The sequence below is a fragment of the Alosa pseudoharengus genome, unplaced genomic scaffold (assembly GCF_046254945.1).
Source record: "Alosa pseudoharengus isolate Yale_2024_CS ecotype anadromous, Long Island Sound unplaced genomic scaffold, YU_APseudo_1.1 YU_APseudo_1.1_scf_3, whole genome shotgun sequence".
NCBI lineage: Eukaryota > Metazoa > Chordata > Actinopteri > Clupeiformes > Clupeidae > Alosa > Alosa pseudoharengus.
Window position 1 is genome coordinate 40,745,093 of NW_027468718.1, and position 144,179 is coordinate 40,889,271.

The window sequence follows — 144,179 nt, forward strand, 5'->3', positions numbered from 1 at the left end:
AACGACAAAGGCTCTGTCATCTGATTATGGGGTGAAACACCTTTGAGATTTCTAGGGATTCAGTGGAAACACGTTTTCGTTTTGCCCACTTGTAAAATACTGGATGTGCAAAAGGGCCTGGTCGAACAAGGGTGATGTCTTGGCACAAACTTCTCTCTTGGACTCCGGGATTTAAACTGAAGACAAGGCTTTGCAGATTGAACATATCACAAATCAATACGGTGCGTGTGAGAGACTCAATCTTACATGAGCTCTGAGGCCTCTCCTCCCCAGCTGTCCATTTCACCTCGGCTGCAGAAAAGAAATCTTTTACCGCAGCAGTCACTCAGGACATATTATCTGCAAAAGTAGAGCACAAGCCTATAAAAACCAATCCACTTCATTAAAAAAAATCATACAAATCTATGTAAAATGTCAGGCCATAAAATGCAGAATGCAAATAGTACATCATCTAATCCCCTCAGGTTTATTTTTCACATCATGGTAACACACAACAATTACAGACCCTTTCCCAGAGAATTCCCACACACCAGTGCACCTGCACCCCCTTTCCAACACGACGCACCACTGCGGAGAGCTCGAAAGATGGGCCAAAGGTCGGGAAGGAGACAAAGTAAAGAGGATGAACGCGCCATGAGCTCCAGACTACGATAATGCTAAATCCCGACTGGGTTTTTTTTCTTTCTTTATCAGTACGGGAGGGTGCTGCTGCTACTGCTGGATAGGCAGACCAACAGCTCAGGCTCCCCCCACAACAAGATATTACAACCCCTAAGTTCACTGCCCTTACCTGTGTGCCCAGCCTGGATGCGCGCCGTGATTGTTCTGACTTTCAAATAGTTTCTGCCCGTCTGATGGGATCAATTCAGCTAATCCTGCAGCCGCGCACGCATCCTGTGCTTGCGAACACAGGTATTTCTGGCTCGGTGCGATAAGTGTTTTTTTTTCTCTCTCTCTTTCTCTTGCCTGGTAGGGGCCTCTAACGCGGAAGGCTTCCCTCTAACTGGGATAAACAGGGTTTTTATCTGGCAGCTGTATTTGATGGCTGCGGGTATTTCGAATAGCAATTTGTCTGATCACAGGAAACCCACAGCAGTCAGTGGAATCAAATCAGATTTTAGACTTAGCAATTATTGTGTCTGTGTGTGTGTGTGTGATAGAGAGAGAGAATAAACATGAAACATAAAATATCATCATAGACTATAGGTACTGTCTACAGTAAAGCTTAGAGTAAGTGGATTAAGTACAAAAGAAAAACAAAAAAGCCATCATTTTTCTGTTTCATTCTGTTTCGTTAATGGAGCAACATGTTTGCAATGGAGTTTAAATTTAAACATGCTTGCTGGGAATGTTTACAAGATTATTGTTAAATTACACACCATGTACAGAGTGCTTGGCTGTGGAATGCATCAGGAAAAAACAAAAAAAGATCATAAAAATAAAAGTCCTCTGAGAGACAGAGCAACAATGACAAATGTTCTGAATAACTAAAGTGTGGGCAGAAATGGATTTGGATTGAAGACTGTTACTGTTTCCCTGAGAAGAAATGCTTGCTCATCCTCGTACCACATTCCTCTCTCTCTCTCTCTCTCTCTCTCACACACACACACACACATACACATTTCACCTGTCTTTCTTTGTCTGTCCTCTCTGCCACTTGCTCTTTGCTCTCTCAGTCTTTCTGTTTCCTGTCCTCTCTCCCTCCCTCTCTCTCTCTCTCTCTCTCTTACTGTCCTTCTGTCCTCCCAGGAGAAGGGCAGTGATGGGGTCGGGAGAGAGTGTCAGCCTCCCTCCTTCATTCCATTTCGAACACCAGCTTCATTTTCTGCTGACTGTCATCATCCGCCGCTGGTGGAAATCTATTTCCTCCTTTATCCTCCACTCCATGGGTTTCTTAGGGATGAAGCAAGGCTTTTTTTCGCTTTCCACTCCAGCAATCCCTATGAGACACCAATCAATCAATGTCATACACCTTCCTAACTCCTCACTGCAAAAGGCTTTGGGAAGGCAGCAGGAGCTGTGCCACCTACACTAAGGTCAAACGGGGTATTTCATCTACATGTTAGGAGCACAGATAGCCTAATGATAAAAGGTGGGAGGAAGACAAAGAGAGAGAGAAAGAAAGAAAGAGAGAGAGAGAAAGAATGAGAGAGTGAAAAAAAAACTAACAAGCTCCACTGAGGTTTCAGTTTCGTGCTTCTTCCAGAGTCTTCTCGGAGGCTGGGTGAAATGTATATCCATTAGAAATTATGAAAGAGAGAGAAAGAGAAAAAAGAATAGAAAGAGAGAGGGAGACACAGAGAGAGAAAGAGAGATATCTGCAAATGTGCATTGATTGGTCTCCACCTGACACTTTTCCTCTGGCGCTTTCTAAAGCAGTCAGGGGCCCCTGGGGTCCTCTTGTGAAGGGAGGTTGAGGAGGAGGAGGGGATCTCTGTGAGACTGTGACCTCTGTTATCTTGACGGGTTACATGAACAAAGCAGCGATTACCAGTGACCTCTAACACCCCGAGCAAAGGCAGAGCAGAGACAGACAGTTGCTGCAGTGAAACGAGATAGAGAGAGGGGGGGGGGGGGGAGAGAGAGGGAGAGGGCTCAGGAAACAAGGCTGCCAGGTCTCCGATCTGATGTTTCACTTTCCATCTGTTCGCCTCAGTTAATGTGGAGTGGAATCCAGGGGTGAGGCTGAGAGGAGAAGAGAATAGCAGAGAGGAGCGCTGAGGGGGAAGCACATCACTTCCTCTAAACCCCCCCACCCCATCCCCTCAAGCTGTGAGCGGCCCGCACGTGATGACAGACGGCTCGAGGCTGTGCATCGGCGGCAAACAATGCTGTTAAATTTATAACGAGAGCGAGGCCCCAACAACACTGGCTGAAGGCCATCTCGCCTCGCGCTGAGCGCCTGAGAAATGGGCACAAGATGGATGACACAGGTCAGCCAGTAAATACAGCACAAACAAGAGGCTACGGGGAAGGGGAAACGCACAGGGCTGAAGGTGGGGGGGTGGGGTGGGTGGTTATTGCCTTCATCCGAAAGGATGGCCGGGTCTAGGCGCTGTATCAGGGAAAGGGAATCTTACTGCCATCGGAAATGATTACTTAGAGGGGAATGTTTGCTATGATACTCTCCGCCATGCAAAACTAAGAGGGGTACAGCATGGGTTCCCAAAGTGGGGGTCGGGACCCCCCAGGGGGTCGCGGGACGCAGAGGGGTGGGTCGCGAAATAATTTCCATAAATCAAATAAATTTGGGAAAAATAAGAGCTGTCACTTGACCGCACTTTAAAGACTGAGTTCTGGATTTCAGTCGAGAGGGAATATCCACAGCTATTCAAGGCCGGACGTACTGACGCCGTTTGGCTCCACATACCTGTGCGAAAAGACTTTCTCTGCACTGACATATATTAAAAACCAATACAGATCGCGTCTAAATGTGGAGGATGATCTCCGTGTGGCCGTCTCCACAATTAAACCAAGAATGGACTTGCTGTGTTCCGCGCATAGCGCGCATCCATCTCATTAGATGAGATTAATGCTGAAACTTAGTTGCCAAAATGTAAATTTGCGCAGCAACAATGTACATATGTTTACAACAGTTTGTGGATATTACCCTGACTGAGATATTCTTCTGTAAAAATGGAAATTAAAGTAATGTTTCAAAGTTAAGTTTGCACGACAGCAATAATGTGCACTCATATGGATATTAATTAATTAATTAATCCATATCCATGGATATTAATTTTTGACTAAGGTATTCTGCTTTTATCATATAGTAAATTTCTATATGTAAAATCATAACAGGCTGCTCTGTTCTTTTGTGTTGTTGTTAAGCCCGTGTTTGGATAATCCTAGTGCGTATGACCAGTGCGCACATTTTATTTTATTTTTTGAGTCACATCCAGGGATAGTGGGGGCCGCCAGTCTCTGGCACGGTTATTTTGGGGGTCGCGGGTTGAAAAGTTTGGGAACCCCTGGGGTACAGCAAGGGGGATGCCGGAGGTGCAGCCAGAAAGTGTATCTAGTTTAAACATTTACATAATAAACAGGAGGATATTGAATGTAAGATGAAGACGAGGTGCTGTAGGGAAGGTAATGGAAGGTGTATGGGTGTGTGTGTGTGTGTGTTTGTGTATGTGTAGAGAAGGAGCATACATACCCATGCAGATAATAAGGAAATATTTCATTTCATCGCCTGAGTTTATTAATGCCAGCGTGTGTAGAGTTCTACCGCTCAGTCGATCGACCTGTGAACTTGGAGCAAAGCCCAGGCGAGTTCAGATACCACACAACGAGAGCGTTCTTGCCTCTCCTCCCTTCTTCCTCTAATCAATCCTTCCCCCCCCCCTTCTCTTCCTCCTTCCTTTCCTTTCCTTCTCTTCTTAGAGACCCCCTTGTCTCTGTTGAAGGGCTTGGACCAGGCAGGGATGACTGAACATCTGACTGATACAGAGCGGGTAGGCCGCTGGCAGGCAGCGTGCGCTCTTTTTGGTGAGGTCCACGATAACAAGTTCCCCTGGGTGGCCACCACTTGTCATTCAGGTGATCAAACAAGGAAGGAGATAATGTCATTTCTCCACTCCTCCATAAATCACCCCAGGAAACTCACCAGTCAGCACACACCAGTACTGTGGAGTGGAACTCCTCTTTCCAAGCACACTCTACAGGAAAGGACATCTAATGTCCCAGGATAGTTTAGTAGTGCCAGCTACAGTTAGCGGCCATCTCTCAATGCAGCGCTTGTATATGTCTATAGACTTCCGGCTCGCTAGCTGGTCATGACTTGTGATAGCGTAGCATCCTAATTATCTTTGTTGACAACGAAGAGCTGCATCGATCCCTGTGGGATTCAGGGAGGGTTTGTTGACACTGAGCTTGTTTTTTTCCAATCACTATCACAGCTTATTAGTAAGGAAAACACTGAATTCCATTTGATACCTCCAGGACATGATGCGAGGGAAATCGTCTACTCAGGCCAGTGGTGATGACGGCTGTAAAGGAGACTACTGCTCAGTCTGACCTTTAACTAGGAATGGAGCAGACATCGCTATCCGAATGCAGCACAGCCTCATCTGTACGTGCTGCATCTGCATCCGTGTGTTGGGAAACACAGCTGGTGCCATTTTGGCAGGTTCCGGTCATCTGTGGCTTTATCTATTTGCTCTCAATTAATTAGCATTATGTGTTTTAATGTGACTTTATTTTAAGTTTGAGTGAACATTTTGTTATTTTCCAATTAAGGAGGCAACGGTGTAGAAAATAGTGCAGTCGGGAGTGAATAAGTGAGTGTGTACGATATTACACCCCCCCAACAATGAATATATATGTGAAATTGCAGGAAATTACATCATTTTCTTTTTTATCTTGAGAAGGCCCCACATGCCCCCTGGTCTAATTGTGCACCTAGCAGGATGCCCTGGCTTTAGAAGTACAGTGAATAGTTAACAGTGTGACCGCAGCTGTGCCTCAACCGCCTCTCCTCACCTTACTTATACAGCACTGTTGACCCCAATGCCTTTACATTCACTCTCAGAATTACTTTTACACACAGCCACAGGGAGCAAGAGAGTTGATGCTGTTGTGTAAGCAGACTACAGCCACAAATAACACAACAGTGTGTGTGCGCATGTGAGTGGGTTAGTGTGTAATCGTGTGTGTGCGCAGATGTGCGTACGTGCATGAGAGAGACACAGTGACCTTCTCCGTCAGTTGCAGAGGGATAGGAGGCAGCTGGTCAGTAAGAGGGCGCAGCTGTTTGCGTCCCGGGGAACAGACGGCCGCATGTAACGGCGTAGCAGCACCGGGGACACCAGGGCCTGGATATTATCCCCCTCAGGCAAGAACGCCGACCCCAAGGCTGTCAACAAAACCCCAAATCCCCCACCAGAGCCAGCCGTCAGCATGATGCACACAAACCTTAAATGGCATTAAAAAAAACCCTGAAAGAACCCATTTCGGTTCCCTATAGTGTTTCAGTGGCTTACATACAAAGAGGTGCAGCTAGACTACCGAGATAAAAACGCTTCATCACATGATGAAACGCTAAATGCATACTAACATGGTGCATGCGTATAAATACATTGGAAACGCAGCTTGAGTATAGTCTTCCTTGTCAAAACACACCACTTTGGTATACAAATACGTGCCGTGACGCCCTAGCAGAACGCAATGTTTTTAAGTCTGCCTCTTCTCTGCTCATCTCTCTCGCTCTCCCTCTGGTCGCTTGTAGGTTGTGCATATGTAAGCTGGCGCAGTGTGGGGCCTGCTTGTCCAAGCAGTGGGGCTCCGACTCTCCATTTCCACAAATTTCATCCCTCAGGCTTGCGGACGGATATACACAAGTGTGTGTGCTTTGTTGCTCTTGTTGCTGCAAGTCTCGGGAGGTAGAGAGAGAAGTGTGTATTGTCCCTCTCATTGCCACAGGTCTGAACAAGGAGGAGGACATTATCATTCAAGGAGAAACGGCTCTCATTCCTTTTTTTTTCCCTTCTCCTCCACTCCTCTTGCTTGTTCATTCGTTCCTGCCGAATGCAGATGAACAAGAGTTCAGTCGTGCCTGGTCTAAGTTACAGGGAACTAGAGGTGGTGGTGGTGTGTGTGTGTGTGTGGGGTGTGTGTGTGAACGGAGATGGCGATAAATGCAGGAACTCGCGGGGTGAGACCTGACATTTGGAGACATGACATTAAGAGTGGATAAGGCCCCTCTGACTCATGTTTGGTACTTATTTTTATTTTGCACCCCCACCTAATTCTTCTTATTAACATCCTTCTTCGTCTGGAGAGCCATGTCCATGACTCACATGATGCACTTCATTATTGGTACGGATGTGCGGATAATCATGAGACCCACACACACAGACACAGAGACAGACACACAGAATCACGCACGCACAGAAAAGGCACAGAGTGAATTCAGACTGCAGTGAACGAATATTGTCCACACATTGCTAAAGATCGGCTCAAGTGATTTGATGGGGTGGCATTTTGGAAGGATCATTTGGTATAAGTGTTGCCTAAATGGAAGATTCTCCGTAGCATTGCACGGTGTATGTCATCTAAGCAATTGTCTAATCTCCTTTAAAACATGACAATTTGCTAGATGTGAGACAAAAAAATAGATGGTCATGGATTTTTTTTTATATATATTTTTTTCGGGCTTTATGCCTTTAATGATGGGACAGTGGAGACTGTCAGGAAGCGAATGGGAGAGAGAGCAGGGGTGGGATCCGGAAGGGACCACGGGGCGGGAATCGAACCCGGGTCGCCGGCGTACGGTGCAGGTGCCCCAGCTAGTTGCGCCACAGCTGGGGCCAGGTCATGGATTTTTAATAATAGCCTATATACCTAGCGCTATAACGTGGAATATAATGTAACAATTCTGCTCATACCCACTACTACCCAGACACACATTTCAACAGAATGTCCTTGCAAAGATGATGATGATTTGAAGAAGTGGTCAAAATGATAGTCTCCATCAGCTCACAATGGTTGCTGCACAGAACTATGCTTTCAGGAAACGCAAACCCCTGAACGACAAAACCTTTTTGTTTCGGCAATAAAAGAACAAATAATCTCATTTCCTGTCTTGTTTATCGAGCTACTAGCCTCTCTGCACACAACCATGCCCTGTCCTCCAAAACAATATACCCCCCCCCCCCCCTCCGGCTGCCACTGTCAACACAGGCGCATAATCCCAGGTGACGCGGGCCCTGATGCTGTGTGACAGTCCGCTGGCATTCCGCTCCCATCAGATCACTGGCTGCACACACCTGAGCAGAATCTCCCTCGTTCCAGTTCACCGACCTCCAGCCCGCAGCCCACCCAGTCTGTTTGTGTGTGAGGCTGTTTGTGTGCTGGCATATCCACCACCCCTTCACCCCCCCCCCCCCCGTTCTCCTCTGTTTGCACTTGGCTAAACACTCTTGAGGCCCCCCCACCCCACCCCACCCCACCCCACCCCACCCCACCCCATCCCTCCACCTCTTCTGTTATTCTATTTTTTTTTGTAAGGGGGTGTCACTCTACATCAGTCACCACGCTGTGACTGGGGGTGACAGGGGCACAGGGGTTGTTGGAGCTGTGATTCACGCTGTCGCACCTTCGATGGGATGTCGTCTCCGCTGCCCCTGCCCCCCCCCCCCATCCCCCCTGCCCATCAGGAAAGGTGTGTCACCCTCTGCACACACACCCCTTCCCTGCAGCCAGATGGAGGCACATTGCTTTCCTCCCAGATGTGCTCGCCGTTGGACACCTGGAGCGCCGAGGCCTAACGCACAGCACCTCATTCCCCCCAAGGCCACTGCCGAGCCCCAGTGAATGAATAAGAGATGGCAAGAGCTCCATCCCAACCTTTTCTCTCGCTTAATTCACTGGGAATAGAGATCTGTGCAGCATGGCACCCAAGCTGACACACACACACACACACCCCAGGCTGAATGCATTAAGCAAAACCACAGCACCATTGTTTTATTGATCCTTCACACAGGCTGGTGCCCTTAAGGGAATTGCTGAGAATCATTTCAAAAGAGAAGTAAACCTTGATGATTGTAATCAGGAGATATTATTATTGATTTTCTTCTGGAGCCCCCCACCCCGCCCCTCCTCCCGACTCTCTTTTTCCCACTGTGTGCTAAATAAAGGATCATTTCATTCCATGGCAGCGCTGTCCATCCCCGCTGCCCTCTGGTACTGGCCAGGCCCGGCCTTAATTCACTTTTGAGCTCATTACCTAGGCCAGGGCTGCTGTGGCATTTCCACCGAGAGACCTATTGACATGGTCTGCTCTGCACATCCAAAGAACCGCATGATCGAATAACAGGTGACTCTCCCCCCCCTCCTCCCTCTCCTCTTCATCTTTCCTTCTTCCTCCAGGAACTGCTATTTCCTGATTTAATTCAATCTATAAATTAATGACAGTAATGTGGAGGGACGGCGTAAATCCTATTCCGCGGGTCAAATTCTCCTTTAATTCCATCCTGATCCCTTCCTCTAATACAAGATTACACGGTCACTAACAAGGGCCTGCATCCTGGCTGTTTTGAATTAGCCCCCGTGTATCTCAAAGCAAAACGGCCGCGCTCTTTGAAGAGTCCGAGTCAATTACTGTCCGCTCAGCTGGCGTCGGTGGGTCACTCGCGTCCTTGTCTCACAGTAGGCTACGTAAACGACTACATGAAGATGTCGAGAGAGAGCACTTCAACTGTACTGCCAACGAAGGATTTTTTTTTTCAAATGAGGAAAAACAGAGAAGAATTTTCCTTCCCCCCCCCCTCCCTACACTTGTGATTCCGTTAGGGAGGTGGATTCGCCTCTGACAGCACTAGGCGCGGAGTGTGGCCCCTAAGCCAGAGAGAGAGAGATGGAGGCAGGCTGGTTAATTAGTACCTCTTAGAATCTCTTTAAGCTCAAAGTGCAGTCAGCGTAGGTTGCCAATCAAGCTTAGTGTTGATTCAATGTGCCCAAGTGCCTTTATTCCTTGGTGATGTGCCGGCATTGGGTAACTAGGCTGAGCATCTCAGGGAATTAAAATGCGTTTGGGGGAGTTTGGGGAGGATCACAGCTAGCAGCACTTTAAATAATCACTCAACTTTTGAGGGCGTAAATAGATAAGATTATTTAACGGGATGACTTCAGCAGTGCGTTCAGCGCACCACACAGAGTTGACAGACTTACTATGATTAAAAACCAAAACCAAAACAAAACAACAACAAAAAAAACAATTGTTGAGCAGAGAAAAAAGGCAACACACTGAACAAAATTCCTGTTGCTCCATAAAGTGAAAGTACGACAGTGAAGGAAAAATGTGTTTCTTCTGAAATAAACTTGACTCTCCACAAAATTGCAAGTGTGCTGATCAAGGAGATTCATCATAATTCATTTCTGTGGACCTGTGCTTCAACACCATTTCTGACTGCAGAGGAATATGTGCTTACACACAAACCATTTGCAGTATAAATGTTTACTCCCCCCCCCCCCCATGCACTCATATTTTGCTATATTTTCCCAGGAGAATTAGCACAGCATCCAACAAAACAGAAGGTAGCATCTCCACAGTTGTTCAGGTGCTTTTTTGATCTTGCTCTCTATGCGCCTCCATCACCTTGTTTACTTGTTTGAAAAGTAAATGAGCAAGTAGAAAAAGTGAGCGGAAAAAGTAGGACAGCTGGGAATACATATTTTAGCCAGATGCTGATTTACTTAGCTATACTTACAAACTCCTTTCTAAGTGCAACTGGAGATGTGTGTGTGTGTTGTCAGAGAGAGAGGCAGAGGAATACATATCACTAATAGATAAAGTAAACACTGCCATCTTGTGGATCGGGCCTGCCAAAGTAACAGTCTCCGCTTTTGTGTGATATGGAAGACTTACCAGTATGGCCTTGTACTTCCAGCATGTCAGCCAATTCTATCATCTTCATTGGAGGGCACTGTGGTTCTCTATTATGTTACTGCACAATAATAAAAATGCAATAAACATGCTGATAGACAGACAACCAAGGCTATATTATCCACTGATATGATAGAAATTATTCATTGTGTCCAGTGTAATAATGAACAGAAATCTAGTCAAAGTGTCTTACTGGCAATGCACATGCTCCCGTATGGTTAACATCTAGCTAGCATCAAGATAAAATCACCTTAATCTGTGTCCACCTATGTGGCTATAATCAGGTGCATCTGAAAAAGAAAGGGCTGAATCACCCATCAGCAGGTTACACCTAAAACCGAACACAACTTCTCATCTGCCTTGGCATTCACACCAAGGGCTAGCGGGAGCTGGGGAACAAAAACACACACACACACACACACACACACGAAGAGAACAACAAAAAAAAGGAGTTGTTTTTTCTCCTCGTCTCCTCCAAGGTTACAGGTCTATCACGCCTGAGGAGAGGCCCAGTTGATCAGGATGGATTATGTCTGGGCCGACCCTGGGGGCACCCTGCATCCCTGAGCCTCATCGGCCAGACAGCACGCTGGCACTTCGCATCAGCCTCAGCGGAGCCAGAGGTGAGGCCAGCTTCACCTCCGGAGCACGGATCCATGTCACCTTGTGCTAGGGAGCGGAGGGAGGGAGGGGGGCGAGGCAAGGCTGGCTCCTATCCCCGACGTCCTTCTCAGGGATTTTTTTTTCTCTCTTTGCTTCCACTGACGCCTGCAGACTCACCTGCCTGACCTTCAAAAGCAGCGAGCAGCACAGGGGTGGAAAACAACGGACAAACAACGCACCCTAATGTAGCATAGCATATTGGAGAGAGAGAGAGAGAGAGAGAGAGAGATCGTCAGCAAGTACTGAAGTGGGAGTAGTAGCACCTCTTCGTGTTTGTCACCCCGGTGCTTTCCTCGCACCTATGGAGGTTTGTGAGAACACTGCCACAAGCTACTGTATGTCTTTACTTATGCTACTGACGTCTGGCCCACTGTGCTGTATAGCTGGCTACTACTGCTGTTTTATTCTCCGATTTGGTGTTTATTCAGATGCCAGATGCTCAGAATTTTAATGTAGTGAAGTGTTCAACCTTTGTGTCCTCAATCTGGAGCTAATACCAGCAAGTATAATTGTATAATTCCCCATATAATTGCAGAAATCCAAGGCACTCATTAATTTCACGGACTCGGATTTGGGTTGTATGCACTCTAGATGAGACACATCTGCAGGCAGTACAGGTGAGAAACACTTTCCTACACTACAAATCCTTCAATCTTAAGAGGTTAAAGTCAGGGTCAACACAAGTCAACTCCAAATCCAGGACTCAGTGAAACACACTGCTGAGACAGTGAGTAAGCCTCTCGTGTAATGACTCCACTGTGATGGTCAACATAAAGCAACTCGGCTCAGGATTGCGACTGACTGAAGCTCAGCTAGAGTGGAGGTCTCTCTAAACCCAGTAGCCAACACATCAGAAATCAAGTCAGACCAGCCAGTTATCCTGTGTGTAATTAAGGATCATTATAGGAAATCACCATGGAAAAAGACTTGCCTTTTAGCATGGCTAAGCTTTGTCTTCAGATAGACAGACAGAAAGACACACACAGCAATCAGCGGGCTCATTAGTGGATCTTTAATTGAGCATTTTAAGTAAAGACTTTAGCACTTCCAGTCTGCACTTAACCGCCACCTGGCAGTCTAATCAGCTCGGCATTCAGCCCCTGACTCACTCTGCTCCTGCAGCTGCAGTAGCACCCCTTCACACCTACAACCTCATCACTCTTTCTGTCACAGCCAATCAATTGTGGCAACCTGCACAATGAACAGCCTTCACGCACAAAACAAACTAATAACTGGAGATTTCAAGTGGTGCACAGACCAAGGACGACAGGCGCGTGAAGTCATCAGAGAAAACAATCCTGTTTATTTATTGTTATGACAAGAAAGGGGTAAGTAAAAAAAAAAAAAAACACAACAAAAAAAAAAAAGCACAGTATTTGAAAAGCAGCAATACAAAAGTAGACAGCAAAATAATATGAATGGGGTGAAGGGTCATGAACACACTGATAACTGCCTTTCTTTCAATCAAGACATCACTCAAACAGTGAAGGGAAGGAATACACATTTTCTCTCTGTACAATATTGTTGGAGTTTTTTTTGGCCAGCACACACCCTTTTAAAAACTGATTTTGTCTTTTGCTATATTTGTATAAAAAATGTCTATCAAACCCTACAACCTAAAACAACCCCACACAATAAATGAAATCTCCTTTCAAAATTGTTTTCAATGTAAGACTTGGATCTCAAGAAGGACAGTCTTTCAGAAAGCTGCCCAATGTCTCTGGTCAAAGGACTCAAAACCAATACCATTACAGCCACTTAAAACGTCAATCACAGCAGACTGACATTTCAACCTCATCTATGGCCATGTAGGAATATTTCATCACTGAGTTAGTGCGCTGTTAAAACATAGCACCCTGATTATTTGCTAGAAGAGACTGAATATGTTAAGCACTATTTCAGGCCAAAGAAATGTAGGCTCTTACATATTCAAGAATCTGAAATGAATCATTCGCAGAGAACTGCCAGTGCATAATTAACTAATAGACAGCCCTGCAGTGTTGCAAACTTCAAGCCAACAGATCTTTTTAAAGATATCACAGCAGTCTCTTTTTGTGTTTGTGACAGTTATCAAGACATAATCGAGAGCTTTGTAGCAGTCCAACCCCCCGTAGACGGTGTTTCCTCCAAGAGCATTCTGAACCCAAAAATACCTAGAGACTTGTTTAAAGTCATTCACCTGATAAAGTGCTTTTGCTTTCACCCCACGTATTGTGTTCTCATTGTCCAGGTGCCCAGTCCCAAGCCCTTAGTTGGGCCACTGAAGGCTAGTAGCTAGTAATAGTGGCGGTGGTGGTCAAGTCCTAACGTTACACAGAAAGGCAGACGCTCACCAGCCGAACATGTACTCCATGGCTTTGGACACAAAAGTATCGTCTTTTCTTGGGGTCTGTCGGTCCGCAACAACCTATAGATAGAACATACATTTATGAGACAGGTCTTGAGAGGGTAGTTCATACATATCAGCAAAGTACAGTGAATGCATTCAACACAAGCTCCCAGTGTGAGGTGAATCTTTGACGGTCATTGTGCTTTGCTGAATCAATTAGGGGCAATACCTTCAAAGTCAATAGATGCAGAGCCAATAGAAGAGTTGCTTACTGCAGAATACAATCTGCACTCATTTCATTTGTGTATTGCACCACACACACCATCACACACCCCTCCCCACTAGGGGTCGACCAATTATCGGCCGGGCCGATTATTAGGGCCGATATTTAGCATTTTTATAATAATCGGTATCGGTCATTTTTCCCACCGATAAGCCGATATTGAAATGGATAAAGAATGAAACGCGCTACTTTGTCTGTAAAGCATCTCACTCCCTGCATTTGCTACTCTGTGGTCGAGAGTGTTGTCCCGCCCACTACACCGTCTGATTTGTTAGTTAGCACGAATGCAGCCAATCAGGACTTTGACTGAACACATTGAAAGTTTAGGATTCTCACTGAGGCAGACTGACTGGGCTTAAGCTGTACGGAGCTATTTTTCGAAGGTAGCCTAAGGAAGGTACCTTACATTGCTGAAGTTGCAATGAATCACAATCATCTACACTGAAGTTACAAAAACACCACTTTGTAAGCTATTGTCTCTTTGTTCCGGATCAATAAGTAAGGCTCCCACTTCCTTCATTTAGCGAATTCCCGATTAATGCACGTTAGTGATATGCTGTTTGCTGAAGTTGCAATGCTGTTTGCTGAAGTTGCAATGAATCACAATCATCTACACTAAAGTTACAAAAACATCACTTTGTAAGCTATTGTCTCTTTGATCCGGATCAATAAGTAAAGCACCCACTTCCTTCATTTAGCGAATTCCCGATTGATGCACGTTAGTTCATCGTTAGTATGCTGTTTAGCCTACTAGTTACAAACTCGGGTGTGCGCATCGAGAGTTCTTTGCCTCCGCCTCGTCCATTAATTGTGAATAACGGGACACCTTGGCGGACGTTACCCCTTAGGCCTACATAGTAGACAAGTCCTAAATTATGCGATAGCGAACGTCAAAAAGTCTAGTTGCTCCTTTTTGAAAACGGACCGTCAGAAAAGACCAGGCTACAGGCACCCAGGGCCAGCCGTAATTTAATCCGACCTGAAGTAAATCGCGTCCTGAGCTGGCTATTAATGTGCCTTTTAGGCTCACAAAAGTGTAGCTTAAAGCCTACATATGGACACAAATTGCATGCTTAAATAGCCTAAGAACCATTTTAAAACGGTTTTGTTAAACTATTCAACCGTAACACTTGCCATCACGCATGCACCTCTTCCTCTCTCCTGCACTCACACACACGATGGCAAAGCATCCTCTTTGTGACCGGTCCCTTAACATAGTTAACAAGCCCATTGTGTAGGCCTAGTCTAAGAAAATAATTGTTATCACTCAGCTCTTGGATTAACATCATACACAGGATTTACACTTGTGATGCAAGTTGATAGACAATTGTGTATCAAAAGAAGAAAGGAAAGTTTGCATAATTAAATGCTTTTGAATGATTTTTTTGCAGCATATCGCCTTTACTATCTACCCTCCTTTTTGACAACTGACATATCGGTTTTACATATTGGTTATCGGCCTCCTGTTTTGGTAATAATTGATATCAGCCCTGAAAAAAACATATCGGTCGATCCCTACTCCCCACACACACAAACACACACTAGTCCCAAGCTCCATTCATCCACTCCACTCATGTGTTCGAGCTCCAGCCCAAGGCTGTGTTGTACCTGGTAATCGCTGCTGGAGGCCTTGTAGGCAGCGCTGAGGGGCCTCATGGCGGAGCGGGGGGTGGAGACGGGATGGCTGGGGGTGCCGTTGGCCTTCGCCGGGGTGCTGAACACAGAGGCCGAGGAGCTGCCCCGCTCAGCAGAACCTTCCATCACATTCTGCACAGGGAGCAACAAAACACAAACACACACGCTCAATATGTGAGAAGAGGGAGGGGAACAAACAAACACAGACAAACATGCAAATGCTTGTAACCCAAGGTGCTGACTATGACGCATGAATCAATATGAGTCACGCAGTTCAATATTGGTCATGCAGTGACGAGCACTTTTATACTGTTTATGAACTGTATGAAACTGGTTTTTATTATCTGAGAGTTTTACCCAAGTGACAGCATGAACAAGAAAACTACTTTGCAGTGCTTATACAACCCTTGAAACTCATTCAATAACTTTGACAGAATATCAAAATACCAGTACCAACAACCATACTAACATACTGATACTAGTTATTGTAAGGCTGCTTAAAGTAAAAAGATATGAAAACATACAGAGATATGCATATATCCACAGATTTTGTTAGAGTGGTGAAATACATTCACACCGCTGACATTATATTGAGGAAAAAGTATATGCTAGTATGCTGTTTAGCCTACTAGTTACAAACTCGGGTGTGCGCATCGAGAGTTCTTTGCCTCCGCCTCGTCCATTAATTGTGAATAACGGGACACCTTGGCGGACGTTACCCCTTAGGCCTACATAGTAGACAAGTCCTAAATTATGCGATAGCGAACGTCAAAAAGTCTAGTTGCTCCTTTTTGAAAACGGACCGTCAGAAAAGACCAGGCTACAGGCACCCAGGGCCAGCCGTAATTTAATCCGACCTGAAGTAAATCGCGTCCTGAGCTGGCTATTAATGTGCCTTTTAGGCTCACAAAAGTGTAGCTTAAAGCCTACATATGGACACAAATTGCATGCTTAAATAGCCTAAGAACTATTTTAAAACGGTTTTGTTAAACTATTCAACCGTAACACTTGCCATCACGCATGCACCTCTTCCTCTCCCTCTCTCCTGCACTCACACACACGATGGCAAAGCATCCTCTTTGTGACCGGTCCCTTAACATAGTTAACAAGCCCATTGTGTAGGCCTAGTCTAAGAAAATAATTGTTATCACTCAGCTCTTGGATTAACATCATACACAGGATTTACACTTGTGATGCAAGTTGATAGACAATTGTGTATCAAAAGAAGAAAGGAAAGTTTGCATAATTAAATGCTTTTGAATGATTTTTTTGCAGCATATCAGAGAAAGTGGAATACAGTATGTCCAATATTCCAATATGTGGGTTAATGTTCTGCATTATGTCCATTATTCCAATATGTGGTTTAATGTTCTGCATTTCTCATTAGTGGGTCACTTTGACACTAAAAGTATGATTCTATGTAATGACTGTATGATATCTGTACTGTCCCTGTGTATATCTGTGTGTGACTGTACTTAGAGATAAGCGGGAATATTATGACTTTGCAGTGTTTCACTCTTCTGGCATATCTGCTCCGGATTGCCAGGTTCCACTAATCAGAGTCTGATTTGGGATGACCAACGCCATCTCCCGTCAGCCTGGAAGTATACTTAAACCGTAACTATTTCCTTGTCTAGTTAGAGCAGCTGATAGATCTTTAAGTGAAGTCATGCTGTCTCTCCCTTGATGCGCATCATTGTAAATAAACTGTTCCTGATTTTTCATACTATTGGTCTGACTGGGTCTCTATTCATCTGTGGTATCAAAATCACCATCAAGACACAGGAACAACCACATGTCTGATTAAAAGTGGCCCACCTTATCAATACAAGGCTTTACACCAATCATAATGGCCTCGCCAAAAATCCTTCCATCTTTACTGAGTGCTTTCCTTGCTTGGAGTTTGGACTGATACTGGATGTGCATCCAGTTGCCGGTGTTGGACATCTGTAATTGAAGACACACAGACATCTGGTAAAATGAGCAGTTGGCACTGATTTTGGTTGTCAAATCAAATGATATAAAGCTCAGCCTAGACTCTGGGAAATCATCTGTCAAAACATTTAAATGTGGATATCCTTCAGTGAAAATAAAACAAGTTATTTCCCCAGTTTTGTTTTAAAACTATTTATTTATCTATTTCTACAGTTATCCATGTGTACAGTACAGAACAGTACATAATATAGAAATATACTCGAGTCTGGGTCGTTTCCCGAATCCCACCCCATCCCTCTCTCCCCCTCACATGGCAGAATAATATATTATATAATATATATAGGGATGCACGATATATCGGCGGCCGATATATTATTGGCCGATAAGTGAAAAAATTAAAATATTATTATCGGTCCGATAACAGAATTCTGGCCGATAATTTGCGCCGATATTTTTTAAAGTCCTAATTTAGGCCTACGTATTAGGTCCGTCTGGCTACACTGAGCTTGGTTGGCTATACTTTTTCCTCAATATAATGTCAGCGGTGTGAATGTATTTCACCACTCTAACAAAATCTGTGGATATGCGTTCATTTGGGAATCTGGGGGGTATTCCAGAAAGCAGGTTTACTGGCTTAACTGGGTATGTTAACCCAGAGTTAGCGGTAAACCTGGGATTTCAGTTCCAGAAAGCTCAAAAATGATCAGGCTATGTAAGTAACTATGGTAACATAGGCTCTGAACTTAACCTGGTAGGGGGTAGGTTTTGTTCAGGTTATGTTCAATTATGTTCGGTTATTTCAGTGCATGTTCAATCAGGCCGCTATTTTTACACTTGTCACACAATGGCGTTTCATTTTGACGAAGGTCCGATTGACAAAGAAGCACAAAATCATGTAATATTCATCCGTGCAATTCACCGTGAGAGGGCGATAAGACCACGACATCACATGATAGCCTATCCATTCTTTTCCAAACAAGTTTTTCAAGAGCGCTAGAGTTTTTCAGCTGAATCCTAAATATAGGCTACTTGAAAAGCATGGTGGATTAGAATAGAATAAAATAAATCTTTAATGTAGGCTAGCTAGCCTACACCATATGGACATTTGTGTTTGGCTCACCAGACAGATGGACAAACAACATCTCAGACACATTGAAGATATAGGCCAATTAAAACAAGTACAGCACAAAAAAGGGGAAACATAGCCTATAGAAAATTAATAAATAAGTTTAAATAGCTGTACAGCTCAGCCGGGTATGCATGTTGTCACTAAGTTTGGTTAAGAATGCTGATGGCATTTGGGATAAAATATTTTTTTAATAGGCTACACACGCTCTCCGACTGGGAGTTTTTGTAGTGTTGGAGACACAGAGCATATCGGCAAGCTGTCGGTCGGTGCGTAAAGTTTGCCTTGCGCTAAAGCAGTTCCTGCGCAACTTCATTAGTTTTCCTGGATACAAACCCACAAGGATCATTAAAGTGTAGTTTCACCAACTGGCAGGTCAGCATCACTTATTAAATTTTCCAAATGTGCACCGAAATGTGTCCAATAGGCTACCCATGCCTTCCGACATTCACCCTTCCGATGATGGAGCGCAAAAGTTTAACTTGGCCCACAGCTGCAGGACCCGCGTTAAAATAGAAAATTACATTTGGGATTCTCAAAGAATTCTATGGCCCACTCAATCTGTGACAACTAGGCTAGTTTAAGAAAGCATCATTCAAAGCAGCCAATACAATACGTGATGTCCAGTGAATTATTTAATTGTTCTTTTGACATTAAATCTTAAACATACACATTTACACGGTCAGTTAGGCTATTCTCTGCCAAGCAAGGTCTCGGACGCAGGCGCTTAAGTATTGCTCTTTTTTTGTTATTACAGTTCTCTCCTCCTTGTAAGCCTCGACTACTCCGCCTCTAAAAAATACGGTGCTCAATTCCTATCGCCGGTTTCACTCATGGTTTCAACTCTCAATAGATGATGCCTTTAGAAGTTCGCCGTGAACGCGCACAACTCTAGGTTATCTAACACAGGGTTGATTGAACTAACTGGTAACCGGTGTTTTGGAACCGACAGCTCGGGTTTAGTCGCCACAGGTTCAGACAACCCAGAGGTTAAGTTTTATCTCAGTGTTTGTTAAAGGAGAATTCCGGTGTGATTTTGACCTAAAGTGTTTTGAAACATGATACCGAGTGTGAACGTATGTCTCATAGCCCATCTCGGCTTGTCCCCTGCACTCCGAAATCTGGCGCTAGTTAGTCGATGCTACCAACAAGGCGGTCAATGGTGGTGCCTCGGCATCGGCATAGCCATGCAAATAAATCACTGTTTTACACCATTTACGAGGCTCAATGTATCTCCACACTTGATTGGTAGACTTCCGAGGGCCCTGACATTTAAAACGAGACATTGAGAACTTTGAAAAAGCACTGGTAGTTTACTTACAAGACGATTTATACAGACAGTATCTTCTCGAAGTTTAGCGTTTGCAGCCATCTTGAATTTAGTCATGATAAGTCGAGCGACGAGTAAGAATGAACAGGTATGATTCAAAAAATAATTCCGTGGAAATGCATGGATTACAGTTGCTGCTACTGGAAGAAACTGTAATCCATGCATTTCCACAGAATTATTTTTGGAATCTGATCCCTTATCATACCTGTTCATTCTTACTCGTCGCTCGACTTATCGTGACTAAATTCAAGATGGCTGCAAACGCTAAACTTCGTGAAGATACTGTCTGTATAAATCGTCTTGTAAGTAAACTACCAGTGCTTTTTCAAAGTTCTCAATGTCTCGTTTTAAATGTCAGGGCCCTCGGAAGTCTACCAATGAAGTGTGGAGATACCTTGAGGCTCGTAAATGGTGTAAAACAGTGATTTATTTGCATGGCTATGCCAATGCCAATGCCGAGGCACCACCATTGACCGCCTTGTTGGTAGCATCGGCTAACTAGCGCCAGATTTCGGAGTGCAGGGGACAAGCCGAGATGGGCTATGAGACATACGTTCACACTCGGTATCATGTTTCAAAACACTTTAGGTCAAAATCACACCGGAATTCTCCTTTAAACCTCCTTTCTGGAATACCCCTCTGTGCATCTCAAAATCCTCTCGTGAATGATCCGCCATTTAACCTTACCAGAGCAGAGCTCAGCCCTATCTAGAGTCGTCTTGTGCTGATGTGTTTGCACCGCACTGGTCAGGGAAACAAATAAACAAACTCGTTAGTGGGACGAGTAAATAAGTAGGCCTAGTTCTAAGTTGTGTTTTAGTATTATATTTGCATTACTTTAGTTTGGGTTTTGTATTATTACCTAGAAATATGCTAACCATTCCTGCTTCAGTTCCAGACAGGTCATCATAATAAGTTATTAAAACCTTCGGGGCTAACCCCTTTCATTTCTGCTGCAGCAGGTTGTGCGCAACAGAGTAGATGGACATAAGATACAGTCTGAGGAGTTGCAGCTTTATTCAGTTACCCGCAGTTGAAACTAAACCTAAGTTTCCCTCACAAACTCTGATTTGGTCACTATACTGGATCTTCTCCAACACACATCCTCTACATACTTACAGCACACTGCCCCCACCTACACACACACACACTACACACACAGTCACTGCTCCACTCCCCTTCCGCCCACACACACATCTTCACTGTCATCACTCACATACATCATACATACAGTACTCTGCTTGCAATAGTAAGTCCCTTCACCATACTTGCAGTACACTGCCCCCCCCCCCCCCCCCCCAATACACAGCACATTGTCTCATGAGGAAGCTTCTCCAACACACATATTGCACACTGCCCTCTCCCCACATACACAGCACACTATCCCATCTCCCCTGTCATCCCCCCAACACACACACCAAGACCCCTGGCAGTTGGGTTAGCCCCTTGAGCCGTGGATCTGCCCAAGGTTTCTTCCTTGGTAAGGGAGTTTTTCCTTGCCCCTGTTGCTCTTGGGTGCTCCTTGTTGGTGCCCCCCCCCCCCCCAATCCCAATCCTCCCCCACCTTTCTTATGCAGCCCTTGCTACTTTATCTACTAAACCCCTCTTCTACTGCACTTTTTATCCCCCCCCCCCATAAATGCACAAATAGGCTGACACCAGACATAATTTCACTGCATTTCTTACTTCCAGTAACTATATGCATGTGACAATAAACTTCCTTGTACTGTAGCTTATTCCCAGCTGAGACGTTTATGAGTGTTTAGTCCTAAATGAAAACGATTCATACTCTCTAGCCACTCACTCGCAATTCACTGACGTCAGGTTCACTTAAAGGAGCCACACATACTGTAGGGCTAGGCTACTGTTATATTGACTGCTGTACTATTGAGGACTATTATGAGTTCTGTCCATCATTTGGTGGCAGGTAAAAATACTGCAATACAATTATACTTATTAAATGCTTTCACCAAAACACTTTTCACAATTTTTTTTCAAGAGTAATATTATCGGTTATCGTATCGGTATCGGCCACAACAAACCAATAAATATCGGTTATCGTTATCGGCCCTAAAATTCCATATCGGTGCATCTCTAAATATATATAAATATAGTGTGTGTTATTATTTCATTAGGCTATTGACTGAATTGACATTGTTTGTTTATTATTGCTAGTCTCCTTAATATAGTCTGACCAACATCTTAATTGTTCCCTGTTAAATTCAAGTGTTATATTGTTTTCTATTTCGCTTTGGACAAAAGCGTCTGCCAAATCCCATAACCATGCACATTTTTGTTAATATATATATATATATACATACAGCGGGGAAAATAAATATTGAACACGTCAACATTTTTTTGAGTAAGTATACTTCTAGTGAAGCTATTTGTATGAAATTTTCACCAGACATTAGTATTAACTTAGGTAATTCACACATATAAAAAAATCCAAACATTAATGTTCATAAGTAGAGTTATGAATAAAAAAGTGGAATGCCACAGGAAAAAAGTATTGAACACGCCTACTGAAATTTCTTAAATACTTTGTGGAAAACCCTTTATTTGTAATGAGAGCTTCAAGGCATTTCCTCTATGACAAAACTAATCAGTCGCAGTATTCAGGTGTGATTTTGGCCCATTCTTTTAAACAGATAGTCTTTTAATATTGAAGATTCCAGGGGTCCCACTTGTAAATCCTGATCTTTAGGTAACTTCCAAAACTGTTCAATTGGATTTAAGTCAGGGCCTGAATTTCCTTTCTCTGAAACCAATTGAGAGTTTCCTTTGCTGAATGCTTTGGATCGATCATTGTCCTGCTGGAAGGTCTAGCCATGTCTCATTCTCATTGTTCTGGTGGATGTCAAGATTCTCCCAGAAAAAATGGCTCCATTCATCATTTCTTCAACTGTATGAAGTCTGCCAGTACCATGAGATGAGAAACAGCCCCACACCGTGATGCCTCCACCTCCAAACTTCACTGTTGGTATGGTATTTTTAGGGTGATGCACAGTGCCATTTCTCCTCCAAATATGGTGTGTAGTATGACATCCAAAGAGTTAAATTTTGCTCTCACCTGACCAGAATACATTCTCTTAGTATTTTATAGGCTTGTCCAAATGTTGTGTAGAAAACTTTCAATGAGCTTCGACATGTTTTTCTTCAGTAATAAAGTCATGCGGTATGAGCGTGCATAGAGGCCATGGCGGTGGAGTGCATTACCTATGATTTTCTCTGTAACAATTGAACCTGCTGCCTCCCAGGCTTTCTGGAGTGGTCCTTGGCTCTTAGGCTACACTTCTGACTATCCTTCTGACTTCCTGGTCAGAAATCTTGTGAGGAGATCCTGTGCATGGCCGATTGATGATGCAGTGATGTTCCTTCCACTTGCAGATAATGGCTCCAATACTGCTTACTGGATGATTCTGAAGTTTTGAAATGCATCTGTTACCAGTTCCATTGATATGTTTTGCAACAATAATGTTGCAAAGGTCTTGGAAGAGCTCTTTGCTTTTACCCATCATGACATGTTTCTTGTGTAACAACTTGGTAACGAAAAACCTTTTTATAGCTCATCAATATGTACTAACCCAGCTTACATTAATTTGCACAGATAGGAGAGATAATTACTCTCTAACTATGTATAGATTCCAGCTCGTTCCTTGCCATTCCTTGCCTTTGTGTACAGTTTTTTCTTAGTGTGTTCAATACTTTTTCCCTGTGCCATTACACTTTTTTACTCATAACTCTACTTAGGGACATTAATGTTTGGATTTTTTAATATGTGTGGATTAACTAAGTTAATACTAATGTCTGTAGAAAATTTAATGCGAATAGCCTCTCTGGAAGTATACTTACTGAAAAAAATGTTGACGTGTTCAATACTTATTTTCTCCGCTGTATATATTCTGTAATATATACAGTACATATACAGGGATTATGCATTAACAAATAGACCAGGATTCTCACCACATGTTTCAGAACGTTGCCATACTGAGCAAACTGTAAAAGGATGTAGGAGGCAGAAGCAGGAGGAAACCTGTGGAAACAGGAAGAAAACCATGTAGAAATGCATTACCGGACACTTCAAAACAAGTCCAAAGTAAAACCTATACCAAACACAGATGAAGATCAAACAACAGTGTACTGTGCACTGTATAAAGCCAAAACCCATTTGCTATTGTGGTCTTGAAGAGCAATGCTGGATTGACAAGCGTGGGAATGCTCCTAACTGGGAATATGTCCATGAAGACATGAAAAACGAACAGGATGATTCTACACACCTCTTTCAAGCCACTTCATAAACCTGACATAACAAGCATATCCTACTCACATGGTCTATGAAACTTACTGTATACCATACTGAAAAGCCATGCCGCCAAAACACTTACCCAAATACAGTGACCCATGTGTCATCAAGCTGGTCCTCAGACGAAAGTGCATCACCTTGAGTGAAAAAGGGGTCAATCTGTGCTGGAGAAAGTACGGACTTCCTCTGTTGGCTTAAACTGGCTGGACTAAACACACTAGAGACTATGAAAGACACACATACATAGGGGTTAGGTCTACAAGACAGGGTAGCAAAGAAACAATCTGCTAATACAACGATGCTAAGAGGCTCACCTGTTCCTGGGGTTCCTGGAAAACTTGGCAAAGGAGACTGCAAGACAGAAAATGGCTGTGGAAGACAACAAAAGGTATAAGCAGTTTTCAGGCACAACCTTTTCAGATTCTGTTTGAAATCAGAATTGTGGTAAAGATGTACTCACTTGTCTCCGTGCACTGAGAGGGGACATGCCAACCCCTGGGCTGGCTAGGTCGTCATATATACTTCTGACTGGAGGTGCCCCACTCTTGTCTTTGGGAGTAGGGACCACAGGCTGAGGTGGAGAGCCTCCTGTTGTACAGAGGAGTTCCAAATCAATCAACACACTGCTCGTTAGTAATAGTAGGCCTAACGTTACATGACTGATATCAGGAGCATATTTTCCATACCTGCCATAAGAGGCGATCTCGTCTCGGTTCCAACACCGCTGACCCCAAAAGTGCGAGGCTGGGGTGTGACAGGTGCTGGCAGGTCTCCCATCAGAAACCCGGGTAAAAACTGGGCGCCTGTTCCGGGCTTGGGCGAAGTGGGTGAGCCAAGCGTCATTGGTTCTGTGCCTACTTCAGTATAAAAATGGCATCAAATTAGTCGCCTACCAATAAACGACATTTCATGGCCAGATATCGCTAAACGTTCATTCTCTTGTTCATGATCTGAATGTATATGACTAAGTGGCAATTCAGTCCAACACTTGTAGTTAGCTTTTAGCTTGCTAGCAAGGCGTCTACATTCACATAACGTTAGGCAGTTAACCTAGAACTAGCTAGAACCTAGAAGCAATGACTTCGGGCTAACTGATGTAAGCTAACGTTAACGTTAGAGAGTATTTCAACATTGCGCTAACGTTTACTTATAGGCCTCGGACCGATTTGTTTTAATCATGTTCAAGGTTTCTGTAATTGAATCAACAATCGTTCTATTCATCTTTTCTGGACGTGGTTAGGTTAATATTGTACCGGCTATGAGGCTAGCTAGATAACTCCATCTGAAACTTGGTGGTTCTGCTAGCTGATTGCTAGCTAGTTAGCTATCTAGTTAGCTTGTCACCACTGTCAACTAGCGATCTTGGCACCAAAACACTTTCTTTCAAACTGATTAGCAATCTACCAACCTTGAAATTCCATCGCTTGAGACAAAGACGAGTGACAATCTAAAATCCCAGGGAACTAACGTGGGACCTGCTCTGTCTTCACTGGTGCAGAATTTTCAAATAATGGCGGAAATTGCGCGTGCTGAAAAAATCACGGGGGTGCGGCGTACACACGTTACGCAGCGAAACAAACGCAACTGGGCACGTAACGTGAAATCTGCATAATAAAATCATTGAAAACAGAAAGCATACAATGTCGCTTGTTTACGATTTCATTGAACCTAAATGGAACACATGCATTGGCGTTATATTTATTGATAATTAACCCGATCAGTTCGTATCTAATATCAGTCGATGCTACAAGCTTGACTGTGTTGCTCCATGTTTGATAAACAGATGGACACTGCAGCGCAAATGTTCAGAACATATTCATCCTGTTAAATCTGTTCAATGTCATTATTAGATAAGAATATGATTTGAGTTTGTAATTGGCTTATTTTGCAAATTGGGGGAGACGTGGCGAGTCCTGAGCGTCTCTAGTCTACGTCATGTCATATGGTGGCATTTCGTTCACACACGCAACTTTGGATAGGCAGGAACCACCGGCGTTTAACATAGCCAATAAACCTTATCAAGCGTCAGCAGTTGTACTGCTCCCGGATTTAAACCCGGATAGAAGTCTGGTTCATCATAGGGATGTTGGTTGAAGAGCATTAAGTTGCATTACTCATTCAAGAATTTTAGGAGCTTCTTGAGGTGTTAAAGGTGAATGTGCATGCCTTATTGTTAACAGTGTTAGCTAGCTTGCTAACCCTTGCTTGATTGAAAAGTTAGCCCATGTTAGCCAGCCAATTATCGTTACCTAACATAACTTTGAGCAATGTTTGCATAATCGGTTTGGGAGCTGTAATGGTAAAGCGTAATGTCTGGCTGTAGCGGCTACATTTAAAGCATTCCAATGCCTCTGTTTCTCACTCATTGTTCTGCTAAGGGGCTAATTCCTCTAAGTTGGGCGTTACGATACCTTTGACGCTGAATAGGTTAACCACTGTTGTAATGTGATTTGTGATATATCAAGGGTTGCTATTTGGATTTAGGAAGCAGAGTTTGGTCAATTAACGCCAGTCCTGTCCTGAAAAATCACTGTTAATGTAAATACTTACAAATAAGTTGTTAGGACTGTGTTTGATCAACTGTTTTTGTGCGACAACTTATATCGTATCGTATGTCTGTTTTTAAACTGTCCCCCCCCCCTATTCTACCAGGACATCTAAAATACGGAGTTTCTTCAGGATACACTTCCTGAAGATGAACGAGTTTGAGATACACAAAGTTTGAGTCTGAGTCGTTTGTGAAGACTGCAAAGATGAACAGCAAGCAGATAAGCCGCCAGCAGTTCCAGCTAAGTCAGACATCCTGGAGCAGAGTGCTACTTGTATCTTGCATTGTACTATGCCTCGTTGCTAGAATTTCGTCTGATGAGGATTATTATAAATTACTTGGTGTCTCCAAAGAAGCAAGTACTAGAGAGATTCGACAGGCTTTCAAGAAGCTAGCCCTCACCATGCACCCTGACAAAAATCCAGTAAGTGTATGCCTAGGCTAATTTAGTAATGGATCAGATGATCCCGTCTGTGTAGGCCTAGTTGTTGTATTCATAACGTAGTCCATTCCCACAGAATGATGAAACTGCCCATGATGAGTTCCTGAAGATCAACCGTGCTTATGAGGTACTGAAGGATGAGGACCTGAGGAAGAAGTATGACAAGTACGGAGAGAAGGGACTGGACGAGCAACAGGGGGGACGATATGAAAGCTGGAACTTTTACAGATACGATTTTGGTAATTTCACCAGGAGACATCCACTCTCAGAGAATGCCAGGTAATGGGTAGGAATTGGGTATTGTGTGACACAATTGCATCTTTCTGTATGTGCACTTTGCAGGTATCTATGATGATGATCTGGAGATCATCACTTTAGACAGAGGTGACTTCGGTAAGTTCTTTCTCCCCTCCCCATCTCATATATCTATTATGTGAGTTCATATTCTTACGAGATATTTGGCCTTCACGCCCAAAAGCCCCTGCTGCTTTGTCTGTCGTGCTTCCTTGTTTTATTTTTTCAGATGCGGCTGTCAGTTCTGGGGAGCTGTGGTTCGTAAATTTCTACTTCCCTCGCTGTTCTCACTGCCATGATCTAGCCCCCACGGTGAGAATGAATTGAGATGTGTTGTTTGAGATGTTCAGGGCATGTATTCACATGCTGACTCTATATTGTTTATTTGAATGTGTTGTTTGCATTAATTCACATGTATTGCCGCCTCTACAGTGGAGGGAGTTTGCCAAAGAAATGGATGGAGTCATTAGGATCGGTGCTGTAAACTGTGGCGATAATGGGAGACTCTGCCGCAGCAAAGGCGTCAACAGCTATCCTAGCCTTTACATATTCAAAGCTGGAATGGTGAGAGCGAAGCACATTATACGGGGTGTTCATGTGGAGGTCTTTCATTTTGTGGTGAGGATTTTCATTTGATGAGATGCTCTTCTTCCAAACAGAATGCCGAGAAGTACTTTGGAGACCGGTCGAAAGAGAGCTTGACTAAGTTTGCCATGCAGTTTGTGAAGAGCAGAGTCACTGAGCTTTGGCAAGGTGAGCACAAGCAAGGTGTCTGTTTGCGTGCCCGTGCTTTCTGGGTGTCAGAGTTTGTATCTGTATATTCCCCACTCATAAATTTACAGCAAATGCTTGATAAATGTCAACGTTTTCATCTGATAAGTATCTGAGTATAGTGTTCCCGGTGTCTTGCTTGTCTAACCTCAAGGGGCTTTAATTTCCTTTCGCAGGAAACATCTTCAATGAGATCGACCGTGCATTTGCAGCCCGAATAGGGTGGCTGATTACTTTTTGTGCAGACACGGGAGGTAAGAAAGTCTCAGATGTAAGGCACAGTGCACTGAAAATGTCAACAGTACCAAAAACCAGCCATCTTAGCAGGTATTCCACATGTAACGCTGTCACAATGGCCGTTTGTCCATATTTCTTCTGCAGATTGCCTAGAGTCTCAAACAAGGCAGAAATTAGCTGGAATGTTGGTAAGACCATCGAACTATTTGACTATTATTGAAGTGGTGATTCTGGTTTGTGCGCTGAGAATTCAGAAACAAGTTTCCCTTGTTTGCGTTTCTGCTCACTGCAGGAGGGTCTAGTTCATGTTGGCTGGATGGACTGCTCCACACAGGCCGAGCTGTGTGAGAGCTTCGAGGTGACCTCGAGCACAACAGCATTTTTCCCACCAGGAAGCATGCTGAAAGACAAAGGCAGTGTGCTGGTAAAGACTGTTTTGTCTGTTTATTGATGCATCTGGGTAGCTAGTTTTAACACCTAAGGCTCAACCGGATGAGAAAAAAAATCCACTGACGTGGCGCTGCTACAAATGGTTGAGTACCTTAAAAGGTAACATGCAGATGTAGCACAGCACATGTCTCGTTAAACTGCTTTTGCATGCCTACTTTTGTTTCAGCCTTTTATTTGGTTTTAAAATGTTGTGACTCTAGCAATCATCTTAAAATGTAGGTAAAACCAATGCCATGGCTGACAATGCCAAAATATATCTTTTTTGTGTTTCACTTGTCCCTTTGATGGAGCCTGTAAAGCTCTTAAAAATGTCCAAGGCCCTTACAAAGTGAAGAATGTGTACAGCACGCACAGATGTAGTCACTCACCATGTTCAATCTGTGCACAGTATCTCCAGAGTTTGGACGCGAGGGAGATTTATACCCAGGTGCTGCAGCATCTCCCCGACCTTGAGACCCTCTCAAAGGATTCCTTTGAGGTGACAATCTCTTTCACTCTCTTTCTTTTCATTATTCTTCTTTTACTCTTTTCATGTGTCTTTCACGAGTAGCTTGTCCTCATGCACAGGGCCACAGTGAAAATGTTTGATTTGTGAATTAGCCTTCGGAGTCATTTGCAATCTGTTTTCATGATTGATAGGCAAAGCTGGCCCATCATCGTTGGCTGGTTAGCTTCACATTTGGACAGACTGGGTTGGCCTCTCATGAATACAAGAAGCTAAATGCCCTTCTGAAAGATGATCATATTCAGGTAAATGAAATATTAAATAAGTAAATAAATATTTGGTTGAAATATGAGTGAACTGAACGCTGTATATTCATACACACACACACACACACACACACACTGAATATTTAGAGAAGTTGCATAAAGGTGCTATGTAAGAGTTTTCTGTTTCCATGGAAGCAGATGTGCTGAAAATGTGTGTATTAATAGTTCACTGTTATTGATGTTACCTCAGATCTAAATGTCATTGTATCTGTCATGTATTTATGGAGAATAACAAGTTGTTTGTGGAGATAGCTGTTTCCGTGATTTATGTTAAGTGTTAACTGTATGGGAGGGTGATTTAATTATTAAACGGTGACTTTTGACTCTGCACAGGTCGGTAAGGTCGACTGCCTCGCTGAGGCGGAGCTGTGCAGTTCCCTTTACGTTCAGAAGCCCAGCATCGCCGTCTTCAAAGGCCTTGGCATCCATGACTTCGAGATTCATCATGGTGAGAAGATGCTGTCACTTTTAGCAGTCATAGCGACCATGAAACCGGATAGGCAGGGTCTTAGCTTGTGTCATGCACATGTTGTTGATTTTTTTTCCATGACTACGGCCAGCTTAGGGCTAATGCTTTCCGCTTCATAGGCAAGGATGTGCTGTACAACATTGTGGCCTTCGCCAAGGAGAGCGTGAAGGCCCACGTCACCACACTGAGACCAGAGAACTTCCCCAGCCATGAGAAGGAGCCCTGGCTGGTGGACTTCTTTGCCCCCGTGAGTCTCACATGTCTAATGACTATTTTTCTGTAACAGTAAGGGTGAATTCTTATTTGAGTATAAGTATATATACTCTTTTGATCCCGTGAGGGAAATTTGGTCTCTGCATTTATCCCATTCCGTGAATTAGTGAAACACACTCAGTACACAGTGAACACACAGTGAGGTGAAGCACACACTAATCCCGGCGCAGTGAGCTGCCTGCAACAACAGCGGCGCTCGGGGAGCAGTGAGTCAAGTCAAGTTTATTTATATAGCGCATTTCATACACAGAGGTCATTCAATGTGCTTTACATAAACAAAACCAAACAATAATAACAAATAAAAGCATAGAAGGGCAATATAGTCAAAGAATAGTTAAAAGGTAAAGATCATAATAAAAAGAAAACATAAAACACAAGGTAAAATCATTTAAAAATAAAGAATAATTAGTAAGCAAAAACAGGAAAAAGTAGTAAAAAAAAGTAATAAAAGACAAGGTAGAATAATTATCAAGGCAGATTCAGAATTTGTAACTCTGCACAGTTAGCAGAAAGCATCTGAGAACAGTTTGGTCTTAAGTCTAGATTTAAAACTGGCTACAGTTGGGGCCTTTTTGATGTCATCCGAAAGTTGGTTCCACAGCTGAGCCGCATAGCAGCTAAAAGCTGCTTCACCATGTTTAGTTCTAACTGTAGGTTTTACTAGCAGGTTTTTCACCTGGGACCTGAGAGGACGAGAAGGTGTGTACTGCTGAAGCATGTCTGACAAGTATTTAGGTCCTGCTCCATTTACTGATTTATAAACAAGCAATAGTGCTTTAAAGTCAATTCTGTGACTTACTGGAAGCCAGTGCAAGGACTTAATAATTGGAGTAATGTGGTCAGTTCTTTCAGTTTTTGTTAGAATCCTAGCTGCTGCATTTTGTATCACCTGAAGCTGTTTAATAGTCTTTTTAGGAAGGCCTGTGAACAGTCCATTGCAGTAATCAACCCTGCTGGAGATAAATGCATGAATGAGTTTTTCTAAGTCATGTTTTGACATCAGCCCTCTGAGTTTGGCAATATTTTTGAGGTGGTAAAAAGCTGATTTAGTTATCGCTTTCATGTGGCTGTTGAAATTTAGATCACTGTCAATTAATACACCAAGGTTTTTAACAGTATCCTTTGCCTTCAACCCTTTTGTGTCAAGGAGAGTGGCAACCCTAAGTCTTTCCTCCTTTTTACCAAATATAATTACTTCAGTTTTTTCTTTGTTCAGCTGAAGAAAATTTTGAGACATCCAGGTGTTGATTTGTTCTATACACTGACACATAGATTCAAGAGGACCATAGTCGTTTGGTGATAGAGCTAAGTAAATTTGTGCGTCATCTGCATAGCTATGATATGAAATCAAATTATTTTTAATGATTTGTCCAAGTGGGAGCATATAGAGGTTGAATAATAGTGGCCCCAAGATCGACCCCTGGGGAACACCACAGGTCAAGGACGTTGGTGGTGAGGTACAGTTTCCGATGGCAACAAAGAAGCTCCTTTCTTGTAGATATGATTTTAGCCAGCTGATAACTATGCCTGTAAATCCAACCCAGTGTTCTAGTCTGTGTAGTAAAATAGTGTGATCAACAGTGTCAAATGCTGCACTAAGGTCCAGTAGCTTTTTTTTTTTTTTTTTTTTTTTTACCTTTTACCTAAAAAGATGAAAACTCATTGCATGTATTAGTTGAGAGAAGTTCAGGCGCTAATTGGGGGGATTTGTTAACTTATCAACAGTTGAAAATAGAATATGAGTGTCCAGGAGCTGAGGTGGTCCACTCGGACATGACCACCTCAGCTCCTTCCACTTGGCTATCCTGCCCACCACAAGGTTTTTATAAATGTGGTAATTGTGCACAATGCTCAAATTCGTCCAACACAAAGTACTTCTCTCACCCTCGCACTGGCAAGAAATTTCTTATCTCTTCATTTATAAACTGCAACACCACACACGTAATCTATCTTCTAAAATGTCCCTGTGGACTGGCTTATATAGGGCAAACAAAACGGCAACTTAAAATACGGGTATCTGAACATAAGACCGCCATTCGCACCCAAAACCTAACATATGCCATGGCACGACATTACAAGGAGGCCAATCATGGTTCTCCGGCATCTTTGAGATTCTGGGGAATAGAGAAAATCACAGCCCCACCAAGAGGTGGTGACATTATTAAAAAGCTCCTATGTAGGGAAGCTTATTGGATACATGCACTTGGCACTTTAGAACCTTTAGGCCTTAATGATGAATTGAATCTATCATGCTTTCTGTAAATGTAAAACTGTTGATGTTAAATGTTTTTGTATTGTAAACTATATGCTTGTGTATACGGTTGCCTGTTCGAACATTTTAATTACTTCTCTGGTTTATGGGCAATTTGCCTTTAATGACTTAATGTTGTGAGTGTAGCTCCTTGGAAGCTGTGGGTGTATCTTCAGGTAGCCAACGCCCCCTTTATGCTCAATCACACCTGTAGGTAATCCTTATCAGGGCTTCACCCCCCATTCCTTCCAAGGACTCTGATGAAGATGTGACTACATCGAAACGTTAGTCTTGTTCTGCACCTTGTATCAAATAAATTAAAATTAAGAAGACATCTGAGCTGCACCGGCGTCTCTCCTTCTCTTTGAAATATCTGTCCTGGCCTGGTTGCACCGGATTGTTTGACAGAAGCGCGGAGAACCCTCCTTTGTCTACTGAGATACCACAGAGGCTAATTGGACAGGCCTTCTACGTTCCCGTTGCACGCTGCAAGAAGAGCTAAGAGGACCAGCTTTGAAACTATTAACGCAAGTACCAATGCACGATCAGAGACATTGTCGTACACTGATGAACAAGGTGCTGACATTATTGTGCCACACTCACTTTTTAAGGATACGTTCAAGCCGCCAGAGCCTAATATTCTATCCCTGACTAGGGAACTTGAAGACTTAAAGAAATCAGAGTCCAGATTTTTTGGCACTCCGTAACGTTGTCTGAGTACTGGAGAGCCAAACGCATTCCGCGCGGTTTACGTATTAACAAAATCCCGTCATTTGGTCTGGATGACAAATCCTTCATGCAAAAATGGGAGCACATTTTAAACAAATGCTCCCTTGATCTTATGCTCTTGATAATTGAGAAGACCAAGTCTGAACAAGAAAAATTAAAGACTGAGGCCATACGGGTGGAAGAGGAAATAAAAAGTAAAATTAATACAGATGCGTTTGCTGAGGTTACAGAAAACATCTCCACCACTCTATCCAGTTTTGTGAAAGATCTACAGACTTACAAAATGAAGAAATATGAACGTGATACTAAAGACTATGCTGATGGGACAGTTGGTACAGATGGTACGCGCCCCCATCTACAGCGAGTGAGGGAGACTCATCTGATGACCTAAGCGACGTCGGAGGTCGTTACATACCACCACAGCCCAACTCTACGTCTTTTTTGGACCAAGGCCACCATCGCCCAAGACAAAGACGAGGCGGGGCTCGAGGGGGAAGAAGAGAACTCCCGCCACCCACGCGTTGGTCCCCACGGAACCACCAGAGGAGACTGTAATCAACATCTCAGACTCTGACCTGACGGATACAGAGAAAGCAGTACTTCGGAAAGGACTCTCGTTTGCCCCATTTAACCATATTGACTCCTTCTCACTGAAAGTGGACTCGTTTAAATTTTTTAGACAGCTACACCTGAAACATTTCTTTTCTAGGCCCAGTGTCCTATTGAGTAACAGTATAAGCAAAAACTATGATCCCACTAGTGAACCTATTAGAGAAGTGACTCCTTTCAAGAAGAAATCTAGGTTCCTGCCGTCCTCCAATTTGAATCCCACCATAGTCACTTTCAGTCAGCTAGTTGATCAAGATATGGCCAAACTAAACATGTTGCGCCCTTCCAAAAATAAAAACTTGACAAAATGTGAATTTGATGCGCTACGCTCCTTGGAATCTAGAGAGGACATTATTATTCGTCCCGCTGATAAGGGGGGCGCTGTTGTTGTCATGGGCTTAAAGAACTACAACTGTGGTATATTGGAATTACTAAATGATGAAAAACACTACCAACCCCTTCCCTCTAATCCTACTTCTAGGATAAAAGAGTCGATTTATGAATATATTGATGCATCTCATAAAAAAGGTTGGATTACCGATAAAGAAAAGGCTTTTCTATTAAGTGATCACCCCCGATGTCCAGTATTTTATGGTCTACCTAAAATTCACAAACGACTCATTGACCCCCCTCTACGGCCCATTGTATCTGGCATAGGGAGCCTCACTGAGCCTCTCTCACAATTTGTTGATTTCTTTTTAAGACCGTATGTTCACAATCTACCATCATACCTTGGGGATACAACAGATGTTTTAAATCTTATAAATAATTGGAACTGTGAAAGCACTGATATCCTTGTATCTTTGGATGTACAAAGTCTTTATACATGCATACCCCACCACGTAGGTCTACAAGCAATGTCATTCTATCTTGCCAAACGTAGTGTTGATGTGTTGCCGCCATCAGAATTTCTTATAAATTTGATCGAGATTATTCTTTCGAATAATTTCTTTAAATACTCTGATCAATTCTATCTACAGCTACAAGGGACTGCAATGGGTAGTGCCTTTGCACCTTCATATGCCTGCCTAGTGATGGGTTATTGGGAAGAAAAATTTATCCACAATACTGAAAACCCTTTCTACTCCAAAATATCATTATGGCGCAGATACATTGATGATGTCCTTCTGATATGGAAGGGCACAATCAATGAGCTAAATAGTTTTTTGATCTATGCCAATTCCACTACAGATTATCTTGCTTTCACACTGGAGAATAACAACAAGTTCATTGATTTTTTAGACCTTACTATATCTAAGGACGAGAGCTACACCCTACAATCCACAATTTACCGCAAACCACTTAGTCGGAATACTTTGTTAAGAGCTGACAGTAATCACCCGCCTCATTTAATTCGCAACATACCAGTGGGTCAGTTCTTGCGACTTAGAAGAAATTGTAGTACAACGACTGATTTCAATTTAAAAGCAGCCAATCTAGCGCATCGTTTTGCACAACGCGGTTATGACCAGACTGATATTAACAAAGCTTGGGGCAGGGCTTTGAATACAGATCGCGCCTTACTGCTAAAGAAAAGAACGAAGCCACAAACAACATCTAGGCTATCTTTTTCCACTTGCTACACTCCAGCAGCGGGACACATAAAAAACATTATTCGCAAACACTGGCATGTACTAAAAAGTGACCCGACACTAAAGGATATTTGCGCTGAGCCACCCAGATTTATATTTAGGCGCGCTCGTAATATCCGCGATCGATTGGTCCACTCGGACATGACCACCTCAGCTCCTTCCACTTGGCTATCCTGCCCACCACAAGGTTTTTATAAATGTGGTAATTGTGCACAATGCTCAAATTCGTCCAACACAAAGTACTTCTCTCACCCTCGCACTGGCAAGAAATTTCTTATCTCTTCATTTATAAACTGCAACACCACACACGTAATCTATCTTCTAAAATGTCCCTGTGGACTGGCTTATATAGGGCAAACAAAACGGCAACTTAAAATACGGGTATCTGAACATAAGACCGCCATTCGCACCCAAAACCTAACATATGCCATGGCACGACATTACAAGGAGGCCAATCATGGTTCTCCGGCATCTTTGAGATTCTGGGGAATAGAGAAAATCACAGCCCCACCAAGAGGTGGTGACATTATTAAAAAGCTCCTATGTAGGGAAGCTTATTGGATACATGCACTTGGCACTTTAGAACCTTTAGGCCTTAATGATGAATTGAATCTATCATGCTTTCTGTAAATGTAAAACTGTTGATGTTAAATGTTTTTGTATTGTGAACTATATGCTTGTGTATACGGTTGCCTGTTCGAACATTTTAATTACTTCTCTGGTTTATGGGCAATTTGCCTTTAATGACTTAATGTTGTGAGTGTAGCTCCTTGGAAGCTGTGGGTGTATCTTCAGGTAGCCAACGCCCCCTTTATGCTCAATCACACCTGTAGGTAATCCTTATCAGGGCTTCACCCCCCATTCCTTCCAAGGACTCTGATGAAGATGTGACTACATCGAAACGTTAGTCTTGTTCTGCACCTTGTATCAAATAAATTAAAATTAAGAAGACATCTGAGCTGCACCGGCGTCTCTCCTTCTCTTTGAAATATCTGTCCTGGCCTGGTTGCACCGGATTGTTTGAAAGAAGCGCGGAGAACCCTCCTTTGTCTACTAGAATATGAGTGTTATTTGAACTTCTATTGATAATGTTAGAAAAGAAAGACTGTCTTGCTTTGCATATTTCAGAGTTATATGTGCGGAGCATCTCTTTATGGATTTCATAGTGGATCTGAAGTTTGTATTTACGCCATTTTCTTTCAGTCTTCCTACACTATCTTTTTAGAATTTTAACTGCTGGATTTTGCCTCCATGGTGCTTTCTGTTTGTCCTTAACTTTCTTGAATTGTAATGGAGCAATGTCATCCATAATGTTTGCCATTTTTGCATTAAAGTGATCAAATAAGTCTTCAGAGTCTGACAGTTGACTTGACTTTAGTGAAAGTGCTTGCTCAAAGAGAGCACTTGTCTGATTTATGATTAATTTATGATTCTCCTTTTTACCATCATAGCTGTGTTTTGAGTGTGTGGGGACAGACACATCAAAGAACACGCAGAAATGATCAGATAAGGCCAGGTCTTTAACAGCTGTAGAGACATCGAGACCCTTTGTGATAACAAGGTCGAGGGTATGGCCGAGAGAGTGAGTTGGCCCCTGTACACGCTGTGTTAGGGAGAAAGTATCGATTAGTGCAATGAATTCCTTGGCATAATTGTTTTCAGGATTATCCACATGCAAGTTTAGATCCCCTGATATAATAAGACAGTCAAACTCTATGCAAACAACTGATAGCAGTTCACCTAGCTCTTCAAGAAAAACTTTAGCTGAATGTTTTGGAGGCCTGTAAATTGTCAGTAATAAAATCTGAGGAGAAGACTTAATGCATGCACACAGATATTCAAATGAAGTAAAGTCACCGAATGACGACTGATTGCACTGAAAAGATGTCTTATTTGCTCTGGTAGCACTCAAAAAACTGAAATTTGGGGGAGCTGATTCGATGAGAGTAGCAGCACTGTTTGCTTGATCTAACCATGTCTCAGTTAAAAGTAAAAAATCAAGGTTGTGTGTGCAAATTAGATCATAAATTAAGAATGATTTGTTTGAAAGAGATCTGATATTTAGGAGTGCTAGTTTTGCTGTAAGTGTTGGGGAAATGTATAAGTATAAGTATATATACTCTTTTGATCCTGTGAGGGAAATTTGGTCTCTGCATTTATCCCAATCCGTGAATTAGTGAAACACACACAGGGCGAGGGGGTGGAGGTGCCCTTCGCTTGTTTGATGCTAATGATCTTGGGCTAGTAAAACTCTGCATGGCTACTGGTAGCAGTCTCTCCATTCTTGCAGGGAACATCATGTGCTTGGGTGGGGATGGTGATGGGTATTCAGGGGATCCTGTGGAGTTTGAGTGGGTGGTGGGATGACGGGGTGGGGATGGTGATGGGAGATTAGGGGGGTTTGTGTGGCCTGGGGAGTTTGATTGGGTGGGGATGTGATTGGGTGTGGGTGGTGATGGGAAATCAAGGAGGTTGGGGTTGAAAATTGATCCAGAGTCTCCATCTGCCTGCTGAGGTTCTGGGAAGTTTGTTGCAGACGCTCTGCTTTCAGCATGTATTCCAGTAGTGTATTCCATGTTGTTGTGTCTTTGTGGTGACAAGGAGTCGACGGAGGTGGGGAGGGGTATTGGTACTGGTGTTACAACATGAGACATGACCCTTCCTTTCTGATAGCCTCTCAGCAGCTTTGATAGGTGCTATCTCCTCATGCTCATCACATCCATTTGTTTGCTGAGATTCCAGGAGTTTGACGCCAGTGATTGACTTTGAGTCATTTTAGCAGCACCCATCTTATCTTGTCCAGTGGACATGGCTGGGCATTGTTGAGCTGGTTGTTTATGTTTCTCCAAGGTCTGCATTTCAGTGGAGGCTAGTGGGTGGTTACCAGAGGGCCCCACAGCAGGGGGGGTTGGGCATATCTCTGTTTCAGCCTGTGCAGAGTGCTTTGGTTTAGCTGAGTTGTTGATGTCATCCGCTTGTTCCGTCTGTATGGCCACTGAGCACTTATCAGAGGCTCGGCTCAAGGTTGGCAGAAAAAATGTTGGGTGCAGGAGAGAGAGGTGATAGTATTCGGTTAAGATCTTGGCCCCAGTCCAACTCGGCTCTGTGCTATTTGTACCGGACAGTGCCATCACTCCGGCGGAGTTTTTCTCTGCTGCCCGCTCTGACAGGACTGAGGAATCTAGAAAATCGAAAGGTGGCGGTGCATGACGAACAGCAAGTGGTGTGATCCTAGAAATGTCACCGTTCTCTCAAAGTCCTGCTCGCCTCATCTAGAACATCTAGCGATCGTCTGTCGACCCTTCTACCTGCCCCGTGAGTTTACTTCGGTAATATTCAACGCTGTCTACATTCCTCCACAAGCCAACACAGATGCTGCGGTTTCAGAATTGCAAGAAGTGTTAAATAGACAACAACACACGCACCCTGAAGCTGCGCTTATTGTGGCCGGTGATTTCAATCAAGTACATCTGAACCGGTCCATGCCTGAATTTATTCAACACATTCACTTCCCTACACGTGGTGACAACACACTGGATCACTGCTACACACAGTTCAAGAACAGTTACAAAGCGAAGTCTCTACCAGTGGGGTATACTACGAAGCACGTTAGACATATCTAGGCTATGTAGACATATCGAGGCTTGACAAAGCCTTAACTCAGGGGTATGCGTTAAGTGATACTACGATTGCAGTTATGTGATATATTTGTCAAACTAGGCTTTCAGCTCAGATCTGTGCGCGTTCTCGGTGTTGGGATGACTTTGGCCAATCGTGTAACGTGGAGACGCACAAGACCGCCTCTATTTAAAAACAGTTACTTCCGCATTCATGAGCGATAGCTTAATCTACACTGCGGTGATTTTTTTGTGTCTAACCTATAACATCAAATAAATCAATTGTCATCAGTTGTTGTAGGCTATGGTATGCACGTCCATAGTGGGATATTTGCACGCACCGCCCTATTAAAGCGCATTCGAGATCAAAAATGTTAGTAGAGGCGGAGTTCCACCTGTAAGATATATGACAGAATCCTACACGTGAGAACTTCGTTTTTAAAACAATTGATTGGTCAGTGTCCGGTAGATTACACGATTTGAGCTAGCACATAACCTCCTCCCGACCAGGTTTGGTTGACAGCATAAGATACCATGGTGATATAGCGACACTAAAACAGATCCACTTTCGTGTCACAGCATAGCCTGGCTTTGAGCGCAACATACCTTGCTAACCCACTAATCGAGGTTCGTAGTACACCCATAGACAGAGTACACCCCACAGCTTTCGGAAAATCAGATCATGCCGCTGTTTTCCTACTGCCTATGTACAAACAGAGAAGTCGGACGGACCCCCCAGTGACGAAGGAGGTCAATCGCTGGACTGACCAATCGGAAGCCAGTAGGGGTGTAAAGATTAACCGATACGTATCGGTATCCGTTTTTAACGTGTAAGATACGGCTACATCGATACGTGAAGCCCCGTATCGGAAAAAAACTGAAATGAACCAGTCATTATATCAATTTACTTGTTATGAATCGGTGCACAACCTTTTCTGCTCGCTCAGACTCATTTACGTTCCAAGCAGCGCGTTCATCCCACTTCCGGTTTTGAAACTATACGTGGCACGGAATTGTGGGTAATGCAGTTCGTTTTTGGTTACATTCATTGCCCAAAGTTGTCAAATGACCTCATTACCCATACATCTATTGCAACTTAACCAGGTGACAACTTGCACTCGGTCGGCTTTTGTTTTTCGAAATCCAGCGCGAAATTAAGCACTTATAGCATTCCTAAACAGCAACGATAGTCTGTAGAGTAGCCTTACCTTTGATGAAGGGATTTCCTTAATGTTAAATAATAATTTGGCCCTTGCTGCTAAAACGATGCATAAATTATTAGCCAATGATTTTGTTCATATTCACTCAGGCATTTTAGGTTTCTGCATTAGGTCTACTGTTGGAACAAAATAAGCCCAGAGAGTTCAATGATTTGTAGGCCTATTTTATTCTTGTAGGGTAGGCTAGGCCTATATGAGAAAAGGCCAAGATTGTCTTAAGCACTGTTTTATTTTATTTCGGTATTGTCTTACCTCAACAAGGCTACAGCTCCATGAAAACAATAAGATATAACTCTATACAATCTGTAAAGTCTATAAAAATGTACTTTTTTATGTTGTATTTGGCTGCTGTGCTTGACTGAAATGTAGACTATTCTTTTTTCATTTCAATACAGTATATGAAACAAACCTCAGTTTAGATAATCATATTCACACATTTTGTTGCCTAATTGACAACCATGACCATGATAATTGATAATATAAAATTAATGTGCACCTTGAGCAAATTATAAAAAATCTTTCAGAATGCTTTCCATTCTTGAACTGCATCGAATCGTACTGAATTGTTTTTTATAAACATGTATCTTTTCTTGTATCGAATCGTGCCCATGTATCTAGATGCGAATCGTATCGTCTTTTACATGAGAGATTCACACCCCTAGAAGCCAGGCTACAGGACGCCCTTAGCAACGTTGACTGGGAGATGTTCAAGACGAACTCTGCTGACATCAATGAGTTTACGGAAGTACCGGACTTTCTCCAACTTTTGCACATCTCCATAGAACTTTTTATTTATTATTTTTGATTTCTCCTCCATCTACCCATGTCCTTGATTGCCTAGCCTTTCTGCCCCCCCCCCCCCCCCACACCTCCCACCCCACCATCACCTCACATACATACAGCACACTGCTTGCTACAGTAAGCCTCCTCTACATACTTGCTGCACACTGCCCCCCCCCCCCCCACACACACATACACAGCACATTGTCTTCAGGATCTTCTCCAACACACATCCTCTACATACTTACAGCACACTGCCCCCACCTACCCACACACACACACACACACACACACACACACACACACACACACAGTCACTGCTCCACTCCCCTCCCGCCCACACACACATCTTCACTGTCATCACTCACATACATCATACATACAGTACTCTGCTTGCAATAGTAAGTCCCTTCACCATACTTGCAGTACACTGCCCCCCCCCCCCCCAATACACAGCACATTGTCTCATGAGGAAGCTTCTCCAACACACATATTGCACACTGCCCTCTGCCCACATACACAGCACACTATCCCATTTCCCCTGTCATCCCCCCAACACACACACCAAGACCCCTGGCAGTTGGGTTAGCCCCTTGAGCCGTGGATCTGCTCAAGGTTTCTTCCTTGGTAAGGGAGTTTTTCCTTCCCCCTGTTGCTCTTGGGTGCTCCTCAGGGCTCCAGAGTGCGACCAATTTGGTCGCATATGCGACCTAATTTTTCAAAAGTGCGACTAAAAAATATCGGAGGTCGCACCGGTGCAACCAGCTATTCGAGAGAGGAAAAAGTGTCCGCATTGAAACTCTACCTTTGGTTCAATAACAAACACATATTTGGCCAATTTTGTGGTTTAAACAAATCACAGATAGTGAAGGGCGGGACCTCCCCTCTGATTGGCTGTGGCCCAGTGCCTGTGTGTAAATTTGAAAATGCGTGTGCTGCAGATAGAGAGACAGAGGTCAGAGACCCGTCAGATAAACAGAGTGGATGTAGTTGCATTACAGTGTGTGGTCACATAGGTCGAGATAAATTTCCCCTCTCCCCACTGCCTTTCGGCGGCTGGCAGCAGCAAACCGATCAGACGAGCCCGAGATGATGATCAAGTTTATCGTTGCCTACAATAGGCCTAGTAAAACTTCCCTTCACCAAGTTCAGTCCGAAATAATTATTCACCAGAAAAATAGTTTGAACGTAAACCCGATGTACAGGAATGCCACTTGCGCCAAATTTATAGGAGCCATTGCAGATTAAAAGACGTCTTAAAATTGTGAACAATGCATACAAGGCCTTCCCGAACGACAGATACAGATATCGCCGAAAAGGAGTGCGTCATTGACCGCAGTTACATGCAGGGAGTAACCCGGTTTTCAACAGCAATATTTGTTTTGCGCGCGAGTTGTGTAAACTCATTCTGATGGCATCAGTCAATTTAATCCGGTATTTGGCGCAAACCGAATATCGCTGCTACATTTAAAGCCCGAATATTCCCTGCATGTATAACTGTGGTCATTGTGTACGGTGAATTGAATGGACACATTTAGATCGAGCATGGCAAGTCATTGCAATAGCCTATAATAATAGGCCTACCATTTCGTTACTGCATTAACCATAGTGATGTTCTTATTGAAAATTTAAAAATACTAAAATTAAAAAGTAAATTGCATTGTGGGGCTGTCAAATGATTATTGCAATCATCATTGGAAAATCACATAAAAATCCCCCAGGCTACTTGGAACATCTCTTTAAATTGTGCTCAAATACATTTCTATGGAAGATGCTATGGCGAGCTGGTTTAGCCAAGACCTAAAGATCATGAAGGATAGTATGTAAGACATTGAGCCATGAGATGTGCAGTTTGAAGCCCTTAAAAGACGTGCACTGTTAATTTACTCACTGTTATTTTTATTTAATTCATCTTGAGATGTTTTAAGTTTAAATTTCAGCTCACAGAAGCAATTAAAGCACCAACACTTCATTAAGTTACTTTTCTTGTAGAATTGTAAATCATAAGTCACAGGACAACCTATATAGGACAGTAATTAAGGAAAAAAAGTGAACCTGCTGCGGTGTTAAATGCGATGTGGTTTAAAATTTGGGTGCACCTAACTTTTGTGCTGGTGCACCTAAGAAAAAAAGTTAGGCGCACCAGTGCAACCAGTGCAAAAAGTTAGTCTGGGGCCCTGCTCCTTGTTGGCGCCCCCCCCCCCCCATCCCAATCCTCCCCCCCCCCCCCCCCATTAATGCACAAATAGGCTGACACCAGACATAATTTCACTGCATTTCTTACTTCCAGTAACTATATGCATGTGACAATAAACTTCCTTGTATCCTTGTATCCTTGTATTTGGTCTGAAGTATTCCCTGCGATTCCAAAAAAGGTTAAAATTGTCAATAAAATTCATCCCAACTGAAAAGCATGTTTTTGCGAGCCAGGTGTTTAAACTGAATAGTCTGGAAAATACAAAGCTTCCCTCTGCCGGGAGTGGGAAACTGATTTTGTATGAATTTGTATTCCAAGCTCATATATAAGCACAGTCTGAAGTAGTGGGCGATCGTGTAGATCAGCGGTTCCCAAACTTTTTTCCCCGCGGACCACCTTCTACATCCTGACTCGGCTTGCGTACCCCCACCATCCAACACATAAAAAAGTAACTCATTCTATTGACGCGTTCCAGGCATCGTTGTTTAATTAGCCACCCTACATGATAACATAATCAAAATGTGCAACTGGTCTATGAGCTCTCACATTAAAAAAAACAGTGTGGAGAACCACATTAGTATGGTTAGGTAGCATCTCACTGCAGACCACGCACTGTGGCTTTGGGCAGTCTGTCTCCCAATCCACGTGAAGCCTAGGCCTATATGCCTCATCATACTTTCGGTTTCTTCACGTGGTCTTTTCTGTCTCGTTCTTTCTTTTATCCCCCTGCGCTCCATCTCCACCTTCATTAGTCTGCCCCCCATCCCATTCCATCGTTACCTGTGTCCTGCTCGCTTCTCCTCTTCGATCGCTTTAATTAGGCCTTTTGGACAGTGTCCCTGTTTTTAGCCAGTTTTCCATGTTTACACAGCCTTCTACCTAGCCTATACTTCAACGAAACTAACGCGCTAGATATTCTGGCTGCCCGCAGGAAATCACGTGTAGCCTATTGTGTGTAGCTTATTTTTTAATGAAAACATACCCTATTATAGAGTTTACAAATGATTTTCTTTTAATTTAACATTTCCATATCATTATAACCTGATTCGAAATTATGTATTATTTATGAGTATTAATTAATCTTTTTTAACTCCTTTCCGCCATTGCCCTTTTCATTTCGCGTACTCCCGGTGGTACGCGAGCTGCCACTAGGGGGTACGCAAGATGAAAAGGGCAATGGCGGAAAGGAGTTAAAAAAGATTAATTAATACCACAGTTAGTACCACAGTTTGGGAATCCCTGGTGTAGATGGACTTTTAACAGCGACCGTTTGTTGCTCCGTGAGATTGTAGCTCTTCACCGTTAACGTTAGTCGGGGTTCGAACCGGCAACCCTCCGGTTACAAGTCTGAAGCGCTAACCAGTAGGCCACGGCTGCCCCTCAAGAGTGTTTCGTGTTTCGTGTTTCGTGTTTCAGCACTTAGCAAGGGTGATGCCACTATGTGCGTATTTACTTAGTGAGTCCTTGGATTACTGTGTAGTCTCTTGGGATTGGGTTGGGTTTGATGTCAGTGCTGGTCTCTTTGGAGGAATCTGCCAAGCTTGTGGAAACATTACTGTTGGTTGCAGTGCAAGATAAGATCTTGTTTGAGTGTGCACGTTTGACTCACGTGTTTGTCCCCCTGCAGTGGTGTCCTCCTTGCCGCGCTCTGCTGCCTGAGCTGAGGAAGGCCTCCATTCAGCTGGCGGGGCAGCTCAAGTTTGGGACGCTGGACTGCACCATTCACGATGGACTATGCAGCACGGTGAGTGTGAGGACGCGAGAGCCACTGCCAGCCTCCCAGTTCAAGCTCAACTTACAGTGAACACAGAGCTTGATCACAACACGGCCTTCCAGAATCTCATTTGTTTTTTTTGTTTTTGTGTGGGCGGTTGTATTTTGGGAAACATTTGTTTAGCCAATAGCGGTGTGAGCTGTAAACCAGGGGCCACAAATGACCACCCCTTGTGATAGAATGAGCAGCGATTTGTTGTGGGTCGCCTCTGGTTAACCCCCCCCAAACAACCCTCCACACCCAACCACCTGCTGCCCTGCAAGGGAGAGTGAATGATTGAGTCATCTCTGTGCCTTTGTGATTGTGAGCTGAGTGGGTGGTGGGTGGTTGAGGTGGGGGTGAATGGAGGCAGGATGGAGCAGTTTGTGATAGTGGCGGCCGGCCTTCTGCTCGGCCCCAGCCCTAGAGCACAGGCACAGATGGCCACACGATCAGGCCGAGGAGCTGGGGGAACACGCCGGAAGCCGCGGCGAGATAATTGAACTGCAAACTGCTGGGCGCTTCTGTAGTCAGTGTTGTGTTTTTTTTTTATTCATATAAATAGTATAATAATAAATTTCGAGGCGTCTGGTAATTGCAGCCTTCATTTACTAGTGAATGGCTCCTGTCGTGATGGTTAATTGTATATTAATACCGTAAACAGATCCGGTGTTTAACGCCTCCCCGTGAGAGCGTGTTTATGGGCTCCCCTATGGAGATAATGGGGAGAGTCACCGCAGTGATATTGGTCCGTGAAGTGTTGTTTTTGTTTTATTTTATTTATTTATTTGTTTGCAGTATAATATCCAAGCCTACCCAACCACCGTCATCTTCAACAAGACCAGCATCCACGAGTATGAGGGCCACCATTCGGCAGATGGCATCCTTGAGTTTATTGAGGTGAGGGCAGTGCAGCTTGCGCTTTCACTGATTAATGTCTGACTCAGTCTCGCCCCGCCACACTAACTGGCACTGAGAGGCCTTGAAGATCTCTGTGGCTTCTGCCCTTGTGTTTGCAATGATGCCCTTTTCCCTTCATCTGCCTTTCTTTTGTATTCAATCACTTGCATTGATTCTTTTCTCTTTCTTTCTTTCTTTCTTTCTTTCTTTCTTTCTTTCTTTCTTTCTTTCTTTCTTTCTTTCTTTCTTTCTTTCTTTCTTTCTTTCTTTCTTTCTTTCTTTCTTTCTTTCTTTCTTTCTTTCTTTCTTTCTTTCTTTCTTTCTTTCTTTCTTTCTTTCTTTCTTTCTTTCTACGGTTTTCCCCACTACCCATCCCTAATTCCTCTCCCTGTGGCCTATCTGTACCCACACAGGACTTGGTCAACCCAGTAGTGGTCACCCTGAACCCGGACACCTTCTCTGAGCTGGTGAAGAGGAGGAAGTCTGACGAGCTGTGGATGGTGGACTTCTACGCTCCATGGTGTGGCCCCTGCCAGGCCCTGCTGCCTGAGTGGAGGAGAGTGGCAAGGGTGCGTATGGGAGAGTGGCAAGGGTGCGTATGGGAGAGTGGCAAGGGTGCGTATGGGAGAGGGGCAAGGGTGCGTATGGGAGAGGGAACGGGCACAGAACTGGTGACACAAATGGAATAATGCATTTAGTCATAGAATTGGAAAGAGCAAGTTGGATATTCCAGTCCCTAATCAGGTTACCAAAAGACTGCCACTTTTGTTTATTTTAATGTAACTTATTGTCATGAAATGTAAATATAGCACGTTTTTAAATGCACCTCTGCATTATTGGTGCACATTTGCAGTGATGGAAGAAATGGAATAGATTTTGTTATTTATATTGTATAAAATTGGTTTAACTGTTTACAACTGTAAAACACTTGTCTGCAACCAGACATTCTGAGGTGGGAAACAGTAAACCATGTAATTGTTTTGAGTTGATTCAGCCCAGAGGTCTATTTCACAAAAGCAGAATTACAAAATCCAAGATAAGAGATGAAGTGAGGCTAGCGTTGTCTGGTCATCCTAGCTCAACATGTTTCATGAATGCCAAGTCAGGATGAGTAGGAGTGACTAGCTCAGGCCAGATGTAATTAATTCAGGATACATGCACATTCTCGGGTTTCCTCAGAAGAATGCATGGATTTCTTGGAATAACAAAGACGCAGAAAATAGCATAATTCACACCAAGTGAGCAAATGCTTTTGATAGAAGGAAGTAAAGTGAATACTTTTTTATTGAGGAAACGGCAGTTTTTTTAAAAGGTAAACTATGCAGTATTCGCAATTTCCTTACTGTTTTCTCGGTTTTTGCTTCTTTTTCGTTGGCTCTGTCATGACGAATGTCTGAGAAACTCCATCGCTACCTTTTTCTAGCCGGTGCCTGGCGTGTATGTTTATTTGAATGCAGTAAAGCAATTCGTTACACTCGTTATACTTCCTGACACTGAGGCCGTCGGCCCGCCGGCCCACAGTTGCAAGGGTGGTTTTTCCGCTCACAGGCGCTAGGGGGAAGCGAGACGGCCACCATTCAACCCAAAAAAAGTCATATAACCATTCCAATGACTCTGAAGCTGTTAAATGAAGGTAAATTAAGCTAAAAAAACTTGCATATTAATCTAACAAACCTGCATAGTGTGCCTTTAAAACGGCGAGTGTAGACGTTGCAGACCAACTGAATGCAGATTTATGTGTGCACCCACCTGATCCACGTGTGAGTGTTTCCCCGTCTAGGAATGCTTTGTCATTGAAAAAAGAGCATGGCACTATAAAGGAATACATACAGTATGACACTATATGACTATACCATCTTTATCATTGAATTATTTGAAAACACCTTTGAAAACTTGCCCTCCATGTCCAGTTAACCACTGCATTAGGCTATTCTTCAAACATCTATCAATAAAAGAAGCAAGCAATGAATATACTGTGAATAATTATAAAATAACTATCCCAATTAAAATAATATCCCTAATATGTAAACTATTTATGGTGTCTACAAGTCAAAATGGCAAATAGTATGCATAGGTACATGGAATGAAGTTTAAAAAACAAAAACAAAAAAAAACTAGCTGCATAGAATAAATCCCCATAGTAACATGTGTGCCTTTGCTTTTGTGAAACCAAGTCAAGGCGAAATTCAGCCAGGATAACCAAAAAATCCCATCTTAATCTGCTCTAGGTTTTGTGAAATAGGTGTGCAGCTGGGTTGCTGAACTTCCTGTTTCTGTAAGTGTGTGTTTGTTGGCAAGTTGAGTTGGTTGACACAAGGCGTTCTCTGTGTTTGATGTTCTCCACCTTTGCAGGTGTCTGTTAGAAGTTGATTCAGCTTCTATCAAGGACTGTTGTTGAGCAACTACCATGGTCTTTCTAAAAACATTGTTAAGAATAAAATAATTAAATTAAACCACGATGGTAATCATGGAGAGTGCTCAAATGAGTTTCTCTATTGTTTACCGATGGCAGTGGCCCCCCCAGATGAGTTAATAAGTGATGTTTGTGTATGCTAATAGAAACATGAATGAATAAGAAAAACGGGTCAACTAAATTGTGTTTTCCCCCTCAGATGCTGAACGGGATGGTTAGCGTGGGCACGGTGGACTGTCAGAAGCACCACTCCTTCTGCCAGGGGGAGGGTGTCCGGGCCTATCCTGAGATCCGCCTTTACTCGCACGGCAGCAACCACCGCGACCAGTACCAGTACGTGCCCCTGTTCTCCACTTACACAAACATGTTCAGAGGCCTAAGTGTGTGTAATGAGTCGGTTTAATTGTGTTTTTGTTCATTTCTTTTCAAAAACAGTAGTTACAATGGCTGGCACAGAGATGCACACTCTCTTCGCACTTGGGCAATGGGGTAATTAATTCAGTTTTACTTTATTCTGTTGTGGCAAGTGCATGTGTTTGTTTACTAGTCCAGTCCTTCCCTCAGAAAGCCATTCATACCTAATAATGTCATGTAATACTAAGTGTCCCCTGCTCCTGTTCTACAGGTTCCTGCCCAGAGCGTCAGTGGACTTGTCCCCGGAGGACTTTAAGAACCAGGTGCTGGGGGGTGCAGAGCACTGGGTGGTGGACTTCTACGCCCCATGGTGTGGGCCCTGCCAGCACTTCGCCCCCGAGTTTGAGTCTCTCGCACGGGTATGGCATCCTCTCTACTTCCCTCCCTCTTCCAACTCAAAACCTGCTATCATTTACCCACTGTAAAAGGCCACATGTCTCCCTGAGGCTAAGTGGCTAAGAAAAATGTCTTGTCTTGTCTCAGCATGTTGGCCATGTCTGAGCTGGAAGGGATAGGGGGTGGGTGGGGGTGGGACACTGCAGTGTGAACCAGTGATTAGGTGGCTCTCTGCTAGGAGGGTGTCTGACATCTGGGTCTGTCTGTGTTTTGCAGATGATGAAGGGCACAGTGAGAGCTGGGAAAGTGGACTGTCAGGCCCACTATCAGACCTGCCACAGCGCCGGAGTCAAGGCCTACCCGACCGTCCGCTTCTACCCACACCTGGGCACCAAGAGGGTGAGCTGCCATGTTCATGTCACATGCAATCTTCTGACTAGTCTCCAGCCAGTTTTTGATTTTTGCAAAATGTTTTTTTTTTTTTTTTGTACCTCCCAAGTAGTATTTGTATTTGTCACAACTGCTCTTTTGGTTCAGTTGTTTGTAATAATTATGGCAAGTTTGAAAAGTTTAAAAAATTTTTTTTTTTAAACTGCTTTTTTGGCACTCACTCCTGCCAATATTTGTATAATTGGCTGTAGTTTTTGCTCAGCCAGGCCTGCATTTTCATTGTAAATCCTCTTTTAGGACCCAGAAAAGCCCAAAATGGCCCCTGTTAGCTTTATTACCGACTGGCTGTGGCGTGGTGATTTTTTTTTTTTTTTTTTGTGGTGCTGCCAGTGTGTGTAGTGTAGCATCGCTAATCCACTGTCCCCCTCCTCTCCCCTCTGTGTGCGTTTCCCCGACAGCGGGACCAGGGCGGCGAGCACATCAACAGCCGCGACGCTGGCGTCATTGCCGACATCCTGCGGCAGCGCCTGCAGCAACTATCGCCATGGTTACAGGACAAGTCCTCCAAACTCAAGGTATAAGCTTCTTACAGGATTTTTTTTTTTTTCATATTATTTTTAATTTTCTTTTTGCAATAACTGGTGGCTCCTTAAATCTAGGACTGTGTGCGGCGGAGCGCGGGTGTCATAAGTTTGTGTCAGGCCGCTACTCTCAGGGCTTAGCATGCTAATGAAGGAGATGACGAGCCAGTGCGGTGCTGGTGAAGGGGATGGGGCAGGGTGAAGTAAGGTGAAGACAAGTGGTGCTGGAGGTCTCTGAGCCTCATACTAGGTATAAAAATAGAGCAGGAAAAGTAAAGGCTCGTAAGCAGTTAGCAAAGTCTTGGATTTAAATGACTTGGTAAATATCACATTCACATCAAGAGCAATGTTGATTTTATTTTTATTTTTTTATTTTTTTCCTGACATTTTTACGTTATGTTGTACAGCGCTTTCATTTTGCCAGGTAATTGGAGTAAGAGCTGTTGTGTAGCATGTGCTGAGTTCATCTGTTCGTTTGGACATGTTGTTTTGAAGTGTATGTAATATTTTTTAAACATTTGTCTTTTTTTACACTTTACAGGATGAACTATAATACACCTAGGGACAGAATGGATTAGAGATGAAAAAAGGAAGTCACAGATGCACACATTCAAACAAAAGACTCTGCTCAGAGGTTTGTTTATGGTTTACCGCAAAGGATCATGGGATAAGAATCCTCCATTTAAATTCTTGTCTGTTCCAACATCATCTGGGAGCAAGCTTTTCCTAGAATTGACACACCTCGCCTAGCAGAAGACGTCTCACCAAAAAAACGTTAATGGTTGAGGAAGAGGATGCCAGTGTTTCATACAATGCCTGTCCAAATCACTGGACATCTGTCCTTATAATCTGAATGTACTGTTTGATCATGTTGTGATATATTTATGAGTTTGTACAACAATGATGGGCAAAAGCTACTATCATTTTTATCTGATAACTGTAAGTGTTTTTTTTTTAATCTGAGGATCTCAACTGGCTTTAGTGTTGTAATGAAGTTGAGAAGTGAATACTGTGTGTGAAAATGGAAAAATGAGATTTGTTACCATAATGCACAGAACTACACAACGTTACTTTTTTTTTTTACAGGAACCACTATTTATTAGGCATGAAGAATCCAGAACACACCCCAGTGTGCCTAAGCTTATTAAAGGTTGTCTACCATATGTAGAAACATGTTAACATGAGCTATAGGCTACATGTTCTGTGTGTTCTGAGTGTTCTGTGTCACTTTTACAGAACACTCTTAGATATCACTTAGTTATTTCGGTTTACTTGCACAGAGCTTTTTAATGGAAAAAAAAGAAACATTTAAAAACAAAAATGTCTTTTGTGGTTATATTGAATTGGTCATCATGGCCATGTCTCTTCAGCCTAAATGCTTCTCAGTGAAGCATCAGTTCCTTGTCTGTTCCACTGGGGGGCAGTGCAGTATAATACTGCTTTTACTAGGACACACAGTATGATATAACACATTATTTTTAATTATGCCCTACCTTAAATTTGCCTACTGCAAGTGACATGTTAGGCTGGCCTTTTGAAGTTATTGAACACTTATTAAGATATCGTCAAAGTATTTGTATTATATGTTCAATTCAAAAGCTAAACTTTTTGTAGAGAGATGAAAGGGCTTCGATTCCAGACAGCAATGGGCACGAAGCTAACTTTGACGTCGTTTTCCAACGACCCTGTAAAGTTTCTTCTAAAAGCCAGACACAGCCGTTCTTCCTAGACCTGTCGCGCAGTGCTACTGTCTCCTGTGGGAGGCGGCACTGTGCGCATGAATAATTCCTGCTGTCATTTGCATGGAAGGGTCTGATCTTGAGCAGAGTATGTAAGTGATCTCTGACAGTGCCTGTGCGGTGTGTTCCATCTCGAATCTTTGCACACCATCTTCTGTCATCTAGTCAACTCCGTCTCTCAGGTAATCACTCAGTCCCTTTCTCTTTTTATGCCTTCCTTGCGCTCGTGCGCGCGCACACACACTCACATCCCTGACTCGCTCTGCTCATCTCGCTCTCTCCTCTCTCTTTCTTCCTTTTGAGGACCCCATAGCATGGGCATCTCTGCTGACGGGCCTGAGAGGTGGGGTGAAGGTGGTCCTCTCCTCTGCCTGAAAGTTGCAGATGTGGGTCGGATGAAAAAACACAGATGAGAGTACCGTGGCAACAACACATCAGCTCACCCTTTACCCTCCACGACCACCACTTTAAGCCCCACCCTCCACCACCACCACCTTTAGCCCCCGTTTCCCCCGCCGTCATGAACTCTCCTCCTAGCCCTGGGCGCGCTTAGTGTGTGTCCTGGCACGGCGGATGGAACAGGACACGACCCGTGGTGGCCACATCGCTGACACCAAGGACACGCTGCTTGCCCTGGACCAGGGATCACACAGGCCTTTTTCGCTCACACCCACTGGAACAAACTCCTCCAGCAGAATGACCGCACTGGACCCTACTGACATCAGCGGGGTGATCAGCTTCCAACCTTTTCATCTGCGAAATTATGGGTCAAGCAGGGCAAGAGAGGATGGAGAGTGACCAAAAACAAGGCAGGCGGGGAAAAACGCACTCCCAAATGGGACGAGCGTTTTGAGAAACAGAAACGTTTATCTTAAAAATATAAAAGACAGGATGTTACTACTGAGAAGTCCTGTGAAAAGACTTGTAGAAGGTCCCCTGTGGACTCGTTCACTGCCCATGTGCAACTCTGCTCCAAGAACTCCAGTTCCCGCTGGTGCGGCCCGAGTTCAGGGTGACTGAATGATTGCACTGTGTTTATTTTCCTCCACTCTGAGGTGGAAAAATCCCACCTGGGGCCACTGGAAGAGGTTCGCGGCTGGCAGCGCGTCCACCAGTTCTGGCGTCAGCGAGTTGTAACACCTTGTAACCGCAGTGTGGTTTTTACGAGGGGAACACTGGAGTTCACGGAAAACACACAATACACTTTAAAATGCGCACGTCATATGAAACAATAACAAAAGATGCATTTTGTAATTTATATTGTTATTAAAGGTCCATTACATGAAATATCACACCGACCAAAAAAAGAGCAGGGGAAACACTCACACGCTCTCATTCCCTGCCGGTTTAGTTCATTTTGATCATGTTTTGTTGCCATTTGTGGAAAATAATATAGTTCGCATGGAACTGTGTGGTGGGGGTAACGAACACAAGCAAAAGCGTTTTAGGAGTCCCCTGTGGCCTTTATTCTATCTGTTAAATTTGTCTCACCGGTTGCTACCCGGGAGTCCTCAGGCAAACCTAATGGTTTCCCTCCAGGTGCCAGGCTTACTTTATAATTAAAAAGCCAGTGAGTGACTGACAGCAATATCACAGGCGTTTATATTCAGGTCTTAAAAAACGACGTGAATGTGGGCGGTGGGGGTTGGTTTGCTGGTTCACCATCAGTCAGGTATTTGTCAGGTCTGTTGTAGCCAAATGTCTTAGAGGCTGAGCGATTTCACATTTAAAATGATGACTCTGTCTTCTAGGAAGGACACAACATCTTATGTTCTCACGTCTTCTCTGGTTTTAAAATGGAACTTTCAGCCTCACTGTGGAGGCCTAGGCCTACTCACACGGGCATTTGTCTAAATATACAAAATTAGCCCAGGCAATCACTGAGCGCTTATGTTTATATCACTTCACTGACAAGTCACATGTCCTTTGCATGGGAGTACAAAATTAAAGTTACATCCTTATACTGTAATGGAAAAGGGGATGGCTGGATGAGGTCCTATAATGCCAAGTGACAACTAGGATATAACTCCTTTTATTCTGTTTATTTCAACCTATAGGAAGCAAAGCAAATAGTTAAAATACACACAAACACAGCACTGTGCATGGTTACAGTAAGAAATAAAAAAAAAAACAGCAAAATACAGAAAGAATGTTTGACCAGTGCACTTATTTACACACTGCAACAACCTGTGAGCAAATATTTTCCCTGTTGCCCACCAGGGGACTAATGTGTCAGTCAGCTTTCAGGCCGTCTAAGAACATGCCATCTGATAAAACATTTAGCCATAGTTACCTTTTTAGGAGCCAGACGTTAGCAAACATATTATTAAGACTGTGTAAACAGTTAACAGTGACTGCGTCTCTGCTCAGTGGCCAGTTGTAGGGTTGCCCATGGCTAGGTGCAGAGTTTACCAGAGTGCTTAAGGTGCCAGCCACTCATTGTGATGTTTTGTTAATCAGTAATTAGCAACATCTTGACACAGGGTTGGGCGTGTGCTTGTCCTCTGCTGATAATTCAATTAGTTTGCGGTGGCTGGCAGGCCACAAACGAGCCATTGTTAGCGGGTCGATGTTGGAGACCGGCCTGCTCTGATTTGTTTTGCAGGAGAGAGACATCGTCACAAAGTCCTCAGTGGGAGTTCTGTTCTGAGAGGCGGTGGAGGTGGGGTGGAGGGGCATGGATGGAGCGGCTGTAGCAAATCCTTTACAGGAGAAGGAGATGAGGAACTGTCTCCCAGGGCCCCCCAAGTGCTATCCCCTCTTCAATACTCTCATTTCTCTTTTTTCTCATTCAGTGTCTCTTCTTCTCGAGGCACACAACACACACATACACACACACTTTCTCTCTCTCTCTCTCTCTCTCTGTCTCACTCACTCGATGTTCTGTTACATTTTTTTACACTATCTCACATATCTTAATCCTCTCTCTTCATTTCAGTCTCACATCACAATTGTCAATCCTCCTCTTTTTGGGTCTCACATATCTCTCTCCCTCTTTGGGACTTCACACTACCTCCCTCCCTCATTACTCACTCTCTCTCACACTCTCTCACTTTCTCTCTCATCTTTCTTCTCTCCTTCTCCTCCTTTGGCATACTTCTAATGTCTCCCCGGACCTCTGCCTGCCTGCAGAACAGCAGAGCACAGCACAGCAAAGCACAGCACCTGCCTGAGCCAGAGCACGTAATTTCACAGCCTGGCACACTGACCATATCCTGTAGCGCGCCCGAGCTCTGCCCTGCCCTGCCCTGTCCTGCCCTGTCCTGTCCTGTCCTGTCCTGTCAATAAAATGTCCATCTTTACTCACAAAATATTCGTGCAGGCTTTGCAGAGGAGGGGAAGAACTCAGTAAAACCCACACTGGCCTTTTACCTCATTGGAGGGACGGGTTGTTGTGCTGCTGCCCATGCCTCTGCCCGCACGTCCTCGTCCAGCTCTGCCTGGGCAGCTGTTTGGCCATTCCTAGGTGTAGCAAGAAGCAGTGGACATCTGTGATGTGTTTGAGCCAGGTGCCCAAGAGCTAGGCGGCCTTTCATCATGTCTGATATGCACCTGCCTGCACTGGGAGGCCTTTTCCTCGTGCCATATGACTGGATTTAGATACACACAGACACACACACACAAACACACGCATGCACACGCACACACATGCGCACACACACACACACACACACACACTTTTACAAACCCCCACATTCTCCAATGCTCTGCTGTCCCCTTGCTCGTCTCTTTTGCGGTCTCCTTTTTTCCTCTGCTCCTCTCCATTTCTCCTCTGTTTTGCTTTCCCCCCGTCTTCCCTTCACTCCCTCACTGTCTCTCGCTCTCCTGTTTCTCTCTTTCCACTTCTTCTCCAGTGCCCCTTTTCCCTCACTCAGCACTTTCACAAACAGTTTCATAACCGCAAACAATTTGTACATTCAGGGGGATTTCTTTGATGCCTAATTGGAGGGAGATCATGGAAGTATTTCTTTTTTCCTCTCGGTTTCCCCACTCATGACCTTTTGTTTCATGGCGTGCCAATCCCTGTGCTACATATTCCTTTTCACGGTGTGGCCATCATGACCAGAACGAATACATCAGTGCCGAAGCAGACATGGAGGCAGAGACACAGATGATAAAGCTGTACTCGGGTGCTAACAATTACTGCAGTTATCTTTTGGAGGTCAACAGTACTTTTAATAAAAACCTCTCCAACGTCAATGAACTTCCTGTGAGTTCCGAGGTCTGGGATGGTGAAACTTTCTATGGAAATTGTCCTAATGTAATTGTTACCAGTGTCTTACCATTGGCTTAAGTTAACTTTGAATAGCATTTTGTTTGTGGCATCTTTAAATACATCTTCACATCTGTTTGTGACATCTCTAAATACATCTCTCTCTCTCTCTCTCTCTCTATATATATATATATATATAAAATATAAGATTACACAAGCCCATGCAAACACATAAATGAGGTCGGAGGAACATAGAGCTCCACAGATTATCCATAACATGTGGTTTGTTCTGAATTCAGTTTGGGGAAAATGTTGATGAATTATGGTAACATAACCTCAATGCAGATTACAGTGAATTATACTAATTAGGTTGTACTTTATCTTTTCTTATTTCATTTCACAAACTACATTGTTGAGCATTTTGCATGTTTTTGTTTTGTTGGAACGGAGTGCATTCATTATTTGAAATATTATCAGCAAACAATTAAGGGGATGATTTTTTTGTCTCCGTGTTAGTTTCACTGTACACCTCAAATATGAACCATATCCGCAGGTTTTCTCATACACGTTGAAACATGTGTTTTTGATCACGCCTCATATTCATGAAAGCTTACCCGGGCCTGTCACAGGAAATGAAAGCAAAGAGAAGAAAAGAGACCCAGAAGGACAGTATTTCTTGTCAGCAGTTCCGTACGGTGTGAAATACACAGGTCAGTTATTCTTTCAGGCACTTTCTCATCGTTGGCTGTGGCAGAGCAGGGGTTGTCCACTGAGAATGGTGTGTGAGTGTATGTGTGTGTGTGTGTGTGTGTGTGTCGGGGGGGTGGGGGGGGGTTGGTGTCCTGGGGAACCAGGCCCACTGTCATCAGCAGATTTTCCCAGGCATTAGTAGACCGGACAGCAGGTCGACTCCCAGGAGAGGCAGACTCACCAAGCCACCTCAGATGGTCAGACATCTAGGGTCAGGGAGACTGTATGGATGAAGAGTAAGTCTATGTCCGGTCCATTCTAGAAGCAGCACTACTCACTAAATATATATATATATATGAAAGAAAATATATGTGAAAGAAGTCTTGAGCTACTTGGCAATATTGATTTAAAGACTGAGAAATATATGTAGTCATTAGTAATGAGCATTAAGTGACCTGGAGCTCTCAGACCTTGACCGAGAGACACTGACTAAGGCTTAACGTTACGACCACAAGCGCACTCTTATGGAAGTCATTAAATATGTTTTATGAAGTCAAGGCCCTGTTAAGGGGGCAGCCGTGGGTCTGATGCAAAACCAGATGCTGATTGAACAGAGAGGTACCCATGTCTTCTGCTGGCCCCAGAGAAGAAAGAGAGGAGGGACGAGGGGAGAGAGAGAAAAAGGAAAGGAGGGATAAAGGGAGAGAGAGAGAGAGAGAAGAGGGACGAGGGGAGAGAGAGAAAAAGGAAAGGAAGGATAAAGGCAGAGAGAGAGAGAGAGAGGAGGGACGAGGGGAGAGAGAGAAAAAGGAAAGGAAGGATAAAGGGGGAGAGAGAGAGAGGAGGGAGATGTACATCCACACCGAGCTTGTTTGATGGCTCCCACATGGTGCATAATTTCAGTGAGTTTAAATGTGCGGGTGGCGAGACAGATTGATTGTGGAGGTGTTTTATTCTGCATGTCAGGTGGCTGTAAAACACCGCCCTGTGCTCAGAGGAGCGGCGAAGACAGGCCCGGGCCGCAGGCAAATAAAACGTGGACGAGGCTGGTCGTTTTTTATGCCATAATAAATATCCCATTTTGAGTCAATTCTGCCGTAAACTCCCTGATCCATGATGAAGCTTGTCCCTCGGTGCTCCCTGTCTCTCAAGCCCCCTAACCCCCTCTCTCCCCCTACCCCCACACACAGCCATAAATTTGTTCCCCAAACTAATTTCTCAGCCCATCTCTCACTTCTGATAGATGGAGAGCATAAAGCAGTGCTCAAAGTGATGTCTAATCACTGTGTGGTCCAATAAACTCAAAGGCGAATTAGATATGCATGTTCGGAGATGCAGAGACAGCCCATAAATCCACGCTTTTCCAAGGCCCAAATCCCCCCCACCCCCATTCCAACTATACTCCCTCACTCTCTGTCCGTCCCTGCCGCAATCTCCCATTGGCATGGAGGGGGTCGAAATAGATACCAGTGTTTACACAGAGAAACCCCGCTTTAAGCTTGAACAGACACCACTCTGCATCAGGCCAGAGCTCTGGCTGAGAGCTATGAGAGGATAAACAGACTCTCGCTCTTGCTGGGAGGAATGCTTTCAGAGAGAGAGCAAGAGCAAGAGCGCGCGCGTGAGAGAGAGATTGATTTGACAGAGGCCAGATTCACTGCACTTCTGTAGCTGGCCTGGTCAGATAGCTGCTAACTCACTGACAAGCCACTGATGCTGTCCACTGACAGGACAAGACAAATCTGTCATGGGGGCTAATGGGCTGGAGCCATCGCAAAGGGTAGGCAGGCAGGCGGGTAGAGGGGAATAACTGGCTCTTGACATGGTCCAGAAGTGTTTAATGGAGGATGAAAACTGGTTAACAAACAGCAAATGGTTGATGCTTTTCCTGTAATATGTAGTGTATAGTTTATATGACCAGTCTGACAAAGTCCAGGCACATTGAAAAATGCAGATGCTCAAAAGATGGCTGTATGAACCATCTTTAGAGGGGAAAAAACAAAACAAAACACCAACAAAAAACAACATACACAAAATTCAAAGAGCAGTTAATTAAAAATGAACAAATGAAAGAGAAAAAGAATCAATCAAATCAGGGACATCTAACAACAGCACTACAGACATGTTATGCATTATAATGCTCCAATAAAATGAACATAATTTTTTAATGAGCTCCCCAACAACTGTTTTTACCCCTCACCCCCACACACTCTTTTCTTTCTTCCTTCCTTGATGGCATTCCCTCCACAGCCTTGGATCATCCTGACACTTCTCCATGGCTTGCCAAAAGATGGTTCACCCTTTGCCGACTTGCTCCGCCTTTTATGAGTCTTTCCAATCCTCTTGAGGACTGAGAGCGAGCGCGAGAGATGCAGCTGCAGCGGCATTAAAACGTGTTCGTCCCCCTCTTTCAAAGTGTAAAGCTGTAGACGGAGCTAGCGTCAAACTTTGGCATCTCGAAAAGGCATCGGACTCCATCCCATTGTGTCGGTGCTAGATAAATATCCGTCCCTCTCGTTTTTCAAAAGGAAAAAAAAAGCCTGCTCATTCCATTTCATTTTGATCCACAAACAGCTCCCCTTTCCAGCAAACCTCACACACGGTCACTCCACAAGTATGCAGAGAGCACTGCTACGTAAACCATTCACAATTGCAAAGGCAATGAGTCGTAAAAAAGAATTTAAAACAATATAATACAAAAAAGCGACAAACTAAAATAAACCTACTTTTTTTTTAGGGGTACAACTCATAAATGACAACAATGAAAAGAACATACAATAGTGCAATTTTTTTTGTTCAGTTGTATGGAACACTTCTCCTCCTCTCTGTGGGTCTCACCAGCTCTGGGCCTGCTTGGATCAGTGCTTGCTTCGTCTTGAGTTACTCCTGCCCGAGTTTCCTCTGCTCGTCTCGCGGAGGACCTGGTCCCAACGCTGACAGGATGGATGGATGGATGGATGGATGGATGGAGAGAGAGAGAGAAAGAGAGAGAGAGAGAGAGAGAGAGAAAGAAAGAAAGAAAAAAAGAAAGAAAGAAAGAAAGAGAGAGAGAAGGAAAGAGAGTGAGTATAAGGGAAATATAATGAAAACAGCTCACTTCCACAAGATGTTAGTCATAGGAACGTTTGCTGCATCAGAAACTTGACTGCGAGACAGATGCACAGAAAACCCCCCCCCTCAAAGTTGACCTTCCTTTTGCTTTTCACACATTTTCCCCACAAAAGTGACATTTCACTGAACTGAGCCAATTTCCTCTCTCCTGGCATCCTGTTTCGCTCTGTGCTAAAGGTTATACTACTTAAACGGCAACCGAGCGTAGAAAAAGAAATCACGGTTAGGCCTCAAGTGTCCCAGAGTAAGTAACCCTTGAGTAAATCTCCCGACTGTGGGAAACACTTCTGTTCTTCAGTGATCTCGCCTTTCCAGCCATGTGTCAGAGAGGACACTGAGGAGAATTTCCTCTCTTATGCACAAGCTAATGTTAATTAAACAAGGGTCATGGAAAAGCTGGCAAATACAAGGGTATTCTTGTATTATTTTAATTTTCAACATGGTCATTGCAAGAGTGCATAATCAGTATACCTGATTCAGTACAAGTTGATTTTGTAGCCCTTTTCCCCCAAATAGGACACACTTCAGTCACATCTGACCTTCATAATTAAAATGAGAATGTAGCTTTTGAAGGTTTGACCTTACCTTTACTTTCCGCCCCATCTTGTCCTTCCACTTTTGTGCAATTGAACCCTCTATGAGCAGTAGCCTATACAAAAGAAAACAAATACAAAAATTGGTCAATGAAAAATAAACCAAATACAAAAAAAAATGATCTAAGATTCTGAATATAAATACAAAATGTATACATATACAACCAGCAACCATCCAATCCAGTGGCAAGGCTTTTTACCTTGAGCGTTCCTCATTCTCATAGCCCATGATTATGTACTCCTCATTGGCTACAAGTTCAGGGCACAGACACCCAGAATTGTAGTGCAGGGGTACAACATCACGGGGAATGTTCACCAGCGATGACTTCAGAATGTCTTTGACCTCAACAAGGGCACTCAGGTCGTGATTCCGAGTATTCCGAATCTCTTTGACTCTTGCACGGATAACTGTAAAGAGCATAATTCATTTTTAAATCACATCATTAATTTCACCACACACAATTGGCCATTCATTAATTTATTATGTGCCTACAATTCATATCTCATAAATCTGAGAGTTGTTTATCTGTTAATGTTTTGATTTCATATCTCACAGAAAATATTAAACACGTCTTTCTTAAGGAGTCAACGTAGAGCACTTACTCACCATAATTGTAATTATTCTTCAAATAGGTTTTTAAACCAAGTCTGACAGTCTTGCACTTGCATCGATCTGAAATACAAATTATACATCCACTATTAGTATTAACCAACCAGACACCAGCCAGAGCAATAGACCATAGGCCCCTGTGACAGACAGGTAAATCACTACTCCATAATGCATCACATAGCCCTGTGACGGACAGGCAAATGACTACTCCATAATACATCACAGGCTGCTTTTAAAAAACTTAAAGACTCACCACCGGCCCCCTTACAGTTACCATTGTGAGAGTCCATTGGAAAGTCAGGATTTGGTTCTAAATTAAAACAGGACTGGTGTTAGTCTCTAATTAGCAGTGCAGCGTTTATGTTTTAAAAGTCCCCTAAAGGGGACAAAAACTCTTCACATCAGAACTCTTACCATGGGAGCACTTGGAGGGGTCTTGGTATGGATTGTCTTAAAAATGAGCATAAAAATATGTTTAAGGGGATATTAGGTATTTATTTAGTTCAGATCTTTAACCTATAATAAAACTAACATTAGGCTACTACTACCACTAATTTAGCTGATACTACACTTCTAATAATTTACCTGGTCCCTCCGCTTTTACGATAGCCTCCGGAGATATGCAAACTCCTCGGTCATAGACTGGTAAATCCTCGCACGCTAGACTTTCCGGCCAGGTATGGTTATATCTTTTCATGACGGGTTCGCAGCCGCACTTGGCTCTCTCGCACACCGACTTGCAAGGCTTGATCGGGTCGTGCTGGAAGTCTATCGTGCATATGGGCGCGTACATGGCGCACAGGAAGAATAGTAGGTCCTGGCTGCACCCGGTGCCCAGCAAGCCCTCGAACTGCTCGATGGCCAGGACAGCGTTCGCCTGGGTGCTGTGGTGAAGATGGTTAGGCATTTTGGTCATGTTCCATGGCATGGACTTGCACATCGGGATGCGGATAGGCTCACATGCCGCGGATGTGGCGCGCGGGATCCTCACCAAATAGGCCAGCGCGAGGAAATAAATGTACAGCTTTTGAGAAAACATCTTCTTGGCGCGATAATCAGTTGCAAGAGCTTGGATAGTTGAGCCTATTTATGTTGTCAGCATAGATAAGACTCCGTGAAGGATTCAACCCAGCTCTTAAAAAAGCCTTGTGTGCACAGCCACAAAAAGTTCTGAAACTGCCTATTTTGACATGTTGAGATTTGCGTCATTCACCTGGAGAAAATAGGTCATCTTTTCTGTTTCACAAACGAAAAAAGTCGATTCCTCAAGGAGAGCCCGATGCGGTAGACTTGATAGCTTGTTCCTCACTCAGTGCGTGCATACTCCTTCATGCTTCTTGACTGTAGGTGGGCAGTACTACTTTCTCCACGTCTGCCCGTGCCCGATTCGGTGATTGCAAGCGCCTGCAGCTGTACCAATAGTTAAGTGACCTCACTGTGCAGGATCAGCTCCTTTTTAGCCTGGGAGCTGCAGCCACTGCCCACCCTCTCTCTCTCTCACACACACACACACACACGGACTTCACCGCGAGGGTCGAGGCAGAGATGAAGACCAGCAGGCTATTACCTCTTTTAAAAACAGCGATGAATTTATTTCGCTGACATTTTTGGAAAGGTGTCTATCGGGGTTTGTCATTACGCGCATTTGCGCGCAGACTTGCCTTTTCAGTAGTGTGGAAGAAACACTTGGCTAAACATGTCCCACATAAGACCGATCAGTGTGCATCACCCTTTTACGCGCCCCTGAACTCCAGGACGATCAGTTAAGAGGACTCCACTTGTTTAATTAGCGCAAGTAGAAATACATGTTAATTGTTACAAATGTCTCTATAGCCAACAAATAGGAGGGTAAACATCTCTAAACTAAAGTCTTACTGACAGCAACAGAGGGCATCAGGTTCGAAGTGTCAGTATCTGACGGGTTCAAATGAACATTTGGAGCAGGACTGCAAGTTCTTGGCATGTACTACTTTTTTTCGCCCGGCAGTGGTTAATTCCCATTCCCTTTCGTGTAAGGGGGAGGTTAATATAAGGCACAAAACTGTAGCAACTCGCATGAGCGCCTTAGCTTTAAATACGGTTTAAATCCGCTCCTCTTGTAAAGGCGAAGGGGAACACAGATTTAAACAGGACCCGAATCTGATCAAAGAGATTCGTGATTAATCGTGCCAGTCTTCATAGTAATTTTGTTATCCTACGCAACCAGTGCGGCAACACGGTTGATGTATCCAAGTGTGACTGCGTACTTCACTTGAATTCCGTTGCAGGTGTTCCTCCGTCGCTAAGTGGAGTTTAGGAGATGACTTGTATTGCGCATTCAATGTGTGGCCGCCCTCTCCCCACAAATGTCTCCAGACAGGGTGATTTCTTGGACTAAGATATAGCGCAGACCTCATGTGAACACAGCTGAGCGAGCTTAATCTAATAAGAGAACGTCAGAACGGATAACTTCAGATAACGATCACAGCTGGTGTTGCCAGTCTACGTGAAGTGCATTTGGCTTTCAAATGGTGTCTCATTTCACGGTACAGGACTTCGACTCCAGACGGAACTCGTTAATGCATATGACCTGATGTTTATTCATGTTATGGAAGATACATGGTCATTTCCAAAAATTCAAAACATATAAAACGGGTTAGGGGAGAACAACTGATAAACATTCAATAAATATGTACGAATGTTTATTATATCGCATAGACAGGTACACTGGAGTGGTAATGCCGATTTGGCATTATGAGTTAGTTAAAAAATTATACTATGCTTTGTACAAACAACGCTATTGGTTGTTTTTTTTTTTAATAACATGTAGTTAACCACAGTTCTGCTGTTTCAAACCAAATGAGATGCTATTATTTCAATATTTTGGCAAATAATTCAAAAGAAACTCAAAGTGTAAAAATAAAATGCAAATTCACAGAAAGAAAAGCACGCAGTAACCCACACAGATTAAATCTAGAACGACATCTAAAAGAATCACTGTGTATCATAGAGGCATCTGTCATTAAACAAGCATTTTTTTAGCATGATGTAGATTACTTATGATTTCACCCCAGCCCATCCCAAACACACACACAGATACAGATTTCATATTTCCATCATTTCCATGTCAAATTGAGAAACAAAAATGCGCAAAAACTCTCTTTTTTTTAAGTAGTGCGACTAGTCCCTGACAACCAAACTTGTTTACCTTCAATGTTCAATAAACAGGTTGTTTATACAATTATGTTATTTTTTTTGTTTGTGTTGGTGTTTTTTTTTTCTTTATGAAAGGTCTGATCCCACAAAAAGCCTTAAGACTATAAGGTTAAAAGACGACTACACGGGTCTATGGAATGGGAGCCAAGTTGCGTTGCCCGCTCGACATGCCAAGGGTGCACCAGGCGGGGGGAGAAGAAGAGGGGGGGAGGGGGGGGGGGGGGGTCTTCTGCAGAGGCAGACACTGACTGCTTATAGACAGCGTGGTATGCGTTTCGAAGCAGGACGTAAGGGAAGCATGATTCCAGCAGATCCATGGTCAGGAATGGAGATTCTTGCACAATCTAGAAAACACACACACACACACACACACACACACACACAAAACAGTGTGAGAGCAGAGAACAAGTTTTTCCAAAGAGCAATTTCAGTGAGCTTCGCCTAGCCTGTGGCATTAAAAGCTAACTTTTGTTGCTGAAGCCAGCCCTGGCGGCACAGCTGGGAAGGCATCTGTCCCGCATGAGATAAAGAGGGCTCTTCCTTTCCATTACGGCACGCTGCACTCACAGCACTGACTGCTGTGGATTATTCTTCAAAGACGCCCCAAAAAATCCCACAGACAAATCTTCGCACACAGGCTCCCCTGAGTACAGATATGCATGACTGCATGCGCACAAGTCCAATGCTGATCGCATTTTACATCAGGGTTTTTTTCCCCCTTCCCTTTTTCCTTATGTATTGGTCTAGACAGACTTTTGACAGTCAGAAAACAGAATATGAACTTCAGACCACAGTCACCACAGTGAGAATACTTTCTGAGAAACCTTTTGTCTTTGCTGCTCAAAAGTAAGATACAGGTCAGATTTTCATATTTTTCTTCACAACAGTTTTTAAATATCGCATTAGAAATTCCCATAAAGGGAAGGTATTCATGTTTCTCCTATGAACTGAGGTGGAGTGAGAGACAGGGAGTGAGAATAGAGAAAGCTTTGGAGAGGAAATGCCTAAGTGTTCCTGCCTGCTGCGTTGACTCACCATATCAAGGAGCAAGTACACCGATTCCCTGTTCCTCGTCGTGGTCTTATCGGTCTCTTGGCCGATCTTCAACAGGCTGGAGGAGGCCAACTGTGAGGGAGGAGGGGAAACAGCAACACCACGTCAACGAGACGTTTCCACACACACACACACACACACACACACACACACACACACACACGCACACGCGCACGCGCACACACACGCAATAAAAGTGTTGTGGTTTGACCACTGAAGCATTAATTAAATTAAAGTCCTCCTGTGCCAGTGGTCATGGAAAGATAGGTGAGTTATGGCTCCTCAGCCTCCTTGTCCCACACCTGCTTTGCTAATCCAGGCCTGGTCACTCGGGGAAACAGCTACTGCACAATTGACTGCAATTCAGTCATGAAATGCTCTTCACAGAAGTTCCCAGGCTTGTACAAAGCAAGTTGTTCCTCCCAACTCGACTACTGGCGGTAGCAGCAGCAAGGCCCAGGGTTCTGTTCTGTGCTTACAATTGAAGCGGTGGCCATCTTAGCTCAACATATTTCGAAGGTGTTCACTTAAATGGGAAAATATATGAAGTCTGACAGATTGATCTCAAGTTTGGATGCTCGCCACAATTACACACAGACGCACAAAAAACAATCCACTACAGGCATCAGGAGACAGACCCCACATGACAACCACCTCTATACACAGCTCCTGGCAAAGAACAGAAATAAAATGTTAACTGGAATTAAAGAATGGCTTGTAATGATGTGAATGTAATCCTAGCTTATGAGCTAAAGTTAACCTTCCCGAAGGTTAGCGGAAATGGCTCCTTTAGATATCTTCCAGACATCTTAATAGGACCATCAGTGATAATCACTACACACACTTGCTGATGGGGCTTGGGGCGTCTAAATAGGGGGAACTGTTGAAGCACAATCCACAGCCCTGTTCTAAAGGGGGCGACCGTCTTCTGTATCCAGAGAGGGGCTAGAGATGGTTTATGAGGCTCTAAGGAACCGTCCACACGAAAACCATGAAAACGATATCTTAGGTCAAAACGTAGAGCAAGAGTTTTGTATCGTTTTGGCCTTTCGTCCACACCACATCAGTGTTTTGGGAGCTCTGTAACACACTTTTGCAAAAAACGGTTTCAGAGTAGACACTTCTTTGAAACGCCACTCAGGCATTGCTGTGTAGATAGCCAAAAATCACAACTTTTTGAAAACGCTGATGTCACAGTCTCACCCTGGCCTAAATCTCCTGCTGAGAGTGGTTAGATAGAACCGGTCTTTAGGGGCCAATGCCATCTAAAACATTATAGAACTTTCAACAAGAAAAACAAAAACAATGCTTGAACGTTCTATTTTGTTCCCAATCTACTTCCGCTTCATTAAGATAACTTATTACAGTATACGGCTCTTCACAATGCAGGTAGAACGCTCTATTGAGTTGAATGGGATTTCCCAAAGTTCTACTGGTCATTATTTTCGCCTAAGGACCTCTAAATAATAACCGCTGTCAATGGCAACGGATCTCATTCAAAAGAAAGTGAAGGCAGACGGTTGATCAGCTGTGTTCTAAAGAACGTTTGAAGAAGTTCAGTCTGTGTTGCGAATTATTTGTTTCTCAAAAGCCACAACGAAACGATAACAAATAAATGTAAAGAGACATATCGTGGAGTTTATTTTTTCGTTTTGGCAAGTAGCCGTATAATAAGCGGGATAATGTATAGAACGCCGGTCATTATTTGGAAAATAAGTCCCTTCAGGGTGAAGCAAGACCCCTCCACTAATGCGTCGGGGTCCGGTTCGCCCTGTCGGGACTTATTTTCCCAATAATGACCAGCATTCTATACATTATCCCTTACATATGGAATGTTAAAACGGAAGCCTTGTGGGAACCACTATGATAGTGATAATGGAACTCTCTTGAAACGGTCAATAACGTGCTTTAATCAAAATTCTTCCACTACAAATATCTGTAGATAGGTCCCTCAGTACACATGACCTTTGGCAACATTTGTTAATGGCTAAGGGTGTCACCAGTTGGGATTCAGTAGGAATGACAAGGGCACTAAATGGATAGGCCCCTAATGGCCTTCTCATTTCCACCCTAAACGATCAGCCAAATCGGGGCCCACAGACAGTGCTCTGAACAGTGGCCGAGATCTGGTCCTGCCGATGGGGGATGGAGCGTAATGGTGGTGTGGCTGGAGGTGAGGGTCAGTCCACGCATGGACTTCGCATGAACACAGTCTTGCAGCAGCTCAGCCAGTTAGCAGATAATACTGCTGCTCTTTGACTGCACAAGCCAAGTGTGCAAAAGACTATTCATGTTTGATTTGTTGTTGTGCCTTTTTCTTTTACGTCACAAAATGATTTATGGGCAAATAATGTGTTTCAGGGCAGCTGTTAAAAGATGATTCTCTTAGAGACCAAAGCAGACCACAACTCCAAGGGCCAGTCTGTCTGTGTTTGTCTGTCCATTTGAGATTGACATGCCCTTTACGGTTTTCCCTTTTGAAGACAAATATTTGCATTTTACACAAATAACCACACAAATAAATTGTGAGGGCTTCCCACGCCACAACGGGGCAAAGTCACAGGGCTCGAGTGACAGCACAGTTTATTGTGATGCAAATATGATTTATTAATGCGAAGAAAATTACACAAAATAATGTTGTGGGGGAGAGCAAGAGTGTGTGTGTGGGTGTGTGTGTGTGTGAGTGTGAGTGTGAGTGTGAGTGTGAGTGTAAGTGTAAGTGAGAGAGAAAGAAAGAACTTACAGCAAGGAATTCTTTGAGTCGGTCCTCAATGCTCCCCTTGTGAATGGTGAAGAGGGCGGCAGCTATTTGGTTGATGGCCTTAGCCAGACAGTGAATGTTGTTGCAGTGACCTACAGGACCACAATGAGATGGTGAAAGAAATCTTCAGTAAACAGTAACCCTGTGGCTATAATCCACTATGTACCTGTACCATGTGTCCACACATATTTACATTTATTAAGTTTACATGTATTATTAGTATACTATACACAAGGGTCAAATATACATGAGGGCTGGACGGTGGATACCTTCAATGGCAGGGCTGTACTGGGACATGACATTGCTGGCCAGGGTCGGCAGGGAGACGGCCACGAACACCATGAGCAAGCAGGCTATCTTGTACTCCTCCTCTGGACTTATGTTCTCTGTGATGAACAAGACGACGGTGACTTGGTGAGTTACACAGGCAAAGCTTAGCGTTCATTATTTTGACATGACACGGAGCTCAAGCAAAATAATAATAATTAAAAACAAAACACAACTAGCGGAGACATTTTGGGCTTGCAGTGCGAGAATAGCCAAGAAAAACGGTAGCACAGCCCAACAATTAAGTCGTATTTGTGTTAACAGACCCCAACACTGGGAAGAGTGATTCAATTAAGCCCGCGCTGGAGTCGCTGCGCTGTTTTGACAGCAAACAGTCGAACGTTATCGTGAGGATGTAAGAGAAATATGTGTTTGGGCGAAGAGCCCATCCGCCCCCGAGCCCTTTGATGGTGTCCAAGCAGTGTAATGATGTTTTCTCTTCAGAACGAGATGGAGCCAAGATACAGCGGAGAGACCGAAGTGGACACCGCAGTGTGGGAAACGGCAAAGAGGAGTTGACATTGCACTACTCCTACATAAACATATCTGTCTGCCAGGGCTGTTTAAGTAGCAAATTCCGACTGGCGTTTTGATAAGTTCAGCTGGAGTTTTGATTCATTTAGGTTTTGATTCAGTCATAGCCCAAGTATGAGTCACACAGAAAACAGAGGCCCAAACCTCCAGTGGAGAGAAACTCATCTATCCTCACTGGCTGTCCAGATGAGCACTTTTTAAAGTGTAATTCGTTAGATAACCTACCACTGGTATTTGCTGAATGTTTACTGGACGCCCACTACCAGACTAATGCCCGATAGATCAACATCTAACGGCATTGCGATAGCATATGTTCTGTGTTGCTCCTTCAAGCTTTGGTATTGGGAGACAAATACAACAGGTGAGATGGGGTTGGGGCTGAGTGTCTAGGCCTTACCCGATTTCTGAGAGGAGAGCGCCACCACCAGTGCAGGGTCAATCTCACAGGGCAAGCCTGCTGCGGACGAGAGCTCGTACACGTTCATGGCCACCTGGAAGACAAGAGAAGAGGAGAGGAGAGTGAGGGAGAGGAGAGGTAAGAGAGCGGAGATGAGAAGAGAAGAGCCAAAAGGAGAAAAGAGGGTGGGCATGGGAAGGGTGGGAGAGAAGTGAACACAGATCCAAGTCATTTCCTTGTGCCACCAACCATGTCAAACCATGTCAAACCCCTCCGGGTGTGTGTGTGTGGGGTTGGAGGGGGGGTGGGGGGGGTTTGACATGGTTGGTGGCACAAGGAAGGCAGTCTCCTACCTTCATGTCCGTCTCTCGGGGAATGTGGTCCTTGAAGTCTTCTACTGAGCTCACCAGGAAAGGAATGTGACAGGACAGCACCTGGAAGAGAGAGGGAGAGAGGGAGAGAGTGTGTGTGTGTGAAAAGGCTGAGCTCACAATATCCAAAGCTTGCTTAGAGAATGACGCCATGCTACACAAACACTTCATTTAAACGCCCGAAAATGGTAAGAGAGAAAAAAAGACAATCTGTGAAGTAGAAAATAAGAGAGCGATGAAATCATGTGACACAAAGGTGTTGGGTGATCGTGCAGAGGTGAGGCGAGGGGTAACGTACGTCTCGGAGAGCCTCCTGTGCCAGTGAGCGGAATGAGAGGATGACTCCAATGATGGTCATTCGTTTCAGGACGCTGTCGACCGCTGGAGAAAGAGCCAAAGGCAAAGACCAACAGAGAGAAAGAGAGAGAGAGCAAGAAAGAGAGAGAAAGCAAGAGAAAAGTCACGCTTACATAATCTCATAACCTTGTGGGTGAGCTGACTGTTCCTTGTCCTCTGACAAACCTCTCGAATGACCGCTAACTTGATGGCGGTCATTCGCTTGTTTGCTTTTCAGAGGCAGCAGGTTTTTAACAGCAGCCATGAGAGAAACCACAAGCGCCCCCTCCAACCCCTCCAACCCCTGACCCCTCCAGAGGAAAGCGACTTGTGTTTTTCTCCTGGCCATCAAAGCAGGACTGTAACCCTTCCAAACAAGTGTTTCAAAACCAATGTTGCCGGGGGGGTTTGGGGAGGCCTCGAGACCCAAAAAGGAGCGCCAACAGGCTGGCGCGGTACCCACATGTGAGCTTCTTGAACAGGGCAGCCATCTGCTCCGGCTTGTCAAAGCTGGTCCTCATCTGGGTCAGCACCTCCACGTTCTCCACCACCAGTTTCTGTTTGGGGAAGAGTGGAGTCAATCATGAAGCTACAGTGGATCCAAAACCAAGCTATGCCCCAACGTTTCCATGTCTTTCAACTACACTCACATGCTCACACACACACGCACACACACACACACTCAGGCGGCACACGCACACGCGCACACACACACACACTCACACACAGGCACACACACACACACACAGACACACACACACACAGGCACACACACACAGGCACACACAGGAAGAAACAAGCATGACCACCAGATGTTTCCATTATTCTGCACTTAAAAAAAGTCAATTAATGCTGTGCAATTGCTACTTTGACGTCTTGGCAAAGAGAGGGGCTTGTTTCAGGAGGCTCTGAAACCACAGAGTGGATGGTATGTGTGTGATGCTTTGAGGGAAACATGTTCCACGTTAAGCCATTTGATGAACATGACAAAGTGTGGACTTGCATCGATTTAAAAAAAAAGGGGAAAAAAAATTATGTTTCAGGCCACAGCTGATTGTGAGTCAGATAGGAGACTTCATTTTCTCACTCAAATTGTTTTCAGATGGGGGTGAGCTTCGCATGCTGGAGCATCACACGCCGAAGCCAAGAGCTGTTTCTCACACAGGGCAACAAAGAAACTATTAGAACTGTGCAGGACTATTTCAAGCACCTTCATAATCCACAGCTTGTTATGGTCTACGGCTGATCATGTGTTATGGCCGACTTTCATCAGTAAATGGCCTTTAGAGAGATCATACCTCATGCCTACCTGAACAGATAGACCTCTGAAGTTCGCCTACAAAAAGGATCCAAAGCTGCCATCGTTGCCAATATAAGGAGATCCGGGTGTTAATTGAAGCTAACTACCTATGGCAAGTTGAATTGTAAGTTAGCTCTGGGGTAGCAAAGATCAAAGTGTCTTCACATACCGAAGATCACAGTATCCACTCGAAGTCAGAGGACAAAACTGTGTGGAGCAAAACGTATGCATTTCCGATTTCTTCGTCCCAGCGAGAGTTTAACAGTTCCGATAATTCAAAATCCCCATGTTATTTTCCCCTAGAAAAAATCTCAAGATACCGGACCTCCTTATTTGGGCAAAGATGGTAGTCTTTTTGTAGGCGAACTTCAGAGGTCTATACCACAGCCTTTTCTCCATCACCAAAGAAACAAGCTCTTTGGCCTTACCATTTCGCAATCTCAGTCCTTCAGCTACGAATTACATTAGTTTACAGTACAATGTGGGTGGGAAGAGAGAGAGAGAGAGAAACCCCATCTCCTTTCTGTCTCAGTCTGTTCCATCATACTAAATTAGAGAGCACGGTCCAAACCCAGTTACCAGTAAGTGCCTCACACGGGCCCTGGGAATCACCTCATTAAGAAGTAATATGCAAAAAAAACAAAACAAAACAAAAGATTCCAGCATAATTGCTCTCAGGCTGTTTCCCGGCTAACAGTGCGTTACTGGAAGCTCCCACCGCTTCGGCCTGCCAGCAGTCCGAGCCAAGTGAGTGCGTGCGCCTTGTGACCTACGGCAGCGACCTTTTGACCTCTAACGCTCATATTCCAGTAGGGTCAGTACAGAGGTGATGTTAAATGCGAGGTTTCAGTTTCTGAGGAAAGGGCTGCGTGCTTCTGTAATGTAAAGAACGGCCACATTCAAGGCAGACTCATACTAGGGAGTTTCGCAACAATTGGCTTTGGCTTCATGCATGAGAGTCAAGAAAGAAAAATGTCCAAGGTGCTCTAATGAGCACCTACGTATGAAAAATCCTTTTTGGTATGTCAAGCGTTTTCACATGAAACAGCCCGTCCGTAATAAACCAAACACATTTAAGATAAACACCCTCACCTTGAGCTCTGCCACCTGGGAAGAGATGTGCCACATGAGGCTCTCGCTGAGAAACTTCATCCCGTACGGCCCCAGCAGCTCCGACAGTGACCGCATCTCTGAGGAAGAAGGCGCCGTTCAGACAGTCAGACGGATAGACATTTATCACAATCACAATCATAATCATCCTCAATCAACTCTTCTGTTAGAAACCAAAAAATGTTGTGAACAGTATGTCATCAGAACATTTTTCTTTTCAAAAATAACATTGGACGAAAAGGGGCTTTGAAAAAAGGGAATTAATGTAGCACACATATCACTCGCAATCATCTAGCCATATTTATTTGGAATATTCATAAGATCTGCCAATTGACTTGTGTAGGCGTCACTCATGGCCTGTCTACGAGTTTGCATATCCTGGTAAACATGGAGGAAAATCAATCTGTCTTCATGTCCTGCCTAATAACACCCTTTTGCTGTTCTTGGGGTTTATAGCTTTAGCACAACCCTCACTTGCAAGATCATCATACCCAACAAAAGAATATCGCATCTGAGGGTACTAACCAGATATATCAGAGTACTCCTCTGCATTGAAGGTCAGTTCATTTTCTGTAGGGAGGTTGACAAAGGCCTTCATTGCTGGGAAGTAGGCTATGTGTCCATTGCTGACTTGTCGCAGTAGTGTTTCCAGATACCTGTAAGATTCAGCAAGAAGTGCACTAAGTGACACGTCCTTAGGATAACACAACCATGTGATCAAAACAAGCACACTGCAAAACAGGTCAGTACACAGAGAAACTGTCAAACGGTGAAATATTAGTTTAAATGAAGCCAGTAAGCATAATTAGATATTTTCAAAAAGCTTTGCTGAAGACATCCTCTAGACCAATTGTCAATCCTGCTTCTAATTGAGTGACCCTGACTGACCAGTTGGTGTAGAGGCTTCTAATTGAGTGACCCTGACTGACCAGTTGGTGTAGAGGCTGGTAATTGAGTGACCCTGACTGACCAGTTGGTGTAGAGGCTGGTAATGGTGGGCTCTCCGTGGCTGTCCAGGTGCTGGGTCTGCTGTAGGAGCACATTGTTGAAGACGCGTGTGATGTCGATCTGCACGTAGTTCTCCACCGACTGGAGCACCGTCATGTAGGCACGCACGCTGGTCAGCAGCTCTGAGGGCTTGGCGATCTCCTGCGTGGCCTGGTTGTACATGGTCATGCCGACGATAGACCTGAAAGGGTCATCGAAGAAGAATGTGACGCAATGACCTTTGGTTACATTTTACATTTTGGTTACAAAGTTGCATTTTTGGGCATTTCGTCTTTAACTATCTGATGGGACAGGAAATGAGTGGGAGAGGGAGATGGGGAATGGGTACAGGAAATGACCTGAGGTCGGACCCAAACCTGGGCCCTCCTGGGCTACCACTAAAGTCACGCTACGGCTCAACTCAATGGCCATCTGGTAAGAAGTGGGGTTAGGCGAATCAAAGTGTTGGGCACTGGACAAAGAGCAATGGCATTTGAGTTGAACACTCTGCATTGTTGCTGTGAGAACTTTTCCACTCTTGGTTAATTGTTTGGCGCTAATGGTAGTGGCAAACGACGGTAGTGGAGAGTTGTGGTGGTGGTGTTGTTGTTTTGGGCGGCGGTGCTTTCGCCATCAAACGTAACCGCCGTTTAACCAGGCGTTTCACAAGGATGCAGACGTTCTTCACACTCTGATCGGTCATTAAAGGCGGTTTACTCCAAAACAAAAACATGGCACATATTTAATTCCGTCTCCGCATTTGCGTCCGAAGCACAGGAGGAAAAGCTGGGAACCAAAGGGCAGTAAAAGTTTTATCCTCCGCTGACCTGGACCCTGATGCAGTTCGGGCGAGCGAACGTTGCTAATAGGCACCCCCTCTCATCGCCGGGAGAGGGGCGGCCATTTTTGGGGGGGGTTCACGGCATGGGAAGCATGGGGCTCGGCCAAGGCAACCCGCGTCAGAGTCCTGACTCCCACAGTGGAAAATACCTGTTATTCCTCAGGCCCTGATGTTTATTTAGTTGGACGGGGCTCGAATCTGGACCGGCTTCAAGAATCGCTCTAACCCAAACTCCGTCCGCTGGACCAATAAATCACAAGAAATCAAATAATAAACCCGCGAGGGCCTCTATTTTATTTTCATTTTCCTCCCAATCTTTAGTTTAATTAATAGGCGGGCAGAGAATTGGATGACAGCTTTGCCCAACATGAAAGGAAAACATACCCCTCCTGTCTATTGGCCCATCAGTTGATTGATATCATGGGAGATTGTGTGCCTGTGTGGTGGTGTGTGTGTGTGTGTGTGTGTGAAAAGGAACGCAAAGGACGCAAGAGTTTATGCTGCTCTGCAGAGAGGCCTTTCAGATGTGCCGCACAGTACGGCAAATAAGAGCTAAGGGGACAAACATAGAAAGAGAGTCTGAGTGAAAGGGAAAGAGAAAGATGGGCTGTGTGAGAGGAAATGCTGACTTATTGAGAGAGAGAGAGAGAAAGAGAGAGAGAGAGAGAGAGAGAGAGAGAGAGGGAGTGTGTGTGTGAGAGAGAGAGAGAGAGAGAGAGAGAGAGAGAGAAACAGACAGATAGATGGAGTGAGAGTGCTATTTTAATATAAGAGCTGCCTGTAAGTGGCTGTTGGTGGTCGTGTGTGGCTGTACTTACTTGGTGAAGCGGATCTCCAGGTGGGAGGTGAGGTACTCCCGCGGGGTGAACGTGTGCTCCCACACCACCATGTTGGGCACGTAGTTGATGGAGAAGCACAGCTCTGACAGGGCAGTGTGCAGCTTGTCCAAGCTGGAGGGGATTGAACACACACACACACACACACACACACACACACACACACACACACACACACACACACGCAGGTATTTAGAAACTCATTTCCTCGAGATTAAAGAGGTGGATCAGTGACTAGGCAGACAGCTTAACCTCCAATATACCACTGCCAATGTTTTTCTTTTTGGCACAGACCAACATCACCTCAACCACAGACACACACACAATTGATGTTGCTGCTCTTCAGACATGTACTTAATGCACTGGGGCTAGGGTTAGATTTATATCCAATTTATGATAGGAGACGTCTCTGCGTGAGAGATACAAATGATGTTAAAACAGATGATGGCTAGACGGATAGGCTGGCTTGAGGTGGTCAACACCATTAGGGTGGTCTGTAAACAAACATGCAACTCTGCAGATGTACTTGTATATCTGAACTGGATGTGACGATGTGATCTTTTAGCAACGATCAAAAATTGAATCCTGAATTGATCCTAATCCAGGACTGACACCGACAGAGGCAAAAAGTTCAAATATGGCAGTTCAGACCAGAAAACTCACAAGACAACAAGTGAAAGCCAGCTTGCTAAAGGAGTAGGGCTGTGTGTGGTGCTACTATGCAAAATAGCTAGGAGTTGTACTGCAACGTTCAGCTAGAGCAGTGGTTCTCAAAACTGGGGGTCGGGACCCCCAGGGGGGACGGCAAAAATATTAGAGGGGTCGCGAAATGATTTGCATTGTAAAGGTTTTTAGTCAAAGGCTGCCATTGACATAATGCCTTTGATGTTGACATAGCCTGCCTATGAGAGAAGACATTTTCTGCCTCTGCTTCCAATGCCCATCTCACAACATTTTGAAACCAAATTCTGCCGGTTAGAGAGAGAAGGGGGGGTCGCAAGACTTGGGCCATGTTTTTTGGGGGGTCGCCAGACAAAAAGTTTAAGAACCACTGAGTTAGAGGGCAATGTGGATTCATCTATTTGTGATAGAAGTCCTAAAGTTCTATTAAGCAAGAAGCACAAAACAGCATAATCCTCAGGCCTGATGCCGGCACATCTGGACATTGGTCTTCAGTAGTCAGTGAGAGGCACAGGAGGAACTTACTTGGTGACCAGGAGCCGGTTCTTCCTCATGCTTTCCACGCCTGGCTTCTCGCGCTCCGGCTCGCCTTTCTTCCCCGTCTGCTTTTTGGACTTCTTGTTCACGGCCTGACTGATGGTTTTGGCACAGTGTTTTGGCAGGAGCTGCACACATTGAGGAAGAGGGGGAAATCCTTTTCTTAACACCAATAAGCAAACAAGGAACAAGGTGACAAAACGCCCCTCACTCTATTCTACAGAGACGCTTATGCCAACGGGAACAGTGTGTGTGTGTGTGTGTGTGTGTGTGTGTGTGTGGCCGTAAAACGTGCACATATGCCGCCAAAGAGACGAGAGAGGCTACGTCATGACATCATAAAAGCATGGGGCTAGAACCTCCTCCCCAACAGCCTGGCTCCAACTGCTTACTGTAGGGAACATTGTCCTTAGAACAGGACAGAACAAAACACACGGACTGCTTAATGTAGGAAACATTGTCCTTAGAACAGGACAGAACAGAGCACACGGACAAGGTTTACTATGGGATAACATGACATCTAACTGTGATATACATTATGTAATTCTATCAATGAGTTTTCATAAAATGATACTAGTGTTTGCATATTGAATATATATTGTTAAATGTGCCAACATAAGGGACTAACGTTTGGACGTTCTGCCACGTCATCAGAGTCTAGTAGTAATTAGTCTTTCCCGTTGACGCACCAGATAGTTAATTACAGAAGCGCGGAGAAACAACTGCTTTTCTACAGTATTGATTTTAAGTTGGGTGTCTATCCAACTCATTCACATATTTTGAAATGTATTCATGAGCATTTGGCTGAGGACTATATGAGTCTTTGTTCGCCTTGACTGTGTATTTTGGTTTTAATCAAGACCACTCTTCTAATCAAGGGATTAAATGTGAACAGATGTGGGATCGATATGTACAGTAAGGTTTCATGGATATGCCGGATAAAAATTGCGACAAATGCTAATTTATGCAAACAAACCCATTTCCATCAACCTTTCTCGCATTAAACCCTAGGTACATCGGTAGGTAATCCCACTTGACCGAATCAAATTCTAATTTGACTTTTAATGCATATTTAAAGTGTTTCCATTTAGGATTTCATATTTGAATGGTCAATATTTGAATTGAAAAGTTGGACAGAAACCAGTCTATTGTCTTTTTATTAAAAACGAATAATTTAATAACTCATGCAACTCTTGCTGTGGAGAGGAACATTTCATCTTCCTGCGCGAGGAAAGTTTCCTAAAATACAGCCTTGTACAAAGGCAGTAGTTTATCAGCTCACACATTGGGGGCTGTTGATGAGTGAATCGTGCGAAGCGGCTTTTCGAGCTTGGGTTCTTGCACACAACAACTCTGCTCTCATGCTAAGTAAGTTCATCTTTAAGGACACAGATTTCGTATAAACACGCAACGCTGAAATGACTTCACACTTTGCTGGAAGCCCATGTGTGTCTATCCTCTGATATGTCAACATGTCAGGAACATGCGTTCTGTTACTTGGTCAATATGTCAGAAATGTGATTTCTGTGACTTGGTCAAAAGAAACGTGATTTCTGTTACTTGGTCAACATGTCAGACACGGAAGTTCTGTTACCTGGTCAACATGTCAGAAACGTGATTTCTGTTATTTCTGTCAACTATGTCATGTCATTGTAACCTTGGTAATACAGGTCAGAGAAACTAATGTATCAAAATACTGTAAAGGGGCATTCACACAAAGATCGATAACTATAAAAAAAATATTGTTCTCGTTAATATGAATGACTACGTTCACACAAAACTATAACGATAACGTCATTAAGAACAATATCGTTGGGGTTCACTTTCAGACCGATTTTGTGAATGATAAAAAGCTAACAGCCAGAACCCATTACATTTTAGCCATCACATTCATTAACACAAGGAGAGTCTTTTCTTATCGTTGGTCAGTGTGGACGGGTTTATCGTTATGGCTATAGTTATCGTTATAGTTATCGTTCTTGGTGTGAATGCCTCTGAAGTGTTGGCAACCACTAAACTGTCAAGAAATAGTCCACACCCAAAAATGAGCAGTGCGTGCGGGGGTATTCAAAAGCCATTCTCCTGTCTTGCCCTCACCTGGTCACTGAGTGTGCACTGCTCCGTGCAGATGTCTGTGATGAGGTTGCGTGCTTGCTTGGCCATCTCGTCCAGGAACATGTTGCACAGGGACAGGCTGCGGTCGCCAATGTGGTGACGCTGTTGGAGAGACACAACACACACCGACACACACACACACGCACAGACACACACACAGACACACACACATTGAAGTTAGCCCAAAGCTAGGTTTTTGGAGGTCGGATGTTTAATTTGGTCATTTCTGCAACTTGTCCCCAGAGGCCCCAGCAACGGCGCGGCAGGATGGGCTGTGGCTGTGGCACAGAGCGTGGCATGGCGTGGCGTAGCAGCGCAGCACGGTGCGGCGTGGTGCGGTGCGGCAGGTCCCATCTGAAGGGCTGTTTGTGACCGTCCAGCAGCAGCAGCAGACAGGACAAGCGAGCCTCTTTGTGACACACAAGCTTCCTTTGCAGGCCCCCCGGCCGAGCAAATAGAGCAAACTCTCAAAAACGACGAATCCAAAACAAGTTTGCCCCTGTGTGAGTGGGAGCGTAAAGAGAGGGGAGGTGGGGGGTGGGGGGGTGGAGTGTCATTCAAGTTGAGTATGGTGTTTGTGTGTCCCTTGGACAGACTCCATAGATGGGGAGAGGCGAGCCTTTCTTCATTCACGGAGGAGGAGATGAACACTGACGGTTAGTTAGAGCATCGGCGATCGGGTTGCGTGTGCGTTGAGGGCCAGTGCTTAGACATGCCACGTCAGGCCTCAGCTGTGTACTCCCGCACAGCAGATTCCAATTACCGACCCCTTTGTCATTTGGATATTACTCAAATGGCATCATACCCCTCAAACAGCGACCCCAAGAACGAAAATAAAAGGCAACTGTTGAGTTTCCCTCTTTTGTATTGTCCTGTGCGTCGGAGATCGAAGACCACGATGCCAACACTGACCTTTTCTGTAGCTGCCCTGATCTTTTTACTGTTACTATAAACCGCTGTAAAAAAACAACAAAAAAAATCTGTGCAAGGGATGGAAATATTCTTGGAAACTTTTAGTGCTTTTCCAACATAAATATAGCTTGCAGCTGTTCAAAGCTGCGCATAGTGGACGTAGGAAGAGGAACATTTCAAAGACATGCTGAGAGAGGGAGTTTCATGTTTGAATAAGGGAAATCCAAGCCTTCTATAGCTCAATAAATCTCTTTTATTCCTCTAAGTGCTCTCAGACAGCACTGTGCTAAGGCTTTCCTTTGACCAGGGAAGCACACCCACATAAGAAGTCTCATTGTGCCACTTTATTTTGGGGGGACCATTTTGTCGACCAATTAGGTACATAAATACGTGGTTATTTACCAAAAAATTAAACGGGATATTGGACAGGGGGAAGGCGGAGGTGGACGAGGAGGGGGACGGCATGGATGTTTTGCAGGAACAAACACTTCATGAATGCACCTGGCGTATTTCAGCCGACCGAACAGGAATCTGTTGTGTGGCGTGTGTGTGCTGCTCGAGGCCTTCTAACTCCCCTTGGGGTCTGAGGAGAGCGAGAGCGGGGGTGGGGGGGTGGACGGAGCGGTAGCAAGGGTCAGAAGGGAGGGCCGCAGTCGCACCGGTGTATGGTTCAATTACATATTTAATAAATCATGCTTTTCAGCGTCTGGCCTTCCGTACACATCCTGATACACGGACCGCAGCACACGGACCCACATTCCAGGATAGGGGTAGAGGAGGGGGGAAGGGGTCGGGTGGAGGTGGAGAATTTGCACCATTTTCCGAATTCTCAGTGTGACTCCATCCTGCCCAATCTCCTCCACAAGGGCCCTCCTGCTCGGTGGAGGAGATCTTTGGGTGAGAGAGCACCTACTTTCCCAGCATTCAGCACCACACACACACACACACAGGAGCTCCACAGACTAAATTCACTGGGGCATGTCTTAAAGCATTAACCTGCAGGGATTACTCCCCCCACCCACCTGGTCTTTGTCGTCGTTGATTTTAGAGGCACTCTTACAGGGCACCCTTGTGAGCGGCCTAACTAGACAGTAAATAAATATGTTCTCCTGATCTACATGACTTGGAGTGTACATGGGTGGTGAAACAGCGTGAAAGCGCACTCTTTAAGCGACTCTGCCATGAATGGATACAAACTGATTTGAAAAACACTTCAGGCTTGCTCTAAAACAACACCAAACCGCCCCAAAATGTTAATGTTATTTTTCTTATGTTGGCCACAGGAAACTTTCCCCTTCCATGACACTGGTCCCAGGTGTATGAGTGAGTATGTGTGTGTGTGTGTGTGTGTGTGTATAATATGAGACTGTGAGAGCGTGTGTGTGTGTGTATGTGTGTGTGTGTGTGTGTGTGAGAGAGAGAGAGAGACTGTGTGTGTGGTGTGTATATGTGAGACTGTGAATGTGTGTGTGTGTGGTGTGTGACTCACCTCCTCTGGGCACAGCTCGTGGGTGCAGCTCATGAAGTGCGTACAGAGCAGGGGGAAGGAGATGGAGTAGCGCGACTGCGACGGCAACTCCAAGCACTGCTGGAACATCTTCTCAAACGCGCGACTGTAAAAGCTATCAGGCAAACCCCAAAGACACAGACAGACAGATAGGGAAAGACAGATAGATAGATAGAGACCGAGGGCAGATGACAGAGAGAAAGAAAGAAAGAGAGAAAGAGAGGGTGGGGAGGGGGGTTGAGATGAATGTACTGGCAACTCGTCTTTTCTTTCCAATCTTATCTGTCCAAGCTCGCCTATCCACATCCTGTCCAGACAGCTTGCCAGAACCCTCCAAACAGACACTTCTAACAGACAGTTGCTAAGGGAGCTTCTGGCAATCAAATATTAGGGCTTGAAAGGCCTTTTTATGCAAGCAATTAACCAGAGGGGAATTACCGTAAACGGCTTTTATTTGACAAGGGGACAGCCGTGTGGGGAGCCACTTACCAGAAGATTGAGAGATCCGAGGTTTCTACCAGCATCTCCACCAGCGAGTCCACCATCTTGGTGTGGAAGATGATGGTGTTGAGCATCTTGCCCAGCTCCCGGTGGTCAGCGAGGCCCAGCGAGGCCTTGGACACGCTGGTGTAGGCCTGCGGAAACATGCACCGTTAGCCACGTCGACGTTAACCGAGTCGACCTAGTCGAGCCAAAATGTGTCCCGTGAACTCTACGGAGGGCTTGGAAAAACAAAACAAGAAACAACGAAAAATTATCTGGCCCAGACTGCACCAGGAGAAAAACCTCAGGCAATAAAGAGAATCCGATCCAAATGGAAATTGGACTTCGGGGTTTAGAGGCAAACGTGTGGTTTGATGCTCCACCATATCGTTAACTTCTGAGGACGTTTTCTGGGAAGTATTCTGTTTTTTAACTTGATACTGTTGATTCAGACAATGGCCAAGCTACACAGTTTCCTTCCCTGAGACGTGGGATAAAATGAAGACAGTATGCAAAACAGACTCACACTGGTGTTGTGGGGCGAAAGAGCACTTTGAAGAAGTGAGGTACATTAGAGGGGCCCGGCCACCGCTCTGCAGCTACACATAGCTTCTACCAGCCCTCAGAGTGATTTCTGGGCTGACAAAACAGCTGCCCGAGCCTGTACAATCCTTGACCTGGGAGAATCTGACGAAGATCCTGAAAATACGGCATGAAATGCCTTTAAAAAAAACACACACACACACACACTTTTTTCCCCTTTCCGTCTCTCTTGGAAGTGCAGACCACTACGCGAGTGTGCAAGAACGTTGTGAAAGCGTTGACTTTTTGAAGCGCGGCCCTCTACGCTTTCATCATCTAAACTGCTGCCAAGTCAAAGAACAGCCTGTGCCAGGATGGTACCACACGCCACATAAAGACATTCAGCAGGTGCTAAACTCACAAAGCCTGCGGTTCAAGAGTCAAGGGCAGGACAATAAACATACCAGAAGGCATTAAAGTCAAATTAAGAGTGAGGAAAAAGGAGAGCGCTGAAATACATGGCATATTTTTAGACTCCCCACCCCTGCTTACTCTATAGACTGTTGGTGGCATAATTTGTCTCGGTCAGGCAGCCCTTTAAGCTTAAGGAAATCCTTCACTTCAGATAGACAGACATGAACTGAATGAACTAAGATGAGGGGGTGGGGAGGTTGGGTAACTGTCCTTCTCATATTGTTAACGGCTCGGCCATCACCCCCCGCGAGATGACTGTTGGACTAAACGAGAAACGCAAACGCACACACAGAAAAAAAATACATTTCTATGGCCAAAATTGCTCCAAAAAACAAAAACAGAGCAGGATTCTTGAGCCGCGACGACGGTTTCCATGGGATTATGTCTCTGAGCGGAGCTCTGAGGAGAATATGAATGTGTGCCTTCTGACCAAAGCATGGTTGTGTAACAGATAAAGATTCTTCTCCCACCCAAACATGTGGACTTAATGGCAACTGGTTTCAATATGGGAGTGTGTGTGTGCGTGTGTGTGTGTGCTGGGGGGGGGGGGCAACAAAGAGTTCTCTGACATTTAACTCAAGGGCTTATTTTTAGGACGTGACAAAAGAAATGAAAAATGTATGGCACACACACACTGCTGCGTGCCGTCGCACACATGTGCACACTTCTGTCAGCTGCTTCATAACCAGCTGTTTAAATACTTCCAGAATTTGCTCAGGCCCAGCAAACAGTGAACGCGAGTGTGCACACGCGGCAAATAAACGTCTGCGCTTTCCGCCGGGTTCGTGTCTGCGCCGTGTATCTCACAAAGGAGGGGTGGGGTGGGGTGGGGTGGGGTGGGGTGGGGGATGGGGTCGGCTGTGAAAGAGGGAAGCTAGTCGAGAAAGCTTTCAGGACTTGAGAAAATAGTTGTTCAGCTGTAAGAACAGTTCCCATTGCATGCATGGCAGATTTTCTCCTCGCACTCTCAGAACCTCCCTTCCGCCCCCCCCCCCCCCCCTTCTGCACCCCCCGACAACCACCCCACCACTATCACCACCGCCACCACCACTGACCTCTCCACCCATCCCTTCTTCCCTTCTTTGCCTCTAGTCTCCACCGAAAAACCCAAAACTGAGGAATCTCCTCCAAGCGGGAGTGGGACGCGCCCACGGAGATCAAACACTAGTTCAGGGCCTGGAATCGAACACGGGTGTGGCGCGTCGGGAACAACGCTGTGGGCGCGCTCAGCCGGACGCGGAGACGGGTCACAGGGAGCGCAGCGGATCTGTGGCATCGCCGGGAACGCCGCTACCGCTAGCCCAGTTCCGAAAACCCAGGTCAGAGCCAGTACCGCACTCCACAATAATGAGCCGTTTATGCTTGGTCTCGGTCGTGATGAAAAGGCTGGGGCAACGGTTTAAATAATCAGACCCGGGCCTTCAAAAAGGACTGTGGTTTTCACCCCAAACGTTTCTCGGGGCCAAAGCCCTGCGTGTCCCGGGGCTGATCCGCTATAATATCTTGTGTATCCAAACTCTCCACCCCTGACACAACTCCGCTCTGGACGCCATCCGTCGTCGTGTGACCAGCCTCGCGTTGCGTACACAACCCCGAACAAAAAAAACAAAACCTGACAGTCATTTATCACCAATGACTAGGGCCATGTGTCGTGTTCGTGTTGAAGAACATCTTTTCCCCATTAAAACCTTGGAGGGGGAAGTTCATCCTCTCTGTGAGGCCTCACACTGCACTCGCTGGCCCAGAGAACTGAGTGCTGGCAAGGCTCGCATGTCGAAGGCCACGGCCTGGTCGCCGGCGCAGTCTGGTGTGGTGTGGTGTGGTGTGGTGCAGTTCGGTGTGGTCTGGACCGGGGAACGGGGTGACAGTCAGGGCAGTCGAGGGGCCAAGGGGAAAAGGGACACCAGCACTACCGGCCATCATGTCCACCTATCCCCCAAAAGGTCAGGGCTCAGGTTGCTCGTGGTGGCTTACCTGCAATCTAAACCAGTCCAGCCTCATGCCCCTGAAATCAAACACCTCTCCGTCCTCCACTGAAAGAGAGAGAAAAAAAGGGAGAGAGAAGATGAAAGAGAGGGAGGGGGTTACATGGGGGTTACAACTTTACACATTGCTGCTAACTGACAACAGTTACACTTGAACAGACTTAAGCATAGTGGCATTTACTCAATTCATTTCACATCTTGGTTGATTAGAAGACAAAGGCAAACTGAAAGTCTGTGTTGGCACCACTGTGAAATGGGATTGAAAATGAATGATTAATCATCATCAAAAAACAAAAAAAACGTTTTTGTCCCAAGATAAAAGAGCGAAGCTTAATTTCATTTAATTGAACTTAATTTAAGATGAAAGTAGAAGGCAGATGAAGTATTATGACCATGTACATGCAGATCCTTGAATAGAAAGACAATAAAGGGATGCAGAAAGAAAGAAAGAAAGAAAGACAGAAAGAAAGAACATGAGGAACACTAATAAGAGAGTAGTCCAGTGACATTGAGAGATGAAAGAGTGAGTACCTTGCTTCACACTGAGAGAAGTCATGGTGTTCACAAAGGAGGACATGATGATGGACTCATCCTCAGGGCAGACAGACAGGTTCTGGAAGGGAAGCAGAAGGGGACAAACAGAACAGTCTGTGACCCAAAGGCCTCTGCAAATCGGTTAAATTCACTACCATCTCTCTCAATGAGTATCCAGCACACGGCAACGGCTGAGACAATGTCAAAATACTTGGGCTCCATCTACTGGCCAGGCCCGGTACTATCACCTAGCGCTGTCACTCACAACACAATTAGACAAAACGCCACTCTGGCTCAGCTAGAGATCAACAAAACATCCTCAAGGCACACTAAAATGTCATCCCAAACACATGGCTAAACATAAAAGCTGTTGCTTCAGGGATGCGACTTACACGGTTTCCCATCCACAGCTGTGTTGGAGACGATAACCGTAGGGCACTCACCTGCACCAGCTCGTTCAAGACCACAGCGTCGAACCCAGACAGGTACTGCACGTAGTACCTCTGCATGACCGGGCCGTACTTTCGCACGTGGGCCCTCAGCTCCTCCATATAAAAGATCAACTCTGCAATGTGCCTGAGGGACGCACACGGACGCACGCACACACGCACACAGCGGTACACATTGAGCATGGATTCCACGTCCAGTGATGCGAGGAAGGGGGGGGGGGGGGGGCACAACAACAACAAAGTGTTCTGAAAATACAGGTTTTTCTACCGTGACTTTCATCCCCCCCAGAACAACCAGACAGTTTATTACAAATCATTAGTTCCACCTCTTGGTTCAGGAACAGGGCTGATTTACAATGGACACGCAAAGCCAGATGGCTCTTACATAAAAAATGCCAGGGTTAACTGCAGAAGCATAGGGACGCAATGCTGCTCTTCTGCATGTTTACAATAATAAATGTTTACATACATATCATATATTTTATCTATCTACAGTAAGTAACCGTAAACTGAAGTAACTACAACGCTTTGAATTCCATTTCATATGTTCAACAGTTCACAGTTCTGCACAGACTTTGCGTTTTCGCAAGGTGTATTCAGGAGTTTCCGACCGAAGACAGGGAGACGGAGAGAGAGCGTGTGAGAGGGAAAGATGGGAAGGCGCAGGATTCTTACTTATCGATAAAATCATCTGTGCTCTTCTTCTGGATGTTGTCTGCGTGCCTGAGCAGCCATATGATCTCATCTCGGGCAAAGGACAGGGCCATGAAAACAAACAGCGCCTGGCAACATACACACACGCGCACACACAAGCACACGCACACACACACACACACACACACAGAGAAAAAAGAGAATGACAGTGAGCAAAGAACTTGTTTGTCTCCTTCAACTCACTGATATACACACGACAGACATACTGAACCTAAAATGTGAACAGAAGCGGAACATTGCGATACCTTTGGGCCCAGCAGGCCGGGCTGATCGGCCAACACCGTAGCCAGCTCCTTGAGGGCGGACCGCAGGAACTTACGGCGCTCTCGGTGCATGGAACCCCTTTAAAGAAAACGATAACACAAAACACGTTGGTGAAACATTTGACAGTTGAAATTCAGGCCGAGTCCCCAATTGACAGAAAAATATGCGAGTCTGTCCAGCTGGCAATGCAATATGCAACAGATGTACTTACGCGTGAGAAAGGGCCGATTCTTTGCACTCTCGTATGTCATTGACACGTTTGTTGTAGCTGGAGAGGGAAAAAAATAACAGATTATAAATGAAATGCTAACCAGAGTGTGTTTATTTTGAGCAAAGAAAAGTTTGATCTATGGTGAAACTGCAAGGTTCCCTCAATAAACATCTGCTTACTGTTCTGAATTAGATTATGTGGAACTATGTGTGTGAGTGTGTGGGAGACAACAGAGAGAGCGACAAAGACAAAAATAGAATGCATGTGTGTATCAAAGTAATGGAGTGAGTATGTGTGCATGTTTGTGTGCATGTTTGTGTGTGTGTTTGTTTGTGGGAGTGTATGTGTCTGTGTATATATGTGTGTGTTTGTTTGTATGCGGGACTGTGTGTGTGTGTATGAGTGTGGTCTTGCCCTTGGTGGAAGGCCTTACCCGCGGAGGTTGACGAAGAGGTCCTCGGCGGCCTTGTGGATATGAAAGACCTCGTCTCTAAAGAGGCAGAGGCACGAGCTGCTCTGCAGGGCCAGCTTCCACAGGCTCAGCGCCGCCGGGTCACTGTTTAGGGTGCCGTGGCACAGCAGGAACCCGACTGAAAGACGAGAGACGCACGGACGCACGCACGCACACACACACACACACACACACACACACGCACACACACACACACACACACACACACACACACACGCACACGCATACAAAACACAAACACACACACACACACAAACAAACAACCACACACAAATGCATGCACACATGCATACAAACACAAACACACACACAAAAAAAAACAGTTTAACATTTCTCACCAAAGTACAATGAGCAATTCAGTAATACACTGTCAAGATGGAGATCGATGCTTTGTTTGGGGTGATTTACCATTTCTCTATGTTTCATGCAAATTAATATCATGTTCATGGAGGAGCTTAACCCTTACAACACCCAACATAAAATGCAGGGTATCTGCACATTTTCCAAGTGAAAATTTAAAGACTTTTAAAGGAGAATTCCGGTGTGATTTTGACCTAAAGTGTTTTGAAACATGATACCGAGTGTGAACGTATGTCTCATAGCCCATCTCGGCTTGTCCCCTGCACTCCGAAATCTGGCGCTAGTTAGCCGATGCTACCAACAAGGCGGTCAATGGTGTAGAGTTTAGATTCTCTGCCCGAGCCCGAACTTGACCCGACCCGACCCGACCCTCGGGCCGGGTCGGGCCGATATTTCCAGCCACTATCCTCGGGCCGGGCCGGGCCGGGTCCTTGATCAAGCTTGCTTTTTTTTTTCTTTCTAATCATTAGCCTACTTGGGTGGGGAGCTAAAGCTATGCCATAGTCAGACTCAGAAATATTTTATATTTATCAAAGTAGGCCTAAGTAACAAGTGTATACAAAGTTATACAAGTTAGGCTCAGAGTTACAAAATGTCAATTGTAATGTCATCTGCGCAACACGTGTCATGCGCAGCTTCTCCACTCGCACACATCACACCGGGCCTGCTGTGCTGTATTGTGTAGCTTAAGTGCAACGTGAAGCTTGAAGATGTAAAGAAAAAAAATGAAAACAGGAGAAATAACTTCGAGGAAGTTTGGAGAAAAGTCGGAGGTATGCATTTGTCAGGTATGCTTTGTTGCGTGCATTAAGTGCGCACGATGTTCACCTATGACAGCAAAAATACTTTAAGATGAACATGAAGCAGGCTTGCCATGGCAGAAATAATGATAGCCAGCCTTCAATGTCCTCTTTTGTCCTCTAAACGGATTTCTGTAGCTCAAACAGCTCGGAATTGTAGTTGATAACGTCAGTTATAATGGCCCACGTATTTAAAAAAATGTCGGGTTTAAATCGGGCTCGGGCTCATAATTACAGTTAACGTGTCGGGCCGGGTCGGGCTCGGGCACAATGTGCACGGGCTCGGGTAGGGTCGGGCTTGATTTTTTGGGCCCGATCTAAGCTCTACAATGGTGGTGCCTCGGCATCGGCATAGCCATGCAAATAAATCACTGTTTTACACCATTTACGAGGCTCAATGTATCTCCACACTTCATTGGTAGACTTCTGAGGGCCCTGACATTTAAAACGAGACATTGAGAACTTTGAAAAAGCACTGGTAGTTTACTTACAAGACGATTTATACAGACAGTATCTTCTCGAAGTTTAGCGTTTGCAGCCATCTTGAATTTAGTCACGATAAGTCGAGCGACGAGTAAGAATGAACAGGTATGATAAGGGATCAGATTCCAAAAATAATTCAGTGGAAATGCATGGATTCCAGTTGCTGCTACGGGAAGAAACTGGAATCCATGTTCCATATCATACCTGTTCATTCTTACTCGTCGCTCGACTTATCGTGACTAAATTCAAGATGGCTGCAAACGCTAAATTTCGTGAAGATACTATCTGTATAAATCGTCTTGTAAGTAAACTACCAGTGCTTTTTCAAAGTTCTCAATGTCTCGTTTTAAATGTCAGGGCCCTCGGAAGTCTACCAATGAAGTGTGGAGATACATTGAGCCTCGTAAATGGTGTAAAACAGTGATTTATTTGCATGGCTATGCCGATGCCGAGGCACCACCATTGACGGCCTTGTTGGTAGCATCGGCTAACTAGCGCCAGATTTCGGAGTGCAGGGGACAAGCCGAGATGGGCTATGAGACATACGTTCACACTCGGTATCATGTTTCAAAACACTTTAGGTCAAAATCACACCGGAATTCTCCTTTAAGACCTTTTCAAGACATCTAAATGGAAAAATTAAGACTATACCACGGCAAAAAAGATACAACTTAAAACTGTTTTATGCAATAGTTTTTTTTCTACTAATTTTAACACCCACCCCATTTGGGATGTCTACAGAAGTTACCAAATATATTTTGGTGAAAGAAAATAATTGTGTGTGAATTACCTTCACAGCTATTCAATGCCCAATTTTAGTGTCTGGACTGCTTGCTTTTGAAGCTGGCTGTACATATCTGGTAGTGCTACGGGCTGAGGCTGACTGTTCTTCACCTGTGTCTGTAGTAGCCTAGGCTACTTGCCAAACATGTGTACTGGACTGGATTTCCTTATTTTTTCAAAGGTAGACTAAGCTATTTAAATATTGTAATAGGCCTACTAACTTAGGCATCTATTGTCCCATATGCAGCACAGCAAATCAAGGTAATACATTTTGCATACCAGTTGTATTTAAACCAACTAAAGCTTGACTGAAACATTGTAAACCATTGACTTGTTTTAAAAAAATTTATGGGAAAAGTTAAACCCCCTCCTCGCATGTTCCTGCTGAAAAACTGCTGGTTTCATCTCAATCACGCACGTAATATGAACACACTTACAGATGCGTTTTTTTATGTAGCCAGTCGCCGACATTCAAAAAAAATATGCGGTTATATTTCACAACTTTTGTGTAGTACTGGGAAAGGCTGGCAAGCAGCTGCGATATTACAGGTAGGCTATTATAACTTAGACAGATATTTACTTAGGCTAAGCCAGCAAAACACGCTGAAGAGATGCAAACAGATACACTTAATGTGTATTTCCTCCTGATTGAGAAAACATTTGTTTTCTTTTTCTGTCGGTCCGTGGTTCCTTCATAAATTGCGCAGCAAATTATCAGATGAGTGACATCTACAAGCACCACGCATAATTTGACCAGCAGTCTTTGCGTCCATAGTTTGTGAAACGATGCTGCATCCGAGCAAAGATTCTAGAAGCCCAGCGCAACTCCAAAAAGGAGGACAAATGAGCGTCCGGCTTGAGGCTGCGCTGGACACGACTTTTAAACTGTCCGGCCTAAATCCGAACGTATGGCCACCCTATGGCTAACTGGCTTACCCAGCTCTTTCTCCCGCTCACTCTACCGCTCGCGTAGGCTACCTAGGCCTATGTATCTCTCAGGCCTCGGCTATACCACGAAAAAACGTAAGGCACATTTTTACATTCTTACCATTTTCACACCTTTAACCACCCGTAAAAAAATCTTCACTCTGCAACCACTACACTTCCTTTAGTAGCCTTATAGTCACTTAGGCTATACATTTCCGTTTAAAAACATACACGAAACCAAATGGAGACATTTCACACGCTCTCTCACACTCGCTGGCGGTCCCATACACAAATTTAATACCTCCTTTCTGAAAATTCAAGACATTCCAGACAATTTAAGACTTTTCTAGGCCTTAAAAACCGAAAGTTGTATTTAAGACTTTTTAAGGACCCGCGGGAACCCTGTAAATGGGATACGGCAATCCCAAGTCAAAAAAAAAAAGCCACTCAGGTACAACAGAAGTCCAAATGAGGACATCTGCCTAACCCACGGGTAAGAGAGATCTGTATATTATCACCACCAGTGACGTACCCTGATGACAGCAGACTGAAACAGACATTTTGTCCAGAAGTGTTTAAAGCACAAACTTACACACAATCCACTTCTCCATGGCGTCCAAGGACAGGTATTCACAGGGCATCTACAACAAACATAAGAGCAAAGGTTCATCTCAGACACCTTTGGGGCTCGTTCAGCTCATCATTGGGTCTGCTCTCTCACCCTCACTGGGAATTTAGACAGGGGGAGCATTTTTCAAGGGTTTTTCAGACGCCCGCCTGACACCTGTCTATTGTCAGCAACAAAATTCCATTAAAATCAGAGTATCAATTTACGCTCGTATTACAGCAGTTAAAAGTAGAGGTACACATATTTTTATGCTTAACTTCTAATTTTAGATTATATATGAAGCATACACATAGAGAAACACATGGTTAAACACATTGTTATATCACGTTAAGAGACAGAGGCAGTGTAAATTGATTCATTTACGTTTCACTCTTGCTTATGGTTTTGCTTGCTGTGTAAATTCCCAATAAAAATACATACGCTTTGCGGCGGACGCCAGACGAGCAACTGAAAAACTCTAAAACTCTAAAACTATATCTGATGTGTATCATGCGAGCGTGTGTGTGTGTGTGTGTGAGAGAGTGTGTGTATATATATATTTGTGCTTTGATGTGCAGGGCAGGCAATAAATTGGTCTGTCCTTCATGCACCAGCAGTAAGCACAACTGGTCAAGTACCCTTTTCCCCCACATGGGGTCACAATTTCACCACATGGTATAAACTCAATCAATTTTGTTAAGCAAATATGTTGTCACTGCTTGTCAGCAATGAAAATGCTAGTGATCTGCAGCCTACAAGCTCTTATTACACTAAATTTAAGGCACTGTTTGTTCCTCATAGCACTTGGTCAATTAGCTTTTTGAATCATTGCCAGTGCAGATGGATGATGTGTTCATGCTGTATGTGTTCATTAGATCTGGGTTCATTTGATAACTAGAAAATGTAATTCCAGGGAATTACGAGTGCATGAAAATGCAAAAATGGCTGCTGAATGAAATATTGTTGAATATTGTCTAAAATATAATCTAAGTAAAAAGATGGAGGTCAGATAGAGAAAAAAGCTGGCGGGGAGCCATAATTGATGACAGCTTACAGTTGGAATGGCCGAACAGTATGGTATAAAATTCTCGCCAAAAGTTTTCTGTACCTGTACCAAAGTTTTGTGCTTGTAAGAATATTTTGTGCTCGTAAAAAATATTTGTGTACATGTAAAAATAATTTGTATCTGTAAAAATATTTTGTGCATGCAAAAATGGTTTGTACATCTTCAAATCCGTTTTGTCACTGTGTAGAATTTTTTTTTGTGAATTTGCAAACGATTTTTGCACGCACAGATTTTCCATTTGCAAGTGCGCATCTGTTTTCTACAGACATGAAACAGATCTACGGGTACGAAACGAATTTACAAGTACAAAACTTTTTTACAAATTTTCCCAAAACAGCCAATCACAGCACTGCTTACTGAACGGCCAGTCAGCCGATCAGCTCACTTCTTTAATTCTGAAACGCTGGACATCTCTGGGTACATCCATGTAAACACTACAGTCAGAAGAGGTGAAACAAGTATTGGCTGGGCTAAGCTAACGTCAAAGATACTGCTTTTATCAACTGTCTCTGCTAACGTTACGTGAAAGCACCGCACATATAACATGGGAAATACAAAGGGAGGGAGGGAAGGGAGTCAGCCTAAAGCCACCCTGAACTTTTTTGGTCATGTAGCAGTAACTGTTATGTTCTAGCTAGCTTAGGTAACAAGCTAACTTAGCTAACAAGCAAACAGCTCAACTTAACTCTATTCCTTCCCTACTATGAATCTAATATCATTAACTAGAACTAATAAACAGTATAGTTTAAAACGCGAGCACTGGATAGGTAATTAGTAGGTAACAATAGGTAATGGCAGCTAACTGGGCTAGTATTGGCTGGGCTAAGCTAACGTCAAAGATACTATCAACCGTCTCTGCTAACGTTACGTGAAAGCACCGCACATATAACGTGGGAAATACAAAGGGAGGAATGACTAGTCGGAAAACACTAACACAATAACTATACAGAACAATTATATCATTAATAATAATACTAATGATCCGAATTTTATTAGTTCTAGTTAATGATATTAGATTCATAGTAGGGAAGGAATAGAGTTAAGTTGAGCTGTTTGCTTGTTAGCTAAGATAGCTCTTCTTTTTTAAGTGTTTCACCTCTTCTGAACTGTGGTGTTTACATGGATGTACCAAGAGCTGTATTTTCTATGTCCAGCGTTTCAGAATTAAAGAAACGAGCTGATCGGCTGACTGGCCGTTCAGTAAGCAGTGCTGTGATTGGCTGTTTTGGGAAAATTTGTAAAAAAGTTTTGTACTTGTACATTCGTTTCGTACCCGTAGATCTGTTTCACTTGCAAATGGAAAATCCGTGCGTGCAAATATCGTTCGCAAATTCACAAAAAAAAATTCTACACAGTGAGAAAACGGATTTGAAGATGTACAAACCATTTTTACATGCACAAAATATTTTTACAGATACAAATTATTTTTACATGTACACAAATCATTTTTACGAGCACAAAATATTCTTACAAGCACAAAACTTTGGTACAGGTACAGAACACTTTTGGCGAGAATTTTATACCATAGAACAGTTAAATAGTTAAATAGTTTAAATAGTTAAATTATTTTATAGCAAATTATTGTATGGAGGACTTATTTTGAAGTTGAAGTTGTGGGCAGAGGAAACAGTTGGCGGGAGTCATAGTTGATGACAACTGACAGTTTGAAAGGCTGAACAGTTAAATAGTTTGATAGTTAAAATGGTTAAATTATTTAAAATGGAATTATTGTAGTGAGGAGTTTTACTTTGAAACAGTTGTGGGCAGAGGAAACAGTTGACGGGAGTCAAAGTTGATGACAACTGACTGTTGCTAGAGTAGTTATGGTGGTTGCTATGCTGGTTGCTAAGTTAATGTTGGTTGCTAGGTTTTAACTGTGAATGTGGTTGCTAGGCTGTTGCTAGGGTACTTGAAGTCGTTTCTAGGTTGTTGCTAGGGTGTCCATGGTAGCTACTATCAGAAATAAAGGAGTTACTACAGTGGTTTGCTAGTATAATCATGTTGGTTGCTATGGAAACTGACATAGATGCTTAATTTCAATGGTTGCTAAATTGGTTGCTAGGTAGGTGGTGGTTTAATATAGTAGGCTAGAGGCATAGTTGATGATAACTGACAGTTGGAATAGTTGAAAAGTTAAATAGTTGGATAGTTTAAATGGTCAAATTATTTAATAGGGAATTATTGTAGTGGAGACTTTTATTTTGAAACAGTTGCCGGCAGAGGAAGCAGTTAAACAGGATCTGTAGTCAAAGCAACCATGCTGAGCAATGCACCGAAAGCACTGTAACTGCATTGGCAATTTTCATGCCCTCTAATTAAGAAGAAAGAATTTAAATTCTAGCCAGACCAGTTCCTGAGTATGAAAACAGAAAATGAAAAGAAAAAAAAAAACACTGCATTGTGTAAGTGAACAGTATAACCTCCTTACAGATGCTAGCCAAACTTTTAAAGGGTTTGACAGTTTATGGTCATACATTTTATCTTGGATAGTATTTAAGAATAATTATTAAGATTGCATGTATGTGTGTGGGGGTGGGTGGGGGTAGGGAGGGGGGTGTTGAGTTGAGCATAAAAGTGTGCGCATTTGTATATTTATGTTCTTCATGTTGAGTGTGACTGTGTGTGTGTGTGTGTGTGTGTGTGTGTGTGTGTGTGTCTGTGCTGTCCTCATCGTGTCTAACTGTACAGGATTGAGTGAGTGTGTGAGTGTGAGTGTGTGTGTGGTCCTCACCGTGTCTTACTGTACGGGGTTGTGTGAGTGTGTGAGCGTGAGTGTGAGTGTGTGTGCGCATGTGCCGTCCTCACCGTCTGACTGTGCGGGGTTGAGTGAGTGTGAGTGTGTGGTCCTCACCGTGTCCGACTGTGCGGGGTTGAATGAGTGTGTGTGCCGTCCTCACCGTGTCTGACTGTGCGGGGTTGAGTGTGTGTTTGTGTGTGTGTGTGTGTGTGTGTGTGTGTGTGCCGTCCTCACCGTGTCTGACTGTGCAGGGTTGAGCATAGTGCTGGGGGCGCTGATGAGGCTCAGCAGCTGGGCGTTCCTCCACTGGTCAGCGGACAGGTTGCGCCGAGGGTACACCATCTGCAGGGAGATCAGGGCGTCCGACAAGGACTGCAGCCCCAAAAACAACACCACACACCCACCGATGAGTCAAGGCAAATGCACAATGAGTCTGGCAGGATGTGTCAAGTTGTAGTGCTGTGGTGCAATGTGGCCATCTCATTTCTCCTCACCTTTCCATGAGGGACAAACTCCTCCATCATCTTCTTAAATGGGTTTTCATAGTCCACAATCATCTGTCCAAGCCTGGGGTATTCTCTGTCACTGAAACCGAAAAACAGAGACACAAGCCATAAAATTGTGGGAATAAAAAAAAAAATAGTCTCCTACAACAGTGTTTCTCAAACTATGGGCAATGGACTGGCACAAAGTCTAATTATGCCCGGTGCTTCGGTCACTCGCCTGATCATTTGCGGCACAACTGAATGGCATCATGAAACCGGCAAACGGCTCCGCTGTTTAAGTTATACAAAAGCTGGTAATTTGTTTGCTGCTTTTTTTTCAAACGAAAACTTAATAAAAAGCATAATATTTTCTCCATTTTCCTATCAGTGTGTGATGCTTGCATGAAGACAGCTTCCCAAAACAATGGCTGCAGTCTAGACTGCTCCCATATCACTGATGCCATGGCTTTGGGGAGTTTTCATCATGGAAGCATCATGCAACCATGCTGAGCAATGCACCGAAAGCACTGTAACTGCATTGGCAATTAGAATGAACCATCAGACATCAAGTGCATGTTTTCATTGAAAACTTTTTTTGAAAAATGTTTTAATTGTCTGACATGACCGGGCCTCAGGTGAAAGAAGTGTGAGACTTGAGGCCGTCTTACAGCACTGTGACTGGAAAAAAAACATGTGCGTGCTCATTTCGTAAACTGCATATCAGTATTGTCTATTAAATCATCACAAGCATGTTTCCATTACCTTGAGCCATGTGTCATTTCATGTGCGTAGTTGTAAAGGCCAATGATTGCTTTGCGTTCCTCGATTCGGGATAGCAGTATCATTAATGTAGTGTAGGTCACGACTAAGTCAAGGTAGTTCTTTGTGAGATCAAAATTTACAGTCTGTAGAGAAAAAAAGGAGGACATTTAAAAATAGGGTTGTTTTGTAGAACTATGGTAGATATGCACAATTGTCATAGCACAGATAATGTTTTAATTCAAAACAAAATAGGTCTTAAATTCAAATACCGGTATTATTTTCAAGTATATACTGTTCATAGTACAATAATTTGTGCAGAATATTCAGGAAAACCTTGTTTAACATAAACATTAATGACGACATCTGCTCTATTTGAGTAAACATTGAAATTTTCTGCTTATTTCTGTTAAATGTTAACAATGATGGAAATAGGGTTTTAGTCTCTGCTTACAATGTCAAAGAAAACTTGGCAAACGTCAATAGTGTTCAGCAGTTCACAAACATGGTCCTTGGGGAAAAAAAGAGAAATGACAGACAATTAGGAAACTTTTATTACATATAACATCTAGGATAAAGTAAGGTTATGTTACAGTATGAAATGTGCTCCAACGTCTATCAATAAGGAAACAGATCCTAAAGGTTGCCTTCATCTAGTGTCAGTGAACACCCCAAGCAAGCTAGCAGACGTTCTTCCTGCTTAAGTTGCGTAGCAAGCCTTAAGTTTTAATCAATCATAAACTCAGAAAAAAAATCAGGGATTGGCCTCCCAGGATGTCAATCAAAGTAAAAATAAAATCAATGGCTGAGTAGAGCTGAAGCAGTTTAGAAGAGAGGTTTGCTTTCAAATGTCTGGACAGCACTAGCTTGATAAGCAGGACTTTCACATTGGAAACACAAACAATTACAAACAATGATAAGGTATGGAAATCGAGAACCGGTTCCTATGGAGAACCAGTTCCATTGTATGAATCATCAAAGTTGTACGCCTCAGAGGTCACCGATTCCTTTCACGGATACCAGCATTCTTTTGTATGTCATCATGCGTGATAAATCAACAACAGACCAGCAGTTGTACCAGTTTAATCAGTTTGTGTGCAAGTTTGGGTATAAAGTGTGAAAATTTGTCCACAGCTCCCCATAATTTGCACACTGATGGCTATAATAAAAAAAACTGAGGCTAAATTATCATTTTGTGATCTTTTTAAGTATTTCAACCATGACTGTATTGGAATCTCATCAGCATTGATAAGCTGGCTTCATTAAATGGATAACGCTAACTAGGCTAAGATTAGCATCATTAATCACAGAACACTGCAGTGACATCATGCAGACCACATACTGTATCAAACATGCTTGACATTTGTTCTAGGCCTATGATGCTTTCAAGGAGAGCAAACAGGATTCTAATGCAGTTCAGATGAAATAAAAGTGTGTGTTCCAATATTACAAATGTGTGCAGGTCTAATATTGAACTCTTCTGGATGCCCAGACCTATTTGAGTGTAGCCTGACATGCTTATCATTCGGTAGAATAATTGGTGATTTTATGTACCCATTTTATATCTGTCTCCAACTTCCCTTCCCCCTATTCCCTTTAAAGGTGCTCCAAGCGATGTTACGCGGTTTCTAAGCTAAAACATTTTTTCTCACATACAGCAAACATCTCCTCAACATCCACTAGCTGCCTGTCCGCTGAATACACTGTAAAAACGCGGTCTCTGTGGACTGCCCAGGCTCCAAAAACAGCAGCAAAAACAGCGTGGTCCAGCCTGGACCATGAAACATAACAAACTCTTCCAGCCAATCATCGACGAGATGCGCGTTCAGGAGAGTTTCAGTTGCAAGGGAGAGAGGGGGAGGGAGGGGCGAGCTAGCTCTCGGTTTTGTTCGAAAGTCAACAGAAGTGACGTTACCCAACATCACTTAGAGCACCTTTAAGAGGTATTATTAGCTAATGAAATGTTACTAGGCATAATGTCCACTTTTCTGATGAGTTGTTTATTTCATTGTTTACTTTTGTATCTCTTTACCAAGAAAATGAGCATTGTAATATCTTCTAAAAGAGAAGATATTACAATCAGGAATCAAAAAGGAATTCAATTAAGAATGATCAGAATAAATTACCAAATAAAGTCCAAACACAAATTACTTAATAAGCCAATTAAGTGATGGTTGAACTATGAAACCAGATTTCTAAACCAAGGTTTAGATGCCTGTATTTTTTACAGTTCGTAAAAAAAAACATAACACAATTCAGTCTTACCTTAAATTCCATAACATCCACAAATGTGAAGTAGTACAAAGCTAGATTCTTTAGTATTTCAGACTTTTCTTTTTGTAGTTGTGCAAGCTGTTGCTGTGGAAGGAAAACAATGACGACAATGTAAATGCTGGTAAACAGAAAACCATACGACCATACAATGTTTTTTATTGTAAATCCTGTCAGCAAGGTTCATTCACTATAGACTCATTAGTGGTCTAAAATGTCTCAACTTTGTCCATGTTGCAAACAAGACTAATTGACTGTGGTCGGCCAGAAGTATTCTCTAATCCTCTCTAAGGCCTGTGTCTACTGTGCGAGTCTGCATTTTGGTAAAACTACAGTATCACATAAATGTGTGCATTTTAATGAAAGGAAAAGACCTAAACAAAATTGTGATGGCCGTTTTAAAATGTGTAAATGTCAGTGAGCCCCGAGATTTCAAATAGAAACATCAGGTTTGACGTTAAAATGAATGAACCTTGCATCAAGTCTTGACAAGCCCCCTATTCCTCTCCCTGTTGGTACTTGCATGAGATTTGCGACCACAGAACAAATATGCACTGCAAGAGACTCAATGGTAACATTTGGACACAGCCATTTGAACATTATGTTTTGTCATATTTGTCTTTGTTTTCTGTATTTTTATGTTTCGAATGCTTCATTTGTTGATAATTTGCTGGTATTGCTTAGCCTGGCTAGCGCCACCACTTCTCAATGAGACGTGGTCTGGAAACCAAACGTTCATTTTCTCGTATTTGAAAAGAATGCCCAGATCCGTTTATTGGGTGCCACGGATGTCTATCAAATGCGTCTGTGCATAGCTCATCATCGTCTTGCTTTCCCCCTTGTTCTGTGATTGGTCCCCTATCTCAGGCGAAAATTTGCTCCATGGTCTCCAGGCTGCCTTAGCAGCGTGAATCAAATCGCGCGCAAGGCAGCATGGGAACACCCAGGCTAGGTATTGCTATACAATGGATCATGGCTATTTTAGTCTACCAGCTATGTTACTGAATGTTTGCCAGTGCATTGCTGAATGCTAAACGTTGTGTTCATTGAATTTAATGCATTGATAGAATGTGATAGCCGATCAGCCAATCAATGAACCCCATGTCAAACTGCAAAATGGATGAGCCAGATTTGCATAAGGAATTCCAAGCATGTGCATCATGGTCTAAGGGGGTCCCTGGGAGCTACACTGTTAAAACATGAATCCTGTGCATGCAGTGCCTTTACACTGACACGCTTTACTTCACATGAGCTGTGTCCCCATCTCTTCCCTTGTAAAGCAGTACAGATTTGCCCTGGAACCAAGTTAGTATCTACTTCACTACACAAATCACTGCAAGTTCTCTATGTTAAAAAGGGTTATAGCAACCAAGAAATACCATCAATACCATTCAATGCTTTCAAGAAAGAGAGTGAGCATCATTTCTAGAAATACCCATTACATCCCTTTACTCACACACATAACACCCCATTTCAAAGGTTTACTAATGTAGAGAAGTGTTCTCTTAATGCTTATTACAACAGAAGGCCTATATGTCTTTCTATGTACTCTTTCAATGAAATCACCTTGTTCCTGAACAGAAACTACACACTACATACAAAGAGAGTGTTGAGGGTCTAGAAAGGTATAGGCATGCAATTCCCTATTGAGGAATCTCAGAATAGACATTCAATAGTGATTTGGACTAGACTTGTATGTTATTAGGTAGCCTGTTGTTGACAATGGTCTGGACACCCCACAGCGTTAACGGTCATATCTCTCGTTTTTGTGTTTCCTCTTATGAAATCGAAAGTGTTATTCTTAGATTCCTTTGCCCAGTATTTAAGATTGAATACAGATATATATGTGAGAACAACTAAAATGTTCAAACCCATGAGTAAGTGGTTTAAGGCGTTCAAACAAAGCAAATGGACTCCGGTGGAGTCCAAAACTTACCAAAAAGAATAATCCAGAAAATAGCCATGTTAAGCATGCAAGAAAACAAAAATGCACAACATAAAAATACAAAACAGCACAAAAAGAAAGAACTCAAACACAGTTAAACATGAGGAAGCTGTACGTCATTCCAAGTAGCAGTTTGAAAAAACATTTTAAAACACAAACACACAGCAGAGACTAAAAGTAGAAAGCTTAAAAAGAAGCATTTGAGAAACATTTGTTTTTACACAGGAATGGTGACTGATTACTATTGAGACACACACACACACACAGAGAACAGACATGTTACACTGGAGTCATGAAATGCGTGTTTAAGAACACCATGATGGGATATTACTGGGCAAAAATTACAATCAGTTTTTGGCTTTGAGAGAGATTTGTCAGAAGGACATAGTTTAGAGGAGGGGTGGGGGTTTAGGGTGGGGATGGGGCACCTTCATCATTAGAGGGTGTAGAGACTAACAGCAATGAAAGGGAGAGGCACTGAGCTTGGAGAGGGGATGATAAGACCAAAGAGTGAGGGAGAGAGCGCGTGTGTGTGTGTGTGTGAGCGAGAGAGAGATAAAGAGAATCAAAGAGAGATAGAACAGAGTTTAGGAAGAGGGAGAAAGAGAGAGGGAGGGAGGGAGGGAGAGAGAGATGGAGGGAGAGAGAGAGAGTCAGTCAGAGAGAGCCAGAGAGAACAGAGTGAATTTCAGAGAGAGAGAGAGAGAGAGAGAGAGAGAGCCACCCCACACGCCTACATTCCTGTGTGAGGCCGTTTGCATCACACACACTGGTGGCTTAGAGAGGCGCAGAGGAGCGGAGCGACTGACTCGGACACACACACACACACACACACACACACACAGGTGGCTTAGAGGGGCGCAGAGGAGCGGAGCGACTGACTCAGCCAGACAACTCCTCTCTGAGCCACACCACACACGCTCCTGAACCTGAAACACACACTCAGCAGCCGCTCATCCACACACACACACACACACACGCACGCACACACACTCAGCAGCCGCTCACACACACACACACAGACACAGACTCACTCAGCAGCCGCTCCTCCACACACACACACACTCAGCAGCCGCTCCTCCACACACACACACACACAGACTCACTCAGCAGCCGCTTCTCCACACACACAGCAGCCGCTCCTCCACACACACACACACACACACTCAGCAGCCGCTCCTCCACACACACGCACGCACACTCAGCAGCCGCTCCTCCACACACACACACACACACACACGCACTCACTCAGCAGCCGCTTCTCCACACACACACACACACACACACACACACACACACACACACACACACACAATGACACCTAATTACACAAGAGACACAGTAACTGACATTGATTTTTATGTCACTAAGAGGTGCATTTAGGCCTTCTCATCAGATGCCTCAAACACTGTTGATGACCAGGTCTCTCTGGACACTCTAGCACACATTGGCCTCTCTCATTGAATTGCCTGCACTGACATACTTGACGAACACTTACGTTGTTGTTACGTGTCTCGACGGCCGGGAACTTTCGGACGATAAACTTGACCGCGGACTCTAGGTTTTTGTCAATCAGGTACGAGGGCTTTGCTTTGGGGTCCCCGCATGCCTGTGATGGAGGAGAGAAGAAAGCGAGAGGGAGGGAGAGAAAGAGAGAGAGAGAAAAAAAGGGATAACTCAAAATGCTACAGCTGCCACTGACAAAATGGTAAACACAGAAAACATCCGACAGGCCAGAGATTACAAAAATAAACAACTAAACAGAAGGAACATTTTCAGATGACAGGTGAACAGGATGAGAAGGCAAAGTGCAGGGAATTGATTTGAATTTGTCACAGCTAAAAAATGCAATGTAAAAGAGAGAGGAGAGAGAGAGATAGAAAGATAGAGAGAAAGAGAGAGAGAGAGAGATAGATAGATAGAAAGAGAGAGATAGATAGATAGATATAGATAGAAAAAAGGAGAAAGAAAGAAAAAGAGAAAGGAGAGAGATAGAAAGGTAGAGAGAAAGAGATACATAGAAAGAGAGAGAGAGATAGAAAGATAGAGAGAAAGAGATGGATAGAAAGAGAGAGAGAGAGAGAAAGAGAGAGAGAGAGATAGATAGAAAGAGATAGATAGAAAGAGAGAGAGAGAGAGAGACATGTTCTGTCGACGGACAAGGTGCTGCATGATAAGTTGGAGGGCAGTTAGTGAGACGGCAGTGCATGGGCGGACGCACTCCTACGGGTGGGGGGTGGGAGGGACAGAAAGGTGAGCCACTGGCCGGTGCGTTTGCCTTGGTCACTCTGTAAGCGGTGAGGGGCTTACAGAGGTTAGACGGGGCTAGAGGAAGTCGGCAGACGTGCAATTTGAGGTAGGGCGGTGTGTTGAATGATTACATGGTTAACATGATGCAAGGCATGCACCTATGCCTGGTAACACCTTCAAAAAGCGTCCTCCTAATGGTCAAATCAAATAAATCCTGAACTACACAACAATAGATGTCCATGCTGGGATATTCTATTTTATTGAATTACAGGGTACAAAACAAAAAGCTACTTTTATACATACTTCTAGGACTGATGTCTAGTTAGAGTTCCCATCATAACCCCATTAGAGTTTGTAACTAAAGGGCCTTCAGTGCGAGTAGCCTACAAAACAAAATGGCCAACAAAATTTCCAGAAAGTTCACTCCTTCAATTTTTTGGAACTCCACTGCTTTCCAGCAAACACAAAAGCCTGGTTATAGCACTCCCACTGCCAAAACTGAATGAAAGGGTAATGGAGTATGGTAATACAACTGTAAGCAGTGGTAATTATCTGAAACATTTAAATACAAATATCATACAAATACAGAGGTCACCAATTAACTGTTACACCTGTAAAACAGAGGCATAAGCCTACTACATAAGTGCTTGCTACATAACTGCTAGGGTCAATAAATAATTCTACTAGCTGGGTGCTCTTTAAAGCTGTGTCTTAAAAAGTAAATAAAAAATTCCAAAGACCCATAATAAGAGTAGAGCCTAGAGCAATCATGGAACCTACTACATTATGTATGCATGTGTACTGAACGTCAAAACAAACAAACACAAAACCAATAAATGGAAATAAATTAAAACAAACAAACAAATCAATTATAACAAATCAATCCCTGATAGCACTAACATACTTTTTTTTTTTTTTGGAGGGGAAAGGGGAACGGCCTTTTCTTTGAACTGTGCTACGGCATTGTGAGTTGATACAGAGTTTATGGGATCATGAGCTGGTAAGGAAAGCAGAAAAAAGGGGGTGGGGTAGACGGAGGACTGAGATTTCGGGGTGGGGAGGGGTGTAGGGAAGGTGAAAAGCTGTGCAAACCTTCCAAACTTGTCCTTGCTGGGGGGAAGCATTGTAACAGAAAGAGAGAAAATTACACATAAAACACAGGTTTCCAAATGTCTACCATGCATGTCTAACGTCCAAAATAAAGATTAGCTTTGGGAACTAATGTGTGAGTATATTTCTCCTCTTATATAACTACTGCATATATATATATATATATTTTTTTTTTGCTTTATAAGTCATTTGAAGATTCAGCTTAGTCAGTTGTTGTTACGGTCCTATAGCGGGTTTCGCATACAGGTAAGTTCTCATACAGGTAAGTTCTCCTTGAGAGGGACATTGTTGGGGTTACTGGGTGGCTGTCTGTTAAAAGTGCTGCGAGGCGTTCCCAGAGCTAACATACACACCATGCAGAGTCCACTCCTCCAGGGGTAGGGAGACAGGAGGCTACTACAAGGATTCAAGTTTCACGTTTTTCAGAAAAGACCAGGAATTATGTGATTAGTTCAAAGGAAAAAATAGTCATGCAAGCCAAATAAATAAATAAATAGATAGATAGATAAATAAACAAACAAAATTATTTTTAAAATTTAATTAAACAAGAAATGCAACATAACCCAACGTATTTCACAGCGGACTGTTTGAAACCGAATAAACTGAACCAAAAAAAAAAAAAAAAGGATATTGAAACTGAATTTAACAGGGAATTAGAAAAGGAAAAAACACCAGGCAGATCAAATGTTGGAAACACCCCATGCAATATCTGCAGTGACAATTCCGCTACACGTTAGGTGGGCTCCAAACTCAACCTCGCTACAAAAAAGGGCAGCCAGTTGGATGATCCCACTACGGGAATACACCGGAACACAAAACATGTAAAGCTTTAGCAATGTCTGGATCACACAAGGTATCCGGGCACCACAAACTAGCATGCTAGCATGGGCCATAAACTAGCGGGGACCACAAACTGATCGGAGTGATCCGAGCTATCAAACACCTGACTCTCACTAACAGTGACATCAACGGGCCATGGGTAGCCCAAATGTTTTCTCCACAATTAATTATGCCTCTGATCCGCAAGACTGCCATTCAGTGGAGACTTGCCCTGGGCCAACCAGAGAGAGCGAGAGATGGCTGGAAGTAACAGATTGAGGTCAAGGATATGCAGGACTTGGTCCTCATGAGACACACTCCCCGTGGCCTTTAGATGAAGTCTTGCAGAAAGGCTTCATACAGAAAGGTTAATGCCTGCCTATTGTTGTCGTTTAGCCTACCACACCATAAAAAATACATTGGCCTATATGAGGCACTGTCCAGGCTATGCATTGTATTTAGGCTATTGCATTGTATGTACTACTATGTGGGTCCACTAAACATGGTGCATCCTACTCTCAGTGAAAACCTAAAACACTGATATTTCAGTGCAGATCTTCAATGATACTTCCATGGCCATTGTGAATAAGACTCCCTTCCCTAGGGCTGGGTAGTTAGTCTAAATGCCAGTGACATAAGCAACATGCACTTCCGTTCTTATTCTGAGGATTCCTAGTGTCATTTCCTGTGGAGTTTTTTTTAACGCCGCTTATTTAGGGCAAGTCTCCCATATTCACATACGTCATTCTGGCACTAAACTATCTAATGATAACATTATTTCTCTGGGCAAAATGGTCATTGTATGCACAAAATGCACTTCCTCCATTAAGCATGAATAGAACAGCGAGTTATAAATGTGGCAATGTCACATCAGAATGGTCCTAATCAACGATCTGGCTCTTTTTTTTTTTTTTTTTCAATCAAAGCATCTCATTTTTAAATGCTTTGATGAAATATCTCACTGGCTAAGGCAGGCAATGACTGAATGCAGGGAAACCACTTGATTTACAGCAACAACTGAATGAGATTGCTGCAATTTCCAATGCATCTAGACAGTGCTGATGTCAATGTCTTTACAGTTGCTAAGCAACAGAAAAACCTAAATGTAACGCTCTGCTCGCTCACGCTCTGCTGAAATGCCGACTCTCGTCCACATGGACCAGCCCTATCTGCAATCAAACAGCCCTGATTAACACGGCGGAATGCGGGGATGGCGTTCATGGGGATACACAGAAATGGAACACATGGGAGTAGTGCAAGACAGAGAGAATCACTACTTGGTTGGAGACTTGTCGGTGGTGCTGACTGAATGCATGAGGTCGGATGCCTTTGGATGGGGAGGGAAAACGAGAGAGAGAGTGAGTGAGAGTGAGTGACTGAGTGAGTGACAGTAGTTATTTGTTCAGTGTCCTCAAGTTGAGACTGAAACTTCTGTGGTGGTGGACTCCCCCCATTTTCGCAGCATAGAGCCACTTCTGTGCCCTAATTGGCAGAGGGACACACTGCAATGAATATGCATCCCTCATTGGAGCGGGGTGCACTGCCACCCGATTCGGGGTGACAATGTGCGAGATGGGACAGCAGGAAGAGGGGGGGGGGGGGATGCAGGGAGGGACCTAGAGGGAAAGTAGGCCTTCAGAGCAAGTAGGGTGAGGGACTAGGGGGTGGGCTGTCAGAGCAGGGGGAGGGGGGCGGGAGAAAAGGATGCGAACAGATAGCCTAGCACAGTTCTCAGCTAGCCTCCTTTTCTACTGCTGGCTGACGCTGGACAGCTTCCAGCACGCTCACTGCCAGTTTCACAGGCTGCCAAAGCGTTTACTGTGAAGCCTCCATCTTTGAGATGAGTGTCAAACCCAGGGAAGGAATATTATTCCCTATGCTCACAGCGAGCACAGCTACAAAGGGATGACACTGACAGGTCCAGCAGGAGAGGAGGTGTGACAGGTTCTGCTTTGTGTGCAGCTGAGGGTTCATGCCAGCTCTAGGATGCTGTAAACCACCTGCATCACAGACCACAGTCACAGCACATCCAAACACAAAACTCTACTTTTGGAGGAATTGGAAGGTGTTTGAACCTTGGATATTGAGAGCAACACCTCTGAGGAACACATTTTAATATAAACCACAATTACCAACAGACTAGAAATCTAGGCTACCACAAGGAAACTACGAAAAGCAACAACTGACTTAGTATCTCATCAAACATTATTATGGTCAAATTATTTCAACATTGCTGTCCATGTACTCATTTCTGAGCAACTAAGCAATCAGTGTGCTTCATGAACACTTGTTAATGTCCTTGAGGGGATTATTTAGAAATACGTGTCTATAATGAATAAGGCATTCATAAGACATTCAAACAGAACTGTACGTTTCCAAAAAACACCAGATAAATAGCAGATTTATGATGGTGCCCAGGAACTCAGGCTTCAAAACGTGCCTTCAATTGTGGCAGCAAAGGGAGGTACAATTGATGTATGAAGCGTGAGGAAAACAACGTTGCTAAATCATTCTGTGGTCAATCATGTTCACGTTAACGCCCGCTCCAGTCAGCAGACAAGGAGACCTGACGCACCTTTAATGCGTGCAGTCCACGCAAAATTGGCTGGCAACTCTATTTTGACACGAACTGTCCAAATGAATTGATTTCAGGGGAAGCTTAGCTAACTCTCAGAGCTGAGGTGTCTGGGCTGGATTATCCCCGTTACCTCTTGATTATGCTGTTGCTCGCTATTTGACAGGGCGCAGAACGTTGGTGCCCTGGAGCTACAACAATCCTGCTGGATATAACGTTAACACCACATGCACAACGTCAACAGAAAACACACAAAACGGACATGAATAAAATACCCTTGTGCCGAAGTGCAGGCATCCTCTTTATGGAAGTGGTGTAAATGCCAATAGAATTCCTTGCTAGCGGACAAGCAGGTTAGCAATGACTCACTACTACTATACTACTATCCTTTGCGTTAGCACGGTGTGTAAGTGGATTGACTGTCTGAAAAGGAAACCTACCCAGCAAGCTAACTTGTTAGCAGCTAGCGATAGAGCGCTAGAGGCATGTCATAGCGTCCGAATATCTGTTGTTTCTTTGCTTATCCCTGGCAATGGCAATGTTTGAGCTGACGCAGAATGAATGGTGCAGTAGTTTAAATATAACTACCAATTTATGAAAAGCTGCTGCTGTAATGGTTACGTTGGCTTGCTAACCAGTTAGCGAGCAGGCTAACGTTATCGTCAAACGTCTGGGAGAAATGTCCACAACCAAAACCTAGGGAAGAATAGCATGGGCCACCATTTTGCTATAATATCTCCAGAAAAGAACACTTAATGCAACGTTTATGTATATGGATATTTCAGACACAATAACCAAGTCATCATTAGAATATCCAAATTAACGATAAGGTCGATATTGAAGCCTTTCTGTCAGGGCCTTCCCTGAATTCCTGTCTGTTGCTGTCCTGTATGCTATCGCTGCAGTCATCTTTCACTGGGAATTGTGTCGTTTAGATATATGATGATAGCTTACATTATTATTAGGGCACTAAGATATCATTAAACCTTGACGAAACCAGTCTCTAACCTCAATTCCAAACACCTTACCTTTTTGATATTGTAGATGCGGGTGAGCATCCCGATGCCCCTGTCGTTTAAAATGGTCAATTTCTCCGCCAGCTTTTGCTGGCTTGGTTGTAACACACCCCGCGACATGCTGACAATTTAGCTAATGTGCTTCACGAATCCAAACGGATCGAAAAACTCTTAATGTAGTGTTACAAAATAAAGAAGCAGACAAATGTTTTAGTGTTAAAATTTGCCCATATTATGGGCTAAAATCCTCGTCAACTCCACACTCCCCTCCTCCGACTCCCTGTTTTTTTTCTAGGTGTTGCCCTAACTATCAGAACGAGGCTGTTTCCTGCAACACCAACGCATGTCACGTGACTAGCATCCTCCTCCAGTATTTCCGTCTAATATTCCCAGTCATATTTTTCCCAGATATTTGTTTTATAACATCAGGTTCATTCTCATTAGTACCTGGACACCAAACGCAAGTTCTCTTTATATTTGATTGGTGTTCATACACACAACCCATTAAACACATTGATCCTTAAGATTTGTGCGTTGGAAGGCATTTCATACTTGACCTATTGGCCAAATTCATGGTAGGCAGAGAATAAAATATTGTTTTGGTTCAAATGTATTTCACGATAGGTATACGTTTTTTTTTTACAATGTCAAATAATTACAGTGCATGAAAATGCACTGTACTGTTATTCCAAGGCATTTTATTATTATTCTTCTTCTAACGCACTTAATGCAGCTTCAACCATTTAACGTAGAAACTTCATTCAAACTATGTTACGTAGGTCTTACTTAGGACATGGGTGCTATGTATTTTTCATCTTTGTAACTTTTATACTTTTTAAACTATTAATTAAAAACTAATCAAAATTTCCCCATAGACTTAACATGGGCTGATGACATCACAATAGAGCTGTTAAAGCAACAGCAAAGAGTTTTTTGTACCTTAAAATAATGTTTCCAAAATCGTTTCAGTGGTTCATCAACTCGTAACAGGGTGAACGGCACTTTCTGCATTCGCTTTGCGGCCCTCTATCGGCTATAACCGCACTATGTAAGTTTGCCAGATCGGGTAGCGGATCTGTAGTTCGATGGAATGAGACATGAGAAACTACAAATTTGACTTGCATCTGATGTCGCAATACATCGTAGGCTACTTTCATAAAATCATGCAACATATTCTACCTTGTCTGTGGACATTGTTATTTGCAAAGCCGCGCTGGATAAACAAATAGGCTAGTGCAGAGGAAAAGTTCTTTGGTGTTGCTTTAAGCAATTAGAATCCTATGGCAGGTGTTCGGGCCACCTGGACTCAACTGCCATTCTCAGGCTTTAAGCATACAAACTGGCCCTATTAAGACTACACACCCTATTCTACTGCTTCCTCTGGCAAAAACTGTTTCAAAATAAAAGTCCTCACTACAATATTTCACTGTTAAACAATTTAACCCTTTAAACTACTAAACTTTTTAACTGTTTAGCCATTGTAAATGTTACTTGTCATCAACTATGACTTCTGTACTGTAGCTAGTTAGCATGGTTAGCATAGTTAGCATGCTAGCATGCTAGTTAGCATTTTTAGTAAAACTGCTAAAAATGATTAGCTAAGTTAGCTAAGTCACATGGTTAGCATAGTTAGCATGCTAGCATGTTAGCATGCTAGTTAGCATGTTTAGTAAAACTGCTAAAAATGATCAGCTAAGTTAGCTAAGTCACATGGTTAGCATAGTTAGTTAGCATTTTTAGCAAAACTGCTAAAAATGATTAGCTAAGTTAGCTAAGTAACATGGTTAACATAGTTAACATGCTAGCATGTTAGCATGCTAGTTAACATTTTTAGCAAAACTACTAAAAATTATTAGCTATGTTAGCTAAGTAACATGGTTAACATAGTTAGCATGCTAACATGCTAGTTAGCATAGTTAGCATATATACAAAAAATAATTAGCTAGGTTAACATTATTATCTTTGATAACATAGTTAGCATAACTGCTAGCAAACATTAGAGCCATTCCAACTGTCAGTTATCGTCAATTATCTACCTAAATAATTTAACCATTTAAATTATCCACTTATTTAACCGTTCAATCATTCCAACTATATTAAACCTTATCTACCAAGCAAATCATTTAACTATATAAACTATCCAAACTATTTAACTGTTCAGTCATTGCAACTATATTAAACCTCATCTACCTAGCAACCAATATAGTTTGTTTTTACTCTATATGATATTTTACATCATATTTTTTGCATTTTCATGCACTGTATTTCCTTCAGGAAATGCTTTTCTAGTTTAATGTTAAGGTTTTTCTGTGATTCAGCTTTGGTCAGGATTTTTGTACATGGACATTGGACATTGTACCATTAGGCTGTAATTGTTAAAATGAATACAACTTGTATTATCAAAAAAGTCTTCAACTGACTAGATGATTGATATAAAAATATCCTTTTTTTGTGAAACAAAAACATCATCTCGGTAAAAGTGCACACATAATTTGCACAAAAGACTAATTAATAATATAAATACACAGTATTTAATATAAAAAACACAAACAGACAAACAGAATATAATGAGCACAGACTTGAGTCCAAAGAGCGACTGAATGAGTATTGACGATAGAGGTATGTCTGGTGGTGCAGTGGTCAGTGCAAATATTGTCGGTGCAGTTTACATCAGTGCAAATTTGCATGGTGACAGCTTTGGGGAAGAAGCTATCCCTAAGTCTGTTTGTTCTGGCCCGTATGGACCTGAAGCGCCTGCCAGAGGGCAACAGGTTAAAGAGATGGAAGCCGGGGTGGGTGGTGTCCTTCAAGATGTTTCTGGCCCTGCTGAGACAAGGAAGGCAGAGGGCAGCCGATGATCTTTTGTGTGGTGTTTGCCACCCTCTGCAGTCTCTTCCTGTCAGCCTCCGTGCAGCTGGAGTGCCACACTGTCAGAGCGTAGGTCAGCAAGCTCTCGATGGTGGAACAGTAGAAGGTCACCAGCAGATGAGTGTTTAGTTGCTCCTTCCTGAGCACCCTCAGGAAGTGAAGCTGCTGCTGGGCCATCTTGACCAGCGCTGTGGTTCCTTGGTCTTGTTGATGTTTAGTGCCAAGTTGTTTGATGCACACTCCCCAAGTCTCAGGACCTCATCTCTGTAGGTTGCCTCATTTCCCCCTGTAATCAGCCCCACCGTTGTCATCAGCAAATTTGACAATGATGTTCTCTGGGTGGGTGGGATGGTAGTCGGATGTGTAGAGGGAGTAGAGTAGTGGGCTCAGCACACAGCCCTGGGGAGAGCCTGCAGTGCTGAGAGTGCGGGAGGAGGAGAGGTGAGGACCCAGTATTATAGGCTGAGCTGAAGTCAATGAAGAGTATCCTGACGTAGCTACTAAAAGTTGATGCTAGCATGTTTACAGACAGAGAAATGGCAGCTGAAATGGCTGACTGTCAGTTCCTGTCACATCAGGTTGTGTCACTGCCCTATGTGACACGGCCTGACAATTAAATGTTATTTTTACTTTGTATTACCTTTATTGCATGGAAAATACATTTAATGCATTTCAAAACTAAACAGGTCTCCCTGTTTAAATAATTAAAATAATTAAATAATTCAATTTCAAGTAAATTCTGTCACACCACAGTCAGCCCTGTCACACGAAACATTATGATATAAAATTGACTTTGATAAAATATTGATTAATTAATTTCATCAACTGTGTATGATGAAGATGGGGGTATATATCCACATATTGTGTGTTTGTAAAAATCTTATTTGTAAAGGTTATTTATTTTGCAACAATATGAGTGTCTGACAGTTATTATGTGCTTAACATCCTCTATGTTTGTAAAATTGCTTATATTTCTTATGGGGGTTACAAAGACACTGTTACAATCAGGGACATGTGATCAATAAGATAATGTTATTTGTGTCACAGAAATGTGTTAGGAAATCATTCTAACATGTACAAATTACATGTTAGAATGATTTCCTAACACAAACACAATTTTAGAAGTGAAAATGTACGTTTCTGGTATAGAATGCCCCTGTCGGCCTATACAACAATACCAAAAAGTTTAATTATACTTTCCCCAAATTCTCCCCAAAAGAGCAAACCTTGTTCATGTACTTTACATAAAATAATGTGACCAGTTTAGAAAATTGTGTTAGGTTGATAAAAAACACATATGGCATAAACAATTAAAAGTGAAGAAATACTTGTGACTATAGGCTACCCAAACCCAAACCCAACAGCAACAGACACAACATCACCAATAGGTGCTGCTGATGTTACAATTCCCACTATGGGTGGCAAAGCTAATAGTGACCCTTTTTTCAGGTAGGCTAAGAGGTGCTCTCAGTTACAGGTTGGGTTGCAGGCAGTAAAGCCTAAGAAAGGAATGCAGGCTAAGTGAACATCAGTATCAGCTGACCGGTATCAGTGATAGAGCACGCAGCTCCGTCGAAGGACAAGCAAGCATCAGAGGGTCTTCACTTTTCTGCCGTGGGGAAACCATCAGACACATGTGATGCAGTCTCTTGCCCAAGAAATAAAATCCTTCTCTAAAACTAATTTGAGAAAACAATGCACCAGGGTGACAACTCTGAGTGGAAGGCGGATTATTGAGACCTGGAAAGGATCCACTGTGCATGTTGTTGAAGATACTGTACAGCCAGAGACAACATTTGGTTATGTGCAGGACACCAACTGGGACCTTCAAGTTGGTGTTATTAAACCACACTTATTGCTGGGTGAGTTTGGGATATTCATACTCTTTACATGGACAACTACCTGTTTATTTTTCGCTCTGTAAACCAAGAATAGGCTAAAGGACATTATAGATTAAATACTTTCTTAACCTGTAGTCTATAACATGTCCATATCCAATGGGTTATTATGCTATCTAAAGTTGTGAGTTCGGTTATGTTTATTTGGGGTGGTCTGTTTATTCTCTCAGGCTCCCAAGATGCAGCACATGACTTTGGGACTATGATGAAATTTAAGGTACGAGTAACTGTTCTTACTTTGCCATCATACGAAGGGTGCAAGTCAAAATTAGTTTATGTTAAATTTGTTCTAAATAGGATGTTGTATGTAGTTCATTATATCAAACACATCACATGGATTTGTCTATGTTCATTTCTTGTCTTTCAGGTCACACATATATTGAATGTGGCCTATGGTGTTGAGAATGCTTTTCCAGATCTGTTTGTGTATAAAACGCTAAGCATATTGGATCTGCCTGACACAGACATCATATCATATCTTCAGGAGTGCACACAGTTTATAGAACAAGCCAAAGCAGAGGTAAGTTTTGATACTGTACTATGGTGTTTCTTGTGACAAGGTAGAGCTTATGGTTAGAATTAAATATATTTGCCTCCGTACGCTCGGCTAAAGATCTTATCCGCTCTTCGAGTGTATCATATAAGGGATGTTTTATTCCATGAAAGTGTTGTAATTTCCTGAGTGTTTGTTTTAATGCTTACCTGATACTCAAAAGCTAGCCAATGGCCAGCATCCCTTATTCTAGGTAACCACACTGCATTGTGAATAATGAATGTTGAGTTTTCACAATGCATTATTTAGCACGTTGTAGAAAGATTATATCACTACCGGCCATTGTTTGTCATACAACCTCTTTACCAAATAGATGAGGCAGTCACCCACAACCTGACACTGTCACATGATGCAAATTCACAAGGGTTTATGATTACAGCGCCTATTCAAAATAAGTTTCCATTCCTGGGATAAAATGAGTGAGTAGTTTCTTTGCTCTCTTGCCTCCCGTTTCACCCGTGATACGGAGAGTAGCTTTCCCTTAATTAATCAAACTGAGGCTTTTAGTTGAGAGGGGACCCATTCTCTTACCTTCCCACTTACCATTGTGAGTGACTAACCTTTAGTGGTGTTTGTTTCATGAATTTCCATACCATATAGTTTATCGGATCAGGCATCACTGGCACTGAATATAGTTTTTTCCCCAACCTGAGAGGCTCAATGAAGCAGAGTGCTCTGGCTCTTGCTGATGTCCTGGGTATAGTGTCATCGCAATGTGCAAGTGCGCATACATTAGACATCCCTGCCACTGAGTCTTCTTCTTCCCATTTCTTAGAGAGGAGTTGTGTTGGTCCACTGCAACTCTGGCGTTTCTCGCTGTGCTGCTGTGGTCATTGGATACCTCATGTCCAGAGAGGGCCAGGCATTTAATGACGCACTTGCCCTTGTGAAGTCAGCGCGAGCGGCCTCCTGTCCAAACCCAGGCTTCATGGAACAACTGAAAAGTTATAAACCACAAGCAAGCACACATATAAATGGTCACTGAACATTCTATGTGTTTCTGTAGCTTGACAGTCTATTCATGATGCACACATGTTGCCAGCATGAGTGTGCAGAGTTGCATTATTGTGTTTGAACTGCTTGAAAGTAGCAATATCTTGCATAATTCATACAATGCACAAATACCATGTTATATAAGGTCACTTGACAGAAGTAGATATGTTGTTGTTTGCAACAGTTCATAGTTTTGGTAGGCTTTATGGCTTAATTTATCTTTTTTTTGTTTTACAGTGGTATAATTCTAATGTGTTAGGATATTGCAAATATGTTCTTCCGAATTTAAGCTCTGCAGTCTTGCCATTCTTTCTATGGTTCTTTGGTCAAAGCAAGTATTAGCATACATTAGTAATGTTTTGCAAATAATCATTCTGTTCCTAAATTCACGCAGCTTAGGCCTACTTTAAAGTATAGGTGAATATTAATGAATAGGGCTTTGAACTGTCTTTTAAATTAATTCTTCATACCTTGTGAAATGTAATTTAATAATAAATTGTAGCTGGACTGATTGTTCAAATTGATGGATTCAAATCAAATGCACCAAATGGCTTTTTACTGTTTTATATTTGCTTTAATATTTTGGAAGTTTTTAAGCAACTTTGGATATTGGCTTTGTTGTTGTTATTTTTAATCCTGTGTTCTGACACAAGGCTTTCACTGATTTGGTTTGTCACTCATAAAACATTTGAACTACACTTTTGCAAAATCTTTGATTATGTGTGAAAGGAACAATTAGAGACAGCCTTAACTAGTCTCTAATGGCTGTTGCTTATATTGTCTATCCTGAAACCCTATTCTCTGCTTCATGCATATACAGATTTAAAATTTTCCATTTCTATTTCATTAGCTGTTTATGTGTATTCCCCAATGTTGTCACATAGCCTTGTACTGTAGTTTATTTTGTTCCTATAAGTTATAACACAAACAGCCTTGTGTGGACTTAATTGTTGCATTTGTGTGTGTGTGTGTGTGTGTGTGTGTGTGTGTGTTTATTTAGCTGGGCTTTTTTTTTTAGCCTGCACTGGAATAGAGTAATTTGGGTTTTGTTTTATGCACGTCTCTGCAACAGTTTTTTTTTTTAATAAAAAGAAAATGTATAAATGCTCAAATTTTCAAAGCTGAATTGCTTAAAAGGTTAAAATTAAAACAGTTTAAATGTTTTATAGTTGCATTGCATTTTCAGATTTAACTTCTGGTGCGTCATCACGTCCACAATTTGCGTATTAACAGTCTCTTGGTCGGCCTATCTCATAAAATATTAATTAACACTTTTGATTACAATATCGTGATATTTGGTATTACAGTGCCTCCTGCGTTGCACATGCTAACAGCATTTAATCTACATCATCGACCGTGGAGTCGTCTGAGAGTGGTAGGCGACCTGACAAAGCCTCTCACACGCACACCCTCTGCGATTTAATTTTAGATGCAAAAGGGCAAAGAAAAGACTCTAATATGAAGAAGAGCATATATTTGGTGTATAATCTGTATATCTAAACAGCTGCGGCTCTCATGCTGTTGACAGTTTTGAGAGGTATTTGTGTTTCTACATGGGCACTCTCTCTTCTACGCTCGCAAGGAGGAAAGTTGCATCAGTTGCTGTCAAAGAGAGGGCACCGGATGGCCGAACAGGCGTCAACGTAGCTGACAAGCAGAGCACTGTCATCACAAATGATGTTCGCAGTGTCAACCGAGAAGTTCAGAAGGTGTCTTTCATTTCAGAGGAAGGCAAGTGTCCAACGTCGTTTTCATTGCTTCATATTTCGTTTGTCTTCCATGTTAGTTGTTTGGGCATCTTGGCCACTCTCCAGTTAAATGTGATACTGGATTAGGTGTTACGCAGAAGTAGCCTAGTGTTTTGCCAAACACCTCAAAAGTGATATTTATTTATAAACGTAAACTGATAATTGATATATTTTTGCAATATTCAAATAGCATATCTTCAAAAAACATAGTTGGATCGCGCATTGATTATTCACAGGTGGTTTACTCTCTCGAGAAAGCCCCACTATTTTCTCAGTAGCCTAGTTGCTCCGTCAGGGAGGCTGTCACCTGGGACCCGGTCTCTTTCGGACTAAAGGAGAGTACTAGCAGTTTTGGTCGTCTTCTACGGTATCTTCTAACAGTGTTCTGTTCTCTAAAAACAGGCTAGGGAGTAGGGGCAGAATCACAGTGGGGACCTAATGAATTACTCCTCAGAGACATACGATAAAATCTCATAGGAGGCTGATCGCTGGCGAGCTCGTGGACTTTACTTTGGTGACAGTGAACTGAGGAAAATCATCTCTGGGGGACTTTGTTTTTGAATTTTAGCAACGAAGATTTAATCTAATAGTGAATTGCCAGGCATCAGGAGGAAGAAAAATCACTATACACATTTGTTATGTATTACAAGTTTGAATAGTTTTCATAGTAACCACAATATCTCTTGGCATTAAACATATTGCAACTGACACATCACTGTGGATTTGTATCATAAATAGCCTATATGTAATTACATTGCATAGCATCCTGTGAATCCCAACACACATTATGCACTAAATGATATATGGAAGAATAAGTCAGCTTTCAGCTGAGAAAATAATTATTCTCCCTCAGAAGGACAAGTCTATATGCAAACCAGCAGTCTGGGCTGTTTTACATACACTATGTAGGACCAGAAAGAGATGCCTGACGCCACTAGGTCAGCATTTACATTACCCCTTGTTATGGTAACATACAAGCTTTCAAAAAGCAGAATATTATTATGACACAGTTATCCTTTTTTTTTAAAACAGCGAGAGCATCATAATAACCAAATCTTACTATTTTGTTTCAAGCCCCCTGGAAGCGCAGGGTTGAGTGGGCAGAACAAAGCCGAGGAATTCATTATTAGGCCTCTTTGGGCAGTAGATTGTGCTCAGCAGATTGGAGCCCTAATTTGCTGTCCTCTGTTTTGCTTGCCAGAGCTGCTGGATGGCTGCAACGAAAGCAATTAAAGATTTTGTCTTATAGCCAAATGAAGCATAATTAAGAGCCATGGATTCAGGGCCCTTTATTTCACAATCACAGTGAAGAGCTGTTAGATGGTAGATTAGCATAAGAGCCAGCAGGGTCAATCTACACTGTATTTTTCCAGGGAGGTGCCACCAAAATCACTTGCCACCTCAGCCGTAGTGGTAGTCTGCGCTGTCGTTGTTGCATGTCGTTGAGGCCCAAAGAAAAACATGTTTATCTTTCTGTGCTTGATTGCTTGCACTTTACATGGATATAGTCTGCCAAGTGACTTTACAGATGGTTTGTTGAAATCCAAGTTCAGTCTTTAAAATGGTTGTTGAACAGTTATTGAATATCGCTTTAATCAAACCCAACCCCTCACCCTAACCGTAAACACAAACTGTTGTTAACAGAGTGTTAACAGATCAATTGTTGTTACTGTAACAGAGTATCTCTTCAAACTAAGCATTTAGATATATTTATAAGTATTTATAAGTAAGAAACCACAAGTAAATTGTGACCCTTTTTTACACTGTTAAAACAGGAACATTGAATCTCTTTTGTCACCATCCTACGACTTAATGAATGGAAAGTGTCTGAGCAAGAAATACCCACACGCTCCAGACACCCCAACCGCAAGCGTTATCAAGACAGGACATAGCATCTATGTGTCGTTCATGTGATTGTGGTAATTGATGTTGCAATCTATTCAGTATCACCGACACTTGGTCAGCTAGCAGTAATGACTTGTCTCGGTGTTGTTAATGATCTCCACCTATATGGGTATTTACGTGTAATTTAGAGGTTGTCTCTTACCACCGGTACATGTGAGACGTCAGGCTGCCAGGTGCGGAGTACATGTCAGATTTAGTGCTCTTTAAGAGTCACGCCACACACACACACACACACACACACACACACACACACACACACACACACACACACACACACACACACACATACACACACCCTGCTTGCAAACACACGCTGCCTATTCCTGTACACTGTAGGTCCACTGGGATGTGCTTGATGGAGGTGCAACAAGCCCGAGACGCAGGCGGAGCAATTATTTATTTAGCTGGGGTGCTCAAGCACACCCTCATCACATCCTCCATGACAACCTTATAGCGCAGTCAGGGGTTGATTAGTGGCTGATGACCTTTAGTGAGAACTCCATCACGCCATTTTACACGCACCTCTGCACGTGTATGCTATATGATGAGTGGACCCTCACTGTGGTAGTAAAAAATAAGAGGTGAGGTGATGGCAGACAGAGTTTTTTCTTTTTTAAGTGCCAAGTGAGAGCCATCCACGTCATCTTCTTTTATGATCAGGAGAGTCCCTTCGAACAATAGGCCTGGTAATTGTGCCAGACAGTACTGCGGCTTATTCTTTTGTGTGAGTCCATAGGGGGAAGTAGGACTTGGGGTATTGCATCAGCATCAGTCTTACAGGCCCATTTCAGTATCATCATCATCATCCATGCGATGCTGACTGGACATCACTGATCCCATTCTCCCGCTCTGAGCGGAGACCAAATAGTTTTGATGTGGAGTATTTTTGATGTGAGGTCTAAAAAAGAAAAGGTACAACAGTGTCTGTCTGACAGTTATGGGTTTCATTTCTGCCTGCATTTTATTTCACTTGAGGGAGCAGAGGACATCCTTTGTAGGTTTTGCTGAAGATATTTCTGTGTTGCCCATTTATTTTAGTAACTGAATTTGATCAAAATGAATTAACTTCATTTTAAAAATGGTATAGCCTAAATGCTATGCAATCCTCGATTTGATTAGCTGTTTGTCAGGCTGCCCCTCAGAATGTTAGTATCTCTGCTATGATGTATATGAGTAGAAATAGTTCTGAGCATCAAAGGGTTGACAGTTGAAATGCAGTTTGCATTTTGCCCACCAGGTGTCTCCCTTCAATCATAAGAGACTTCTGAATTCTCACTTGTCTGCAATAGAGTGCGGACTCTGATACACTAGCTGGAGTAACACGGAGAACATTTGAAACTTTGCACACAACTATTCAGTTTTTAACATAATGATAACACACTTTTCAATTGTTGTTTCCATTCAGCAATATTCATGGTTAAGAAAATCCTTCTCAGTGTAACTCTGAAGGGTCCTGTAGGTCTATACTGTTTCTTCACCACTATGTGACTGTGAGAGAGCAAATAGAATGGCCGGGTCTCCAGTCATGGACGGATTATGAACCATCGGGCCCCTGGGCACAGACATGAAAAGGGCCCCCCTGCCCACCTCAGAAAGTTAGTAATTCAGTAATAGTAGAGGGGTCTGGGGGCATGCTCCCCCATAAGAACATTTTGGGGGGTGAAACCCCTTAAATGGTGACTTCTGGTGAGTTTTGTGGAAATGGATTTAAGGCATCATGCGGTGAAAAAAAATGCCAATTACAAAGCATAATAGACAGGGCAAAACCCAGAACGATCTGATTAAGGTCACTACCAAACTTTTTCTGATTCTACAGTACTTTTTCGTGTAGAATCCATTTCCGCTTGTGGCATTTTTATATTGTGCATAGTTAATGAGATAATTTGCATATTTGAATATGCAATTAGTGAATATAAATGCATAATAAAGAAATGTATTGGTAATGTGGTTGTAAGTAGATAAGTTAATGGCTTTGTGGCCAAATAATATTCAAATTGTATCAAATATAACAAATGATCATACAAAAGTATGTTTTTAGATGGGATATTGCAGTTACATTATGCAAATTAGATTTGTTTTAACCTTTTTTGTTCATGTGCCACTTCATCTTTACAAGAACATCATGGCAAAGCAATTATGAATGTTTTTACTTATACGGCAAATATACACTCTGTGCATTATTTTATGAGAGCTAATTTGCATATGGGTATCATTTTGTTGACTAATTTGCATGCAAGAATGGGTCTGTGAAGAAATATTGTTTTCATGCTGTGTTGTAACTGATCTTCCCCTCCAGTTGTCCACTTAATTTAGTAATAGTAAATAGCTTGTAGAAATAGTATACAGTAATAGTAGATATCCATTTTTTTATATTGCGCATAGTTAATGAGTTATTTTGCATATTTTGACTAATTAGCAGAAATAAAGGGTATGGATTGTCCCACTTATGTTTGGGTGACATTTTATGATTAGTTAAAGAATATTCTATCTCTTTCAGGTGTAAAGTTATCTGCAGTGTAAATTCTGGTCATGTTCATATTAGTGAATTTACATAAATAATGCAAATATAACAAAAATGCCAATGCAGACTCATAGTAAGCACATAGCAAGCTCTTGAATAGTAAAATGTTTTATTTTTTTATTTTACTATTACTGTATACTATTTTTATATACTATTTATTATTACTAAAACCAGTGCACAACTGCAGGGGAAGATCAGTTACAATACAGCCTCAAAACTAGGATCTATTTCTTCACAGACCCATCCTGCATGCAAATTAGTTGATAAAATGATACCCATATGCAAATTAGCTCTCACAAAATAATGCACAGAGTGTATATTCACACTAATTAAGTAAAAACATCCATAATTGCTTTGCCATGATGTTTTTGTAAAGGTGAAGTTGTACATGAACGAAAAAGGTAAAAAATGACCTAATTTAAATAATGTAACTGCAATATCCTATCTAAAAACATACTTTTGTATGATCATTTGTTACATTTGATAGAATTTGAATATTACAGTATTTGGGCCTAAAGCCATTAACCTAGCCATATTATCAATACATTTCTTTATTATGCATTTATATTCGCTAAGGTATTCAAATATGCAAATTATCTCAAGCGTGATATAAAAATGTCCCAAGCAGAAATGGATTCTACGCGAAAAAGTACTATAGAATCAATTGAGAAAAGTTTGGTAGTGACCTTAATCAGATCGTTCTGGATTTTGCCCTGTCTATTATCGCACATAGTGGGCTGTATTTTGCACACTGGCGCATGGCGTAAAACTCATTTTCCACCCGCGCAAAGTTTAATTCGGTATTTTGCACCTAGGGAGGGGCCTGGCGCATTGTCTAAAAATCGCTATTGTACACCTTGTCAGAAGTCTATGGCGAGTTGTTTATATGTTATTTTAAGAGCGCATTGTCAACATATTGTCGCATTGTCATATTGGCAGGTGCACGCACCATCCTTCTATCATTCATGAACGCACACACATCCATGCAAAACATTACAAATTGCACGATTACAATGGGAAACATAATTTGAATAAAGATATTACGAAATACTGTACATCTCATGATGAGTAGTTATTCACCATCATTTGCAAATTGGTAATGACGGTTAAAAGTGATTAGGGAAGAGGCGAGAGACACGTATGGAGCACAGCTGAAGACGCACTGTCACGAGATATAAGCAACTCCTCTGCAGGATAAATGTTGTTTTATTCAGTCATTTGAGCAATATTAGGGTAAGTGTTGCTTTTTCCAGCCTATGTTTTCGATGGTAACCCATTGTCAGTCAATAGTGAAAGTAACTGCATATAACTGTCTTGGTTAGTTTCACTTTGCCAATGAGTTCAAATAATAGATGAGTGCAAATGCGTGAAGGCTATGCTAGGTTTTAGTAAAGCATGGTTTAGGAATGACTATTCCATACGGTCTCGCAAGCAGCCTCCTTCAAATGCGCCGTTGAATGCCAAAATACCGCATTTATTTCACATATCGCGCGTTGCGCCGTTAAAGGGAATGACAGATGTCATTCTCATTGGTTTAATTGATGTTACGCCCCAAACACCCATATGACTGATTAAAAAACCTAGGAACACCTTGTTGCGCCATGTGCTCCACGTTTGATAACGAAACCCCTCCCAATGTGAACTGGACATCCTACTAAATTTGAATAAACTTTTGACTAGTGACAATGCACTTTAGAATGTCATGATAGGGCCCAGTGTGACCATTGTTATTTGACTGAGGGGCCCCATTCAGATATCAGGAGTGAATAACATCCCCCATAGTATATGATTGCGGGGCCCTATTAAGACATACAAGGATACAAGGATACAAGGAAGTTTATTGTCACATGCATATAGTTACTGGAAGTAAGAAATGCAGTGAAATTATGTCTGGCGTCAGCCTATTTGTGCATTAATGGGGGGGGGGGGGGGGTAAAAAGTGCAGTAGAAGAGGGGTTTAGTAGATTAAGTGGCAAGGGCTGCATAAGAAAGGTGGGGGAGGATTGGGATTGGGGGGGGGGGGCACCAACAAGGCAGAAAGGCTAGGCAATCAAGGACATGGGTAGATGGAGGAGAAATCAAAAATAATAAATAAAAAGTTCCATGGAGATGTGCAAAAGTTGGAGAAAATCAGATATGTGTGTGTGTGTGTGTGTGTGTGTGTGTGTGTGTGTGTGTGTGTGTGTGTTTTGACGTGTGATGAAATAAGAAAATAAATAAAAGGTCTGTAGCATAGGGTGAGGGATGTAAAAGTGCTAAAAGTCTTGTAGGTGTGTGTGTGTGTGTGTGTGTGTGTGTGTGGGGGGGGGGGGGTCATGAGTGCTGAGGAGTGAATGAGTGCAAATCAGTATAGTGTGAGTTCAGAGTTGGGAAATGTTTGAGAGTGCTGAGGAGTGAATGTGCGCAAAGTCAGTATAGTGTGAGTTCAGAGTTTGGATGGCCTGGGGATAAAAACTTCTCCTGAGTCTCTCAGTTCTGGCTTTGTGACTACATAGGCGTCTTCTTGATTTCAGCGGTAGGAATAACCCATTGTTAGGATGAGAAGAGTCCTTCAGAATCTTTTGGGCTCTTAGGAGTACTCTTCTGGAATAGATATCTTGTAGAGCAGGGAGTTGAGTTCTTATAGTACGTTCAGCTGAGCGCACTACTCTCTGCAGAGTACTACAATCTCTAACTGTGGAGTTCCCATACCAGGTGATGATGCTACCAGTTAGAACACTCTCAACCGCTGAAGTGTAGAAGGCCTTCATGATGGATGTAGAAACTTTGAATTTCCTTAGCTGAAGAAGGAAGTAGAGTCGTTGTCTGGACTTCTTCAGAACATAATGAGTGTTAACAGTCCATGTCACATATCACATATCACATAACATAACCCGTGTTATTTGACTGAGGGGCTCTATTCAGATATCAGGGGTGGAGAACGTAGTAGTGACTTCACACAGAGGGCCCCCTGAGCCTGGGCCCGGTAGGCCATTCAGTAATCCATTCCTGTCTCCAGTAGGTGAAACATGGAGATCATGTTTGTCCAGTGCCGAACTATACTCTAATCTTCTGGGTAGGTCTTCAAAATTCCCCAGTGTCTTCATGCCGACTAACTGTGCTTCAGCATTTGACATTTCGGCTCCTTTAATAAGACAGAATTAGCCAGTCACCCCCAGCTGATCCAAGATGAAACACTCATTAACTTATCTCTTCATTTTTCTCTGTAGCACCTCACCCCCACACACACCTACCCCCCCCCCCCCCCAACCCATACCCCACACCCCATCTCTCTCCATGTGGCGTCATCAAGAAGCGTAAGCAAGCCTGGTCACGTGGGGATTAGTGGTGGCCTTTAAACTATTCTGATGTGTAACAGGATTTTAATCAAAGGTTTGACCGGGGCGCTAACAAATTGCAGGAGTAATGAGGTGATGACTACACCCTCCTGGGGCAAAGGCAAAAATGGGAAAAGATTGATTTGGACGTCAAGGTGGACAGTGAATCACACCCAAAATCAGCCCTTGGATGAATGGCTGTCGCATCACTCCTTACAGAAGTATCTGGAAGAAAATAGACACAGATTCTTTAGATGTCGTCACTTTTCTCCTAGGGAGAGTGCAATAACTTGAATTCCCTTGAATTTCCCCTTGGGGATCAATAAAGTATTTATCTATTTATCTATCTATCTATCTATAACAGGGTTATCCGTTTCGTAAACCTCTCGACTGCACAATTAAAACCTGTTAGGAGCAGGCCTTTTCGCCCGTCCCAATTCTGTTTCTAGAAAGCAAAAGCCTGCTTATGTAATGATTATGCAATATTTAATTTTTACATAATTGTCCGACACTTGATCAGGGTACATGAAAACAATGTAGTGACTCACTTAGACGTAGGCCTTAATTATGTCTGGATAGTGAAAAATGCCTGAGGCGACGGCCGTGTGGTGTTGGTGGTGGTGTGAGCGGAGACGTCTGTCAGCTTTGAAGGCCCGTCAGCAGAGTCCAAGCCCCATCAAAGCAGCAACATCCTCTGCACTTTTACACGGTCGAGTGTTTATCTGTCTTGCCACTGACTAATTCTTTTCAAATGGGCCTTTATGAGAATGCATACATAATTCAAACATAACCATTTAATGGACTTCACTAGGCCTGATAATATGAAGGCCATGGTTCTGCTGCAGCAATGATTGTATATACAGCCATTGTGCTGTAGACCAGTGGTTCTTAAACTTTTTGTCTGGCGACCCCCCAAAAAACATGGCCCAAGTCTTGCGACCCCTTTCTCTCTCTAACCGGCGGAATTTGGTTCCGAAATGTTGCAAGATGGCCATTGGAAGCAGAAGCAGAAAATGTCTTCTCTAGGTAGGCTATGTCAACACCAAAGGCATTATGTCAATGGCAGCCTTTGACTAAAAACCTTTAGAAAAATGTCTTTAATCCAGACTTCAAATAATTTTGCGACCCCTCCAATATTTTTGGCGACCCCCATTTTAAGTACCACTGCTGTAGACCAGTGGGTGAGATGTAGTGGTGGTTTGAACTTAACGCTGATCATAAGTCATCAGGCACCATCTGAAGGAACGCCTACAGTAGATTGATCTGGGAGCCATCCCTCTAGGATGTTACTAATTCCGTCAGTGGCTTGACAGTGATTCAGTGCGGGAGAAGTCACAGGTTGGTGGGTCTCTTCATTACACACTGAATATGTTCACTCTTCAATTAGATGGCTATTTTTACATTGACAAGAAGTAAGATATCATCTCCCTAATGTGTTTTATATTTAATTCAGGACCCATTGAAATCATGATGAATCGCACACTGTCCTTTTAAAAAAAATCTCTGTATTTCCCCCCTGCTGAGACAAAGAGCAGACATTATTAATTAGTAATCACCCCACAATGGGCAATATCCTCTGACTATTTTCATATATCCGCTCGACGAACCGCACATTCTGTGCTGTCTTTATGAAAGACACCCTGTGTTATTATTTTTGGTTCCCGAGCCTCTACTGCTTTAGTGCCCTCTGAGCTGCTTGACAAAGCACCATTGGAGTTGTTTGATTCACGGTGTCTGTCTCCAGCTGATGTGGGGAGGACAGCACAGCACAGCTCTGTTTTAGGACTCCCATCGGTGCCATCTCTTCGTTTTCACTGACAGACCCACCGACAGCAGAGACACGGCACCCAACCAGCTGTAAATAAGGCCCTCCAAACGAGACAGGGCATACGTCATCGTCATCTTGTTGAAAGTTATTGATTGGAAACCGTGAGTTACTGCGAGCAGCGAGGATTCCTCAAGGATAAAAGTGTATTTAATTAAATAGACTGCTGGAGCCAGGCCATGGTACCCTCTCACTAATGCTTATCTATCACTATCTCTCGCGCTATCTCTCTCCAGTATGTATCTCTCTCTCTTTCTCTCTCTCTCTATCTCACTTTCTGTCTTATTCTGTTTTCACAAACAGGTCACAGTATACAGTCTTTGGTTTGGCCTGTTCAGTTCAATTGTAAAACATAGGGGAAAGGAACCTTTCACGAGGCACTCACTGGAGAACGAGACACAGAGAGTGAGAGAGAGAGAGAGTCTACCCTGCTGTCAAATCATTTGACTCAGAGTCCACTCCCCACCCTGGACCCATAGCAAAGAGCCCAGCCTCCCAGATGCTATGAAGGAGACAGTCTGAGCATTTCCATTTTGCAGACCAATATGATCCTTGATAGTCCCATAAAATAAAATAAAATAAATTAAATGTATTAAATGCATGGCACAGATTATGATATGTGCACTGAATGTAAATCATGTATTTGCATAATACTCTTGCAGCAATGCACTAATTAATACCTGCTTTATTGGTAATTGCCATATGCTCAGCATCAGCTGGAAATAAATTGATGGTGAGAGTGTGATATAAAAGTCGACCTTGCTTATGGTACCAAAAGCACATTTAGTCACTGTGAGAAAAAAAGAGATAAAACGATATAAAAAATGCACTGTCCATCCTTGCCTCTGGCATGAAGTGACTCAGCCTCTCCATTTTTGATTAGGGACTTTGGCTGTGGAGGTTGATCAGTGGCAGAGCCAGCAGGGGTTCCCTGGTGTGGGCGTTTGGAGGTCAGGTGAAGCAGTAAAGTCAGAGAGATTGAATGGGCATTTGGGGAAAAGTCCATCTCTCTGTTTCTCTCTCTCTCTCTCTCCTCATTACCCAGATGCCACAGGGGTAGCTGGTCTGTGTTTGAAGAGGGCACATTTGGCCTCTGCCAGTTGACAGTTTGTTGCCCTCATCAGTTTTCTCACCCAGACTGCTGGACTGCTGCCTCACATCAACAGCGCTGAAATGCCCTGATGGTGTGGAAATGACTAGGCAGTACACCAAAGTGTGCTCTCAGAGAAAACAGATGCAGCATGACATTCTCTGACTGGGATATTAGGCCCTGCATTTGCCCTGTATTAAAATACCCCTTGGACCTTGGCCCAGTCACAATAGAAACAGACTAGGTTGAAATTGCACAATGGTGCACATTATGTTTTGTTTGTTTGTTTTTTTTCTCATATTTTCGCATACACGTTTTTATGTCACATGCTTAGCCTGTAATTAACCGCTTCCACTGATACAACTAGCTTCTCCGGGTTTAGACACTCTTCAATAGAGGCCTGCGTGAGATGTGGAGCTTTGTTAAATTGTAATTAGCTATAACATTGCATACAATGGAGCATCTGGAATAAAAATGTGTCCAAGTCAGTCAGTGTTTGTTGTTACATGCAGTAACTCCAATCCTAATCTTTACCTGTAATCCTTGCCTAACTACAGTAGGTATCAGTCCTAATCTTTACCTGTAATCCTTACCTACTGTAACTAGGTATCAGTCTTAATCCTTACCTGTAATCCTTACCTAACTAGGTATCAGTGTGCCTTTGCTGATCATTGCTCCAATGCTACAGTGTGTTTACTAGCCTAGAAATCTAGAATCACCCTAGCGGCAGCAAATGTAATTTGCAGCCAGGGTAGTCTAGCAACTGTCCATTGGCTTGCGAGCTGTAAAAATGAAACTTCAATCAGGCCACATCGTGTATAGAGTCGGCGACGGTTCCGTGTGAATTCCCTGCTACTTCAAAACAATGAAGATGAATGCTGCTGCTGGCGTCTTTGAATCGCGATTCGAGTTTAGCTTTTTTAAAATTGGCAAAAGTTTGATCAACTAGCCAACTAGCTCCGCTGGTGGGAAAATGCATGGGACTCATGAGTTGTAGCGCTATCCTATTGCGTGCAGAGGAAATTTGAAAGATAACCGTTTGATGTGGGTCTGGCTCGTCAGGCTATGTGTTTACAGTATGGAGACACTGTAATGAAGTCACTGTGATATGATGTGTGACCAGTTTGTGATGTGGAGCTTCATTACATTGTAATTATACCATGACATACAATAGCCATGTGATGAACAACAGTGTGTAAAAGAGTGTATTGTTCCATAATAACAGTAGCTCCAATCCTAATCTTTTCCTGACCTTAGGGTCAGTTCGAAAGTAGCAATTTGCCATTGCTGATCATTGGTCAAATGTTACAGTGTTTCATAGCACAGCAACACTTTAATAAGGTCACTGTAATATTGTGTAACAATAGTGAGGGGTATTCTGTGGTACTCTGTGTCATGCAATCTTGTGCAGTTTTTTCTTCTTCTTCTAAAAAACGACTCTCCATCTTTCTCTTCCGTCCTGTGTGAGTGAGTGACTGTTGGTCATTTGGTATTCGTAATGCACTCGACTTCAACAATGCCGGACTGATCCAGCTACAGTACATTAGCATGTCTGAGATGTTCTCTTTGTCTCTTTGCTTGTGACACAGGCAGGTGTGCTCACTGCTCAGGAAGGAGGTTGCCACTGTGTTTGTATCAGGAGATCAGCAATTATGATTAAGTTGGTAACCCACAACTAAGTTCTGAGATGTAAGCATAGTAATTGTCAAAGATTCCATAAAGGTCTGGCTACTTCAGAGACATCGTTGTCTGAACGCTTGTTTGTGTGTTATGTAAGTAGCACAGATTATAGGGCAGATCACAGCACTCTGTCTTAAATAGTAAGTGCTGAAAGTGCATAATGGACAACCATCCAGAGTCGTGCCAGATGAAATACATCCAAATCCGTCTGCATGGGTCTGACCACAAGTCTGACCTCTCCTTACCTTATTTCTTTTCGTTCCTTTAGGGAATTGGTGTGCTTCATCTTACGGTAAGGTTTTCAACACGTCCATGGCCTCTGTGGCTCGTCGTGCACATACCATACACGATCAGCATGTTGAAATCAAGTAGTCACCCAGCCATGTCGTTAACCTTTGCCTTCCGGTTTACGTATTTCCGTCTGGATTCTCCTCCATTTGCAGTTGTGGGTCTGTTTGTCAGAGTGCATCATGGGAGATCGGAATGCAATAAGAATGTCTCTAATGAACTTATATCAGGGCTGCTGCTTTGGCTGACCTCTCAGTAGGGACAGCGCTAATAGACTATTTTCTAAAGTAATAAGTCATAAATTGACACACTAATGTAAAGTTTGCACATGATGATGGCATGCAGTTAGTCTGATGAATACCGATGTGGACAGGCTATTCTCAGTGAATGTACTTTAGTAAGAGTTTGTGTAGCTTTCAATGCATAGAAAAACACATGGTGCTGATTATTTAGCGCCGCTGGTATCCCTTTGGTATACTGTAGATAAATTTAGACTCCCATTTTGTTTTCATTGTATATTTCTTCTTTTCGGCAATTTGCTTTTAATGTTGTTGCCAGGTTAAAGTATATCGACGTATATATAAGTATAGCAGAGCTGAGGCGAGTACAGGGGGAACTCAAGATTAAGCTGAAAGAGGCTAAGGAGGACTACAGAAGGAAGATGGAACAGAAGCTGCAAGATAACAACATGAAGGAGGTGTGGGACTGTATGAAATCTATCACTGGCCTTAAGAAGAGCAGCAGCTCTGTGGAGGGAGACCTGGACAGGGCGAATTGCCCGTCCCCCAGCCCCCACCCCACCTCATTACCAGTGCAACACTCACCCCCACCATCACTGGATATTGCACCCCTCCCCCACATGGCTACCACGAACAAAGAGGTGACAACGACCTCAGTCAACAGCCATCAGACACACAGACCTCAGATGCTGCCCCCCTCCCCTCCCCTCCCTCCCCCCCCCTCCATCATCACTGCTGATCAGGCTATCGCACCTCTCCCCCACATGGTGACCACGAGCAGTGCGACAACAATGGCTACAGCCAATGGCCATCAGTCTCTAGCCACACGACAACCCTCACGAAGCACCCCTCCTGAATAATCTTTCATTTGATCTTAGATCATTTCTGAAATGATCGTACGTGTGATTCAGAGAAAACGAACGTACGCACAAAAAAACGTGCGTACGCCACCCTTCCAGATGTGCCCATTATAAATCACAAATGAACGTCAACTTGTGCGCAGCAGGATGGTTTTAGGTCTCCGCCTTGTAAACACCCCCTCATCAATATCATTAGCATATGTTTTAATGAAATCAATGGCCTAAAAGCTGTAGCCTATGTAAAATTATATGCCTATGCCATCTGATGTTAACTACTATATGCGTCAGTTCGAATAGCTTAACTAATTATGGGTTTTTTTTCAGCAAAAGCTTTCTGGAAAGAGATTGTATGCATCCATGTCAATTGTCCTCTGCTCGCTTTCATTCCTTTTGCTTGCAGTAATGTGAATAATCAACATTTAGTATGTTTAGGCCTACTTTGTAGAAAAAAAAAATTGGGTAGGCCTACCTAATGAACAGTGTTGGGAGTAATGCGTTACAAAAGTAATGTAATTACTGTAATGTATTGCTGTTTGCGGTAACGCGGTAATGTAAGGCATTACAAAAAAAAAATTGGGTAATATTTACTCGGTACAAACTTCAGTAACGCGCGTTACAATGCATTTAACCCAAAATTAAGCGCTTGTTTTGTTTTGATACATATTAGCAAACACCACCGCGAGAACAGACGAGAAAAAATCTGCGCAAAATAGTAGAACGTATCTCCTGATACTGGTTGAAGATGACTGTGGCTGCAGCAGACTCAAAGTCGGACTCTATTTGCGGGATGGACATAAGCCTACGCTCATTATTTTTTAGCTTGTCAGAGACAAGGATATGAAGAACATAATAGTTAGTGCACTTTGTGTGCGAAACCAAAAGATCTCACTATGCCTCGCGAAATAGCACAAGTCATTTAATGAAACATCTAAAGTGGTGCCACGCTAATCTTTTTTATTCTTGATAAAACACAAACTATGTTCTTCTAGTGCATGACAGCTTTGAGCTGTGAACTTGAATTAAAGAGAATAAAGGGATAGAAATGTAGAAAAAGATTGTGTAGCCTGGTAGTGCCACCGCTCCCACCACGCACTTTGCGTAGGGCACCAAAGGACAGAGGGGGCACCCAAATGTAACCAATGAATAGTAGCTTTACTGCAAACTGCGTTTCACTCTTTATCAATAACGTTTACAATGTCAGAATGCACTAACACCATGGTACATGGAAGTTTGATACTTTTTGGGTTCTCTCAATCTCCACCACGTACTGGAATTGGTGGGTCTTCAATAATTCGTTTCCCAAGCATTTAGGCTACATGAAGCACATGATATGCCAAGTCGACAAAAAATCCATTCAGATAGCTAGGTGGATACCAGGCTCATAATTCACTTTTATTTGCAAAACGAAATGTGGAGCAACATGTCATTCCATACTTTCCAAAGCAATGAAGGCTGCTTAAAACAACTTAACATTGTGCATATTATTGTTAATATTGTGCTATCAATGTAACTCAACAAACAAGGCTTGTAAACAAGAGCTGACAAAAGGGCATTATGAGAACGTAAAGATCAATGCTCTTAAAGTGACCGTGCAGCATTTATAAGAAAACAGCATTTCTTCAGAAATTAATGTTAAAAAACACACATTAATGGTCTGTATAATAGGCCTGTAGCGTCGGCGCAAAAAGACAGTGTTCGCGTTCTCCCGCGCAGGGGATCCTGGGATACGAGAGCGAACATTTGGGGGGTTTATGTCGTTATTCTTAGTTTTGTGTGTAATGTTAGCGTCTTTATTGTAACATGTTTCCCTTTTAGTTCTCCCTCGTGTGTGATCTTTTTTGTGTGGGAGGCTGCGTCCTCCCCTGTATGTGTAGTGTGTGTGCGTGCTTGACCTGTCCTGTTTGCATTGTGTTCTGTGTCTTGATCTTGGTCTGTGTCCTAGCTCTCGTTCCCAGCAAATAAACCTTTTGATTGGACAACTGTGTGGTTCGCTATCAAATCGTTACAGGCCTTTTCTTTTACTTTAGGTGTTTGAGTTACCATTTAAATGTCACTCACTCAAAGCCACTCACTTAGGGCACCGAAATGGCCAGTAGGCCACCATCTTGACATGTCTTTATTAAGCTTTGATTTACAATAGGCTCTCTATTGAGCAGGCCTAGGCCTTAAAGTTACAGTATTTATATCACAATTTACCAGACTTTGACCTTTGACCGGTTTTTAACAAAATTCTGACTATGATTGTTCCTTGTTTTGCATCATGAGCACTGCGCCTATTGCATTCTTACTGTATGTTGTTAGCCTTAAGCCTAGCTCAGTCATTATGCTATACCACATCTCCCTCCATTGGAAGAGCAATGAGCTGCATTGAGCGTAATAAACTGCATTTAGAATGGCAAATCCATATTTCTAGATATTTTGGTGAAAGTAACTTAAAAGTAATGTAATAGTAGTGTAATGCCTTACAATTCAGAGACAGTAATATTATAATGTAACAAATTACTTTGAAATGACAGTAATAAGTAATGCATAGTACATTACGATTTTGAAGTAACTTGCCCAACACTGCTTATGAAGGAAATACCTCTAGGCCTACAGCATAATCCTATACGTTATGGTACAGTAGGCTACTGTACGTTTCCAATATGACCCAGGGTAATATGCTGATTTAGCCTACAAAACAGAGGACTAAATTATAATATGTCATGTAGGCTTAACGTTTCTTTTAGGATAGGCTATGTTTTTGCTGAAAAAGTAGCCTAGTTCGCCGGTCATTATTCATTCATTCTGCATATCTTTGCTATCGTTTTCTTTCAATAATGTCCAATGGCTTAAACATTGTCCTTTATTGTTTGCTTTAAGACTACCTTTATATTTTAGCATACATTATCCAACTCACGTATTGTCATCTGATCTTGGGCACTGCCAGGCAAAAAAAGCAAACAGGTGCGCGCTCTGCACCTCTTTACGCAACTCCGACGTAGGGATCGACCGATATGGATTTTTTAGTACCAATACCGATTTTTTTCCATCAGCCTAAGCCGATGACCGATACAGGCTGCCGATTTTCTTGAGCCGATATTTGGAGCCGATACTGCTTTTATTTTGCTCCCTCAATTTACATCATACAAATGACACATAATTACACAAATGATGATAACAAATGTTATAAGTCTCAATTTAAAAAAGCAACATTGAACTTATGGATGGGTGCACAGAATATGGTTAACTGTGCAAAATGCTTTCATCAACATCTTACAACACAGCCTTGATGATGCATTGCTTGCTGACATATTATAAGACATAATTCAGGTCATCACAAAATGTCCTTTGTCAACACATTTAAATAATTTAAGAAAACTATAAGCCTGAAAATTAGCTATTGAAATAAAGTGCTTGATTTGTAATTTAAGACTGCATGGTTTAAATTTGTCTATGTCTATATTTTTCTAAAAAAAAGCTGCCAGATTTGTCAACCACAGAACATAAATCAGCAGAGGAAAATAACGTGGTGTCAAATGTTTCTGTTCTAAACGGCATCAACGTCAAAAGGAATAAAAACATATCTCTCAGTTTTAAAATCTCTCCTTCAGGTAGCGCAGCACTCTCATATCGCTGTGATGCGTGTGTCCCACTGAGTGAGATAGACCAGGCGCACACACAAACTTCTGTTTGGTAGCTGACGAACCACCATTGAACTGGATTGATAATGATAACGTTAGCAAACGGCTCTAAACAACACGAATTAATATTCAACTACATATAACACGTCTCTCATTATTAAAGCTCTGATATCACTGCGATGGCAACTCCGCCCGCTCGAAGGGAGAGGGGGAGGGAGACGCACACAACACACGCGTCCAAAACTCAACCAGATGGTCGCTGAATAAAACTCCCACAAATACTTCGGAACAACGTCGGCATTACTTAATCATATGATTGACCACCGCTACCCCATGCATACGGATAGCCTACAACTTAGCTATTTGCAGCTCCCTAAATACAATGGCAAGCAGTTTTATAGAAGAGGGGCATTCAGGGAGGGAGACACACACCACACGCGTCCAACACTCAGCCAGGTGGTCGCTGAATAAAACTCCCACAAATACCACGGAACAACGTTGGCATTACATATGATCAGTGTTTGTAACAGCTAGCTACCGCATGCATATGGATAGCCTAGCCTACAACTTATCTATTTGCAGCTACCTAAATACAATGGCAAGCAGTTTTATAAACGAGGCATTAAGCATTAAATAAAGTAGGCTACCTATATCATTCGCATTTTCCATTTGGACCCACAAACTTGCTTCCACCTTCAAAGTGTATGGCAATATTTCAGCTAAGTCAAACAGTTAAAAGATGCTTTGAAAGTTTAAAGTTTAGGCCTACTGTTGTCTTGAAGAGCAGGCTTTCAGCTCTCTGCTCTTGGGGGAGGGGCAGTCTGCACGTGAATTGCAGCGTCTCCAGCAACACAGACCTGCCTGTGGACGCCTGTATGTAAATAATGCGGGGAAAAAACTATCTGCGAACGCAGCGCTTATCAGCCGATGCCGATACACTAAAAAAACAAATATCGGCACACTACTCCGACAACACTAAATATGAAGATGCCCTGCTTTCAGAGGATAACTTCCGTCCCTTGGTTGTGTAGGCTATATATGATATAAAATATCTATAGCCTACATTGTATAGCTTACATTCAAATATTACCTTTCTGTTACGGAGCTGGGAATTACGGAGCCCGTGAGGTGACATGAAAAAATAAATAAATAAATAAATAAATAAAAAAAAAAAATACTGAGAAAAGGTATGTACTTGGGACAAACATTGACTAGGTTTGCGAGATCTTGAGTTTGTTTTGCGAGATCTCGAGTTTCTTTTGCGAGATATTGAGTTTCTTTTGCGAGATCTCGAGTTTCTTTTGCGAGATATTGACTTTCTTTTGCGAGATCTCGAGTTTCTTTTGCAAGATCTCGAGTTTCTTTTGCGAGATATTGACTTTCTTTTGCGAGATCTCGCAAATCCATCAATGCAGAACCACAAACGTTCTGGGGTGCGTTTCCCGTACAACTACGGAGGTTAGCTTTTTACTAACGTGGTACGATGCATTGTTCAACTAACCAACATGCAAGTTACGACTGTTCCCCAAAGCCGTCGTACTTACATAGTACTTTGTTAGTTTGAACCATGTTGGTTTCAACCAACATAGTTCAGACTACAATGGTTGCAGATGTGTTCGGAGAATGTCGGGCTCTGTCGGTTAGAGCCGAACGCATGAAGTCACGTAAAAGTAATGAAATTTGACATGACGTTTCCTGGGCCCAGCAGTTATAATATCAATAATAACTAGAAATGCAATTCCAAGGAATTACCAGTGCATGAAAATGCTAAAGTTGTGATGTAAAATATCATGTATAGTTAAAACAGATAATAAAGAGATGGTTACTACGGTGATGCTAGGATAGACATGGTGGTTGCATAGCTTAATAAAAGTTGATAGTTTAAAAGTAGACTGTTTAAAAATTGAATGTAGATAGTTTAAAAGTTGTTGATAGACAGTAGATAGTTTAAAAGTTGTTGATAGACAGCTAGTTTAATAGATAGTTTAATGATAGTTTAAAAGTAGACCGTTTAAAAGTTGAAGGTAAATCGTTTAAAAGTTGTTGACAGACTGGAAGTTGAATGAATATTGATATTCAAATAGTTTAATGGCTGTGCATAGGTAGATATTTGACGATAACTGAAAGTTGGAATGGCTCTAATGTTCGCTAGCAGTTATGCTAAGATTTTTAACTATGCTAACCATGCTACTTAGCTAATGTTTTATAGCAGTGCTAGCAATGTTAACCTGCTAACCATGCTACTTAGCTAACGTTTTCTAGCAGTTTAATGAATGTTGATATTCAAATAGTTTAATGGCTGTGCATAGGTAGATATTTGACGATAACTAAAAGTTTGAACGGCTCTAATGTTTGCTAGCAGTTATGCTAAGATTTTTAATTCTTTTAACCATGCTACTTAGCTAATGTTTTATAGCAGTGCTAGCATGCTAACCATGTTACTTAGCTAACTTAACTAACATTTTCTAGCAGTTTTACTAAACATGCTAACTATGCTAACAATGTTAGCATGCTAACTATGTTAACCATGTTACTTAGCTAACTTAGCTAATAATTTGAGCAGTTATGCTAACTATGCTAACTAGCATGTTAACTACACTAACCATATTACTTAGCTAACTTAGCTAATCATTTTTAGCAGTTTTGCTAAAAATGCTAACTAGCATGCTAACATGCTAGCATGCTAACTATGCTAACCATGTGACTTAGCTAACTTAGCTAATCATTTTTAGTAATTTTGCTAAAAATGCTAACTAGCATGCTAACATGCTAGCATGCTAACTTGCTAGCATGCTAACTATGTTAACCATGTGACTTAGCTAATCATTTTTAGCAGTTTTGCTAAAAATGCTAACTAGCATGCTAACATGCTAGCATGCTAACTATGCTAACCATATGACTTAGCTAACTTAGCTAATAATTTTTAGTAATTTTGCTAAAAATGCTAACTAGCATGCTAACATGCTAGCATGCTAACTATGCTAACCATGCTAACTAGCTACAGTGGGTAGGAGTCATAGTTGATGACAAGTAACAGTTACAATGGCTAAACAGTTAAAAAGTTCAGTAGTTTAAAGGGTTAAATTGTTTAACAGTGAAATATTGTAGTGAGGACTTTTATTTTGAAACAGTTTTTGGCAGAGGAAGCAGTTTAACAGGATGTGTAGTCTTAATAGGGCCAGTTTGTATGCTTAAAGCCTGAGACTGGCAGTTGAGATCCAGGTGGCCTGAACACCTGCCATAGGATTCTAATTGCTTAATGGCCGTATTATGATGTCATAATCGGCAATGTTAAGTCTATGGGGAATTTTAAAAAGTTTTTCTTTAATAGTTTAAAAAGTATAAAAGTTACAAAGATGAAAAATACATAGCAGCTTTGTCCGTTTGAATACCTACGTTACAAAGTTTGAATGAAGTTTCTAAGTTAAACTGTTCAAGAGAAATTGCGTCTAGAAAAAGTGGTAAGCGGAATAATAATAATAAGAAGAAGAAGTTGCCTAGGAAGAACAGTACAGTGCATTTTCATGCACTGTAATAATAATAATAATGATAATACTTATTACAACAATAGGCAGTAATTTCAATAGGACCTAGGCTATGTATGCTTTTAAAATATATATATATATATATATTAGGCTATTAATAATAATAGGCATAATAATGATAATTTTAATAATAACGTCACAGTCTATTGAACGTAGCCTACTAATTAGCCTAATCAGTGAAGCATAAATCGCCAACCGAGCAAATGTGAACAAATAAGTTACACATTTAATGAAACACACCGAATAGCCTATAGGCTAAATACTGGCCAATATTTTCATTTGTTGTAGCGTGACAAGGTGGCGTGAAAGGATAGACCTCTGCATTTCGGATCTTGTAGTCGTGGGTTCGAGATAATGATCAATTAATAATGGTGTTGGAATCTTGGATAGGCTCAATCACTAAATATTCCTATGATCGTTTAGAACCTGTAGTCCTAGTTTTAACTACTGACTGGAGATCATATGCTTACTAGCCTAGGCTTAGGATAAATGTATATTATGTTCTATGAAAATTGCCATGGTTAGATTAGATTCAACTTTATTGTCATTGTGCAGAGCACAAGTACAAATACAACCAAATACAGTTTGCATCTAACCAGAAGTGCCAAAAAGGCAGAAAAGTGCAATGTGATATATAAAGTATAGACAGGTGGTGCATAGACAGGACAATAAATATAGTGCAGTGTAGACAGTAGTATACAGTTGGTTTGCAGAAGGTGGTTTAGAGTAATATAAATGAAACATAAATATGTGCAGTATCTTATCAGTTACCTTACAGTAAGAGCAGAATAAATATGGATATGTAATATGAACAATGTTGAACATGTTGTTATGTAAGTGCTTTGGGTTTCACTCTGTTCTAAAAGCGCTATATAAATGAATACTTTACTTTATGATTGCCCTTCATTTCACTGGAAGTTTTTCATGCCTTTATGCAGCATTTTTCCAATGTTGCCCTTGTTATGTGTTTTCACTGTGACACTGAAAATTGAATACTGTTACCACACACAAGTATTTCATGATATTTTAAATGCACAGATACAGTTTTTTTACCATTACTTTTCATCCATTGTAGTTATGAAGTTGTGTGTTGAATCACAACCACAAAATGACAGTTCACATAGCACAAATGTTTCAATGCTCAAATGGTTGAAGGATCTGCGCCAGCTGTACCAATACACACACACACACACACACACACACACACACACACACACACACACACACACACACACACACACACACAGTGTTACTGTAGGTGCTGCTGAGATAGTAGCAAAGTCTATACTGTTCAAATGCATGTCTATATTCCCTGAGTGCACTGACATTTCAAGACCTACTTTATTCCATCAACCCCCTATGATAATACAAGCATGTCAACTGCTCCATCTAGGAGCCCAACAGCGAGGCAGAGGTGCGGTACAACAACGCCCATAGCCGGACCCGTGTTGTTGTGGAGAGGGCCCTGGGCATGTGGAAAGGTGTGTGAGCAAATCCGCTGGTGGCCTGAAGCTCCATCCTGCAAAGGCGTGCAGTGTAGTTTTGGTGGCGGCGCTTCTGCAACATGGCCCTTCAGGATCACATCCCACTGCCGACTGATGAGGAGCTGTTAGTGGAGGAGGTGGAAGAGGTCATTCCAGTGGCTGCTGCACACCTTCCTGCTGGCCTGGAAGCACACTGGGAATTAGTTGCACATATGTTTGGCCCCTAAACACCCAAACCCCACAATTCCCTGCCACATTACCTGTTTTTTCCCCTTTTGTTTATGTGTTTTACATTTCTTTTAGTTTGGTGGGGGTGAGGGGGTAAATGTACTTAACTTTCCCACCATCACTTTCTCCCCATGATCCCTCCCACACACACACACACACACACATGTTCCCTATGAGCCATGACATCAAAATACATACACAGATTGAAAGGTCACAAAGCAAAGGCAACTTACCATTTTTCCGCCTCCCATGACAGGCCTACCCATACCTGGGCCATGAAGGACAAGTTAAATCAGTGAAAATCATGTCACATTTTGACACTGACCACAGCACTTGCATGCTCACTTAAAGGACAATTCCGGCGCAAAATGAACCTGGGGGTTAATAACACATTTGTACGAGTTCGACCGTTCGCTGGGATTTATTTTCATGCTAGTCGAATGTGACCAGTTTTATTGCAAACCGCTAATTAGCTTTTAACGCTAGCCTTCGGGGCACACGTACAGTAGAAAGAAATCGCTATTTCTATACCACTAAAAAGGCTCAAAATAGCACCACACTTAAACAGTAGCATAATGAGGGTCTCTACATGTAAACCGAAGCATTGAGAACTTTGTAAGTGTACAGGCAGTTTATTAAAAAGAAACACATTACCGTTCACGTCTGGTTGTTCACATATACAGGCAGGCGATGTGAACTAAAATCATGTAATTTGCTCAATATAGGCCTATCAGAAATAAGCTCCGATGTAACATAACTTGTATAGTGTACTTACTTAGTGGATGTCCATCTGGTCTCTCTGGTATGGATCGCCGCCTCCAATTTCTTTTCGGGACATGGAAAAAAGTTTCAACTACAGCCCTGTTTATCAATGAGGGGGAATCTTCAGACTCTACAAAACACTGCGTCTCTTGGGGGTCAAGACGCAACAGGTCCCACTCCATGCAACACAGGCACTCCTCTTCGGTGGCTATAGCTTCACAATGTCCGCAGGTAGCCTACAGTTTCTAGAAGTGCGAGGCTGTGTGCAGCATTGACTACAGGTAGCTCTCTCTCTCTCATAGCCCTTTCACGGAGCTCCGCAGCTCTTCGTTGGTAGGCTATATTCCGACGTCCAATAAGGGTTCATCCTCGATGTCTTCAAATTCGTTCAAATAGCCTGCCATCTCTTATGTCTCCTGTTGCGTTCAGTGCTTCTCTTTTGCACAGTCCTTTCTTTCAGCAACAACGTTTCACATGAGATTCACTTCACATCCCAGAGTTTCGTTTTCCCAAGGCGCCTGCCTGTATGTGAACCAGACGTGAACGGTAATGTGTTTCTTTTTAATAAACTGCCTGTACACTTACAAAGTTCTCAATGCTTCGGTTTACATGTAGAGACCCTCATTATGCTACTGTGTAAGTGTGGTGCTATTTTGAGCCTTGTTAGTGGTATAGAAATAGCGATTTCTTTCTACTGTACGTGTGCCCCGAAGGCTAGCGTTAAACACTAATTAGCGGTTTGCAATAAAACTGGTCACATTCGACTAGCATGAAAATAAATCCCAGCGAAAGGTCGAACTCGTACAAATGTGTTATTAACCCCCAGGTTCATTTTGCGCCGGAATTGTCCTTTAAGTCCCAGAGGTCTTAAAGTTCTCCAAGCGAGATGCTACTCAACTTCACAGCAGCATTCTCCAATGTCATTGTACCAACATAATTCAGCTATGTGTTCAAATATCAAGATCATATAATAACTGAGAGTAGCCTAACTTATACACCCGCTAAACATAGCTTGTGATCAGACAAGATACAACACAAACCCCACTCTACAGGCATAGGCTACTCACCTCACACCCATCGACTCAGTCTTGAACCCCTGACGTCTCTCATGTAAAGCACACACGCTACAGTCTCTGCCACAGCACAGTCACTTCACCACATCATAATGGGCTGTAGAGTCCATATACCGTTAGCTATGTGTATGATTAGCAGATGCTTCATCCAAACACACTTAACATACGACTACAATGTAACGTTATCCTTTTATAACAATTACAATGCTAGCCTCACATAACAATACCGTTGGCATTCAAAAGCTTTATCACCAGATAACTTCACAGGTGTTAGAAAGAATCTGTGCTGACACATTAGCATTAGGCTACATGTAAATTCACGAATAATAACAACAAAGATGATTGCGGTCACCATAACACTTCACCACAGGCCGCTCTGTTGTAGGCTAACTCCACAACACTTCACTTTCCACTGTACCACATAACGTTGTCCAGTAATGTGCAATTGTAGCTTCCAGCAATGCTATGGTATGGTATCCCACAGCAATGTTATGGGATCGTTTAATGGCTACCTCTCATCCATCTGTCCTCTGCGTGTTCCGTCATCAGGGTTACGTCGTCTACTATGGTTCTTACTACTTAGTACAGGTCGAGAGGTGTAGCTGTAACTACACAATTTTACGATAGTGGTTGCGAACGTTAGTTGCTACTATGGTTTTGGGAAACACTGACGCAGTGTCACGATGCATCGTACTATGTAAGTTCCACCACTATAGTTCACACTATCGTTTTGGGGAACAGTTGTGTCGTACTTACATAGTTGCAACCATGTTAGTTGCTACCGTAGTTAGCAACGATGCTTTTGGGAAACGCACTCCTGGAGAGCTTCAGTCACTGAAATTACGTTGCAGTGCCTTGTTTTGCCAGCATGCGGCGAACAAGAGCAAAACTAATAGTCCATGAGCCACAGGGGGTCGTCACTACCACTTGGGGGGGCAAATTCTCACTATATTTTTCTGAAAGCTACATATCTCTGGAGTATAAAATGGTATGATAGCAAGTTGGATCTTGTAGCTTTGTGGCTGTACAGGCCTTCAAAGTTGACCTCTGATTTGAAAAAAAAAAGGAAATTCCGCCTATTGGCTTTTTTGTTAAAACACTCATAAGAGCCCAGAAAATAATCCAAATCTTATTATTACTGATGCATATGTGGTGCTTGATGTTGGCATACATATTTTGACTCATTATGGGATTTTGCTATTCATTTTGGTTGATAAAATTCAAGATTTATGTGCAAAAAAAAACTAATTTGAGTTTTCAGAGCAACATGTTATGGCAATACATGCAGACCTAAATGATGACATACATAGGTCTGCAGTACAAATGTTTTTTAAATTGTAGCTGAAACGAGTACATAGGATCTTTAATCTATTCATTGAATTCATCGTCAGAACAGGAGCACAGAGGATGCCATCTCTATGGCACTTCACTCTGCCCTGTCCCACCTTGACAATAGCAACACCTATGTAAGAATGCTGTTCATTGACTTCAGCTCAGCGTTCAACACCATCATCCCCTCCAAACTGATCACCAAACTCAGTGAACTGGGCATCAATACCTCCCTCTATAACTGGATTCTGGACTACTTGTATTGCATTCATTGTGTCTACACTTTTTTTCTTTTATCACATACACATATATTGGTAGATGTTTTTTCTTTACCTTGACATGTTTCGACGTATACTTCCATCTTCATCAGAAGGTCACACGGTGGAGTAGTGTGACGCGTTTTTATCAGCTGATGTTGTTACGGAGGTGTGATCCACCTGTCAGTTTTTTGACAGGTGGACCACACCTCCTGTCAGTCAGCCGCCCCCCAGGACGGCACTCCAGGTATGGGAGAGCATATATGCTCCCTCATCTCTGTTCATTGTCTTTGGGCTCCGCTTTCTTATTTCAATCGCCTCCTTTATCCAGCGGTGGTATCTGTTGTTCTCCTGCTTAATGACTCTGGCATGCAGGAGGTGTGGTCCACCTGTCAAAAAACTGACAGGTGGATCACACCTCCGTAACCACATCAGCTGATAAAAATGTGTCACACTACTCCACCGTGTGACCTTCTGATGAAGACGGTATTCGTCGAAACATGTCAAGGTAAAGAAAAAACATCTACCAATATATGTGTCTGTGATAAAAGAAAAAACAAACTTATGGATTCTGGACTTCCTAACCAACAGACCTCAGTCTGTTAGGTTAGATAATCGCACCTCCTCAACCATCGAACACCAGTGTACCACAGGGATGTGTGCTGAGCCCTCTCCTCTACTCCCTCTTCACCTACTGCACACCTGTACATGGCTCTAACACCATTGTCAAGTTTAAAGATGACACTATGGTGATTGGGCTCATCAGCAATAACAATGAGACTGCCTACAGGGAGGAGGTCCAGCACCTAACATCGTGGTGTACTGATAACAACCTGGCTCTCAACACCAAGAAGACCAAAGAGCTCATTGTGGACTTCAGGAAGTCTAAAGCTAGCACACACACACCCATTCTCATCAACAGGACTGAGGTGGAGCATGTCACCAGCTTCAAGTTTCTGGGTGTCCACATCTCTGAGGACCTCTCTTGGACCCTCAACACCTCTACCCTGATCAAAAAGGCTCACCAGCGTCTCTTCTTTCTGAGGTCCATCTGTCTCCTCAGATCCTGGTGAACGTCTACCGCTGCAACATCGAGAGCATCCTCACCAACTGTGTCACAGTTTGGTATGGCAACTGCTCTGCCCACGACCGGAAAGCACTGCAGAGGGTGGTGAAAACTGCCCAACACATCACCGGTTCCTCACTCCCCTCCATCGAGGCCATCCAGGGCAAGCGATGCTTGCGTAAGGCGCGCATCTTCAAAGACTGTTCTCACCCCAACCACAGACTGTTCACTCCACTCCCCTCCGGGAGACGTTACAGGTCTCTCCACATCCGAACCAGCAGGTTCAGAGGAAGCTTCTTTCCTGCGGCTGTCACCCTACTGAACTCTAGCTCTGCATCCCCGTGACATCCAACCAACTAAGCCCCAATCACCCCCTGCCCCGCCCCCGCCTGATGCCTCCTTGCCTGTGCCTGTTGAGGTGTCCACGACCATGGCAACCTTGACAGGGACAACAAGGAGGCGGACATCCCCTAGCCCCCCGCCCCACAACTGCACTACCCTATCCCACCCATCTATCCCATCCATCTATTTATTTACAAATGTACATACTGTAATTACACTTATACTGTACATAGCCATAGTCCACTGCTTTTCATCCTGCACATACACTTATTATTAATACTATTGTAATGTTACTGTTTCTTCACTACAATGGTACTGTTACCACACTGCACATAGTTGTACATACTGTACATATCTGTCTATATGGTTCATACTAAATATCCATATTTATTCAGTTTTTCTGTAATATATTTTGTTAATACACTGCATATATCTATATTGTTCTTACTACTACTATAATGGTACCGCCACTACATTGCACATACCTGTACATGTTGTTCATACATTGTTCATATTACAGTACATAGCCATATTTATTCTGCTCTTATAAGGTAACTGCTAATACACTGCACATATTTATATTTAATTTATGCTACTCTAAACCACCTTCTGCAAAACAACTGTATACTACTGTCTACACTGCACTATATTTCTTGTCCTGTCTATGCACCACCTGCCTATACTGTGTACAGTATATCACATTGCACTTTTCTGCACTTCTGGTTAGATGCAAACTGCATTTCGTTGTCTCTGTACTTGTTCTCTGCACAATGACAATAAAGCTAAATCTAATCTAATTT

At 43.0% G+C, this 144,179-nt stretch overlaps 5 protein-coding genes and 1 long non-coding RNA gene across 12 annotated transcripts; 2 read left to right on the forward strand and 4 right to left on the reverse strand.

The window, feature by feature from the left end:
- Positions 1-12,327: 12,327 nt before the first annotated feature.
- nup35 (nucleoporin 35) lies at positions 12,328-25,523 on the reverse strand. Of its 3 annotated transcripts, none has more exons than XM_076264255.1 (9): positions 25,400-25,523; positions 24,678-24,848; positions 24,452-24,579; positions 24,306-24,360; positions 24,074-24,128; positions 23,652-23,721; positions 17,113-17,241; positions 15,268-15,426; positions 12,328-13,454 (listed from the first exon to the last, which is right to left on the reverse strand). In XM_076264255.1, exons 1-9 carry the CDS (start codon positions 25,410-25,412, stop codon positions 13,377-13,379), a joined length of 858 nt encoding a protein of 285 aa, XP_076120370.1. In that variant the 5' UTR covers positions 25,413-25,523; the 3' UTR covers positions 12,328-13,376. The 3 variants fall into 3 exon arrangements, with proteins under 3 accessions (XP_076120370.1, XP_076120369.1, XP_076120371.1); XM_076264254.1 differs by having other exon boundaries at positions 24,074-24,215; XM_076264256.1 differs by lacking the exon at positions 17,113-17,241 and having other exon boundaries at positions 24,074-24,215.
- A 418-nt stretch (positions 25,524-25,941) lies between these two features.
- dnajc10 (DnaJ (Hsp40) homolog, subfamily C, member 10) lies at positions 25,942-51,483 on the forward strand. Its single transcript, XM_076264253.1, has 23 exons — positions 25,942-26,143; positions 26,644-26,963; positions 27,058-27,220; positions 27,324-27,374; positions 27,505-27,587; positions 27,708-27,839; positions 27,935-28,028; positions 28,223-28,300; positions 28,428-28,471; positions 28,576-28,707; positions 29,122-29,211; positions 29,373-29,483; positions 29,838-29,952; positions 30,093-30,220; positions 44,869-44,985; positions 45,793-45,894; positions 46,308-46,463; positions 48,507-48,640; positions 48,743-48,796; positions 48,933-49,080; positions 49,334-49,456; positions 49,906-50,022; positions 50,570-51,483. Exons 2-23 carry the CDS (start codon positions 26,745-26,747, stop codon positions 50,579-50,581), a joined length of 2,403 nt encoding a protein of 800 aa, XP_076120368.1. The 5' UTR covers positions 25,942-26,143; positions 26,644-26,744; the 3' UTR covers positions 50,582-51,483.
- A 7,008-nt stretch (positions 51,484-58,491) lies between these two features.
- frzb (frizzled related protein) lies at positions 58,492-62,408 on the reverse strand. 2 transcript variants are annotated; one of them, XM_076264257.1, is made up of 7 exons: positions 61,570-62,407; positions 61,399-61,434; positions 61,238-61,294; positions 60,982-61,047; positions 60,575-60,782; positions 60,367-60,430; positions 58,492-59,603 (listed from the first exon to the last, which is right to left on the reverse strand). In XM_076264257.1, exons 1-7 carry the CDS (start codon positions 62,021-62,023, stop codon positions 59,529-59,531), a joined length of 960 nt encoding a protein of 319 aa, XP_076120372.1. In that variant the 5' UTR covers positions 62,024-62,407; the 3' UTR covers positions 58,492-59,528. The 2 variants fall into 2 exon arrangements, with proteins under 2 accessions (XP_076120372.1, XP_076120373.1); XM_076264258.1 differs by lacking the exons at positions 61,238-61,294; positions 61,399-61,434 and having other exon boundaries at positions 61,570-62,408.
- A 1,128-nt stretch (positions 62,409-63,536) lies between these two features.
- Positions 63,537-108,184, reverse strand: nckap1 (NCK-associated protein 1). Of its 4 annotated transcripts, none has more exons than XM_076264260.1 (32): positions 107,898-108,184; positions 103,458-103,475; positions 101,614-101,724; positions 98,165-98,251; positions 96,354-96,410; positions 95,903-96,045; positions 95,150-95,240; positions 94,890-95,027; positions 90,838-90,886; positions 86,854-87,010; positions 86,421-86,477; positions 86,191-86,287; positions 85,907-86,013; positions 85,226-85,358; positions 84,780-84,861; positions 84,238-84,296; positions 81,274-81,419; positions 80,767-80,899; positions 78,348-78,467; positions 76,239-76,378; positions 75,015-75,146; positions 73,339-73,557; positions 72,894-73,024; positions 72,351-72,448; positions 70,422-70,515; positions 69,921-70,003; positions 69,605-69,685; positions 69,252-69,345; positions 68,263-68,379; positions 67,976-68,085; positions 65,215-65,304; positions 63,537-64,523 (listed from the first exon to the last, which is right to left on the reverse strand). In XM_076264260.1, the coding sequence occupies exons 1-32, from the start codon at positions 108,003-108,005 to the stop codon at positions 64,281-64,283; spliced, it is 3,525 nt and encodes a 1,174-aa protein (XP_076120375.1). In that variant the 5' UTR covers positions 108,006-108,184; the 3' UTR covers positions 63,537-64,280. The 4 variants fall into 4 exon arrangements, with proteins under 4 accessions (XP_076120375.1, XP_076120374.1, XP_076120377.1 ...); XM_076264259.1 differs by having other exon boundaries at positions 98,165-98,257; XM_076264262.1 differs by lacking the exon at positions 103,458-103,475.
- A 4,125-nt stretch (positions 108,185-112,309) lies between these two features.
- On the forward strand, positions 112,310-114,318 carry dusp19a (dual specificity phosphatase 19a). Its single transcript, XM_076262706.1, has 4 exons — positions 112,310-112,615; positions 112,822-112,868; positions 113,019-113,171; positions 113,980-114,318. The coding sequence occupies exons 1-4, from the start codon at positions 112,393-112,395 to the stop codon at positions 114,187-114,189; spliced, it is 633 nt and encodes a 210-aa protein (XP_076118821.1). The 5' UTR covers positions 112,310-112,392; the 3' UTR covers positions 114,190-114,318.
- Positions 114,319-138,433: 24,115 nt separating this feature from the next.
- On the reverse strand, positions 138,434-141,206 carry LOC143100785 (uncharacterized). Its single transcript, XR_012981939.1, has 3 exons — positions 141,142-141,206; positions 138,784-138,818; positions 138,434-138,504 (listed from the first exon to the last, which is right to left on the reverse strand). It is a non-coding gene; the product is annotated as an uncharacterized LOC143100785 (long non-coding RNA).
- Positions 141,207-144,179: the final 2,973 nt, after the last annotated feature.

Bases quoted from the DNA above. Each gene is read 5' to 3' on its own strand.
- nup35 (XM_076264254.1), bottom strand. The intron at 24,216-24,305 runs GTGAGCCTCTTA...TGTCTTTCATAG, and splicing joins TCCAGGAACCCCAGGAACAG to TCTCTAGTGTGTTTAGTCCA. The intron at 17,242-23,651 runs GTGAGAATCCTG...CTTCAATTACAG, and splicing joins GCAACGTTCTGAAACATGTG to ATGTCCAACACCGGCAACTG.
- dnajc10 (XM_076264253.1), top strand. From the start codon at position 26,745: ATGAACAGCAAGCAGATAAGCCGCCAGCAGTTCCAGCTAAGTCAGACA. The intron at 28,301-28,427 runs GTAAGAAAGTCT...TTTCTTCTGCAG, and splicing joins TTTTTGTGCAGACACGGGAG to ATTGCCTAGAGTCTCAAACA. The intron at 29,212-29,372 runs GTGACAATCTCT...CATGATTGATAG, and splicing joins TCTCAAAGGATTCCTTTGAG to GCAAAGCTGGCCCATCATCG.
- frzb (XM_076264257.1), bottom strand. From the start codon at position 62,023: ATGTTTTCTCAAAAGCTGTACATTTATTTCCTCGCGCTGGCCTATTTG. The intron at 60,431-60,574 runs GTAAAAAGCCTT...TCTTTTGTATAG, and splicing joins GAGAATGAGGAACGCTCAAG to GCTACTGCTCATAGAGGGTT. The intron at 59,604-60,366 runs GTAAGGTCAAAC...CCATCCTGTCAG, and splicing joins AGATGGGGCGGAAAGTAAAG to CGTTGGGACCAGGTCCTCCG.
- nckap1 (XM_076264259.1), bottom strand. From the start codon at position 108,005: ATGTCGCGGGGTGTGTTACAACCAAGCCAGCAAAAGCTGGCGGAGAAA. The intron at 84,297-84,779 runs GTACTCACTCTT...TCTCTCTTTCAG, and splicing joins TTCTCTCAGTGTGAAGCAAG to TGGAGGACGGAGAGGTGTTT. The intron at 72,449-72,893 runs GTTAGTACCCTC...CTTCTTCCTCAG, and splicing joins GGAGTACTCTGATATATCTG to AGATGCGGTCACTGTCGGAG.
- dusp19a (XM_076262706.1), top strand. From the start codon at position 112,393: ATGCAGTCTCTTGCCCAAGAAATAAAATCCTTCTCTAAAACTAATTTG. The intron at 112,616-112,821 runs GTGAGTTTGGGA...TTATTCTCTCAG, and splicing joins TAAACCACACTTATTGCTGG to GCTCCCAAGATGCAGCACAT. The intron at 113,172-113,979 runs GTAAGTTTTGAT...CCCATTTCTTAG, and splicing joins TAGAACAAGCCAAAGCAGAG to AGAGGAGTTGTGTTGGTCCA.